General features: G+C 33.2%; 8 protein-coding genes across 16 annotated transcripts in view; 4 read left to right on the forward strand and 4 right to left on the reverse strand.

The window, feature by feature from the left end:
* LOC132717317 (guanylate-binding protein 2-like) overlaps positions 1 to 88 on the reverse strand; it is a 12,768-nt gene extending 12,680 nt beyond the window's left edge. Inside the window, exon 1 of the mRNA XM_060700752.1 lies at positions 1 to 88. This exon is cut by the window's left edge and continues 13 nt beyond it. The gene's annotated coding sequence lies outside the window, so the exon portion shown is untranslated.
* A 9,853-nt stretch (positions 89 to 9,941) lies between these two features.
* LOC132717318 (heat shock 70 kDa protein 12B-like) lies at positions 9,942 to 69,832 on the reverse strand. Of its 4 annotated transcripts, none has more exons than XM_060700755.1 (6): positions 69,712 to 69,831; positions 19,405 to 19,548; positions 16,820 to 17,038; positions 15,891 to 16,142; positions 13,277 to 13,427; positions 9,942 to 12,953 (listed from the first exon to the last, which is right to left on the reverse strand). In XM_060700755.1, the coding sequence occupies exons 1-6, from the start codon at positions 69,718 to 69,720 to the stop codon at positions 11,857 to 11,859; spliced, it is 1,872 nt and encodes a 623-aa protein (XP_060556738.1). In that variant the 5' UTR covers positions 69,721 to 69,831; the 3' UTR covers positions 9,942 to 11,856. The 4 variants fall into 4 exon arrangements, with proteins under 4 accessions (XP_060556738.1, XP_060556737.1, XP_060556736.1 ...); XM_060700754.1 differs by lacking the exon at positions 69,712 to 69,831 and adding an exon at positions 20,237 to 20,348; XM_060700753.1 differs by lacking the exons at positions 9,942 to 12,953; positions 13,277 to 13,427; positions 15,891 to 16,142; positions 16,820 to 17,038; positions 19,405 to 19,548 and adding exons at positions 52,654 to 55,385; positions 55,699 to 55,849; positions 60,683 to 60,934; positions 61,650 to 61,868; positions 65,531 to 65,674 and having other exon boundaries at positions 69,712 to 69,832.
* Positions 69,833 to 74,796: 4,964 nt separating this feature from the next.
* On the reverse strand, positions 74,797 to 80,860 carry LOC132717319 (uncharacterized). 2 transcript variants are annotated; one of them, XM_060700757.1, is made up of 4 exons: positions 80,707 to 80,860; positions 76,432 to 76,537; positions 75,430 to 75,630; positions 74,797 to 74,924 (listed from the first exon to the last, which is right to left on the reverse strand). In XM_060700757.1, the coding sequence occupies exons 1-4, from the start codon at positions 80,741 to 80,743 to the stop codon at positions 74,858 to 74,860; spliced, it is 411 nt and encodes a 136-aa protein (XP_060556740.1). In that variant the 5' UTR covers positions 80,744 to 80,860; the 3' UTR covers positions 74,797 to 74,857. The 2 variants fall into 2 exon arrangements, with proteins under 2 accessions (XP_060556740.1, XP_060556741.1); XM_060700758.1 differs by lacking the exon at positions 76,432 to 76,537 and adding an exon at positions 78,669 to 78,771.
* Positions 80,861 to 83,787: 2,927 nt separating this feature from the next.
* On the forward strand, positions 83,788 to 90,939 carry LOC132717316 (four-domain proteases inhibitor-like). 2 transcript variants are annotated; one of them, XM_060700750.1, is made up of 4 exons: positions 83,788 to 83,945; positions 85,366 to 85,489; positions 90,004 to 90,195; positions 90,824 to 90,939. In XM_060700750.1, the coding sequence occupies exons 1-4, from the start codon at positions 83,885 to 83,887 to the stop codon at positions 90,900 to 90,902; spliced, it is 456 nt and encodes a 151-aa protein (XP_060556733.1). In that variant the 5' UTR covers positions 83,788 to 83,884; the 3' UTR covers positions 90,903 to 90,939. The 2 variants fall into 2 exon arrangements, with proteins under 2 accessions (XP_060556733.1, XP_060556734.1); XM_060700751.1 differs by having other exon boundaries at positions 83,793 to 83,945; positions 85,369 to 85,489.
* Positions 90,940 to 94,737: 3,798 nt separating this feature from the next.
* LOC132717321 (uncharacterized) lies at positions 94,738 to 104,600 on the forward strand. 2 transcript variants are annotated; one of them, XM_060700759.1, is made up of 6 exons: positions 94,738 to 94,908; positions 96,840 to 96,926; positions 98,932 to 99,065; positions 100,845 to 100,874; positions 101,624 to 101,704; positions 102,025 to 104,600. In XM_060700759.1, exons 2-6 carry the CDS (start codon positions 96,859 to 96,861, stop codon positions 102,189 to 102,191), a joined length of 480 nt encoding a protein of 159 aa, XP_060556742.1. In that variant the 5' UTR covers positions 94,738 to 94,908; positions 96,840 to 96,858; the 3' UTR covers positions 102,192 to 104,600. The 2 variants fall into 2 exon arrangements, with proteins under 2 accessions (XP_060556742.1, XP_060556743.1); XM_060700760.1 differs by lacking the exon at positions 94,738 to 94,908 and adding an exon at positions 95,093 to 95,235.
* A 1,306-nt stretch (positions 104,601 to 105,906) lies between these two features.
* Positions 105,907 to 115,229, forward strand: LOC132717322 (uncharacterized). 3 transcript variants are annotated; one of them, XM_060700763.1, is made up of 7 exons: positions 105,907 to 105,965; positions 108,660 to 108,746; positions 109,334 to 109,470; positions 110,313 to 110,333; positions 111,352 to 111,381; positions 112,102 to 112,182; positions 113,122 to 115,229. In XM_060700763.1, exons 2-7 carry the CDS (start codon positions 108,679 to 108,681, stop codon positions 113,286 to 113,288), a joined length of 504 nt encoding a protein of 167 aa, XP_060556746.1. In that variant the 5' UTR covers positions 105,907 to 105,965; positions 108,660 to 108,678; the 3' UTR covers positions 113,289 to 115,229. The 3 variants fall into 3 exon arrangements, with proteins under 3 accessions (XP_060556746.1, XP_060556745.1, XP_060556747.1); XM_060700762.1 differs by lacking the exon at positions 105,907 to 105,965 and adding an exon at positions 106,147 to 106,310; XM_060700764.1 differs by lacking the exons at positions 105,907 to 105,965; positions 111,352 to 111,381 and adding an exon at positions 106,148 to 106,310.
* Positions 115,230 to 119,626: 4,397 nt separating this feature from the next.
* Positions 119,627 to 139,167, forward strand: LOC132717323 (uncharacterized). The gene is made up of 6 exons (XM_060700765.1): positions 119,627 to 119,775; positions 129,659 to 129,759; positions 131,436 to 131,578; positions 137,246 to 137,275; positions 137,806 to 137,883; positions 138,509 to 139,167. Exons 2-6 carry the CDS (start codon positions 129,671 to 129,673, stop codon positions 138,682 to 138,684), a joined length of 516 nt encoding a protein of 171 aa, XP_060556748.1. The 5' UTR covers positions 119,627 to 119,775; positions 129,659 to 129,670; the 3' UTR covers positions 138,685 to 139,167.
* Positions 139,168 to 139,977: 810 nt separating this feature from the next.
* Positions 139,978 to 143,248, reverse strand: LOC132717324 (macrophage migration inhibitory factor-like; the record flags this gene model as incomplete). The annotated part of the gene is given in 3 exon segments (XM_060700766.1): positions 139,978 to 140,193; positions 141,544 to 141,716; positions 143,130 to 143,248. Coding segments are annotated over 3 exon segments (345 nt in total). The 3' UTR covers positions 139,978 to 140,129.
* Positions 143,249 to 144,179: the final 931 nt, after the last annotated feature.

Raw genomic sequence — 144,179 nt, forward strand, 5'->3', positions numbered from 1 at the left:
CGTATTATTTTTATTCATCTAACACGCTTATACTTGTACAACTAATAGCCAATAATATAGCGTATAAAAATGCACTACTGGTAACAAAAGCGGTTAAATCATTTATGTGGATCACAGATAATAAGGGCACGCGACGCAATTTTATGTTAAAAATAACTTTTTGTCAAGGACAGGGACACTTTTATCACGTAAGTGAGATAATGTTTTTTACTATTTTTTCTTTAAGTTTTCTTTTGAATAATTATATTTTGAATGTAAGAGAATATTTTGGTCGAGTAAATATTGGTATAGGTTCCACGTTAAAATGGTTAATTTCGTACAGTAAAACATAAATACATTAAGAATATCTATTATTTCCTTATACACAGCCCCTTATTGAATGAACCTCGCCTACGAGGGATATGGTCAACCTGTCAAAGTACAAATGTTACAATATATGTAAAACTTAATTTATTCTATGTACTGATTAAGAAAATAAATAACCCCGTTACATAAAAAAAACAAGTTTCTTCAATTACAGAAATTTTATTCTATAACATTACATTATGACCCGCACACAATAAAGTACTAGTATTAAAAAAACCATCCATTGTACTTTCCTCATGTTGATCTATCCATCTTTGAAGTTTCAAGTTGTCATATCAGATGCTTTCTGAGTTACGCCTTTCTGAAATCAAATTATGAACAAGACAACAAAAAACAAAACAAAGGCAAACAATTTCAAAATTATAAAAACCGAAACGGGCACTGCATTGATCCATATGTGATGTATCCAATTCATAAAGTTAAAAGTTTATGTTTTGTATTTGTTTGCCAAAGCAAGAAATTAGAATGAAAACTGGTTCTATTTGTAATAGCATTAAAGTTAAGTTATACAAAAATGATAGATGATACTGGCACAATAAGAATAACAACAAATTGGCATTGACGCGACATTAAACAACAGAAGACCCACGCTACTTATTTTTGTGAAACTGTTTGACAAGATTATTAAATTGGAAAAAGGTGATCTACACCTAGGAGGTCTTCAAAATACTTGTTCCTGACACTGTTGGTTCGAATATCAACAGGTACTTTAGGTTGTGTCATTGGAAGAAGCTGTCAAAATAGCTTGCGAAAGGTCAATGATTCTACCCAAGGTGCCTGCTTGTAAATAACAAATATAGAAAACTTGTCATATGACATACTGGGTATATAATGTTAATGCGACTTTTAGCTTAAGAAAAACAAAACATAAAGGACCCATCAGAAAGATAGTTTAGATACTAGTTTTTAGACTGAAAGGTAATGACTAATGTAGTTTTTTTGTAAATTAACTTTCATAAATTGCGTTTTCAATTACAGTAGAAGGCTTTGTTTCTACAATAATTAGTATATGCTCCACGGATAAGGTTCTTATGATAACTTGTTTGGAGTTCTTATGATAACTGTCACGGAGTTCCTGGAAAATGTTACGGATTTCTGTGGAAAACTTTTCTATATACTTGAAGAACTCATGTGAAAAATGGTCATTTTTACCTCTAAATGGGGAGTTTGAGGTGCTAAATTAAACTTTGATAATTAAGCTTGCCCTACATATTGTATTATGTTTCAGATGAACCTTTAAGTCCATTTTTCATCGCCTGTTTTTTAAAAATCTGGTAGTTTTGAGTAAAATTTCCAAATTACTTGCTCATTCGTACATATTGGCCTTTTTATTTGTGATCTTCTTCGTTGCTATACTTAATTACCTAATTATAGTGGAGAGTTCCAAACATAAAGCCCAGGCTAATAAATTTATAACCGATTTTCCAGATGTCACGGAGTTCTTGTGATAACTCATAATATGTCCTGGAGTTCTTATGATAACTTTTGTTACTGACAGTGTGTTTCTTGCGCTTAATTACGGCACGTTTAAGCGCATTTTATTATCTGATAAGTGTTTAAATCAACATGAAACGTAATACGTTCAGCCTTAACACAAAAATTGGTTATATAATGTTGGTTTTGAGCGTGTTTTAGTTCAAAAGATATTTTTCTAATCAAATTTGTGCGAATTCATATTGACATTATAAAACCGAACGAATGCACTAAATGTTTCTGTGTATACTGTTCATCAACTATAGTTTTATGTCATAAGAAATGTTAACTCTGAATTTACAGCAACTACAGAGAAATATATAAGTCGCATAATAGACATGCATATCGTTATTATGATGACAACGTTAAGTTAATATGCGGTATATAGCTTGGTGTGTAAATAATTGTGTCACGTAAATTTTTTGGTAATTGTCATTTTTTTCAGGATTCGGCTGTCAGAAAACCCCAAATCTTTTAAGAATAGATTGAACATGACACTGCTTTGGTGTACAGTCTACAAAGGATAAACAGGTGATAAGCTATCTTCAGGAAAATATGAATCAGCAGTCACCTGTATTCAGCAGTAACATGGCGTAAACCGCCAAGAAAAAATTGTTAAAAACACACATTTTTCTCAGTCACATGTTTTAAGCAACCGCCTTTCTTAAGCAAACAATATATAGTTGGGCTGCCCTCAAGAAGCGGCTAAGTAATTTGTATCATTTTAAACCACCAATAACAAGTATCTAACCGGGATACACTTCACGCCCATGCACGTGAAATGTATGACCTTTTTATACATAAAAAATCAACCGATCACTACCGATTTCTTCAACAGATTTGCACGTGCCCTACGGGTTCGAGCGAAAGAAGTTCGACAATATATTTCTGTAATCAATAACAGTAAGTAAAAGTTGTTGCAGAACTTCCACAACTAGGACTATACTGGGGGGGGGGGGGTGCCCGAAGGACTCCAACTTTGATAAGAAAAATGTATGCAATAATAAGATTTCTGTACGTAACGTGATGCTACATTGAATTTAATAGAGAAAGGAACAAGGTCGATAAACGAACGGCAAGAAGTTTGTGGTGACTCACATATATTATTAAAGACTTACTTTCCATTGTCATATCGTTGTCACAGAACCTTAACGTTTCTATGACAAAAAATGATACCTTTTAGAGACTAGAATATCCGTTGAATACCTAAAGATGATACCCACCTCATTAGATTTAGATAAAATAGTGCATACTTCTTCTTATTTTGCTACAAACTATTTACTGTAATTTGTTTCGGCAGACCGATAGCATAATTTCTAAATGCTCTCTAAAACTGCCAGGAATAATGAATACATGAAAAAAAATCATGCTTGAGTATTAAATTCAACGCGTATTTTTATCCTGCTCTACATCAAGTATGTTTTCATTCATCCAAGAAAATGAAAAATAAAACAACAACGAACAAACAAACACAAAATACAAACAAACACAAAAATACAAGAAACGGAGGTAAGATATATTTAACTGAAATACACTCTAAACAAACGTTATATAACAAATGTTTTGTGAAAATGATAAGCGTAGTATGCTTCGTAATGATTTACACACTTATTGGCTGAAACGTGCCGTAATAAAGCACAAGAAACACACTGTCAGTAACAAAAGTTATCATAAGAACTCCAGGACATATAATGAGTTATCACAAGAACTCCGTGACATTTGAAAAATCTGCTATACATTTATTAGCCTGGGTTTTATGTTTGCAACTTTTCACTATAATTAGGTAATTAAGTATAGCAACGAAGAAGATCACACATGTGAAGGTCAATATGTACGAATGAGCAAGTAATTTGGAAATTTTACTCAAAACTACCAGATTTTAAAAATAACAGGCGATGAAAAATGAACTAAAAGGTTTTTCTGAAACAAAATACAATATGTAAGGCAAGCTTAATTATCGAAGTTTAATTTAGCACCTCAAACTCCCCATTTAGAGGTAAAAATAACCATTTTTCACATGAGTTCTTTAAGTATATAGAAAAGTTTTAAATAGAAATCCGTAACATTTTCCAGGAACTCCGTGACAGTTATCATAAGAAATATAAAAAAGTTATCATAAGAACTCCATCCTTCGTGTAACACTTCCTCCCCCGTGTGCTCTGCGCTTTATAAAAGATAGGAAAGAAAAAAGGTAATTAATTTAAAACTAAGTAAATATATCACTTTTATAGAAACGATGAGATAACATTACAGAATACATGTTCGTTGTTCAAACTTGTATGTAATAACCAATTGCATAGTTTATGCCTTGGTTAAACTGAAAATAAAGAAAGTCAAGAACGGTAATATCTTAAGGGTACAAACTCGTTTAGATTAAGTTTTAAAAAAGAATACTTGCAAAATGCTTGTACAAAATGAAAATGGCAATAAATTGCCTTAAAGCATGCACAAAATAGATAAATACAGAATCCCTAAAGAAAGCCCAACACGGCAAAATTGAAAATGTTGCAGGCTCGGTTTGATTGAGCCTGTTCATGGACGGTACTGGAAAGTGCAAGTTACCGTCCACACCCCCTAGCACCGGCTTAAGCAGAATCCAACATTTAAACATGAAATGGTAAAATCTTGAATTTAGAAACATCCGAAGATGTGTTCATACGGCGGTTATCATGGAACCTTCAATGTGACACTTCCGTGCCATTCCATGAAAAGCGGCGTATGGGCCCCAAGTAATAAAAAGCGTGTGCCCTAAACGAGAAAACAATGGGCGGAACTAAATAAAATAGAATTTTGAAAGGGGATCAGAGGTTATGAAGCCTGCGTATCACAGATAAGACGTCAAAAGACAAATTTAAAAAGCAGGCAACATATCCTAAGGGTGATTCAACATTATTCAAGTTGGAATATTGGAACCACCCAACTAGAAAATGCCGAAAAGTTGAAACTAAAAATACCACAAGCACAACAATAATGTCGTGCTGAACGATCTTCAAGGATCGAAAATATAACATCATTAAATTAAATGTACGGGGAGACTTTTTACAGCCGCCACACGGCACAAATAACACGGATGTGATCATAAAATAGATGAATACAGAATCCCTACAGAAAGCCAAAGTCAATATCCAGAGTACGTCAAAACTGGAGATATTTACCAGTCTCATGCTCCATTCTTTCTTTAGGTATTAACAATCCATGACGTGACGTTACACGCTGACTTGCATATCAGACAGGATTATCTGCCATTCACACCGGTGCTAGAAAAACCTGCCAAACACCCCAATGTAAGATAAGTCGTGTGTTTTGAATGACGTCATTCCCATGCGCCTTTTATGAAGGAATTGCGTTCTTAGGATGACGTCAATGTGCCGTCCGTTATGAATCAAGTTGTAAATTCGTACACTACTATGAGAAAAAAGTGCTGCACAGAAACAAAAGTTTTGGTCATTTATTACCGAAATATGATTTCTATTCAATATGCAAGAAAAAGACTCAAACACCGTCTGCCGTAACAGACCTAAATATCTATCTCTCGTGTAGCTATTAAGCGGAAACACGACAAAGTCTCGTTACCGCTGAAAACAGTTACCCTCGAGCTAGAGGGTACTGTACTGGCATCCGATGTAAGATCCTTAAAATATTGTTATGAATTGAATGTTATCTTTTTAAAATAAAATAGTGAGGAGAGCTATTGACAATAAATCATGGGAGAAAACTCGCCAAAAAGAACGACGTCAGACGTTTGGATGGAGCAGCGTGTACTAGTAAAATTCTGCATGGAGCTTGGGAAAACGCCTGGACAGACGATTGAATTTATTATCTCAAACAGTAAAAGGCCAAGTGTTTCTCGCGCTCATGTATACAAATGGTACAAGCGATTTCATGATGGTAGAGTTGAAACAACAGACTATTTGCATTCAGCAAGACTAAATTTTATTAATAACAAATGATGACTGGCGCCTAACGTTAAGAGCTATTTCTGAGCAATGTGATATTTGAAAGACAAATGTGCATACAATGCTCACTGAAAACTTTGGGATTCAGCGTGTTTGTCCATATTGGGTCCCCAGGTTACTTTCCAGTAATGATAAAGAGGCGCGTGTTAGAGCAGCAAAATAATTTCTTCGCCCATGGAAAAGAGGCGGTGATGCATTTTTGACAGAATTATTACAACTCATGAAACATGGTTTCATACGGCTGCAACTGCTCCGCTGGAAAGTCAGTTACTGGGGTTTACGACTCATGGTTGCATAGAGGGCTGCATAGAGTCTGGACTTAGCAACAATGTATTTCGCCGTGTTCCCATTGATAAAGTCGCAACTCAGATGTTTAAAGTTCAGGAATTTCACTGAACTAAGAAAAGCAACACTACGCATTATTGCTGGAATTGAGAGTGACTGGTATTCAAAGGTGTATGAAAAATCGGTTAATAGACTGAGGAAATGTGTGTGATGCAACGGTGAATATGTTTTGAGAAAGAATAAATGCGCTTCAACCTTGACGTCACATTTTAGTAAGTACATTCACGAGTAACGTCATGGCGTGCTCCGTACACCTGTACATCCCTTTACATAAAACCGTGCCGTTTCATTTTTTTTAATAACATAAAGTTTTAAAATTGTGTAGCATTGATCACGGAACATTGGTGAGTAATTTGAAAAAAGTTTTATTTAATTCTGATGCGAAATACTCGTTTTAAAACAGGTGTCTACGGACTTTCCGGACGACACTCGTAGATTAATACCCTTTAATAAAAGGTGGCATTAAATGAACGCATCTAATAAACAATTAAAAGAAAATGAAAGAAAGAAAAAAAACTTTCTGGAAAAAAACTATGATCACTCGGAAGCATTAATCATAACCAGCCATCATCACAGGACCACCGCCAAAGAGCAGCTGAGGATGTATTTATACCATGATGTTTGTCAATGGTAGGTTACTACGTCATCACGCACCTGCTGAATGCTCCCACTCGTACCATTTTGCACAGAAAATCCGTCGACTCGAAGGTAAAATACAACTTTATTATATGAAAACGTAAGAGTATCAAGAAATCATGTTGCTCACCAAAGAATGGCTAAAGTACTTGAGATAATTGTAAAAAAGTTTATAGCCTGGTTTAGGTCTGAAAACGGGATAAGTATTTTTCTCTGTGATTTTCAAAAATGTTAAATGTACCAATGATATATATTACATAGAGTTGTATGTCCCTCTAAAGAACATAGCAAAACGTATACATGTCTTTGGGCACTAACTTTCTATTTTTATACCTTCTTCGACTGGTAGTCATTGCAGCTGACAACAAGGTCATAACCAATGGACAACAAGACCAAAAAAGTGATTTATTGTCGGTGAATTGCTACAATAAGTATGTTGTGATAAGTGAATGTATTTTTCTTCAAATTGGCAAAAAAATACGAGGGTTGTCCAAATATTCTTTGACAATATTGTTTAAAAGCTATATAAAATAGGAATGAATTTGATATGTGATAAACACATTTTTTACAAATTTACGTAGAAAAATATCAAAAACAACAAAAATATGCCGTTAATAACTTTGCAACTATTTGAATCGCGGCGCACGTCAAACTTCAAAGATTGATTTAAGTCTGTATTAAGCGCCTTTCTAAACAGTGCACTTTTACCCAGAAATCGACAATTACAGACATTAACATTCTTCGAACGTCGCCATTTTAACTTTCCTTTTTTTCTATGAGATATTTTCAATTTTTTTTGGTGTCTTTTTCGTTTCTTAAGTTATGTTATTAAAATTTTCTACGATGATGTCAACATAACAGCAAGTCAGTGCGGTATTGTGCTGACACATCATCAGAAATGTGAAATATATGTATCCTATTTAAACCTATTCATAACAAATGCAAATTATTTGACGTACTCCGGGAACTCAAACCAATGTCATTAATTTTGAAAAAAATAAGTAACTAAAGTATATATTTTGTAAACAATTTGTTGTAATGTCAAATAATAAACTTATAGGTTATATGTGTGAATTATTATCTATTGTCGCTTAAAATGAACCGTCTATAAGATTAGTCTCTGACTTTTGGGACAACCCTCGTATTTTACCACAAAACGTCTTAACCGTCGAAGCTTTATGTCTTTTTAATTTCATATCATGTTCACTTATTAGTTTATTTGTATCTATATCCTTTTTCCTTTCACGCGTTTATCTTTTCTTCGAAGAAAACTCTCGAATACATTTCCACCTTACTATCTTTTATTTCTTTTGCAAGCTGATGATTTTTACTTTGCCTGTTTTAAGTCTTAAAAATAACAAAAATTATTACGAACAATATACCATAAAGACAGAAAAAAACGAGTTATGCTTGCTTTCCATGATCACTGTGCAATCTTTGACCGATTAAACTGTCCTCTTAATGTTGGGATGTCAAATCATTGTCCGGTGTAATGTATTTTGCTATGCAGAATATGTAATATTTATACACGTGTGGTTCTTAGAAAATGTTCAGTCTATCAATTTAAGTTTCGTGCTTCAGGAACGTTATAAATGTGTTACACGTCAATAAAATCTGTCATCATATGTATCAACTTTTACAGATTCAACAGGAAATAGATGTCAGCTAGCTTAACACTGGATTAGTAATGCACGAAATTGTCCGATCATCAGGCGAGGCGAAATTTCCTTGCTTATTCAGATTCATACAGGATATAGGTGTCAAATAGCTCAAAATCTCTATATATTGAGTATAATGGTGATATTTCTCGAACAGCTGATTCAGAAGGCATGCTGAAGCTGGGGAAAAATGGTAATTTCTGGGTTTTTTTTTCAGAAAGAGTTTACGGTTGATTGCCCGACACGGTGTTAAAATCGTCGTTAAACAAGCAAGAAATAAATAAGTCTATACATGTTAAAATGTAGCAATTAAATATAACTCAATATCTAAGATGATCAATAGGAGAATGTTTTTACAATGTTATTGTAAAAAGATTATCAATATGAAGATAAACAAGGCAAACTGCACTGCAAAGATATACAGTGAACCAGGCCCAACTTCTAAGCTGCTGAAAAAAAATGGGCATAAGCTGAGAAAACTCAAAGTTCAGTAGTAAATATAAAGTTTTATTTACTGATTAAAACATACTTTATTGCTCTTTTCGTACACATTTATAACAGTATACAGTAAAAACTCAGAAAACCGGACCATCTGAAAACCGGAATCTTATGAAAACCGGACGATTTTAAAAGTCTCGTATTTTCTCTTTATAAGTTCATTGAAAAAAGTCCTCTGAATACCGGAACCTCTGAATTCCGAAAACCGGACGATTTTCTATGGCTACTAATAGGAAACATGCATAATCAATCCTCAAAACCGTACAGCAATTTCAAGTGTCATTTTTCTGTGTATTATAATGTAGCTCAACAGGTCACATGTTCAATTACCAGTTAATGATCACCTCCTTTTTGTATTTTCTGATCGCAGATCAGATAATACATAGCTAACATCCACGGTCTAACACAAAATTTCCTAACAGTCCTAACAACGCAAATTAGTTCTCACTCAAAACTGCTTAAAAACCAGCAATTTAAAAGAAAGAACAATTTTTTATTACAAGTGTCAAACCAATTACTACACCTTCAAACTTTTAAAGTAGCGTTGGCTTATAGAGTTGTCAATAAATGCACACTCACAAATTACGCGGATGAATATGATTTTAATCAATGAAAATGCTATTTTAGCGATGTCGATATCCGAATACTACACAAATAAATCTGACTGCCAAGTAGTTGAATATATAGTTCCTACATGTTGGACTGTTTGGGCGAGAAGATTTTTGCTAAATTATTTTCTTCAATTTTAAACAACAGGTTTACCCTGAACAAAATACCTCGAAATTACCCTAACCCGAAATGCAATGGAAATTCTAAATTTAGAATGACTTGATTTTATTCAGCTGTTGATTATAAAACTTCTCCGTGGTGCAGGGGTAACGCGCTCGTTTGGTCTGAGAGGTCCGGAGTTCGAATCCCAGTCGAGTCAACATTTTTTTAATTCTTTTTTTTAGTGTCTTTTTTAAGGAAATAGCCACGATATGCAAGGATAAAGTGTGGCTACCATAAAAAATGAACATAAATTATTTTTTGATGCAACTCTAGTTATGCAAAATTCCGTATGTATCAAACTCTGGTGCCCTGCAAGATGACTTATAGTACATAAAAATAAACTTATACAGGAAAACACATACAGATATACAGTACGATTTAGATTCCAGGGATCAGAAAATACCACAGAGCTTGCAGCCCTTTGATTTTGTATGCAGGTGTTAAAACAATTCTCAGTATGTGTTTATTTTCTATATTGGCAATTAGATTAAAGCTATTTCATCATAACTGTCTTTCCCTGTATAGGTAGGATTTTGCAAAATGTTTATAATTTGTTGTTTTTTTGTTGTTTTTTATATAAAATGGCTTAAAGAATTATGAGACTATTGTTAAATGATTCCTGTTTTGCTTAAAATTTTGATCTTGAAGTTATCTTTGCTTGGACATTTATTTAATGCAAAAATAGTACTGTAATACTAAATTCCATAAAAATTACATATTTCAAAGCCATATTAGGATATATTTCAGACAATGTTTTGTTTAAAATAACTGATTTTCTGAATTATATTCATGGATTTGCATAATAAAAATACTTTTTTATTGCAAAAAGAAATAAAAAGCTTTGAAAAGTAAATACAAAATGATTTAACAAAGTCATTGTTCAAATACATCATAATTATCAATAAATGTATAAAACCTCTGAAAACCGGAATCCTCTGAAAACAGGACTTTTTGTAAAGTATGGATAGGGTCCGGTTTTCAGAGTTCTTACTGTATTATCATAATATTTACACAAAAGTAGCACAAGGGTTGAACCAATAGTTCTTTCATCAGCAATCGGTTCTTCCATGAGTTAATGTTTAATGAATACGATACTTGATTTGATATTGTCATATTTATTGAAAATTTCATCAAGATTCTCGGCACTTTGATAATAATTCGCTTTTTGTAATATTCACATACCAACATTAATAAATAATTGTCAACACTAGAGTACATGGCCTGGGATTCAGACGTTGATAATTTTGCTTATTCATAACATACCCGTACGTGTTGTTGATAATACCAAAGTCGATTTGCAGAACAAAAGTGCCGAGTAAAGTTAGATAAAAAATACATAAACAAAATATTGCAAATTTGTTGGGTAATAATGTTATAAATATATCTCATTGATGTATAAATTCATTTTAAAAGAGGCAAAAATATCAATAATTTCAATCAATGAATAATTTCATATATGAACAAAATAATACATGTATTCTCTTTTCACAAATATAGTGTACGAATACTAAGCCATATGATTGACAAAATATCAAATTTATCAAACTTACTCAAATCACGTTAAAATGAAGTTTTTAAAGTCCCAGCATGTTGAATTCTGTTTAAGCCGGTGCTAGGGGTCGTGGACGGTAACTTGCACTTTCCAGTACCGTCCATGAACAGGCTCAATCAAACCGAGCCTGCAACATTTTACAATTTTGCCGTCTTGGGCTTTCTTTAGGGATTCTTTTTTTCACTATTTTGTTAGGAGGCTTACCTTCCAAACTTATTTTGTTTTTAAGAGTAAAAAACTTTGTATCTGGTTAAACAATAATTGATTGAATTTTTATAAAAAATACTTCTGAGTGTCTGTATAAAATGAAATATGTTAGTGTTTTTCCTTAAGAACAGAAAGTGCATACACAAATTCATTGCTGGAGGGATAAAACCCCTCTTAAATAGCAGCATGATATTTTGTTCAGTATCATTTTATTCTATTTATGTACCATATTCAAATGTTTAAAATAGCTGAGACATATTACAACCCTTTCGGGAATCGATTACAACAATTGAAAACAATATTTGCTGTCAATTTCTTTTTTTACAAGAATTAAACATTTGCTTTGATATTCAATCAAACTTTACTCTTTCACAAATCATGTGTTTGCATCTGTTTAGATCAGTTTTATGCTCAATGGGAAATCTTTGCCGCTTGTTTCATCTATCACGATAACCGATAATTCTGTCCCACCATACACCATTCTGACAAGAAGATTTCTTTCCGTTCCAAGTAAAGTATCGGGTATCTCAACATCTATTTCACCGATTTTCTCACATCCTTCATCTGTAATATAAATGACATCTTTAGGTTCACCATCCACTGTACTATTCATTGGGGCTCTATCTGAAGCATAAATGGAAATATTCACACTTTTCTGATTCTTATACGTTGGACGGTATCTATGTTCCTCAAGCTGCTCTTTTAGTATCACAGACTGACCTTTTGCCACATGAACAGCTAGCACATCCTTGCAATAATATTTATTATCTTCAGTGTTAAGCCACTTTTTCTCTTTATCGTGCCTTTTCTCGTCGAAGACATGGTTTATCCCAACACCGTAAGTATACCTTGCAATTCGGCTTCTAAATATCATCGGATCATGACCATATAGAACGGCCCCTTTTAGAACAGCTTGGAAAGGGGAGGTTGGCACAACAACTTTCATATTTGGAAAGTTTTTCTTAATCGCTTCGCGTATATGTTGTACTACAATTGGTGATTCAGCAAATCCACCAACAAGTACAACTGTTCTGCAATCTTTTAATTTTTTCGATTCCAAGTCCTCTTTCATTACATCGTACATTTTGGCGCAAGTTTCTTTGAAAAGTTTGTTTCGGACAAGTTCTGACGTGAACTTCATTTCGTTTTCCTCTAGGTAAAAATCGTTTGTCTCCTTTAATGTTATATTGTTCTTGTCTATTTCTTTCATGATCGTGTAAGGAACTTTAAGAACGATTTTTTCAAGCCTTTGGTCCTCTTTCCCTATTGTAACCTTCTTTTGTTCAAAGTCATCTTCCATTTCTAAACACTCTGTTGGCGTCGATTTACCAAATGTTTTGTTCCACGAATCCCCATCGAAATTGTTATGGCAAGCTTGAAAGAATGCGTCATTCACATTTTGACCACCAGTCAGCTGTCCTGTAGATAAACAAACCTCCTCAAGCAAACCTTCGTCTAATACTTTCACTGCGGAAAGGTCAGCAGTCAGTCCTTAGAATAAATGGATAAATAAGTTAATATATAAAAAATTTATTATGATTTTTTTTTCAGTTTTATGTCTTTGATATGCAACAATTATCGCCGAAAGCTAATACATTTGTATATTGCTTACTGTTAAATTATAAGAATACGAGCTTTATAAAGTAGAATTTGTTAGAAACTGCATAGCTTACGTTCTATACAGTGAAAGAAATAAATAGGAAAAATGGTCGACGATGAAAAAGAAGATGACACATAATAGTAATAAGGCTAAACAAAAAATGCTATAACTTTGACTGACAAGTGTATTTCGCTAATACATAAATGAAACCCACCTCCAAGATCTGCTGTAAGGAAGACTTGTCCCGGTGCTCCAAAGTCATTCATATTGGCTCTTTGCTCACAGGGAAGGTGGATGCAATATATAGCTGCTGCTTCTGGCTCAAGAGCAAGAAGTAAATTTTTCCTCTTCTTTTTAGTTAAGCTCTGAAATTTGAATTTAATAATTTTCTTTGCACCTTAAATATATGTTTCCTGCTTTTTTAAACTTGTCTTTTGACGTCTTGTCTGTTATATTAAGGCTTAATAACCTCTGATCCCTTTTCAAAATTCCATACAATTGTTTAATCCTTAGGGCGCACGCATTTCTTTATCTAGGGGCAATACGCCGATTTTCATTGAATGGCACGAACATGTCGCATTGAAGGTCCGTGACGTTTGTCGTATGAACACATCTGTGGATGTTTTCAAATTCAAATTTTCACCATTTTTGTTTTAAATGATGAATTCTACTTCAGTTTGTGCTAGGGAGCGAGGACGGTACTTTGAACTTTCCAGTACCGTCCATGAACAGGCTTTATCAAACAGAGCCTGTAAAATATATATTCTTGTCGTTTTTGGGCGTTCTTTAGGGATTCTGTTTTTATCTTTTTTAAGAAACATTTAACATTTATCACAACAAACTTTGTTTTGTTGCTGATATGTTAGACAAAATAAATAAAACACATAGATTGTGTAAATATTAAGACAAAGGTACTGCCTAATGACCATTACCAAAGTACTCGATGCCTTAAAGGAAGGCAGAACAACAAGAAAATTACCTACAATGGCCCGTCAAAGCAAGACAGAAGACATACAAAAATGTACTTTAAGACAATTCAGTCCCATAGGGAATTTAGAACTGGCCATCATAGAGTCTCCCACTTAGTCCGTCAGATGTAATTAAAAGAGGAAAGCGTAGCGTCCAACTGTAAAAGGGTTAAACGCTTGGGTGTATGCCTTAAAATAATTTGATCATAACCTCTTTTAAAAGACCGTTTGATAATTTTAGTGAAGACGGCAGAAAAATTAATATGACCCATGATTCTACGAAGTTTGTAAACCACATATCCATAGAAATCAGGTTTGCTAATTGCAATTAAATTTTAAAACTAAATCTGAATTACGATTGTACAACTTTGTTTTACTTTGTTTCCAGATTTTTAGTAAAATATTTACGCAATTTATGATAGCGATAGCCATGTTTAAGAAGCTTGTTAGTAATAAATTAATTAAATATATTAAATCTTACATTGAGTGTATGGCGTAACTTTTTATGACCTCCACACGGTTTAACCAACACTGGTGTGACAATGATATAAAGAAAACAAATAAACCATAATTTTAGAACGCCAACACGGCAAATATTTCGGTTATATTGAGCCTGTCCGTGGATGGTAGTGGTAATTGAAACCTAGCGTCCAAACCTTCTATACATCAGAAGTTAAGAAAATTAAGTCACTACCGCAAATGCACTTAATCAAAAAAGGTAAATGATACCTTTATATCGCTCATCTTACTAAAAAAGCTCTTAATTGCATAAATCAAAACGTTGCTAACTATTAATAAAAAGCTGATATTAAAGCGGATTCAAGGTCAACTGATAATAAATTTCATATCTGCACCTGAAAGATTGTACATGTAAAAAGTCACTTGTTGCTATGGAAAATAATTTTATATCGTGAAAGTCACTAGTTGTTAAGTACAAAAGTTACTTTGGAAATCACATATTGCTCACAAAAGTCGCTGTTTGCTTTGGAAGTTGATGGCTTCTATATAAATCACTTATTTTAAATGAGAGTCATTTCTTGCTATGGAATAGAAGGAAATGTAATTCCTTACAGAATACCAAAACCGGAAAATTGAAGAAAAAAAACAAGCTTTGCAATCTACCGTCAACGCCTTCAATCACCGGTCTTGGCTAAATTCAACATTAAACATGCAAATGAAGATTTCTTTTTGAATTTTGAAACATACGCAGGTGTTTTTATATGGCGGAGTCAATTGTGACCCAAAGGCTATACGACAAAGCTTGGCTGATATAAAGATCAATAAAGTATTATTGCCAAATATCTAAGATCTAATCTTAACAATACCACACAATAACACTAAAAAGTGAATGCTGCATGTTAAATATCTTAGCTTTATTCATTGTAGATTCACAAAATAAGACTGAAATGTGTTTTCTCATATATTAACTAATTGAACCCAGGGACGGGCAAATATTGACCAAAAGAGCATGACTAATACCAGTTTTTTGTACAGATCAACAAGGCAATGCTACTGTCAAAGTTCCAAACTATAGGCATGGTCGTTCCCCCAAACTAAGACTTTAATGTGTTCTCCTTTTAAGCACAATATTAACTATGATGAAGGTCAAACCTGCGTTCTGCACATTGTCTCCCGATTAACATTTCTGATGAGTTTCAATTTCTTTCAATCGGTTCAAAAGATACTCTTATTGATGAAAAACATTTTGGGGGTCACTATCCCTATTTACAATATCTGCTCTTTAGATAGATATATATTTTTTTCCTTTCATTTATTGAATTTTTATGCGCTCGTATATGTTTTGTCATACACAGTAGTTTCACAGCCCTTCAACTTAGGTGACAGCTTAAAGATAAATACCTTTTCTATTCCCTCTGTTTCTTCCATTAATGCCTTTTCCATCGCTTTTCTCATAAACGCCTTTGCCTTCTCTGACCAAATCGCGGGAACAGTAACTACCCAAAGTGTTTTGTCTAAGTTGACTCTTTGTCCTTTTTCTTTTAGATTGTTTATGAAGTGGTCCTTCAACGCTTTAAGGAATTTTGACAAAACGTGAAATAGTGGGAAATGTCTATCAAGTTGATCCTCTACTTTCATTTTGTCATCAATTTCCTTGAAAATACGATTTTATTTTATTTTTAGAAAAGTCACTCATATTTATTACATACTTTGTTCAGATTAGTTTAGAATTTAAATGTTATTAGAATTTTAATTTTATCATGTTACTTTTAGAGAGAGAAAAGTTCATTATAAAAAACCAACAACTTTTTTCCGTACATGCAGTCTCTACTTTAAAATTGCCTTTTGTAATAGAAAGCCATCGACTTGGGGGAATACAGCGAAATAACCTCCCTGTATGTATAATGTACACTCATATTAATTCCAGGAAGTGTTTGAAAGATTTAAACTTATTATATGCAGACACCAAATAAATCAAGCTTGATTTTTGATTATAAAAATGTCCATATTTGGTGTTATTGTATTTAATATATAATAATCTGTATACTACAATTGTTATCATAATGGTAACATACATGTTTCTGTACTTAACATGAATTACCAAATGGTCATTTTTTCACACAACGATGTCAAATTTCTTGACGCTGTTAAATTTGTTAAATACTGAGATACATAAGAATTGTTTTTCTAATAATTAATATCATTTCATTTTTTATAAGTTTAAAAGTCTCTCTATCGCAAAATGAGGACATCGGTTAAGAACTTAAGTTAATTTAAACAGCTTAAAAAAATTGATAGATAAAATTTTACTTTCAATTGTTCATACTTACCTTTGTATACAAAAGATGTTTGAATCTTTTAAACAGATAAAAATTTTCAAGTGAATTGTCTTCATCGCCTCTGTCTAAGTTTTTCTTTTTCTCTTTTTCGTGCTCTTTGGACATGTTTATATATATTCTTTCAGCCTTATATCCAAAAGAATCAATTTCGTATTCACTTTCATCATCTCCATTTGCTTTAAGAAGTAAACAGGTTGTAGTTTTATGAAGCTAAAATTGGAAAAAGAATTGAAAAAGTACTTGCAACGTAAATAATTAATTGTCAAACTGGAACATGCAGACGATTTAAGCATGCAACAAAGGATTATTTAACAATTTTAATCAGTGAAACGCTACAGAGATGGTTGACAGACATAGGATATCATCGTTATTTTGTCAAAAACCATGCTAAGAATATTCTGAAAACAGAAGGATCAAATTTCACAGATCATAACCGTGTAAAAGGGTGAGTGTTTTGTTTTCTAAACAAAACCTAGCTTATTGTATGTTTATGATTTGTAGATATCATCACTCGCATAAAGAATCAAAAGAAAAAGAAAACTTCTCAAGTAGGCCTAAAGTACACTTAAAACGCCTCGGGTAACAGTATTTTCCTCAGGATGATATTTTTACTGTTACCCACAAGCCCATGTGTTATTTATATAATACTTGTTGATATGTTCATCCTCGTTAAACTGAGGCTTAACAACATAATATGTTTGAATATAAGCATCAATTTTGTCTATTATATTATTACATTGATTGCTCGCACTGAAATGTATTTGTTACACTGAAATTATATGATGTATATGATAATGTACTATGTACAAATCAAAGAAATAAAAGTTCTGTTCTGTTCTGTGATTTGTTTAACGACCCAAAAACTTACATCACAATCGGTAATTTAGGCCTGTCTAACGACTTTTAAAAATAGGAGATCGCCTTGTAAATTGTTCATTGTACAATGTGTATAGGCTGTAAACTGAAACATGCCTTTAGCCACAGGCAACATGTGCGCTTAGTAGCTACTTATACTGCAGTTAAGCATTGGCAGACAATAGTTAGGTTTTGCCTTAATATTTGTAAAATGTACGAATATTTTCTCTTTAAAATCCCTTTAAAAATTTATGGTATGAAAACGGGATATTTAGTTAACAACTTTAATTATTGATTACATTAGATTTTAATTATTTTATCATGAAACTTATACAATCATGGCTCACAAACGTCTTTATGACTTATGTTAATGAGAGTAAATTATATAAAAAGTCCAAAACTACTTTAATCATTATTCTATTTCATATTTTGCTTGATACGATTAAAAAGCATGGGTATTTAATTTAGTCACTTTAAATTTGAAAAGTACCACGTAACATAACATTTTCACATTAATTGTTTTAGTTTAATTTGGATTTTGTTAAGTCAAATACAGTTTTGTTTATGTACAAGTAGTAATGAAGTTCTAATCTATAGTACAATCATACTAATCAAATGAAAGGAAAAAGATACAGCTAACTATCTATAAGTGTGCAAACTTGCTTATGTATTATATGCAATGGATGCTACGAACTTGTAAATTAGGTTTTTTTATGTTAGTTCAGATGATTAGATCTATATGTAAACCGAGAACCTTCAATATTAAGATTGGATTAAGAGACATTTGCAGTGCACAGATACAGTCAAAACTGTCAGGTATACATGCCCGCATTTTTAAAGGTATCAGACTAGAATATTGGCAACGAACGCCACCATAACACTAGTGATCTATCCAGAGGGGAATGTCTTACGTTACAAATGTATACGAGTGAAAAATGGAAATTATTATGATTATTAACTTGTACATTTTTTTCTGACGGAGTTTCTTTTATTGTTTGATGTTTGACAGTTTCGATATATTTTTGATTTACAATATTTTTGTTAAAGTATCTACTTGTATCTGTACGTAAATTCTAAAACATTAATATAAAAGACGAGGTATTTGTACATTATCACAAAATATGTTTTTGAATAAAATATATTTTTAGTATTTCCAACAAATCAATGTGAATTATTACAATTTGAAACAACTTGAAGATTTCTTGTGATTTCTGCATTTCAATTATGTTTTTTATATAGCTCTTAGTATATTTCAATCTTAAGTTAAAATCAATATACCTGTCAAAAACAACTTAACGTTTTATTGCCTTTATTACGACAAATATCAACACAACTATAGTTTATATCTAATACGATCCCGGATGTCGGGCGTCCCAGATCCCAGGATCCCCCGACCGTATTTGTAACACAAACGAGTGTATTAGGAATTCGTACACATTTTTCACACATGAGATGAATTTGTATATGTGAAATTTGTGGTTCAACAACTACTTTACTAACTTTCACTACACGATAGAAAATGGACATTATGTCACTGTAATACAAATATTTTACAGTATGATACTCTGTCTATAGAGGACAAAACGATTTATACACCGGATTTGAAAATAACCTGAATATTTGAAATAAAATGTACTTTAGTAAATCACTGAGTTAATTGACATTTGGAGACAAGTTGTAATATACTAGTGACATTAAGCTATAAGAAAAAAGAAAAATACCTGTAATGCCCCGCTTCCCCAGTTAGTATTGAACTCGATGTTTCCTTTATTCCTTAGAAAATCTGTCCTCCATTGCCAAGCATATCCGCTATATGTACTGCCAAAATCTATGGCAACAACCAGATCCGGTTTTTGAATAATACTCTGACAATATAAGAAATGTGTGTATACTTGAGAAATTGAAGCAGGCAGGACTTCATAAGCAATTAAGAATATTTGTGGATCGGATGATTGAAGTCACTTTTAATTATTTTCCACGGGCGGAGTATTTTCTAAATGAAGAATGTATATTTTCTTAATTCTCTGTACAAAAGACAATCAAAATACAAGTACACAGGATTGCATATATACAAGCGGCAGGACATGAAGTGGTTACACACTTGGTTCAAGCGGTAGAAATGGTTGCAAACTGAAAATTGCGACCGAGTCATGAAAGTCTATAACGCCCAGGTAAGTGTCCTGCCCATTAAAATAAAGTAATATTGCCCAGTATAAGATTTATGTGACTTTCCCATGACCTTCCTATCAATTTTATCACAAGTAAACTGACAAATCAAATGTACATGGACATAGACACAATTTAGAAAATTGCATAATATTTGAGCTTTAAATATATTTAATTCATTTGCTGAATCACGTATAATTGTAGGAATAACAGCATTTTTGTATTATTAAATTTGAAAAATAACGCCTATTAAATTGTTTATAAATCTCACACTACTGCTTAATATCGCCATAAAATAGTACAAAAGAATTAAACTTCCAAATAGGCTTCTTGCAATTTTTATACATGAGAATATCATCCAACACGAGAAAAGAAATTTATACTTACGACTTCCATTCATAAAGTTTCTTAAAGCCGTGTATGAATCTAAAAAAGAAAGTTGAGACTTGTTGTTTATCAAAGTTTCTGTCGTCAATTAAGAGCACAAAATTGAATCTTTATCTAACTAGACAATTTGAAAGATAAACCTATAATATTATCATATTGATGTCCAGATTACGATATAACTAGGCAAATAAGTTTTTTTATACACCACCTGTTTCTTGTCCTATGTGAAATTTTTATATCTTTTAATATTGAAGATTTCATAGATCTCCAATCAATGCTAAAGTATTAAAAGAAAAGGAAAAAAAATAAACAAAAAGGGGTAAAGAGATATAATAGTGTTTTACAAAATCAGAAAAGTTAAACACCACACATAGAAATACATTTTGAGATGTAGTACGATGACTTACCAATAAGCAATACCTTAAAATGATAAGGAACTAAACAACAACGGGTTTTCTAGCGTTTTGCGCACTCCATGGTTTAAAATCGTTACTTTAACTTGGATTCACTGACTGATGTCCCATTGTTTTGGCATATAGCTTAAATACAAAAAGGAACAAAGGAAAATACTTGTTTTTTTATTTTTTAAAAAAGGAAAAGGATCCCTATAAAATGGCAAAATTTAAAATTGTGCAGGTTCGGTTGAAATTAGCTTTTTCATGAGCATTTGTCGTTTAGTGGTGAGTTTGCGTCACAGATCACAGACCCTAGGATCTACAAAAGCAGAAAATGTAAATGGCCAAATAAGGTATAATTTTTCAAGCTTGATGCAGCACTTATTTCATTAGTTCAGGGTTTTTTTTTAATGACAACCAATATTACAATTGCATAAAGTATATGGCGCGTGTCATTTCAGATACAGAATGTGCGCTTTGAATATTAATATCTAAATGGTAAATTGTTTAGTTTATGTCGTAAGATGTATAGAAACGATCCATGTGTTTTGCATTTTTTGATGTAGAACACTTTTCTTTTACCATCTATACATTTTCAACTTTTTCTTTAAATTCTATTGTAAGCTTTATAGGCAAAATTAAAGTATCATGCACTAGACTAAACAGGTTTAAAACATCAGTAATGTTTCCTTATCCAATATACATACCCAATATACATTATTCTCTTTTTTTCTTTTAAGAGACTTCAAAGCTTGCTTTATAATGATTTTGTGTGTTAATTTCATTTCTGTTTCGTCAAACATTTGAAAAATTCAGTTAATTATTTATATACTTTGTTGATTCCGTCGGTCAGTCAGTCATTAGGGTAGTAAGTCAGTCAGTCAGTCAGTCACTATTTTAAGGCACTACATACTATAAAATATTAACAAACGGAAGATAAGTTCTCATTCACGTGTCGTATAGTAAAAGAAAAGGCACAACTGATTTTTACATTTTATTATTACATAAGTGTACAACGTCTTTGGTTAAATCCAAACTGGGTTTTCAGACCAGTATATATAATGACAAGTATCCACATAAAAATGTCAACATCATAAATATACATTTTCATCATAATTGATATATATGCACGCACTTGGAGTTATATATAAAACTGTAATTAATTATTTTTAACATATTTTAACCTCCCAATGCATTTTGAATCTATATTGCTAAATTATGTCATGTTTAATGTTCTTATTATAAAGTAAATACATGTATATGCTCAAAACTGTGTTGTCATTCATTTAAATTATATAAAATATGTATAACTTATTAATCTTAAAGTGCACAATACAACACAGGTTCGAAGAAACAAGGGGCCAAATCGTGTACATAGAGATTGATTGTTTTACAATATAATTCCATTAAAATACGGGTAATAAAAATAGCTATATTTCTTTTCTAAAATCCCGCATTTGTTGACTACATCATTTTATCTTTTGTTTTTATTGACTACATCATTTCATCCCGTTTTCAATACCTTATCATTTTAACCACATTTTCTTTCTTTGAGAAAACCAGTTAAAGGTTTTGAAAAATTAAAAACAGCTGACGAAGCCCATGCAATTTGCAATTCACAAACAAATGTTGCTCAAGATAATAAAGACAATGTGAAGTTCACAGAATGCATCTATGACATTATTAAGCAGCGCAGAACCAATGGCAAAACACGAAGGTGTATCTTTCCTCCCACTGGATCTTCCTTTCCCTCAAATCTAAAAAAATATATTATAGCCAATTTCTAGGGGCAACATTAATTTTAACGGATTTAATTATAAATGATGTTTGTTTTATAGCTCAAATCTGAAACCCATGCAGTTATATAACGTAAAGCTTTTACTTATGATCACCAAATCACAGATGCACTTAAATTATTAATATAATGACTATAAACAGGAAATACGCCGTTCGCAAAATGCAATCCAAATATAGTTGAATTAGGAATGCAAAAAATATGGTATCGTGGATTAAAAAGTTAAGTCCCCTTTATTAACCTTCTTTTTTATCTTTTGACTTGATAGAAGGAATTCAGATAAAATAGATAATAGAAAATGATATGAAGAAATCTCCCATAAATATGTCATGTTTACAAAATTTAATGTTATCTAATGATACATGTACCGTATTGTGTAAGGACGCCTATTAGATTGTTTAATGTTTAAGGCACATTGTCACCCAAAAGTGTATAAATTTTATTTCTTAAAAGTTTTTTTTTTCATTTCGGTGTCCCTGTTATAAACTTCAAAAGGTTAGTTACAACCAAGATATATATATATATATATTACCTTTTTATCATTAGAGTGTATTTTTTTGTCAGAAGTTCACATTTGACAAGGAGAACATCATTGATACAGTCAGTTAAGTGCATACCAATGTGTGAAGGTGTAAAGGTCACACAAAATGTAACATACTATGCAGCAGACACTATGTAATCGAGACCCTGAAAATTGCAGGGGGAAATAGTGGAATACTGTGGTCCATTATATGAAAGAAAGTTACCTCCCTTATCGACACCTCACGGATGTACATGAAATGCAGGAATATGGCACTAGGAATTGGGCAAAAAAGAACACATTGTTGAAGAAATCAAAACAAGAACTGAAGTTTTTGCACCCAAAAATGAGACAAAATGTTCATCACTATCAGTTGAAAATATCTTAAAATTTATACCTATGGCAAACATTGATATGGTCGAACTTACGCAACATTGAGTTCTTAAATCATTAAAAAAACTATGCGATAGAAGGTTGTCACAAGAAGTGGTTAATGTGTGTTTGAGGTGATATTACAGGAAGCCGCAATTATATCAAGAATTCAGACAACCAAGAAATATTATATTACCCTCTAAGACAATTCTCCTTCAATACAAAAAAGTGAAACAAAATTCAGGCTTTGGCTAAGTTTTCTTTCAACGGACGTCAGAAGAGGCAGGCGAAAATGCTACAACTAGATGCATAAACTGACGGGAAAATGTTGGATGAACTGGCCATACAAAGTGACACAGATATGTAAGGATGGTGGATTGAGTTTGCGGGGCTCAATAATGTAGGCCTGAAGGGCTATGTCTGCCACGTGTTGCGAAATGCAACAAAAGAACAATAACTAGAAAGTCAAGTATTACAATTTGTGTTGTTTGAAGTGACAGGGTTTCGCTCCCACTTTGCCGTATCTGTGTATGATGGTGATCAAGACCTTCAACTTTATTCAATAATTTGGGAAGCTGTAGACAGATTAAGAGTGTTTGTCTTTAATGTAACATAGATGGTGCACAAATCAATAACATCAAAAACAATATTAATCACTCCTGCGCTAGTAAATTTAGACATAGTATAAATACCTTAAACCAACAAACCGTGGAGCAAATGCCAATCCAAATGCACTGCAGTATAATACAGCGTTAAACAGCATGATCATAGGCCATAAAACAGAGTCAATCAAAGTCAACGCAGGTGTCATCAGAAATAGTCAGTGCTAAAACATATGAATGTAAATATAATTTGAACAATACAAACATAAAAGGAAATCCAATGACAGAGACAGAAATAAAGTCGTAAGGTTAAAATGGAGAAGGTTACTTTTCATTAAGTGTTTACATTACCCAACAGTGAACAATATAAGGTTACAACTAATGTTTCTTATATTCAGTTAAAAAAATTACACCAAGACTTTATACATGTTTTCCTGAAAAGTGACCATGGATGGATAATTGAAGGCTTCAATATTACAGACAAGAAAAAATCCTGCCACTTGTAAGCTTCTCCTAATGTTGTGTTTATTTATGTAAAATAATTATAAGTTTAAATGGAAATATCTCTTGAAATATTCATGCTAAAGATATGAACTTTGTCACACATGATGTGGGTGATAATAAGTTACAAATATCTGAAGTTTGAAGTAGAAAACTTTAAGAAATGAAAATGTTTAAGTAAAAAATACCATTTTTAACATAAATTTTAAGTTCAAAGGCCATAATTCTGAATGAAATGTGTGCTAGAGTTATGAATCTTGTCACACATCATTTGGGTAATGATAATGAACATATATTTAAAGTTTGAAGTTGATACCTTAATAAACAAAGAAGGCCAAGTAAAAATAACATTTATTCAGAAAAAGAGTTCATTGGGAGATAAGTTTTAAAATATTTGAGCAAGAGTTAAGAACCTTATCACATAAGATGTGGTTGATGATAAGAAACATATATTGAAGTTGATCCTCCAAGAAACTAAGAAATAAAATTAAAGAATAATATTTTTTAAAGAAAGTTTAAGGGGAGATACATTTGTAATTCTGAAAATATTGCTTCTAGTGTTATGAGCCTTTTCACAGAAGATGTGGTTGATAATAATGAACATACGTATATTGGAAGTTTGAAGTTGATACCTTTAGAAATGAAAAAGTTATAATACAAACTATTTTTCTGCACCAAAACTTTAATCTAAAATCTGGACGCGAACACTGGCGTGAGTAGGATGGCTCTATATATAGTATACTTTGTATAGTCGAGCTAAAAACCATAGCATGTTATGGTGTGGGATTTGATATGAGACCGAAATTTCATGTTTTAGGTAAATCCTTAAGGCACGTTATTTCTCAAAAAGCCACTTTATTTAATTCTTTAGAAATATCAGATATAAGTTAAATTATGTTTTAAGATTGGATTAAGAACATGTTAGATGTTAAACAACTTAAGAAAACAGCGCGAAATGTGCAGTTACAAGTCGTTTATGTAGCAAAATATAAACAAACTATTATTTTTACTTTCATACAAAAAACGAATTTACTATATTTACACCAATTGTCAACAGTGCAAAAGAAGCAAATAGCAGTTAATGTAAATGGAAAAAAGTGTTTTTAGAAAGTGTTACAAGATTACAAAAATAAGGAGTTTTTGGGAAATAAACATGTTTCTTTAAGAGTTTTTGACTTTGACACATGTTATATGAGTCAAAATATATATTTGAAGTTAACTTGATTAGCCGTGTCAATGCTTTATCCCGTTTCTGGCGAGTGTCATACACTAAAATAGAAAGTACTTTAATTGCTTTATATGATATAATATATAAATATGCATGTACTGATTATAAACAAAAACATGAAACAAAGTTTTTTATAAAAACAATGTTTCAACCTTTAATGGACATTCTTCTAGTTGAAAAATATGTTATGAAAAATGGATATGTTCAAACAAGTTTCATTTAATATATTAGTTTGAGAAATTGCTTGATAAAATTGTCTTTTGAAAAAAGGAATTTAAACAATTAATGGTATATGAATAAAGTATGTGTGTACTTGTTAAACATCTTCAGACTTGTTTTGAAAGCCCATTATGCCTCTTCAATGCTATAAATTTTATTTCTCAAAAACGTTGTTTTTTTTCGTATCTTGTTTTTAAAGAAATACACATTTGCAATACACATGAACTATTTTTGTAACTAAAGCTCTGCCAGTAATCCGTATAATTACAGTGAATTACTTTTTCAGTTCTAAATATATTGATTTCTTAGGCATAATATGCCTCAAAGCATTAAGTTAGTGGAATTCTTTTCTGTATGGTTAGAAAGGTTACAACTGGCGTTTAAATAATTATACTAGATACTCAGTTACTTCTCCTCTAAGTCCACTTACAATTGTGTCATACAAATTCTTTAAAAGAATCACAGGTACACCAATTTTGAGAAATAATATGAGTGGTGCCAATATGCTGCTGAAATGTTTTCCCTCACCTTCACCTTCAGCAGTACACTCAGTTTGACACTATGAGACGTGTACCTTACTACATCCTTCAACGTGATTTTGTGAGAGAAAAGGGGTAGTAAATATTTTAAATGTACTTTCAAATCAAAACAATCCAATATAATTGGATAGGGGGCAGCTAAAACATTTTCCGTTTGCACAACTTAAATTCTTCCAAAAAGTTTTTCACTTCTTTTTATCTTTAAACATTCCAGAAAATGAGCACTCAGCATTGGGCACTCGTCAATGAAATTGACATCTTGGCACATGATTCTATCTTAAACATCCTGAAACTGTATATTATGTTCTACAACACTGTATCCAATTCGGAACGACCGTCTCCTATACCTGACCATTTGTGGATTGTCATGGCATTTTGATACATGCAACCATCAATGTACTTAAGATGATATGTTCCTTTGTTTAAATATATCAGCGCAATGATTGATAACATGCGACTTTCCAATGCCTGCTGCGCCCTGAACAACCACTTAATGCCCCTGCAAAATCCGATTCACGGCGGTTTGTTAAGTTTTACGTTGCAGTTTTCGTCTGTCATGTTTACTTTTTTAATTGATTGAAACCGGGCTTATTTAGTTAATATTAAGCTGGGAACCAGAGGAATTGCCCGTTCCTTATTATAGAAACTGTGTCGTCGACAAATCATCAATCATCATCAATTTTTAAATATAGTTCTGTTAATTTGCTCTAATTTTGTTACATTTTTAACATGATATATAATGACATCGAATTCTTTCCTAAAGAGGCAAACTTAACATATGACGGCATTTATTTTTGCCTGTTATTCCATTAAGTAATGATATTCTTTTCATCCGCATTCAGATTTAGTCCGGCTACAGTAAAAAATACATTTTATAAATTTCACTAGTGGTTTATCGGAAAATAATCAACTGATACATTACAGTAAAACACTGGAAAAACATGAAAATAATCCGTGTCACAATCTATTTACATGACGGACAATTTTCGAAGTTAGTGCCAAAATACTGAATGTGCCTTGCTATCGAAGTTTTGGTTAAATTAGGCCGGTAATGAATAATTGATTTTTGCCTTTCTTGTTACATTTTTTTGCATGCGCTAACAATTGTTTATCATAAGGTAATAGATCAATTAATGTTCAAAATTGGTCGTCGTACGGCACTGTCAAGCGATGTCCGACCTAGACAAAAAGTGAATTTTCGCTTAAAAATTCTTATTTCGTATAAACTGGTCTAAAATCCTATTTTGTTTGAAACAAAAATCATTTTTTCGAAGATTTCACTTTATTTTGTGAAAATTGGTTGAAAATAAACAAAAATATGTGACGTAAAATAAGGTTTGCTGATAGTTCCGCTGGTGAACCTTTCTATCTTTTCTACATTTATAGTATATAAGGATAGAAAAGAAAACAACTTTCTTTTTTTTTTTATTTTATTGAAAATTAGATGTTTTAAAAACATTTGCTTGAACAAAAATTGCATTATTTCTAGACAAGACATAGTTTTATGACAAACTTTGGCCAACAAGTGAGGGGCCTCTGTGATCGAGTATTTAAGTTTCTGACTTCAAAACATTTGTCTCAACACTGTTGGTTCGAATGTCATCTGGCACTTTAGATTGTGTCATGGGAATAGCTAGGAAATGTCGATGATTCAATTCAGGTGCCTGCTGGTGCATAACAAAGCTAGAAAATTATCGGTTACATGTACAATGAGTGAATTTAAACCAAAGAAAACATTAGATAAGAGAACCAATAAACTTAATTTCTTCCCGAATATTTTAATAGATATGGACATTGTTTTGTACACAACTATTTATTTATACTACTTTTTTGATGATGTGAATAGTAGGATAATAAATTCATGTGAACTATTATTTATGATTTACATGTTAAAGGTGACTTATATTTCCATTGGGCTGTGTGTTATATTAAATTATTTATTTGTAAATTGTCATACACATGTCACTTTTATAAAATATTTACTTACTTATAACAATCATATTTGATGAAATTTAGGAGGGAAAAACTACTGTTACAGTACTTATTTGTTTGGCCTGATAAAAATACCTTTGTGGCTTTACTCCCCGATAGCTTCGTCGGCTAGCGTGTTTAGTTAGTTTAAACATTTTTATTTCTCAAATATATACATATACTTATATACATATACAGTACAAATCAATCATTTCATTTTCAGGAAAAGGATGAGCACGAAAGACTCAGTCTTATATGAATATTCTCCATTTTAGTGTGTTCCTATAATGTTTCGAGTTTCATACTATAAAGTTTGATAACTGGAGGATATTAATATTTTGGAAAAACTAAAGATGCAAAAATGTATATCAAGTAAGAAACTATATAGCAATCAAAAATGACTGGAAAGTACTGATTTAATCAAATGTGATGTTGTAAATAACAAAACCTTAAATAGCAAAATAGTCCAATTAAAAGAAGGGGAGAAAGAGTGTCTCACAATTACATCAGAGAAATCGTTTTGTTTCCGATATATACACAAGAACATACTTGAAAATAGTGGTATTATCTGTATCAGATATATCTGGGTTGACAAGGAGAAGACTATTTCGTGTAATGTTGAAATTGATAAGACTTTGAAATAGCTTTTGTCTGTGTGTGTGTGTTGAAATTTGGGCATTCAAAGAAATAGTGGAAATAAGTTTTCATTTTTCCGCACTCGCATAACGGTGTAGGACAAATGTGATTGTTAAAGGAGCTGCATTTTGTGCGTTATCTTGCATATAATATTTGAAGTTTCCACTCACCATAATAAAAGTATTTTGGAGTACATATCTTGTAACATTGTAGATAACGTTTGTGTTGGCAAATTGCGTATGTTTAGGGATAGATTGTTCCACTCACGTATGGCAGTTTGGAAAAAGAATTAAAATACAATGTAGTTTTTGCTAATTTGTGTAGTCATTTGTGTAGATAAGGTTAAATTAAGCCAAATTATCTTTTTAGAATGTTTACGGTAATAATTTCCCTTAAATACCAAACCAAATCTTTAGTGGTGTTATGTGTTCATGTTTGTGTTTGTTCCTTTTGTTATGGGTGATTGAACTGGTTTTGCAAGTTGAGCGATGGATGAATGATTTTGTATGAAAGTTATTTTTAGTTGATTTGGTTCTGGAATGTAATATTTTCTGGGTAACTGACCACTCCTTGTCTCGCTTTCGAAGTGAAAAGATCTAAAATATAGTTTACTTTCAGTAATTTCTTTATAGAAATAACTTGCTTCTTATTTATATTATAACATTAGATTTCTTCTTACAAAGCCTGGTATGTATAAATGTATTTATTTGTGAAATTGTTTTTATTGTAATTTGAATTGTTGTATTATATTGTGTATTGTGTATTTTGTGAAATGTATTTGTCTTGTAAAATATTTGTTTGTAATGTGATGTCTCATACTTATTTTATTTGTTACAGGTTTTATTCTTTATAGAATAAATCTATAAACCTCATTGAGTGTTGACTTAACATAAACCCCACCACTACAAATTGGCTCCCCGACAAAAGACAGGAAGAAGACCAGGCGAGCTCTTTCTAGCAGAGAGGGAGAGCAGAGCTTTGCGGCAAAGCAGACCAGGCCAAGCAGCTGGGTCCTTCCCTATCTGCGGCTGTCAGACCAGCAGTAGAAGAGATCATTATATTTCATCTCATGGGTATACCTCCCACACCCATCCCCATCCCATCCATTTTTGCGACGGACGCGCCCTCAGGTGCGTTCAGAGCTAAGTCATCTACACATGGGATTTCGTCTGCTACAATCGAGCAGTGTCCTCAACCGATTAACAGCCCACGAAATAGTACATGAATTTTATCCTTTAAAACTCACATACTTTGTCGGGATATCTTAAAATATTCCATATTTAGCCTTTTCAATTTCAAATTAAGTTATCCAAGTTAAAATATGAAAGTAAATGATTGATAAAAACGTTGTAGTCCCGTAGTATTATTGCGCAATATGCAAATTACTGCCGAAACGATTTACCGCTGTCAAAAAAGTAGGACAGCAAATTATACTATAATAAAGGTGTAAGCTCTGAGTTCCAAGAAATTATAAGTAGGAAATAAATATTTCTACATATACAAAACATTATTATTAACAAATCAAAAGTTTTTCGTGACTCTAGAATAACTCGCGCATTAATAAAAGAAGAACTATTTTCGTGACTCATACCGCGGGTTTAGCTGAATATTCAGCAGTTGTATATAAATTAGATACAGTACAATGGTTTGTATAAATATCTTTTTTTGAAAATGCATGTAACAAGAGGGTTTTTCAACACTTTACCACCATGTAGTCTATGGTACTCTTTATTGAAGGAAGTTATAATATCAGTTCTACTTCCGATTCTTGTGGTTTGTTTACATATTTTTCTAGGTCACGATATGAGTTAACCTTCGCTATTCTAAAAATAGATTCTGCTGCACCTGTGCTGATTTTCGGACAGGCAATTATTGCTTGTAATAAACCAGCGGATACTTACTTTGTTTACATGCAATACTTTTAGAAATTCTATACAATTGTAAGAAGCAAACAAGTTGAAAAAGGAATTTAGTGTGAAAATGAAAAGACAACTAAACACCGTAGTGCTTAGGTGACATTTAAATTAAAATAAAAACGATGTGCTCTAGATGGCCCTTGTAAATAAAAAAAATCTTAAAAAATACACTATTAATTGCTGATGATTTTAACCAAAAATATTTTTAATGAGACATATCCAAAAGAAATGAAAATACAAATGACTTATGTTTTACTGTCTATATGCCCACTATGTTATAACACGAAACAATTCTAAATAACATTCTCACATGTATAATATATTATGCTTGAAGTTAATTTTTAGAAATATTTCGTTGACAGTTTTTTTTCTATTTACATATCATTTCTTGGAATAAATCGATAAGGACACTGATTTACAAGTTTTTAGGCATAAATTTCATTATGTATTTAAATGCTTGAAAGTAGAAAGCCTGAATTATATCAGATTGGGACACAAAAAATATTGCTAAAAATATCGAACTTGTATGGAACAAATTTTCTCTGTTATATATTTTGTGTTTTATTTTTGTTTGTTTTTTTCTAAAAAAAAGCCTAAATGTCTCTCCGGTTGCATATCCGTCGCATTCAGTGCTGTGCACTTTGATTTTATCAGGGCTCTTTCGCGCCACACAATAAGACAGAGATACATGTACAAAAAACTTTTATTTGTTAATAGCTGGAAGTGCAATAACTGTGATATTTGTGTATTTTAATTGTGAATATTTACGGATTTTTATAATTATGTAAGTAGACATTTTATTCTTGTGTATTTTTATTGGTTTGGGCGGTATTTTTCATTTCTTTTTTTTTGTAAGAACTATTTATTTTTTTAATTTCGGTACTATTTTCGGCCAATATTCCAAATTTTGTGTGACTTGCTTTTTGGAAAATTTAATAACAAGGTAAATTTCTTTATATTTATACATATATTAATAAGTAAATTTTTGGTTCAATTCAGTTTCTTTTAAGGTAAATTTTTGATTCTTACATTAAATAGTACATGTCATTTGATTTATTTTAAGTAAACATCGATAATGTAAATCTGTCACACAATTTCGCGATCTTTCAAATTTCTTAAAGTAATTTCGGATAAACCATAAATTTCGGATAGTTAATACTATATTCAAGAAACTTAATTCCATTGAGTTTATATTTTGATTAATCTTCTTGAAAATACTGTTACTGTTTATTTGTTATGTGTTTTTGAATATCTTTGTGTATATTTTATTTTTGTGTATGTAAATACATGTAAATACTATTTGTCTTATTGATATACATTGATTTATTTTTAGTAATCTGGGTCAATTCAATAAAATTGATATAGTATAGATACACTTGTATAGATATTTTAGAAAACTTTAGGGTCTTTAAGTTATTTGTTTACTTTGAAAAAGATATTTAGAAAAATTTAAGGTCTTGAATTACTTGCCGTTGTTTAAACTTTTGTATTGAATTATTTTATGCTCTATTTTCTAACTTTTCTTTTGTCTTTTCTCTTAACTAAAAAAATTACAACTACCCCAGAAACTAATTTCCGCGAGAAAAATATTTTTATTGAAAATAAGTGCGTACTGTCGTGTGAGTTGTCCGTTTGTTTTGTTTTTGGCGTTTGTTTGGTTGATAAGTTATTTCGATTGGACGGCATAGCAGTGTCAAGTCATCTGGTAATTGGTAATTTATTGAGGGTAATAATTTTTTTTTTTTTTTTTGATCAATAAAATTCCTTAGATTGTTTTCCCCAGACATTTTAATTTGAACTGCCCTTCTTTTAAGTCATCTAAGTACTGGTTATATCCAGAAATAATTATTCTACTTTTTTGTGAATTGGTAAGTACTGGTTACAACCAGGAAATATTTAATAAATAACTACTGGTATTTACCAGGAATTGTTTAAGAGATATCTGCCCAAGTATAACTTGTGTATTATATATGTGTGATTATTGTCCTGTTTGAATATTAAAATGTTTTAGTACTGGTTAACCCCAGGAACTTGAAACGGACTGATAACACTTCGGTTGTACTGACAAGTCACAACTTAGTACTGAACCGAATTCTTTGGTATCATTTTTCGTTGAACAATTCATAATTGCTTTTCATATTTTGTTTGTGAATACATCAATAAATTTGATTATTGAGTGTCATTTAAAATAAACTTATTGGTTTTTCACCATAAGTTAGGCGTATTTCCCTGGTCTATTTTACCCAAGATTTCCGCTTCAGTGTCTTATTTTTTGTACTCTTATTTCATTTTGTTTTCTGTTTATTTTATTTATTGACTTTATTTTCATCTGTCCGCTCAATCCCAGGGTCTATTCTTTTCCCCTCTCTTTTTTGCATCTTTTAATGATGAAAGATTCAGAAGGTGAGAAGAAATATTATTTATCTGAGGAAAAGATGATTAATTTTTTGTCATCAAAGTACCATATCTCTGTTAAGGATGGAATACCAGCTAAGACATCCTCGCATGGTTATGGCAGAGGTATAAAGCCAACTTCTTTCAGTTTTTCTCCTTCTGCTCCCCCATCTTCACCTTCCCTAATTTTAACACGTACTCCTAATATTCCACCTTTTTCTGGAGATGACCCTACCACCAAAGGTGAAATTTCTTATTATAAGTGGCAACATGAAGTACAGTGTCTTAAGAAAGATACAAGCTGTGAGATCTTCTTTAAGGGGCACAGCTAGACGTTTGGTAGTTTCGTTAGGTGAATTTGTGTTCATAGATGATATTTTACATAAGTTGTCTGTGAATTATGCTGAACCTTCAAGGCAAGGTGTAACTATGAAGGAATTCTTCAATGCATCTCAGGGCGTTGATGAATCGGTAGCAGATTTTGGGTGTCGTTTAGAGTGCACTTTGCAGAAAGCTTTTGAGGGTGGCTCTGTACCGAAGTCTGCTAGGAATGAATTATTATGTGAAAAGTTATGATCAGGTTTAAGGTCAGATTCTTTAAGGGCAAGCAGTAGACATAAGCTTGACAAATGATTTATCATTTAATTATTTACCTGTCCGTGCCCTGTCCTGTTTTTGTTTGGGGTCCGCCTGGGCTCCTTGCCATTGGTTCTTGTTGCGTGGTCATTTCCTTGTTAATCTTGTTGATCATAATTATTTTCTGCTTCTGACTATAATGAATTTTTAATGGAAATCCGTATGATTGAGAAGAATACTATTCCGTCTGTCCAGCCCAAGTCTAAAATTTCTGTAAATTCGCAGGTATCTGGTGAAATGGCTTTCCCAATAATTTTCCAGAAATATTTCTCCAATTAAAATTGGGCTTTCTTTAGGGATTCTGTAGTTTATCTATTTTATGATCACATCCATGGTTATTTGTGCCGTGTGGCGGCTGTAAAAGTCTCTCCCTTACATTTAATCAATGATGTTATATTTTCGATCCTGAAGATCGTTCAGCACGACATTATTTGTTGTGGCTTGTTTGGGTAATTTTAGGTTTCAACTTTTCGGCATTTCTAGTTGGGTGGTTCCCCAATATTCCTACTTGAATAATGTTGAATCACTCTTAGGATATGTGTTGCGTGCTTTAAATTGTCTTTTGACGTCTTATCTGTGATACGCAGGCTTCATAACCTCTGATCCCCTTTCAAAATTCCATTTTATTTAGTTCCACCCATTGTTTTCTCGTTTAGGGCACACGCTTTTTATTACTTGGGGACCATACGCCGCTTTCCATAGAATGGCACTTCTGTGTCACATTGAAGGTTCCATGATAACCGCCGTATGAACACAACCGCCGTATGAACACATCTGCGGATTTCTAGATTCAGAATTTTACTATTTTATGTTCAAATGTTAAATTCTGCTAAAGCCCGTGCTAGGGGGCGTGGACGGTAACTTGCACTTTCCAGTACCGTCCATGAACAGGCTCAATCAAACCGAGCCTGCAACATTTTCAATTTTGCCGTGTTGGGCTTTCTTAAGGGAGTCTGTATTTATCTATTCTATTTCCTATGTAGAAAAATCTATGAAGGACATGGAGCACCGTTTCACTGAACAAATGCAAGGTTAACACAGATCGTTCAGCACGACATAATTGTTGTGCTTGTGGTATTTTATAGTTTTAACTTTTCGGTATTTTCTAGTTGGGTGGTACTTAAATAATGTTGAATCACCCTTAGGATATGTTGCCTGCTTTTTAAAATTGTCTTTTAACGTCTTATCTGTGATACGCAGGCTTCATAACCTCTGATCCCCTTTCAAAATTCCATTTTATTTAGTTCCGACCATTGTTTTCTCGTTTAAGGCACACGCTTTTTATTACTTGGGGACCATACGCCGCTTTTCATGGAATAGCACGGAAGTGTCACATTGAAGGTTCCATGATAACCGCCGTATGAACACATCTGCGGATGTTTCTAAATTCAAAATTTTACTATTTCACGTTTAAATGTTGAATTCTGCTTAAGCCGGTGCTAGGGGATGTGGACGATAGCTTGCACTTTCCAGTACCGTCCATGAACAGGCTCAATCAAACCGAGCCTGCAACATTTTCATTTTGCCGTGTTGGGCTTTCTTTAGGGATTCTTTATTGATCTATTTTATGATTACATCCGTGTAATTTGTGCCGTGTGGCGGCTGTAAAAAGTCTCCCCGTGCATTTAATCAATGATGTTATATTTTCGATCTTTGAAAATCGTTCAGCACGACATAATTGTTGTGCTTCTGGTATTTTAAGTTTTAACTTTTCGGCATTTTCTAGTTTGGTGGTTCCAATATTCCTACTTGAATAATGTTTAATCACCCTTAGGATATGTTGCGTGCTTTTTAAATTTGTCTTTTGACGTCTTATCTGCGATACGCAGGCTTCATAACCTCTGATCCCCTTTCAAAATTCCATTTTATTTAGTTCCGCCCATTGTTTTCTCATTTAGGGCACACGCTTTTTATTACTTGGCGACCATGCGCCGCTTTTCATGGAATGGCACGGAAGTGTCACATTGAAGGTTCCATGATAACTGCCGTATGAACACATCTGCGGATGTTTCTAAATTCAAAATTTTACTATTTGACGTTTAAAAATTGAATTCGGCTTAAGCCGGTGCTAAGGGGCGTGGACGTAGCTTGCACTTTCTAGTACCGTCCATGAACAGGCTCAATCAAACCGAGTCTGTAACATTTTCAATTTTGCCGTGTTGGGCTTTCTTTAGGGATTCTGTATTTATCTATTTTACAGTCTGGTGTTGATGGAGATTTAATGCCATTTTACAGAAACTTGATAATCTCTCATTACCTACACAACTTACTCCTTTGCCTCAATGGAACACACCACCACCTCCAGTACAGACATACAGATATCAGACACCACCTCAAACAGCACCTAATAACACACTATTCAGTAACACATCTTACAATACCAATCGCAGTTGCGTGGCTGTAGTAAGGGTATAAATCAGCAGGGCCATGTGTGCTGGGCAACAGGGATCTTCTGCGGTTTACCCAAACTAGGGTCCTCTGTTGTTGGCCAATCAGAGGCGGTTATTTAGAAGCAATCACTTGCTAATAGAATTATTGGATATTCCAATAAGTCCAATATTTTATTTAATGGTATTTCAGCCATAGCTCTAGTTGATACTGGCTCAATGGTTTCAACAGTATCAAACTCATTTTATTTGTCATTGTCAAATAGAACGCCACTGTGGAATTTGACAGATTTCAATATCAATTTAGACATTTCAGTTTCAAATAGGCAATCTTTAGATATTTTAGGGTACATTGAAGTTCCGACTGCTGTACCGGAATTAAACTTTCAGTTGCCTGTGCCTGTATTAGTTGTCCCTGATACACATAACAACATATCTTGTCCTGTTATATTGGGTACCAATGTTATCAGGCTCTGTAAACTTTCATCTACTCAAAATGTGATAAACAAGATCAACAAGGAAAGGCGGCGTTCAATGAACGCAACCCCCATATGACCCAGCAACAAAAACCAATGGCAAGGAGCCCAGGCGGACCCCAAACAAAAACAGGACAGTGCAAAGACAGAGCACAGCACGGACAGGTTAATCATTAAATGATAAATAATTTTTAACTGATTAGGAATTCAAAGAAAATAATAATAGGCCCACAAAGGGGAAGGGGACAGGAGACCGGGGGAAAGGGGGTGTAATCAAAGAAATAAAAACTAGAGGCAATGGGGAAGATACTTACCGTAGACGAGAAAACAACAAGGGACACAAGCAAAGTGTCACCAAAACAGTACGAAACAACATAGACATACATATGAGGAACACAGTGGGCGCGCCTTTGAACGGTCAGCAGCATAATAATGACTGCTGGGGAGTTTAAACCGGTTAATGGTGCACCAAACCTCGCTCTTAGCCCCACCATGTTCCTATAAAGGAGACAGTGTAAATAAAATGAATCCCCGCCAAGTGAAATTCTAATAGTTGTCATGGTTACAAAAGGTTAAATAAGTAAAACACTAAAATGATCATGTATAAACATATAAAAGTAAACCCAATGACAATAACAAAAGTACTCAATGTCCTAAAGGAAGACAGAGCAACAAGAAAATCACCTACAAGGGCCCGACGAAGCAAGGCCGAAGACGAACATTAAGACAATTCAGTCCCAAAGGGCTTTACGAACTATCCATCATAGAGTCTTCCACTTGGTCCGTCAGATGCAATCAAAAGAGGAAAGCGTAGTGTCCAACTATAAAAGGGTTGTACTGCTATGAAAGAGACTTTATGTTGAGTCTCTCTGAAGATAAACAACAAGATGTTATAGTCGCACTTAAAAATACTTCCAGATACCTTGATGATATTTTTAATTTAGATAATCCTTATTTTGATCAAATGGTGTCTGACATTTATCCACATGAACTACAACTTAATAAAACAAACTCTTGAAATTTTAGTACATCATTTTTGGATCTGCATATTACTATCAACAACAATTCTATTCACACGAAAATCTATGATAAAAGAGATGACTTTGACTTTTGTATAGTTAATTATCCACATTTAGATGGAGACGTACCCCATGCAACATCTTACGGGGTTTATGTTTCTCAGTTAATTAGATTCGCTAGAGCTTGTAGCAACGTAAAGGATTTCAACGAGCGGATCATTTTTATTACCAGCAAGCTTCTGAAACAGGGCTACCGCTATCATAAATTACGGAAATATTTTACTAAATTTTACAATCGTAACTTTGATTTAATTTCTATATTCAATAGTGATTTAAAAACTCTTCTGCGACAAGGGATTAGTCAGCCTGGTTTTTTATGGCGATGTGATTTACAAACTTCGTAAGATTTTGGGTCATGGTATTTTTTCTGCTGTTTTAACTAAAAATCATTAAAAACGTTTTATTAAAAGAGGTTATACCCTACTATTTTAAGACATACTGCCATGTTTAGTGTTCAAACGCCCATTTACAGTTGGACACTACGCTTTTCCTCTTTGATTGCATCTGACGGAACCAAGTGGGAGACTCTATGATGGGATAGTTCGTACCCTTTGGGACTGAATTGTCTTAATGTTCGTCTTTCTGCCTTGCTTCGCCGGCCCTTGTAGTGATTTTCTTGTTGCTCTGTCTTCCTTTAGGACATTGAGTTACTTTTGTTATGGTCATTGGGTTTACTTTTATATGTTTCTACATGATCATTTTAGTGTTTTACTTATTTAACCTTTTGTAACAGATGACAACTGTTAGAATTTCACATAGCAGGGGATTCATTTTATTTATCATCTGTCTCGTTTATAGGAACACTGGTGGGGCTAAGAGCGAGGTTTGGTGCACCAAATTACCGGTTTTTAAACTCCCCAGCAGTCATTTTTATGCTGCTGAGCGTTCCAAGGTGGCGCCCCACTGTGTTCCTCAGATGTATGTCTATGTTGTTTCATACTGTTTTGGTGACACTTTTGCTTGTGTCCCTTGTTGTTTTCTCGTCTACGGTAAGTGTCTTCTCCATTGCCTCTAGTTTTTGTTTTTTTAAATTATCCCCCCCTTCCCCCGGTCTCCTGTCCCCTTCCCCTTTGTGGGCCTATTATTATTTTCTTTGGGTTCCTAATCGGTTCCGGGTTGTTTGTCGTTTGATGATTAACCTGTCCGTGCTCTGTCTTTGCCCTGTCCTGTTTTTGTTCGGGTTCCGCCTGGGCTCCTTGCCGTTGGTTCTTGTTGCTGGGCCATGTGGGGGCTGCGTTCATTGAACGCCGCCTTTCCTTGTTGATCTTGTTTATCATATTTTGAACACTAAACATGCATTATGTCTTAAAATAAAACGTTTAATGATTTTAGTAAAAACAGCAGAAAAATTACCATGACCCAAAATCTTATGAAGTTTGTAGATCACATCGCCATAAAAACCAGGCTGGCTAATCCCTTGTCGCAGAAGAGTTTTGAAATTACTATTGAATTTAGAAATTAAATCAAAGTTTGGCAGTTAGCATTTGACAGTTTAGTTTGTAAGCATCACGCAGTCAAATCTACCAATGACCATCCTATCACAGTTGCACCGTATGAGTTTATATCTGTTAATTGTCTTGTTAGAGGTGTTTCTAGTGATACTAAACATTTGACGTCTTATCTGTGATATGCGGGCTTCATAACCTCAGATCCCCTTTCAAAATTCTATTTTATTTAGTTCCGCCCATTGTTTTCTCGTTTAAGGCACACGCTTTTTATTACTTGGGGACCATACGCCGCTTTTCATGGAATGGCACGGAAGTGTCACATTGAAGGTTCCATGATAACCGCCGTATGAACACATCTGCGGATGTTTCTAAATTCAAAATTTTACTATTTCATGTTTAAATGTTGAATTCTGCTTAAGCCGTTGCTAGGGGGAGTGGTCGGTAACTTGCACTTCTCAATACCGTCCATGAACAGGCTCAATCAAACCGAGCCTGCAACATTTTCAATTTTGCCGTGTTGGGCTTTTTTTAGGGATTCTGTAGTTATCTATATTATGATCACATCCGTGTTATTTGTGCCGTGTGGCGGCTGTAAAAAGTCTCCCCGTACATTTAATCAATGATGTTATATTTTCGATCCTTGGTTTAAACAATATATATTTCTTCATCATTATTTACAGACAATATTACAATATATAAATTTCATTCAGGATTGAGTAGAAAGCTTGGAGCTTATATGAAACTCTCTCCTTGAAGATCGTTCACCACGATATTATTGTTGTGCTTGTGGTATTTTTAGTTTCAATTTTTCGGCCTTTTCTAGTTGGGTGGTTCCAATATTCCTACTTGAGTAATGTTGAATCACCCTTAGGAAATGTTGCCTGCTTTTTCAATTTGTCATTTGACGTCTTATCTGTGATACGCGGGGCTGCGTTCATTGAATGCCGCCTTTCCTTGTCGATCTTGTTTATTATATTTCATAACCTCAGATCCCCTTTCAAAATTCTATTTTATTTAGTTCCGCCCATTGTTTTTTTGTTTAGGGCACACGCTTTTTATACGCCCGTTTGAAAAACGGGACGTATTATGGGAACGCCCCATTATGGGAACGCCCCTGGCGGGCGGGCTGGCGGGCGGCGTCCAATTTTTGTCCGGAGCATGTCTCCTACATGTATGAAGGGATTTTAATGAAACTTCATAGAAATGTTCACCACTATGAGGAGCAGTGTCGCGCACATGAACCAGGTCAAAGGTCAAGGTCACACATAGAGCTCACTGAAAAATGCTTGTCCGGAGCAAAACTTCCACATGTATAGAGGGATTTCAATATTACTTGACACAAATGTTCACCATTGTGAGGCGGAGTGTCGCGCGAAAGATTCAGGTCCTTGCGGCCAAGGTCAAGGTCACACATAGAGGTCAAAGTTCAGATAAAAATATGAAGTTGTGTATATGGACTATTTAGTCATCATTTATTAAGGGATTGTAACACAAATGGTCATTATCAAGACTATGGCTGTGATACATATAATTTAGGTCAATCTATACAAGGTCAAGGTCACTAAAGATGATGAAATATCCAGATTTTGTCCGGAGCATATCTCCTACACGCATGGAGGGATTTTAATGAAATGTCATAGAAATGCTCACCATTATGAGAAGCCATGTCACGCACATGAACTAGGCCTCTAGGTCAAAGGTCAAGGTCACACTTAGAGCTCATTGAAAAATGCTTGTCCGGAGCAAAACTTCCACATGTATAGAGGGATTTCAATATTACTTGACACAAATGTTCAACATTGTGAGGCGGAGTGTCGCGCGTAAGATTCAGGTCCTTGCGGCCAAGGTCAAAATCACACATAGAGGTCAAGGTTCAGATAAAAATATGAAGATGTGTATATGGACCATTTAGTCATCATTTATTGAGGGATTTTAACACAAATGGTCATTATCAAGACTATGGCTGTGATTCATATAATTTAGGTCAATATATCACACATAGAGGTCAATGTTTAGATAAAAATATGAAGATGTGTATAGGGACGATTTAATCATCATTTATTGAGGGATTGTAGCACAAATGGTAACTATCATGACTACAGGTCAAGGGGCAGGACGTGAAGTGGTTGCACACTTGGTTCAAGCGAGCGAATTGGTTGCAAACTTGACAAAATGGCGAAAACGGCGTGATTTTTTGAAACGGGTGAACGAATTTTTGCCAGGCAAGTGAGTTTCTTTGTTATTTTGAAGTTCATTAGTATGTCTATTCCATTATGCAATATATATGCCACACTCGGTTAAAGGTTTCAGCATCCTAGATTCTGTTTTGACGAAGTTATTGAAGATTTAAACTGATCATGTTGATATTTTGAAATTTGACATATGACTGATCTGGCCGGTTTTTCTCCTAATTTATTCAAATTTGGAAGTTTTGAACTGCATTCAACAATAACAAAATATGTTTCTGTCAATGCTGTATAAACGGTTTAGTTCACAAGTCCGAAGATATCGTTCAATACACAAAAATATCTTGTTCAAGCACATTTTGGTTGCAGACTTATACTTCAAGCATTTTGGGTTGCAAACTTATTCTTATTCTATTGAAATCCATAGTAAAACTTTGCAAAAGGAGTGTAGAAGGTTATATCTATTAACCTATTTTCAATGGCAATTGTTGACATTTATGTTCTGTTACTTCTTTTTGTTATAAATGTTATTTATACTTTCTTCAACAATTATGCACTTTATGTTTCAAATTACATGGTTCTCAGTTCAATACTATAATCATCAGTAAAAGCCTGCAAACAAAAATAATAGGCATATAGAAAAATATTTATTGATACTTCAATTCTAAAAATATGTCATCATATGTAAAATGCAAAATGAAAACTACATACAAAACCAACGTATACATGTAGTACTGTTGTATTTAAGTGAATTATTTTCATCATAAACATAAGGACATGTGCACACATACGATGTTATTCGGCAAAATTTCCAAAGTTTATCAAAACCACAAGAAATTTTAATTTGTTTGTTTCGTATGTAAAGATCAGCAGTTGCTTTAGACATGTACTTAAAATGTTTTTACAAACCAAAAGTTAAAATGACGTACATGCTTGTTTACAATATTTCGGATTTGATGTACATCATATGTCCATTGATTGGTATTCTAAAGATGTTTTGATTATTAGATCATAATATAAATGATATACGATTGGTTATTTACATTAACTGTTATGTGACAAAACTACTTAAAGTCATTGTTCGAGTAAGGGAATTTAGAAAATATCGATTGGTCAATAATAAGGAACAATTTAAAGAAACATGTGAATAATGCCCTTGTGTCAATGTTAATATAGTTTTTATCTACTATATAATCAAATTTATTTCAAATCTCAAAAAAGAACTATAATGAAAGCTGTTTGTTGCTATTTTTTCTTCTTTTCCTTTAAAGTTTGTGTTTGTTTGTTTTCGGTTTAACGTCACATCGACACAGTATAGGTCATATCGCGACGTTCCAGCTTTAATGGTGGAGGAAGACCTCAGGTTCCCTTCCGTGCATTATTTCAGGCACGAGCGGGCACCTGAGTAGAACCACCGACGTTCCGTAAGCTAGCTGGATAGCTCCCTCACATGAAAGAATCCAAAGTCCCTGTCGGGATTCGAACCCACAGCGGTGAGGGGCAAGTGGTTTGAAGTCAACGACCTTAACCACTCGGCCACGGACGCCCCTCCTTTAAAGTAGGTCATGCCAAGATACAAAAAAGTCCAAAGACTTTGTAAAAAGAAAAGAAGTATATCGAGGAGAAAAATGATGAAGATAAATACAACTGAACTTCAATAAAGCATATTGTGTTATATATCTATTTGAAAGACCCTGTGTTAGGATTTATCTGCACGCATGCACAATTTGTATATATATTTCTTATTAGATGAACCGGTATAATTGCCATAATATTGCTAATTATTTTAAAAAAAAGATAAGTTATTCCTCGCTAAAAATATGCATGCCACATTATTGACACAAAAGTTTGCAACCCAAAATGCTTGAAGTATAAGTCTGGAACCAAAATGTGCTTGAACAAGATATTTTTATGTATTGAACGTTATCTTCGGACTTGCGAACTAAACCGTTTGTACAACATTGACAGACACATATTTTGTTATTGTTAAATGCAGTTCAAAACTTCCAAATTTGAATAAATTAGGAGAAAAACCGGCCAGAACAGTCATATGTCAAGTTTCAAAATATCTACATGATCAGTTTATATCTTCAATAAATTCGTCAAAACAGAATCTAGGATGCTGAAACCTTTAACCGAGTGTGGCATATATATTGCTTTATGGAATAGACATACTAATGAACTTCAAAATAACAAAGAAACCCACTTGCCTGGCAAAAATTCGTTCACCCGTTTCAAAAATTCACGCCGTTTTCGCCATTTTGTCAAGTTTGCAACCAATTCGCTCGCTTGAACCAAGTGTGCAACCACTTCACGTCCTGCCCCTTGCAGGTGTGACACATTTAATTTAGGTTAATATTTGCAAGGTCAAGTCACTGGAGATGATTAAATATCCAGATATTGTCCGGAGCATATTTTCTACATGCATTTTCTACCGACCCAGTAACAAGCGTCAGTTGCAAGGAGCCCAGGAGGACCCAAAAGAAAAATAGGACAGGGCATAAGGCAGAGAACGGGCAGGCAAACCACTACATAAGAATAAATAATTAGTAACTGATAAGGAACTAATAGAAAACAAATAAATGATTGAATATTAAGCCCATAAAGTCAAAAGGCACAGGGGAAGGAGCCATGAGGCACGGGGGGGGGGGAAAATAAAAACAAATTGAGCCGAAATCTAACATTTGTGTGGTTAATAAAGTCACAGTGCTAGACAACCTTGCTTCTTCTCATTCCGTTTCTAATGGTGTGAGCTATCCCTCTTCACAGGCAGATTTTTCTTCTCTTGGTTTGAATATTGATACTGAGAATCAGTCCCCTCAACAACTTCTGCGTGTTCGCCAAGTTTTAGGCAATTGGAATAATGTATTTTCCAAGGGATCAACTGATATTGGTCGTACTGATCTGACTCGCCAAAAAATTGTTTTAAATGATGACACCCCTTTCAAGCAGCCTTACAGGAAAATTCCCCCCTGGAATGTATGAAGAGGTGAGGCAGCACCTTAAGGACCGGCATAAGCACTGGCTTCAGCAGAATTCAACATTTAAACATGCAATAGTAAAATTTTGAATTTAGAAACATCCGCAGATGTGTTGATACGGCGGTTATCATGGAACCTTCAATGTGACGCAGAAGTGCCATTCCATGAAATTCTGGAAACAAAGTGATCCTTCGGAAGCATTTATCACAACAAAATAACAGAAGAATTGCAGACTCGGTTTGATTGAGTCTGTACATGAGCGATAATGAATAAGTGCAACATCCCTCACGCTCCCTAGCACCGAAAAGCGGCGTATGGTCCCCAAGTAATAACAAGAGCACCGCTAGGCGGAGCATTATATGACCGAAAGTGTTTTTTGTTATATTAAAAATGAAGCATTTGTAAGACATTACATAAATTAAATAAAGTATTTATTAATTAGGACGGTAACTGATTATTTATTATTAGGACGGTAACTTGCACTTTTCAGTACCGTCCATGAACAGGCTCAATCAAACCGAGCCTGCAACTTTTTCAATTTTGCCGTGTTGGGCCTTCTTTAGGGATTCTGTATTTTTCTATTACCTCCTTCCAATAGCAATCCTCCTATAAAGTTTGATTATTGTGGGCCAAATAGAAATCAAGTTATGCTCCGGAAACTGTTTTCAGTTTTAAATTAATAGTGACCTTGACCTTTAACCTTGTGACCCCAAAATCAATAGGGGTATTCTACCCAATATGGACAATCATCCTATGAAGTTTGAATATTGTGGGCCAAATAGACCTTAAGTTATGCTCCGAAAACTGTTCTCAGTTCTAAAATAATAGTGACCTTGACCTTTGACTGTGTGACCACAAAATCAATAGGGGTCTCCTTCCCAATATGGACAATCATCCTATGAAATTTGAATATTGTGGGCCAAATGGAACTTGAGTTATGCTCCGGAAACTGTTTTCAGTTTTAAGGTAATAGTGACTTTGACCTTGTGACCCCAAAATCAATAGGGGTCTCCTACCCAATATGGACATTCAGCCTATGACGTTTGAACACTGTGGGCCACATGGAACTTAAGTTATGCTTTGGAAATTGTTTTCAGTTTTAAGGTAATTGTGACCTTGACCTTTCACCTTTTGACCCAAAAATCAATATGTGTCTTCTACCCAATATGGACAATCATCTTATGAAGTTTGAACACTGTGGGCTAAATGGAACTTAAGTTATGCTCCGGAAACTGTTTTCAGTTATAAGATAATAGTGACCTTGACTTTTGACCTTGTGATCCCAAAATCAATAGGAGTCTTCAACTCAATATGGACAATCATCTTATGAAGTTTGAACACTGTGGGCCAAATGGAACTTAAGTTATGCTCCGGAAACTGTTTTCAGTTATAAGGTGATAGTGACCTTTGACGTTGTGACCCCAAAATCAATAGGGGTCTTCTACCCAATATGGACAATCATCCTATGAAGTTTGAATGTTGTGGGCCACATGAAACTTAAGTTATGCTCCGGAAACTGTTTTCACTTAAAAGGTGATAGTGACCTTTGACCTTGTGATCCCAAATCAATAGGGGTGTTCTACCCAATATGGGCAATCATCCTATGAAGTTTGAATTTTATGGGCCAAATGGAACTTTGTTATGCTCCGGAAACCAAATTGCTAACAGACGGACAGACAGACGGACGGACGCCAGGGGGTATAACATAATATGCCCGAAATTCTTTCGGGCATATAAAAAGCGTGTGCCCTAAACGAGAAAACAATGGGCAGAACTAAATAAAATGTAATTTTGAAAGGGGATCAGGGATCAAAGTCCTACACTGCTTTTTCTGATGGTAATCTTGGATTTTACGAATTGGATTGGTTAATTCAGGTGCAACTTTTTCAAAGAGTTACGGAACTTGCCATGGGTGACCTTCTTTTACATGAATGTCTTGTTTTTGATGATGACATTTTGGTCTTTTCTGAAACTTTTGAGGAGCATATTGTTAGGTTTAACCTGTCCGTGCTCTGTGTTTGCCCTGTCCTGTTTATGTTTGGGGTCCGCCTGGGCTCCTTGCCATTGGTTCTTGTTGCTGGGTCATATGGGGGTTGCGTTCATTGAACGCCGCCTTTCCTTGTTGATCTTGTTTATCATATTTTAAGAATGTTTTTCAACGTTTATCTTCTCATGGTCTTAAACTTAAAGGCTCTAAGTGTGAATTTTTCAAAACGTCCGTTTCTTATCTAGGGCATGTTATCTCTGAGAATTGTATTTCTACTGATCCTGAGAAAACTTCTGCTATTTCTTCTTGGCCAGTGCCTAAGAACGTTGCTGAATTAAGGACATTTCTTGGAACAGCATGTTGTTACAGGAGATTTATCAAGGATTATTCCAAGTTGGCCAAAAACCCCTTAATGACTAGGGGGCGTGGACGGTAATTTGCACTTTCCCGTACCGTCCATGAACAGGCTCAATCAATATATGATCAACAAGGAAAGGCGGCGTTTCATGAACAGGCTCAATCAAACCGAGCCTGCAACATTTTCAATTTTGCCGTGTTGGGCTTTCTTTAGGGATTCTTTAGTTATCTATTCAATGAACGCAACCCCCATATGACCCAGCAACAAGAACCCAATGGTAAGGAGCCCTGGCGGACCCCAAACAAAAACAGGACAGGGCAAAGTAATAAAGGTGAAAGAACGACGGATGGTGTTCATCTAGGTGTACTGTGATTTCGAGCCTGCAACATTTTCAATTTTGCCGTGTTGGGCTTTCTTTAGGGATTTTGTATTAATCTATTTTATGATTACATCCGTGTTATTTGTGCCGTGTGGCGGCTGTAAAAAGTCTCCCCGTACATTTTATCAATGATGTTATATTTTCGATCCTTGAAGATCGTTCAGCTCGACATTATTGTTGTGCTTGTGGTATTTTTATTTTCATTTTTTCGGCATTTTCTATATGGGTGGTTCCAATATTCCTACTTGAATAATGTTGAATCACCCTTTAGATATGTTGCCTGCTTTTTAAATTTGTCTTTTGACGTCTTATCTGTGATACGCAGGCTTCATAACCTCTGATCCCCTTTCAAAATTCCATTTTATTTAGTTCCGCCAATTGTTTTCTAGTTTAGGGCACACGCTTTTTATTGCTTGGGGACCATACGCCGCTTTTAATGAAACTTGAACTTTCCAGTACCGTCCATGAACAGGCTCAATCAAACCGAGTCTGCAACATTTTCAAATTTACAGTGTTGGGCTTTCTTTAGGGATTCTGTATTTATCTATTTCATGGAATGGCACGGAAGTATCACATTGAAGGTTCCATGATAACCACCGTATGAACACATCTGCGGATGTTTCTTAATTCAAAATTTTATTATTTCACGTTTAAATGTTGAATTCTGCTTACGCCAGTGCTAGGGGGCGTGGACGGTAATTTGCACTTTCCAGTACCGTCCATGAACAGGCTCAATCAAACCGAGCCTGCAACATTTTCAATTTTGCCGTGTTGGGCTTTCTTTGGGGATTTTTGAGAAGGTTAAATACTCTAGCAAGACTATTTCCAGAATTATGTTTCCTTGAACTTAGATTTTTACGCCCCCAATTCGAAGAAGAGGGGGTATATTGCTTTACACTTGTCGGTCCGTCCCGTCCGTCGGTCCGTAGACCAAATGGTTTCTGAGTGATAACTAAAGAACCCTAAGGCCTAGGAACTTAAAACTTGGTATGGTGATTTGTCATGACCAGTAGATGACCCCTATTGATTTTGGGGTCAAGGGGTCAAAGGTCAAGGTCATATTGACCTTGTAAGCAAAAACGGTTTCCGATCAATAACTAAAGAACCTTAAGGCCTAGGAACTTCAAACTTGGTATGGTGATTGGTCATGATCAGAATATGACCCCTATTGATTTTTGGGTCAAGGGGTCAAAGGTCAAGGTCACTTTGACTTCTTGGGTAAAAACGGTTTCCGATCAATAACTAAAGAACCCTTAGGCCTAAGAACTTCAAACTTGGTATGGTGATTGGTCATGATCAGTAGATGACCCTATTGATTTTGGGGTAAAGGGGTCAAGGTCACATTGATCTTTTAGGTAAAAACGGTTTCCAATCAATAACTACAGAACCCTTAGGCATAGGAACTTGAAACTTGGTGTAGTGATTGGTCATGATCAGTAGATGACCCCTATTGATTTTGGGGTCAAAGGTCAAGGTCACCTTGACCTCTTGGGTAAAAACGGTTTCCGATCAATAACTAAAGAACGCTTAGGCTTAGGAACTTCAAACTTTGTATGATGATTGGTCGTGACCAGCAGATGACCCCTATTGAATTTTTGGTCAAGGTGCCGAAGGTCAAGGTCACATTGACCTTGTAAGTAAAAACTGTTTCTGATCATTAACTGAAGAACGCTTAGGCCTAGGAACTTCAAACTTGGTATGGTGATTGGTCATGACCAGCAGATGACCCCTATTGATTTTGGGATCAAAGGTCAAGGTCACATTGACCTTGTAAGTAAAAACGGTTTCTGATCAATAACTAAAGAACGCTTAGGCCTAGAAACTTCAAACTTTGTATGATGATTGGTCATTGCCAGCAGATAACCCTTACTTATTTTTTGGTGTCAAGGGGTCCAAGGTCAAGGTCACATTGACCTTGTAGGTAAAAAGGTTTCCGATCAATAAGTAAAGAATGCTTAGGCCTAGGAACTTCAAACTTTGTATGATGATTGGTCATGACCAGGAGATGACCCCTATTGATTTTGGGGTCAAGGGGTCAATGTCATATTGACCTTGTACTTAATGACGGTTTCTGACCAATAACTCAACAACTCAAGTTGCCTTGGTTGATATTTTTATATTAAACTAAAAATGCTTTTGGTATTCACATTTGAAGGTCTTATGTAATATAACAACTTGGCTGTCATTAATGAGGCCTACATGATTCATAAAATTTATGCATATATTATTTGGTAAGATTTGTAATAACTTAAATTGCTGCAGACAACCTATGGGGTCACAATAATTAACACCTTGTGACTATTCATGACCAGTAGATACTAGATAACCCTTATTAATTGTTTGTTCACTGGGTCAGAAGTCATGCATAATAACCTGATCACATGACTAATTGGCTGCCGATAGGGGCATACATGTTTTACAAACATATCTTGTTTTCGAGAAATTGGTATTTTTCACTCCAACTTCTTCATTCCTTATAGGATTTACTTTAAAATCCCACATCGTAATAATATGACAAGGTTGTATAAACATAATTTCCTTACTAGGCATGGAAACTTAACACATTACTGAGATATAGACAAACTTAGAACTCAAGAGATTTAAGTTCATTCATGTCATTCATCATTGGTAAAATTGAATGGCCAAAGGCCCATCAGAATGTTGCTGGGGTTCTAACCGGTAGGGGACTTATGGATTGCTTGCAATACTATGATAATTGCTTGTTTTTTATATTTCACTGTTTAACTATTGCAAAATAGTTATAGGAGGGCAGTATATCTTAAATAATATGATATTTTTATGTCGTCATGAATATACAGTGAATTGCATTTTTGTTTTTCGAATTGAACATAATGTTATTTTTTTTTATAAATCCAGGTTTCAATAATAATTGTTAAAGAAAATGCCTGTGTCATTTTTGACTAGAGGGGAGTGTGTAGATAAGGTTAAATTAAGCCAAGTTATCTTTTTAGAATGTTTACGGTAATAACTTCCCTTAAAGGCCAAACCAAATCTTTAGTGGTGTTATGTGTGTTCCTTTTGTTATGGGTGGTTGAACTGGTTTTGCAAGTTAAGTGATGGATGGTTGATTTTGTATGAAAGTTATTTTTAGTTGATTTGGTTCTGGAATGTCATATTTTCTGGGTAACTGACCACTCCTTGTCTCGCTTTCGAAATGAAAAGATCTAAAATATAGTTTACTTTCAGTTATTTCTTTATAGAAATAACTTGCTTCTTATTTATATTATAACATTAGATTTCTTCTTACAAAGCCTGGTATGTATATATGTATTTATTTATTTGTGAAATTGTTTTTATTGTAATTTGAATTGTTGTATTATATTGTGTATTATGTATTTTGTGAAATGTATTTGTCTTAAAAAATATTTGTTTGTAATGTGATGTCTCATACTTACTTTATTTGTTACAGGTTTTATTCTTTATAGAATAAATCTATAAACCTCATTGAGTGTTGATTTAACATAAACCCCACCACTACATTTGAGTGCCTTTAGTTGTAGCGTTTGTTTGTTGGATCTTGTATAGGCAAAGCCAGGTATTCAGCTGTAATCCCGTATTTAATTTTGTAAAATAAAATAAGTCGGTGAATATGACGTCTTTGCTCTAATGTTTCCCAACTGATTTCATTTTTAAAATTTTCTATAGAAACAAGGCTTGTTGCACCCTATACTTTTCTAGCACATTCGTATTGTATTTCATCTAAAAGATCAAGTTCATATTGAAATGCATTTTCCCATAGGACGTCAGCATATTCGAGAATCGGTCTAATAAGCGGCGTATAAATTATTTCTAAAGATAAACAATCTAATACACATTTTAATTTTCTCATTAGGTTTACCCGTTTCCATGCTTTATCATTAATATATTCAATATGTAAGTGCCATTGGCAGTTGTTAGATAAGATAAAACCCAAGTTTTTATGGTCAATTTCTTCTGGTAAGCATTTGGAATGGTTGGTGATCATAACTGTTTCTTTTTCTGGAGATAATAAGTGATTCTAACCTAGATGGATTAAAGGTAACAAGCCATTTGTCTGCCAACTCAGTTATGTTTTTAATATATAATTGTAATTGTTGAGGTGCAATCTGTGTGTTTTCAATGGCATGATAGAGACTTGTATCATCAGCGAAAAGGTTAACATTAGATTGAAGATCTTGAACAATGTCAGTTATATAAATTAGAAAAAGCAAAGAACCAAGGATTGAGTCTTGAGGGACACCTGCCTCAAGAACACCCCAATACGATATTGCGTCTGTTATGACAACCCGCTGACGTCAACATTTTAAATAGTCTCGAAACCAATCCAACAAATTGCCAGATATACCATAATATTTTAGTTTATAAATGACACCTTTATATCAGACATTATCAAATGTCTTGCTTATGTCCAGAAAATATAACTCTAGCTTCAATGCCATTATCAAGTGCTTTTACAAAAGTGTGTCATAGATATATACAAGTTTATATACAGTTGAATCGTCAGGGATAAAGCCTGACTGCACGGGGGTAAAAATTCTATTTGAGTTTAAGTGATAGAAAAGGTGCTTAAAAATAACTGACGCAAAAACTTTTTCTATAGAGTTTAACTATGAAAAATGTTTATAATATTTTGCAAGAGATACATCCATCACCTTTTTTTTTTTTAAACTGTAACATGGACATCCTTCCAAGAAGATAGTACAGTACTATGAAATAGGATAAAGATGCGTTAGAAAGAGAAGTTAAAGGAATACAAAGTTCTCGTGAAGATTCACGCTAAGTTGTTTGCTAGTTTTATTGTTTTATATGTTCTTAATCAATCTTCAATATAGTAATAATTGCCATGTACAAATCACCAAAAAGATAGAAAACGAGGTATGCGTGCTTTCCATAGCCTCTGTACAATCCTTAAGCGATAAAACTGCTCCTGTAAGTGCTCGGTTATCCACAAACACTGTTGTGATGTTTCACATGCTGTGCGGAACATTTAAAGAAATATCCTTATAGATGTTTAAAACAAGTTTAGTATATCAATTTCAGTTTCGTATTCAGGGAACGTGTTGCATAATGTCAATGAAGTCTTTTATCTTTTAACTAATATATCAACTTATGAAACGTTTACAGGAAACTGGTGCAAATTAAGTTCAATAGGGGGCGCACTGGTCGCATGGTTCGGTCCCAGGGCAAGGCGTTATTTCAAACAAATGATGTCGGACATAGAGTCGATTGGTAATTTGTTTCTAACTGCTGATTCAGAAGCAATGTAGATTTAGTAGTTGGTCATTTACGGATAATTACTGATGAGTTATTATCAAGAAAAGCAGGTTAGGTTTATGACCACGAGATATGACCAACAATGTGTTGAATCCTGTGGAAAAAAACAGAAAACACAGATAAACAAACAAATAATAGGTAAACTCTGTATTTCAGTTATTTTAGATAATTTATTTACTATCTAAATGTTCTTAAGATTATATTAAACATGAATGCAAAGAACAACAAAGGAGAGAAAAGTTTACGGGAAGGGCTCAAAGTGCAGAGAATTGAAAAGCAATTAAACATATTATAATTTCCATTTCTAATATAAACAATGCTTGTAAATGTACAAAAATGTATCATGTATTAACAAAAATAAAGAATCTATGTGTTGTCAGAAATAAATGTTAATTTATTTCTGCACAATTAATGCGGAATGCAGCATTGAATTTGTTATATCAATTAAAAGTCTAATCAAAATTCTCAGCACCTTGATCATTATTTGGTGTGCTAATGTTTGGTATAGTTTTTTGTAATATTCTCATAATTGTATTTTAAAACTATACTTCATTTCTTAAGCAAGTTTAATCACCATAATTGTTTAACAGATTAGTTAAGTTAGGTTTAACATTTATGTAATGGTATGTAAATTTTTTGTTTATACAAATTTATTTTAGTTCGATTGTGTTGGAAGCTATATGCTTATTAAAACACTTTCCAATCCGTTCCTTGAACCAACCAGTACTGAGCAATGAATGTAAAGTTTCTTGCTGAAGGAAACAACGGCTTGCCCCTGACAGGGTTTGAACCAACGCGGTCAGCAATCCTTAGATTACAAGTCCGACACGTTAACCACTCGGACACGCCGCCACATAATGTTTGGGCAATAATGTATTAAAACTATTTATAAATGTCTGAATAAAGCTTGCAAAAGAAAACGAAATTCAGTGCATGCTGTAAAAAATGAATGGTTTCATATGTAAACTAAATGTACTGTTTTTCGTGACAAATGTTTAAGCTTCAAAACAAAATCCACAGCCTCGACAATATATTCTACAAGTAAAAAATCTCGAATTCAGCAAAGTCAAATATTATTGTATTCACAAATCTTTCATAATTTTTGTCGATAATAAAATTTTATTAAGATTTGTTATACGATAAATGTTGCTAAATTTGTATTATCAATACAAATTTAAAACTTTAGAAAAATTTTCAATTATAACTATAAAACAAACACGGATTTAGAAAAGTGTAAAGATAAATGGTTATTTTGTAAATATACATACTGTAAGTGCTGCTTAAAGGACACAATAGCAAAACAGGATCTATTTTCAGCTTATATTGTTTTTAAAGTGTACAAGGCTACATATCTGATTAAAAAAAATATTGTTTGAATTTTGATAAAAAATACTTCTGGGGAGTCTGTATACAAATATATTAGTATATTTCCTTATGAACGAAAAGTGCATGCACACATTCATTGCTGAGAGAAACATAAATATTTTGTTCTTGAACATTTTATTCTATTAACGTACTATATTCATATCTTTCAAATAACAGAGACATACAATGGTACAACTCTTTCGGCAATCGAACGGAAAAAAATGGAAACCGTATAACTAAACTTTCATGAAAAATACTTGATTAAAGAATAGTTTAATAGCCAAAAACAATTGAAATCAAACTTTTTTGTCAATTTCTTACTCCCAGAATTGAACGTTTACTTTCAAACAAACTTTACTATTTCACAAGTCATGCATTTGTATCTAGTTAGAGTCAATCAGTTTACAAGTTCCCGAATTTTATGCTCAATGGGAAATCTTTGCCGCTTGTTTCATCTGTCACGATAACCGATAATTCTGTTCCACCATACACCATTCTGACAAGAAGATTTCTTTCCGTTCCAAGTGTAGTATCGGACGTCTCAAAAACTGCTTCGCCGATTTTTTTACATCCTTCATCTGTAGTATACATGACATATTTAGGTTCTCCTCCCACTGTACTATTCATCGGGGCTCTGTCTGAAGCATAAATGGAAAGTTTCACACTTTCCTGATTCTTATACATTGGCTTGTATCTATGTTCCTCAAGTTGCTCTTTCAGTATCACGGACTGACCTTTTCCCACATGAACATCTAACACATCCTTGCAATAATATTTATTATCTTCAGTGTTAAGCCACTTTTTCTCTTTATCATGCATTTTCTCATTGAAGACACAGTTTATCTTCACCCCAAAAGTACACCTTGCAATACGGCTTCTAAATATCATCGGGTCATGTCCATATAGAACGGCCCCTTTTAGAACAGCTTGAAAAGGGGAGGTTGGCACAACAACTTTCACATCTGGAAAGTTTTCAACAATCGCTTGTCTTATATGTTGTACTACAATTGGTGATTCAGCAAATCCACCAACAAGTACAACTGTTCTGCAGTCTTTCAGACCATCCGATCCCAAGACAATTTTCATAACATCGAACATTTTGATGCAAGTTTCTTTAAAAAGTTTGTTTCGAACAAATTCTGACCTGAACTTCATCTCGTTTTCCTCTAGGATAAAATCATGTGTCTCCTTTAATGTTATATTGTTCTGGTCTATTTCTTTAATAACAGTGTAAGGAACTTTAAGAACGATTTTTTCAAGCCTTGGATCTTTTTTTCCTATTGTAACTTTTTTTTGTTCAAAATCATCTTCCATTTCTAGACACTCTGTCGGCGTCGATTTACCAAATGTTTTTCTCCACGAATTCCCATCAAAACTATCATGGCAAGCTTGAAAGAATGCGTCATTCACATTTTGACCACCAGCTAGCTCTCCTTGAGATAAGCAAATCTCCTTAAGAAAACCATCGTCTAATACTTTTACTGCGGAAAGGTCAGCAGTCAGTCCTTAAAATAAATAAGTTAATAAAAAATTTTATTATGATTTTTTTTTTAATTTTATGTCATAGATATGTAAAAATATCGCATAAAGCTAACTTATTTGTATATTTCTTATTGTAAAATTATAAGAATAAGAGCTTTACAAAGTAGAATTTTTAGAAATTGCATAGATTGCATTCTAAAAAGTGGAAAAAAATAATTGTAAAAATGGTCGACGACGGAAAAAAAGATGACAAATAATAGTAATAAAATTAAACAAAAATGTTATCACTTTGACAGACAAACAAGTTTTTTTGACTAATACATAAATGAAACTCACCTCCAAGATCTGCTGTAAGAAAGACTTGCCCTGGTGCTCCAAGGTCATTCATATTGGCTCTTTGCTCACCTGGAAGGTGGATGCAATATATAGCTGCTGCTTCTGGCTCAAGAGCAAGAAGTAAATTTGTCCTCTTCTTTTTAGTTAAGCTCTGAAATTTAAATTTATAACTTTTCTTTGCACCTTAAACATATGTTGCCTGCTTTTTTAAACTTGTCTTTTGACGTCTTGTCTGTTATATGAAGGCTTCGTAACATCTGATTCCTTTTCAAATTCCATTTTATTTTAGTTCCGCCTATTGCTTTCTCCTAAGGGCACATGCATGTCTTTACCTAGGGCCAATACGCCGCTTTTCAGTGAATGGCACGAACGTGTCACATTGAAGGTTCCATGACGACTGCCTTATGAACACTTTTGGATTTATAAATATCCGCAGACAAGACATTAAAAGACAATTGAAAAAGCAGGCAACATATCCCCGGGTTGATTTAACAGTATTCAAATTTAAATACTGGAATCACCTTAATAGGAATTATCAAAACGAATGGACTCAAAAAAAGACACAACAACAAAGTCGTGCCGGACAATCTACAAGGATCAGACGTATTAAAAAACAAGAATAACGATCAACAAAGCAAAGGCAACGTCCACAGAATGCACCAAACAAAAACCTGGTGTGGACATAAGTGCAGCGAAAGGAGAGGGACATGTAATGTGTGATAAAATATAAACTTAAATTGGCCCATATGGGAATTAAAGGGATAAGGAAGGTAAGGGTGAAAAAGGGGAGAGGGTAAAATGGGAGGTTGTGAGAAAATACCTACCGTAAACGACAATCAAACAAGGCAGACATGTTAACATTCAAACCAAGTAACAATACAGACATTAAAAACATGTGAAGGAACACAGAGGGGTACCGCGCGTTGGAACCGTCAGTGGTAGTTATAGCTGTTTACTCTAACATGTCGAAGTTAGTCCACACTTAATAAATAATAGGAAGAGTGATATTAGCTATCCAAAATGTTTCTTGTTTCGCCCCAGTCTACATTTAGAGTTGGACATTGCTGCATTGATTCAAATTAATTAATTAATTAATTAATTGATTAATTAAAAAAGGAAAGCGTAGCGTTCAACTGTAGAAGAAGAGTTAAACACCAAGCATGTGTATGCCTTAAAATAATTGGATCAAAACCTCTTTTAATAAACCGTTTGATAATTTTAGTAAAGGCGGCAGAAAAATTTAAATTTTAACCAATTTTTCATAGAAATTAAGTTTGCTAATTACAATTAAATTTTAAAACTAAAACTGAAATACGATGGTACAACTTTGTTTCACTTTGTTTCCAGATTTTTAGTAAAATATTTACGCAATTAATGATAGCGATAACCTTGTTTAAGAAGATTGTTAGCAATAACTTAATAAATTAAATATATTAAATCTTACATTGAGTGTATGGGGTAACTTTTTATGAATTCCACACGGTATAACCAACAGTGATGTGACAATGATACAGATAAAACAAAGAAACCTTAATTTTAGATCGCCAACACGGCAAATTGAAAATGTTAATCTTTCGGTTTCATTGAGCCTGTTCATGGATGGTAGTGGTAACTGAAACCTAGCGTCCAAACTTTCTATACATCAAAAGTTAAACAAATAAAGTCATTACCGCAAATGCGCTTAATCAACAAAAGGTACATGAGGCCCTTACATCGCTCATCTTACTAAAAAATGCTCTTGATTGCATAAATCAGAATGTTGCTTACTATTAATAAAAAGCTGATATAAGAGCGAAATCAAGGTCAACAGATATTAGATTTCAAATCTGCACCTAAAAGGTTGAACTTGTAAAAAGTCACTTGTTGTTATAGAAAATAATTTAAAAGCATGAAAGAAACTAGTTGTTAAGTACAAAAGCTACTTTGAAAATCATGTATTGCTTACAAATGTCGCTGTTTGCTTTGAAAGTTGATAGCTACTATAGAAATAACTTATTTTAAATGAGAGTCATTTGTTGCTATGGAATAGAAGGAAACTTAATTCCTTACAGAAAAAAAATAATGTTTCAATCTTGGTTTGATTAACCTTGTTCATGGAAGGTATTGGTAATTGCAAGCTACCGTCAACGCCTACAATCACCGGTTTTGGCTAAATTCAACATTTAACATGCAATTGAAGAATTTTCGAATTTAGAAAAATACGCAGGTGTATTTATATTGCGGAATCAATCTTGCCTCAAAGTCTAAACGAAAAAGCTTGGTTGACATAAAGATCAATTAAGTATTATTGCCAAATATCTAAGATCTAATCTTTACAGTACCACACAATAAAACTGAAAAGTGAAATATATTAGCTTTATGCATTGTATATTCACAAAATAAGACTGAAATGTGTTTTATCATATATTAACTAATTGACCCCAGGGGCGGGCAAAAATTGATCAAAAGGTTCATGATTAATACCAGTTTTTTTGTACAGATCAACAAGGCAATGCTACGTGTCCAATTTTCAGTCTATAGGCATGGTCGTTTCCACAAACTAACACTTAAAAATGTGTTTTCCTATTCAGCACATTATTAACTATGATAAAGGTCAAACCTGCGTTCTGCACATTGTCTTCTGATTAACATTTCTGTTGAGTTTCAATTTCTTTCAATCGGTTCAAAAAGTACTCTTATTGATGAAAAACATTTTTTTTGAGGGGGGGGGGTCACTATCCGTACTTGCATTATCTACTCTTTAAAGTGGCACAAAACACAAAAGAGTAAAAATCTTACTTTCAGGTGAAGAAAAAAGATGGTTGTACAAAAAACGTAGTTCAGTTGTCATTTATATATATATATATATATATTTACGGTACGCTCACTGCGGGTTTTGCTTTTTCCGCGATACCACCGCGGACGATTTTTTTTTACCGCGGACAAACGCGGGGGTTCGTCCGCGATGAAAGCATAATTTCCCCCGCGATCCCCGGTGTTCAGTTATTTCCACCGTGGACAAAATTCTGACGACCGTTCTTCATTCGTCGATAAAATCAGTCACCCGTTTCCCGCGGGGGAACGCCAAGGTCAGTTGGTCAGTTTATATTAACCTCCAAAAATAATAGACGTTTTATTATTTCTTAACACAATGACTTGAAAATTGACCACAATCGTCTCCTTAAATGTTATTATACGTTAAATTTTGAACGGAATTTGAAATAAAAATAATTACAGCAGTACCTGTTTTTGTTGTTGTTTTTAATATTTTTGTTATAAACGTCCACAAAACTATTCGTCCACAAACCAATATTTTTACAACTGAAATCGTCCTTTATCATTGTCATCTTTACTTTTTTTATTCCTTGTGGTTCTATAAGTATTATTGCTGTTAAACTATATGGGAGCCATAAATATGATACTTAGTATAAAAAAGGACATTTGTGCTGATTTCTCAATGATGACTGACGCTACAGTACATGTCCTGTAAGAGGTCGATGAGTGTGATACAAGACAAGACATAAATAAAATACATGTACATATCTTAGAAATAAAAGAAAAAGATATTTAAACCATCTATAAGAATTTGTATGCAATAATATTCTTTAAAAACGGGTAGACTTGTTTGTTTGTGTTTATTTACTGTAAAAACCCCGTCGAAAATGGACATGAGAAATATGCATGACACTTGCCAAAAAGTTTTTGTACACTGTACATACCGTATATTTGTTTGACACAAATTCACCCATTAAAAAAATAATAATTAGGCTGCCTTTTACAAATTATAAAAGTACATTATTATCCTCGGAATTAATTTCAATGAAAACTTAATATAATAAATACAAGAAAGCAAAGACAATTACGTTCAATTGTATGTACTTAAAACTACATGTTGTCTACAAATACTATTATTCCCATGAACAATAATATCTTAAGATAAAAATGAAATGAAATATTTTTAACTTGAAAATCGGTCGATGGAAGTTATTAGAAAATAACTGCCATGTGCTTGTTTGCCTTATATACATGTATGTACATGCTAACAAAAAGTATAACGTCAAGTTTAACAAAATTCTGCAAAAAACAATCTATAAAAAAAATAAAAAAGAACTAACAAACAAACTTCTAAAACAAAAATGAAAATAAACTTCAACAGTTGATACAAACTTCAAAACATATACATAACGCTCACACCTGTAATTAGATAAATCAAGAATATCATTAAATGTATATTTTGGTGAAATAAACGCTTTCTTTTAATGTTCCAAATAAAATATAAGACTTTATGATCAACATGCAAATAAACAGAAACAGTAAAACGCATCTGACAATTGAAAGAGACGTCCTGGAATATTGCCTGAATAAATTGTTGAGGGTTACGTTTTCAAAGTTTTTAAATAAGAAACATGAGCTGGCATATAAATTGTTGTAGTATCTTTTTCATAAATGTCATATGCCGAATTTTTCATTATTTGACTTCAAGTTTCTCACTACCATAAAGTTGCGACGACAATGATTTATCTTGATGTCGAATACATATTATACATTACCCAACACAATAATAAGAAGAAGAACAAGAAATACACTGCATTTGTACATGTACTTTTATTACAACAAAAAAAGAAAACAAACAAACAAATTTTACATATAGTTATATGTACAGTACATGTTACAGTACGTACGTATACTGATGTTTAAATACAGTAATTAATTTTTAAAATTTAAGGTTTCCACCGCGTTGACCGGTGTTTGACCGCCGCGTTCCTCCGCAATTTACCGCTGCGTTCCGCGGGGGAAACGGTTTCAGCTGCCGATTTATGTCCGCGGTGGTGAAAATTTTCTGACAATATCTGAGCAAATTTTCGTCCGCGGTAAACTTCATCCGCGGGGTTTTGAAAAAGTCGCGCTGAGCGTACTGTATTCATTTATTTATTTTTTCAAGCGCTCGTATACGTTTTTGTCACACACATCCCCTCAACTAAGGTGACAGCTTAAAGATATATACCTTTTCTATTTCCTCTGTTTCTTCCATTAATGCCTTTTCCATCGCTTTTCTCATAAACGCCTTTGCCTCCTCTGACCAAATCGCGGGAACAGTAACTACCCAAAGTGTTTTGTCTAAGTTAACTCTTTGTCCCTTTTCTTTTAGATCGTTTATGAAGTGGTCCTTCAACGCTTTAAGAAGTTTTGACAAAACGTGAAATAGTGGGAAATGTCTATTAAGTTGATCCTCTACTATCATTTTGTCATCAATTTTCTTAAAAATACGATTTTAGGTTTTTTAAAAAGTCAATCATATTTAAAATAATTCAACCAATATAAATTTAATTTAGGCAAATTTTAAAGTAAACTTTGTTCAGATTAGATAAGAATTTAAATGCTCTAAGAATTCTAATTTTATCATGTAACTTTTAGAGAGGAAAAAATCATAAAAAGCGACACTTTTTATCCGTACATGCAGTCTCTACTTTAAAATTGCCATTTGTGAAAGAAAGCCATCGACTTGGGGGACGACAGCAAAGTAATGATCACTCATATTGATTCCATAAACTGTTTGAAATATTTAAACTTATTATATGCAAACACAAAATACATAAGGCTTGATTTTTTGATTATACAAATGTCCATACTTTGTGTTATTGGATTTGATTGATTTGATAGTTTAAGCATGTTCTGAATACTACAATTGTAATCATTATGGTAACATACATGTTTCTGTACTTTACATGAATATGAATTACCAAATGGTTATTTTATCGCACAACGATGTCAAATTTCTTGACGCTGCTAAATTGGTTAAATACTGAGAAACATAAGAAGTGTCTTTTGTCTAATAATTAATATCATTTCATTATTTTTAAGTTCAATAAAAGTCTTACTATCGCCAAATGACGACATCAGCAAAGAACTCAGATTAATATACAGTTTAAAAAATGATAGATAAAATATTACTTTCAATTGTTCATATGTACCTCTGTATACAAAAGATGTTTGAATCTTTTAAACAGGTACAATTTTTCAAGTGAATTGTCTTCATCGCCTCTGCCTAAGTTTTTCTTTTTCTCTTTTTCGTGCTCTTTGGACATATTTATATATATTCTTTCAGCTTCATATCCAAAAGAATCAATTTCGTATTTACTTTCATCATCTCCATTTGCTTTGAGAAGCAAACAGGTATTAGTTTTATGAAGCTGAAATTGAAAATATAACAGTGTTTAATATGCCTGTCCACTGCACTGCAACAAAATACAACCAGGTAGATGTTGAAAATCGGACAGTAATTTTCAGAAACGGTTATATTTATCTCGAACCTAGAATTAATCTAGGAAATCATCCAAAAGCATACTCGAACATGTACATTTTTTAAGTCAGGTCATTCAAAAATTCTATTGTGTAACTAACCGCTGTGCTTGAAATGATAGAAATATTTTTGCATCATCATTAATCTTCAATATTTTGAACTGATGCAAGTCTTAAAAAATCCAGATAAAATGATAATTAATATGCCTATCATGAATTAATTGCATATATATATATATGTATATATATATATATATTTCGGTACTGGGATCCTACATGTTTACCGGACAATCAGTTTTCCGGGCAAAATCTATTCCTGTCAAATAAGGTTTTATTTTTTGCTTCGATTCAAAAATCATCCGGTCTGAATCGTGCACACACTTTCTATTTCAAAGTAAATAACAACAAAACCACTCTCAGGCAAATATTGTTGATTCAGTTCTTTATTTACTAACATGCCCTTATGTTGACTAGTTATTCCATGACCTGGTCATGCGGGGGAATAATGTGTTCTTCGCAGGCCCGAATATGGAGGCCCTTAATGGGTTATTTTAGATAGATTTTACTTTTAATTCTTCTCAAAGTTACTTAAGGGTACACTCGTAACTTATTTTAATGATAAAAAGTAATTTTAAATTTCGTTCAAACAATATCTCGTTGTTGTCTTTTACAAAGAAATGCAAATTAAAAAACATATAAAGAAATGGGTGTCGCCCATGGAAGGAAACTCTACATGAAATGTACAAAAAATAGACTTTATGGACTTATAGACTTCATCATGTAGGAACATGCTACATGATGACCAAAAGGAAACTGTATAAGAAAGAACAGAATATTTGAATATCAAAATGTGTCATACGTTTAAGGATCATGAAGAATCAATACGATAATTGAGTTTATACTGTAAATTTCAATTACACTATATTGGCCTCTTCGTAACAAGCATGGCTACTGTGTCAATTTTAGTGACTTACTGGGTTGTTCAAGTATCTTAACGCTTAATTTCAATTTAAGACTTTAAAAATATTTGAAACACAATGTCCGGTAAATTGAGTTGTCTACGCGATTTTTTTCCTCTTTTAATGCCCTATTTAAAGACATATTTCAACGGTCAAATGTTTAATTTTATGTTTGATAACGAAATGTTTACGTATATTAAGAACCCACAAATATTTGGGTAAAATTTCATTCTTTTTTATTATTTTAAATAAAAGTTACAGTGAAAAAACATTTTGTCCGGTAATATGTAGGATCCCAGTTGTGTTTGACTGATGAAATATGGAAACGTTTTATATTTTCAATTTTACTCTATTAATTACCATGACAAACTATAGGTTAGTCACAATAAAAATGGACGATATTGAAAACGTGTGACAAATTTATTACACAAACATGTGTATATCAGAAAGTTGTTTCTGTTCAGGTAGTAGGTTATCAAAGTATGTAAATTTCAGTCTTGTTTAAGAAGAGATTTCTCAATTGATACATGTCTTGTTCCTTTGTCTCTAATGAATTGGTATGATCCTGTAACATATTAACAAGTCCATTTCAATACTGTTTAACATAGTATACTTAAAATTAAAATGGGAGATTTTGGTCCTGGTAACGATGTCTTGTAATGATTCAAGTTTTCTTTATGGGTCGATTGCAAATAGATGATGTTGAAGGTTTTCTCCAATATTTCTTGTGGTGTTCCTCAAACATTGATCTTAGTACTTCTATTGTGTTTAATCTATGTAATGATATGTCAGATGTTGTTAAAAATAAACTTTTACTTTATGCAGGTGACTCTGGTATCATGGTTGCTGTTACAATAAATCTACGGTTAAAATTACCTTCAGTGTGGAAATGAAGACAAGCAAATGATAAGCACATAGCTTGTTGCGTTACATTTAGGTAAAACTGCTTTTCTGTTTAAAGCTCAAAGTAAGGTTAAATCCAAACTTAAATGTATCTTGTAACTGCCAGGTCATTCAGCCAACCTCAGTAATTTGTTGTCTTGGTGTCAAACTGGATAAAAGTTAACCTTGTGATCGGTTATTAAAAAGATCAATACAAGATTAACATATTGCAAAAATTGTAAAAAGGTGTGCCGTTTATTTAGTGACATTTTGGGAATGCCTGTTTCTTTTGGTATTATAGTCGAGATAAGATTTGGATGGATAATTGGTTTAACAACTTTTACTATTGATTACATTAGATTTTTAATTATTTTATAATGAAACTTATACAACCATGGCTCCGAACATCTTCATGACTATTGTGTATGAGAGGAAATTATATAAATTTAAAGATGTTTTAGTCCCAAACTACTTTAATCATTATTCTGTTTGATACTTTGCGTATGATAAAAATCATGGCTATTTCATATTTGAAAAGTACAACGTAACTTAACATTTTCATATACATTGTTTTAGTTTATTTTGATTTTGTTAAGTCAAATACAGTTCTGTTTGTTTATGTCCAAGTGGTAATGAAATTATATTCTTATAATACAATGATATTGACAACATGAAAGAAAACAGATACACGTTAATATCTAGTGTGCAAACTTGCTTATGTATTATATGCAATTGAAGATACGAACTTGCTAATTAGGTTTTTTATGTAAGGTCCGTTGTTTAGATCTACATGTAAACTTGTAAATTAAAAGTGGGAACCTTCAATTAAAAGATTGGATCAAAAAACATAATTTTGCAGTGCACGGATACAGTCAAAACTGCCAGGAATGCATGGTCGCATTTTCAAAACGAACACTTTACGTCTTAGCCTAGAATTTGGGCAACGAACGCCCGCAATGCCATAGGTGTAAATGATTAGATCTAGGCAGAGAATGTGTTATGTTATAAATGTATCCGAGTGAAAAACTACTTATACCTGTTCTAAAATTCTAGAAAATTAACATAAAGGACGCGATATTTTACAATTACCTTATCACAAAAAAATAATCTGAATAAAATCTATTTTTAGTATTTCAATCAAATCTATATAAAATATTACAATTTGAAGCACCTTGATGGGTATTTTGATTTCTGCATTTCAAGTTTGTTTATATATAGCTCTTAATATATTTCAATTTTAAATTAAAATCAATAGACCGGTCAAATACAACTCAATGTTTTATTTGCCGTTATTACGACAAATATCAGCACAATTAAAGTGTTCAATATATATCTAAAACGATCCCGAATTCCGGCATCCCCGATCCCGGGACAGCCCCCACCGTATTTTTAACACATACGAGTGTATTAGGAATTCGTACACATTTTTTACACATTAGAGGAATTCGTATATGTGAAATGAGTGCTTCAACAAATACTTTATCTAAATTTCATGACAGAAAATGGACATAATTTTACTAAAATATTAATACAAATAATTAACATTATGATACTCTGTCTATGCAGGTCAATACGATTTATATACCGGATTTGGAAACCAACCTGGATATTTGACATAAAATGTGCTTTAAAATGTCACTGAGTGAATTGACATTTTTGGACAAGTTATAATATACTTGTGACATATTAAGCTACAACAAAAACGAAAATACCTGTAATGCCCCACTTCCCCAGTTAGTATTGAACTGGATGTTTCCTCTATCCCTTACAAAATCCGTCCTCCATTGCCAAGCATATCCGCTATATGTACTTCCAAAATCTATGGCAACAACCAGCTCCGGGTTTTGAATAATACTCTGACAATATAAGAAATATGTATTTCAGAATGTTGAAGCAGGCAGGACTAGATAAACAATTTAGAATATTTTAAGATCGGATGATCGAAGTCACTTTTAATTATGGTAAATGAAGAGCGTATATTTCTCGTTCTATATAGTAGACAAACTAAGTCAGTGGCGTACCTACCGATACGCCAATGCGCACGGGCGTATAATTAGTTCTACAGATATGCTTAGGATGTTACATTATTCGAATATGCGTTACCTTTTTATGCACAATCAAAACTTCAATTATGATATAAACAATTTCTTTGGACTTTTCTCTTTTTTCAGCTTGAGTTAAGCGTTATAATGCTAATTAACCTCGTCAAAATCTAAATAAGGATAAGAAATTGTCCAATATATTACAATTATTTTTTCAGAAGAATCAAATCTGTGAAAAGTAAACATTTATTTTAATTTTTACATGTAGATCTATATGCAAAATAAAGATCTTCTTTGCAACTTTGCGTTTGCAGCACAATGGAAGGGAGTCAGTTAGCTGTATGGAATTTTTATATTTTACAATGTGACTATAAATCAGTATATTATTTTTAAGTTAGTAATATTCATTCAACTTATATTCATTTCAAATTATGTAGAATGGTTTTAACACTGTAAATCAGAGCTTTGCAGTGAACTGATTGCCAACATCAATATAATTTTATATATTGATACTGGCAATAGTTCACTGCAAAGATCTGATTAACAGTGTCAAAATTATATAAAATAATAATGTTAAAGAAATAAACAAACTCTATGTATATTCGGTAATGAAGTATAAATAACTATATTGTGTTTGCCGGGAAATACGTTATCATTTAACGTTCCCTCTTTTTTCATGACGTTACGTCTATTTGTTTATATGTTTATTGTTTATAAAAGTTTCGGCTGAAGATATGCGAAGAAAATATTGAAAGCGCTACTGAATATATGTAGAGTTTGTTATTTCTTACATATACATATTTAAACATAGACAAATATACAACGAGAACAATGAATAACCTTATAAGACACATCACGTCTAAATTCTTTTATTTTCGCCGACTTTAAATAACAAATTGGCGAGACTGTTTATACCAACATACTTTATGTGCGTGAGGCATTTAACTTCGTAATGAAATAACTTAAATATTTTGAATGGAAATTGAAAGACTAGAGTTGAGAACAAAAATGTTAAAGACAATATTTATTGTCTACAACATTGACATAATACGCATTAAAAATATTTTAAGGAAGCTAAATGATCGTGCTATACTACATTTTAGTTGTAAATACGATAACTTCGTGACACTAGAATTTAAGCTGTTGGGTTTGTATTAAAGTCCTACAGATCATTTTAAAGCATAATTTCCTTGATAATATCTCACTTTAAGTTATGGTGGAACAAAATAGAAATAACAAAGGAAAAACTAAACTTGTTACAAAAGTAAATAAAAACCATCTTTTTTACAAGAGAGATACCTGGCTTTGTTTTGTTTTTCTAAAAGCAAATAACTTTTTAACTATTTAAAACAGTGTTAGACTACGTGCTATTTCTCTTACAGTCAATATATGTACTTGATGTTATTTTCATAACTATAGAAAAAGACAATAGTAGTACAATGAGCTTAAATATCCCTTAAATCCTTAGTTATAGCTATTTTTGATATATAAGTCTCTGGCGATCCTTCGGCCAAAAAACCAGCACTCGGCGTACACTTGCCATGTGCTCTGTCCCTTTTTTGCCAGTGGTCCTGTGTTGTTGGGTAGTGTTGGGGTTGCGTTCATTGAACGCCGCTCTTCCTTGTTGATCTTGTTTTTCATACTGTACGTATGTTCTTTTGAATGTACATTTTAAAGGCAATACTTATATGTTTCAGCTTCCTAGCTTCTAATTTGGTGTAGTTGTTGAAGATATAAACTCGACATGTAAATGATATAAAATTTACTATTCTGGTCATTTTTTTCTACTCATTTCACCAAAAAAGACAAAATAAAGTTATGTCAATACTATAAAAATGTATTCATTTGCATGTTAAGCAAATAAAGTTTTAATTCCTAAAATGAAAAATATCTTTTTCAATCGCACTTTGGTTGTGCTTCAATCATTTTTGTTGCAAATATATTTTGCTTCAATAGTATTTTCATTTTACGTGACAGAACTATCTTATCCATAAAATTTAGTTGTTTTAGATGATTCCCATTCTGATTGGAATTAAAAATCAATTCCATAAAAAGTAAGAAATGTACATTTTTGCAACACTAAATTTCATTTGACTTCTTGGAAAGTAAAAAAGAGGTTTAATAAGATCAGTGCAGTTGAATTTTCAATATGCGTCATATGCTAAGAACAATGGATCTGCAATTTTCGTCCGTTGTTAACTTGTCAATATTCCCTTTGCCACACTATTCTAAAAACAGGCTAGAATAGTAACAAGGACAAACTTTATATAAGTGATACTAGTATTTGTTTGTATCAGTGCAAGATTAATTGGTAAATATCGAGTGAATATCAGACGCACTATTTTCAAGTGTAGCGTAGCCAAAAATAGAAAAAAGACAATGCTGACATATGAAACAAACAATATTATACATATATTTCTTGTCACAATTCATACTCTACAATGTCCATTGGTTGTACAATTTTATTGTTAAAACTAATCGCTTCCTTTCCTTGCATTTTCACAAGAGGTGTGAAATATTTATGTCGTGTAACTATCATTTACATTTCCATTTATGATGACACCTTTTTTAACTGAAGAATACGTTCTTTTCTTTTTCTTTCTAATTTATGCTATTCTTTCTTATGTTGGTTCAGTTAAGTTTTTTCATAATTCACAGTAATTTTTCAAATATATTTTCCATTATTTTTTCATAAAAGAAATACACACGATCATTATGGTTGTGAAAATTACGGTTGTGAAAAAAAAAATTAAGAGCAGAGAAAGAAGTTTACAGAATCCAGCCTACTACAAAATTAAGCACTCAGCAGATCAAAATGTATAAGGGCACAAAGACGGGCCGTGGATTCGAGTTACCGATAAATGATAGCAATTTAAAATTCAATAAGGAAAGGAAAATACTAAAAATTAAAGTCACACACATGAAAATAACATTTAGATAACATAAGGATATATCAATGTTCATGCAAATATTTGCAGTTTTATATTTGACTCAAAAATATGAATAAGTTTGCAAATACTATATTTTAAAGTACAAGTTTGCAACCGAACAAGATATCTTTGTGTATTGCAACGTTATATAAGGCATGCACGTGAAAGGTGTTGTACATTATTAACCGAAACATATTTTGGCTTGTTTGAATCACTCTTGAATAAAAACAACTAAAATAGTCGCTTGTCAAATAGCAAAATATGTACATTAATATCATAAAAAAACTTCCTCAAATCAGAAGCTAGGCAGCTGAAATCTAAAACACATTGCTTTAATGAATGGGCTTACACACAAATTTCAAAATGACATACAACCCAATTACTCGGTTAAATTTTGGGAGGGCGCTTTAAATTCTCAGGTTTCGGTCGCCATTTTTGTAAATTTGCAACCATTTTGCTAGCTTAAACCAACCAAGTATGCAATCACTTAAATTCCAGCCAATTGATTTATTAATGTTATTGTAACGGTATAAGATTTATGTGACATTTGCATAGTTTTTCATAAACTTTTCTATCGGTTTTAAAACAGGTTTACTGATTATACTGATCATACATCAAATGTACCTGGGCGAAAAATGATAGCATAAACAAAAAGGAAGACAATGAGTGACAAAAATTTAAGCTTTAAATATATTTAATTCACTGAGTGAATCACATTTAAGTATAGCAATAACAAACTAATTAAATTTTAGATGTAAGACATACTGAATTATTTATGAATATCATACTACTACTTTATATAGCATATCATAGAACACTGACTTATTACACATTCGAACATATTCTTGGAACATTACCAATTGACTCCATGCAATTTTCTTATGCAAAAATATATTTCAACGCAAAAAAAGAAATACTTACGAGTTCCATTCTTACAGTATCTAAAAGCCTTGTATTAATCTATAACTGAAATTCAAAATTTATGCTTTATCAAAACTTCTGTCTTCAATTTCGAACACAAATCGGACTAGACGAACAAAAGATTAACGCGGAAGTTTTAAAATATTTATGCGCAGTTTACGATATAAATAGGCAAAGAAACTTTTCAAATACAACTTGTTTGAGTTACGCATGAACAAGTTGAAAATTGCAAATTTATGTCAAGGACAATAACACTTAAAAAACTGAAAACAACCACAATAAAATATCCAGGTGCACAGCGTCACATATTGAACAAGATTCCGATAAAGTTTGTTGTCTCTAGCTCATAACACTTTAAGAGGGGCGTATGGCAAAACGTTCTGGAGCTGATTTTACTAAGTCAATGACAATTACTCAACAAACTCTGATTAAATATACAAACAAACCCCTAACTTACATTTCTTTACGGATTTATGACTCTGGGTCATATACTTTTTTGAGGTACGCACGACACTAATTGAACATTGCGAACTTAAATAAGTCAAGGGCAGTTACTCTACAAATACAAAAAAAAAATGCACAAGCAAAACCCCAGATGCACCACTTCACATGCTAATCAATATTTCTGAAGAGTTTCATGACTCCATGTCAAATACTTCTTAAGCTACGCGCGGCACAAGTTCAAAATTGCTTACTTAGTCAAGAAAAATTACTCTAAAATGCTGAATTATTCCACAAGCAAACCCCATGAGGCACAACTTCACATGCTGATCAACATTCCTATACATTTTGTTGACTCTAGCCCAAGCACTTTTAAGCTTTATGTGACACAACAAGAGAATGCACTTACGGACGGACGGAAGGAAGGACAAGGGCAAATCTAAATCCCACACCGAAAAAGAGGGCATAGAAATTAGAAGGAAGATTGCATTTGTTTCACCGCATTATACAACAATAAAATAGCAGAAACAGAAATACATGAAGTTCATTATTCTTGTTTCCTTACAATGAACCTTGCCGATATTAATGCAGAAGTGTAGAATTTGAGGATCAATGTCATATTTCTGCATGTTCTTACTATATTCATATAAGGATCACCCTTGCCCCCACCGGGTGAAATCATTTTTTCCCCAAGTGCCATATTTTTAACACTTTTGGTACAAGTCTAACTGATATTGTTTCATGCCCAATATCTTAACTCTAGCCCATGTAGTTTTGGAAGAGCAGTTTTTTTATAAATCTATAAAGGGGAAAATTCTTGATGTCCCGACGTGGGACAATTTTGACACAATGGCTTTAATTTGATGATTTTGGTAGAGGTCTACACTACACAATGTGTTATGCCAAATATCTAAGGTATAGCCTTTGTAATTATTTGTGCAGTTTCCTTTTTCCTCTAACTTAAAAAACGTATACAGGGAATATCTATCCCCCCTTGGCCATGTTTATTTTGACCTCAGTGCTGTAATTTGAACAATCTTAGTAGAGGTCTACTTGACAATGTTTCGTAAAAAATATCTGAGCTTTTACCCTTTCAGTTTTGGAAAGGTGGGGCCAATTTCAATTCTAATGGTTTAATTTGACAGTCTTAAAAGAGGTTTACAGAACAATGTTCTTGTTAAATGTCTAATCTTTTGTCTTGTAGTTTAAGACATTAAAACGTTTTAAATCTTTATAATATGTTGCTAGGGAAACAAGGATCCCCCAGGATTGGTAGAGGTCCTGCTAAATACTCGTATCTAAGATTTCTCCCTTGTAAGTTTGATTTAAATGTTACTATATACATATCAGGAGAACATATGACCTACGGACAAGGCTACTTGTTACCCCAGGGCTGAAATTTAACAATCTTTGTATGGTTCAACGAAACAATGCCTTGTGCAAAATACCTGTGCTCTAAGCCTCTTGGTTATAGTGAAAAAAAATTAAAGTTCTTCCCATAATTACTTTTGGTTGCCATGGCAACCAGATTTTTGCATTAAATTATTTTGAACACCTGCAGGCCCTTCATTCAAGGAAGAACCCTTGCAAGGGACTTGTTGTTTTTAAGACGATTTATTCACTATATAGTCTACACAAAAGACGCATATACACACACACACACACACGCAACGCACACACAACATGTTCTCGTGCACTATAAAAACTAACATTTCAAAACAAATTTAGTGGCAGTCACTGAAAGTGTCTAATTATGAGCTCTATAGCACACATTTTCTATGACTTTTTATCCTATATCATTTTCATTCAGAAAACCAATCAATGATTGAAAATATGAAAACAGCTAACGAAAATCCCACAATTTGCCATTCTCAAAATCAAAGACGTATGCGCCTGAAGATCAATACGGATATGCGAGATTCACATCATGAAGCTTGGACATCACCTAGCAGTACAGAACCTACAGTAAAACATTAACAACTTCCTTCAATTTGTAATTATTTTCAATTTCAGTCTTAACAGTTCTTCCTTTTCTCTCAGGAATTTGAGTACTTAAATTAAGTAACAATCAAATTATTTCTAAGACAAAGTAATGTTATCGAATCCATTATCATTTATAGCTGACAGTTTTTCAATTTCTTATCATCATGCAGTAATATAACGTATTTACTTCTGATAACGAAAATACACACGCGGTTCAATAATGGGTATAACCATCAAGGGGCAGGACGTGAAGTGGTTGCACACTTGGTTCAAGCGAGCTAATTAGTTGCAAACTTGACAAAATGGCGAACACGGCGTGATTTTTTGAAACGGGTAAACGAATTTTTGCCAGGCAAGTGGGTTTCTTTGTTATTTTGAAGTTCTTTAGTATGTCTATTTCATAATGCAATATATATGCCACACTCGGTTAAAGGTTTCAGTATCCTAGATTCTGTTTTGACGAAGTTATTGAAGATATAAACAAATCATGTAGATATTTTGAAATTTGACATGTGACTGTTCTGGTCGGTTTTTCTCATAATTTGTTCGAATTTGTAAGTTTTGAACTGCATTTAACAATAACAAAATATGTTTCTGTCAATGATGTACAAACGGTTTAGTTCGCAAGTCCGAATATAACGTTCAATATACAAAAATATCTTGTTCAAGCACATTTTGGTTGCAGACTTCGAATAAATTAGGAGAAAAACCGATCGAATACATGAAATACAACCCCAATAAACTCGAATGAGTTGTGGATGAGTTAAATTCCTCTGATCTATTTTTATTACTTTGTGACTTTGATAGAAGTTATAGATAAAATAGATAACAAAAATGATATGAAATAGTATCCTATAAATATGTTACTTGTACCCAATTTATCTACTTTTACATGTTTTATATGTGTAAAGACGCTATATGATAGTTGCAAGGATATACTATAGCAACCACATGAAATATCAACAACCACGTGTAATTAAATATTTGGTAGTGTGGTAGTTCTTTATAAAATTCTTAACTGGAACATAATGTTTGCATTAGATTGAAATTGAAATTAGTTCTAATTAAGCTTCCCCTTGAAAAGCTGAGCTTAATTTTTCTTTTCATTATAACTTTTATTACCCGCTAATCCTTTTTGTCCCACATTTAGTGCTCTCTAAGCCGCCTATACTGTTTATTTTAAAAGAATACCGATAAAAGTACTCATTAACCTTTAAAATTTTGACTAGACATTTTTTTTTGGACCATTGCTCTCAGGCACTACTGTTTTTTTTCCCTTAGACATTTTTGTGGACTGCTTACCCTCTTTTTTTTAACATTAACTTCATAGTTTGTGATTATTAAATTTAACGTATTAATTTGAAGATGGTTATTGAAAAGTTATTAAAATGCTACTTTTAAAAAAACAATCAGTTGCATGCAGGAGAAAAAAATATACAGAAAAACGGATTCATACCGTTGCTATGCATTTTTCCGCAGTTATCTTGAATATTTAATTTAATACACGGAAGACTATGTTAAGCATCGTTTCATTTGATGGTGATAAAACGGTGCTCGTTGAAACGCCTATCAGTCATTTTACGAGGTGTCGAGTTTTTTCAAGCTCACAAAAGTGTTGAATGCTCAAAATGCGCACCTTAGCAAGGTGATAGATTTCGTATCTTTAGTTGATATAAATTTTTCAAAATTTGATGTCTAGATTCAAATTTTGCCCAAACTTCATTATTTCGAAATTTAAATTTTCCATTTTTTGAAAAAAACAGCAGCTTTCAAAATAAGCCAAAATATTTCAAGGAAATAAATCTTTTTAAAGATTTTTTTAAAATGTTAAAAAATTTTACAAATATAAAAAATAACTCATTACTGACTGATTTTGCAATTTTTATTACCATATTTCAACACCGTTACAAACGTACTGAGGGCTATGTTTGCATATTATGGCCTTTTTTGGTCATTGTCGTAGATTTGTCGTAGTGCCGCTTGAAATGTGTAAATTACTAGTACTTTCTTTGTTCAATTTAGAATATTATACTTTTGAATATATTTTTTAATTTCTCATGAAAATTGAATCAGGTATCATTCTGCTTTAATAATCCACATACCAAATGTTTTAAATATTTTACAGTGCATATACTTTTTAGTTAAATGAATGCAATAAGAGCTCAATAATTCGAACTCCTTTCATTGCTTCTTTAGAAAAAAAGTCAGTTTACGCCGTTCGTTTTCAGACAATTCACAGGGCTTATATACACATATGTTGCTTTCTTGACATTCTGGAAAAGCAGTACTACATGAGCCGCGTCACGACAAAACCAACATAGTGCGTTTGCGACCAGCATGAATCCAGACCAGCCTGCGCATCCGCGCAGTCTGTTTAGGATCCATAATGTTCGCTATCAGTTTCCCTACTTGTAATAGGGTTTGTAAGCGAACAGCATGGATCCTGATCAGACTGCGCGGATGCGCCGGCTGGTCTGGATCCATGCTGGTCGCAAACGCATTGCGTTGATTTTGTCGTGACGTGGCTCACATAATGATATTTAAAGAACATGTGAGCTACAATAAATTGAAGCTACAATGAATGGAAACTACAACAAATGGGAACTATAAATCAAGAAAGTAATTCTTGTAGCAGTTCAAATATTGAAATAATAACTAAAGCATGTGTAATAAATTTAATTATTTCTGTTAACAGCCAATATCTTAAAGATTCTTAAATCATTTAAGAGCAGTTGATACCGTTGTCTTGGAGAGTTCTGTGGAAACAACGAGCTTTGTCAAATTCACATCTGAAAAAACAACAACAACAAAAACAATATATAGATACTAAACCAATTGAAGGTCAGAAGGCTACACCATGTTGTTATTTTTGCATCACAACCCAATATTTTGTATAAGATAAATAACTACACTGGTACTAGATATTGGCATATGAAGACTTAAATACATGATTATGTATTATCGTTTGATCGTGTTATAAGAACACTTCAATGGAGAATTAGAAACAGCAAAATAAGATTTTAAAACAGCACTGGATTCATTATTGATCAAGTATGAAAAAGTATGTTTCATCTTTTCTGAAGACTAAACAGTATAAGATGATACTACCAAAGCCTTCAGATAAAGACATCTAGATTTCGATATTACCGAATAATAGACATTTGTTTGAATGTCAAGATGTTACTATAGATCTATTTTAATGCAAACATAAGAACTTAGATTTATTTAAAGGGAAAAGCTGCTCAATTTGAAATCTGAATTATTTCAAATTTCTAAAAATTAAAATAGGCGTACATATTTTCGTAGAATGTCCCATCGCTTCCACAGATTTTACTTCCACCAGAAGGACATGTAATATAAATCAAGTCCAAGCAGAAAATATCAAGGGCAATCTGACTTCCATGTACCGGTGAGGGTGTGGTTGATGTTGCGCATGCGCCGTCGTGTGCTTTATGAATTGTATTGTCAGCACAATAAGCCTTGGCCAAGAAACAGCTTGAATAGAAAAAAAACGTTGATGTAACACAAATTTTCTTTTTCATAAATTGATCTTGCGACGACAGTGGTATACTAATTTACATGACTTTTTTTATCTGTGAAAGTGCCCTTTTTAACAAATTCTACAAGTACAAAATAAAATAATAGTAATGCAGTTCAATGTTTGTGAATACAAAATTGTACAATGATTGAATCAAACAAATACATGATGTTTCCGCACTACACTACACATAATTTTTTTAAACAATTAAATTCATGTAAAAGGTATTTTTTAATAAATATGCTAAATTTGAAATACGTTTTGTTCAGATTTTACTCTGATCGTATAGCGTTCCTATAATTAGAATATTAGTTCAAAATTCATGTTAAAGACCTAAAGGAAAGTTAATAGGACTCACTTAATTGCAACGTGATTAAGATCGCTTACTTTAGCGCCATGACATTTCACGGCTAACATAAACGATGTTTTACTTTGTATTATTCATTCATAAAGTTTACAGAGCGGAGCTTTATGTCTTCTTCAATCACGAACTTTGGCAGCCTTATCTTACATTCGATAACAGTCATTAGTGTGTCATTCAAGTAAAGTAATGATCCCCATAGCCTATATATGAAATTGGGCAAGTATTAGAAGGGTACTTCATTTTAAAAACTCAAATAAAAAAGCGTCAAAACGTTTCTGAATTTTCGTCCTATGTTGCGCAACTACTTAACAAACTATAAGAAGTTTATAACAAATACGAGAAGAAACTTGCAATGACAGAAATTATTGTATACGAATATTAAAACGAGACTAACGTGTTCCTGTATGACTCTCCATTCGTTCCACAAACATGTACCGTGTCAAACAAGAACGCACAGTCCTTATCAAAGACAAAGTCGCATAAATCTCCTTGTGCGATGCCTGGAAATGATTATTTTGCCGGCAATTAACGGTGTTACCTTGTATCATTGTTTCCTTCTTGACCTCGAAACAAAAGCACAGCGGCAACAAACAGGAAAGCAATTTGGAAATTAACTTACCTTTTACCTGTGGAAAATGTGTTTGTTATATTGAAAGAAACTAACTTTTTTGTATTTATGTGAACATCCGAATGACATTATCAGGAATTTAAATCCATATAGGAATGTTAAATTAGAATGAAGCTAAATACTATGCTTTCGGCTTTAAATTCCGATGCTAAAGATAGTGTGTTTGGACAAAAAAGCTGCGAAGCATTGCAATAGCAAATCGTACTAGCAAATCACCCTTTAGGTTACCTTTGTTGGTGTAATTATATGGCTCAGTGCATTTTCATTAAATGAGCCGCACCATGACAAAACCAACATAATGCGTTTGCGACCAGCATGGATCCAGACCAGCCTGTGCATCCGCGCAGTCTGATCAGGATCCATGTTGTTCGCTATTAGTTTCTCTACTTGTTACAGGGTTTGGAAGCGAACAGCATGGATCCTGATGGTCTGAATCCATGCTGGTCTCAAACCCATTATGTTGGTTTTGTCGTGACGCGGCTCAAACAGTGTCCAACAATTCGCTTTTAGGCTAATCTAAAGCTATTCTAGTATTGACAGATTTTACCTTTTGTAAAAGCCGCTTAGTGTGTGCTTAAAGTATTTTTCTGAGAAGTACAAAGGTGGTTCTTTTTGTATCAAGTTTAACAAAACTCTTCCATTTAAGAAATAAGCCAAATCCAGAGTAAAATATTACAAGGTCTGTCACAAGGACCGATTATCTTTCAGTGGTAATTAAGTCTTACCTTTCTGTATGAAAACGACGAATTTTGTAAGGCTTCGTGAACTTGATAAATATCAGACAGCAAGTCTCAATTAAAAAAGATAAGATGAAAAATAGACCCTTTTTAACCTTGGAATATTTAATGAACATTGTAATATCACTTTTCACTTATAATAGTATTTGTTTTTCATTGCAAACAAGTGTGTCATTTTCACAAGAAAACGAGTGCATCATTTCTTTTGATAAATGGTACCATTAAATAGCGATATGGTAACTGCATAGGTAGCCAATGTATATAAAAGAAGAAAATTTGTCATAAAAATTAAGGGTCAACGGGATGACAGTACCTAAAAACATTACAAAAGTTTTGACTTACGGCAGGTAAAGACTAACTTTGCACTGTTGACGTGTGGTTAAATTGCATATTTCGGTATATAGATGCACGTAGTTACGTCCATTATATTGAAAGATATATACGACAGAAAATGTTCTATCACAATTTTGGTCTTTCATAGTGAATAGGTAAAAGCAAAATCCCTAAGTCAAACGCCTTTCCGGTTCATAAATTAATACTTACGAAAAACATTAAAAACCTATACGAATTAAACAGAAATATTTAAGACATTTGTTATGTTGGTAAAAAAAACCTGAATATTCAATATTAGCATAAAAAAGGACAAAATGTTTATGATGACACAAACATTATTCTACTGTGATATGAAACAATTCCAGATCTGATCAATTTTTCTTTAATATTGCAAAATTTAATATATGCTGCCGATGTAATACTTAATACGCATAATCCTTAATGTTTCGTATATTTTCTATACGATTTATATCTATCTATAAAAGTACTACCCTTGAACGCTATGGATGCCAGGAGAATACTTTGTTATACAAGCAAAATAATACTAGAACAAGTGTTGAATATTGATATTTTGAAAGCTTGAGAACTAAACATAGACAAACTTGACGTCTTGTCTGTGATATTCAGGCTTCATAACCTCAGATCCCCTTTCAAAATTCCATTTCATTTAGTTCCGCCCATTGTTTTCTCGTTTTGGGCACACAATTTCTTTTTACTTGGGGCCTACGCGGCTTTAAATGGAATGACACTTATGTGTCATATTGAAGGTTCCATGATAACCGCATACGTATGAACATATCTGTGGATGTTTCTAAATTCAAAGTTTCGCCATTTTTGTATTTAAATGTTGAATTCTGCTTAAGCTAGGGTGCTGTTTTTCTCTGACAGGAACATGGAAAGGAGAAAGAAAATATAAAGCAATTTAATACAAACTTGTTGTCATATGATACTCCATTAGTTCCGCATAGAATCTCTGCCGGCACTGTCTTGCAGTCTCGTGTGTTCACGTACGAACAAACATCGCCATGAACGAGACCTGGAAGTAAAATAGCTTTCGAAAGAGAATTTCAAACTACAAACCAGTGTTCACTTGTTACACCATAGCCGCACATTTAAAACTTGTGCCGTCGATGTAACTGCTAACAAAAATTAAAATGAGGTCATCAAGGGAGACTACTCTACCTGTTTCTGTACGTCTTTCCGTCGGTTCCGCAAACAACGGTAAGGTCAGCAACAAAAGCACAATCTTTTGAAAAGATATGAGCACAATAATCTGCAGAAACAAGACTGGGAAACGGCAAAGCTGTAAGAAAGGATAAGCTTGAAGCAAGGGATGAAGCTATTACATGATGTATTGACGTCATTGCCTTAAATAAGCAAAAGCATAAAAACGCATTGATAAGTACTAATTGGAAATTTACATACATGGTTGCAGCTATTTGTTCGAGTATCACTGTAAATGTGATATCTGTATTAACGCAATTTTGTGGTATCTACATGGTCATCATTTTTCATTTTTGTCCCTTTTATGCAGAAGAAACAGTATATTAACGTAAAGATTAGTATTAATGAACCGTATAAAAATGCATAGCAACTAGCTAAAAAGAGCTTTGAATACATTGTTGAAAGAAATTTTATGTTTTGTCAATACATATATTGAGTAAGTAAGTATCAGCAAATTATTTCATCAGCGATGTTTGCTTGATCCGCAATGTGAAAATGTATCACAGCAACATCACTGTCGTGACAATAAGCATTTTTTGGTTGAAAACGTACAAATTTAAGCGACTGCTATTGGAAAGCAAGCACAAAGCTGTAAACTTGAACATAATCATGACAATTGCAGAAATGTACAATAAAAGGTTATTTTCATAAACAAATCGATTTCTCTGATTGTTAGATGGATCAATATAGTTTACATAAGTTTCATTATTCAAGCTATTTTCATAGAATTATATAAAGCTAAAGTAGTTCTCTCAATTTATAAATCCAATGTGTGATGATATATCATGATTCATTTATATAGTAAATATAACCGACATAGGCTGATAATTATTGAGCACAATAAAAGGTCACTACATTTGTATTTCTGTTTTATATAAGTCAATAAGCACCATTATAATCATGAACCACAATAATTGTGTCAGTTTGACTCTTTGAAATGGAAAGTTATTTAATCATGGAGTACTTAGATAATGATGTATTATCTTTTTTTCATTATGAAAAAAAAAAACATATCAACATACCAACATATATTTAAAATGCATTCATCAAGATCAACCTTTTTTTAGGCAATTCAATAATTTGATTTGTACATATCTACAAAAAATACATTTTCAAATAAAGCTATGTACACTTTTAGATGATTTCCTTGTATAAACATTCTTCATGGTTAAAGGTTTCACAGGAAACAAAAAGCATTGATCATGAAACAATTTATGACGTATGTAATAACAAAATAATTTAAAGCTTTATTTGTCATGGGTTAAATATAAATGCAGACATCACTAGATTATCATTGTAAATATTTCAAAACGTTTCTTTTTGTCCGAGACATGACTCATTTTTTAAATTTAAAGTCGCTAAAACCAAAGAATCTCTTGGCTTTGACACCATTATAGAGTCAGGCCAGCCCGCAAGAATACGTGTCTCTCATTCTTTGATTTTTGGTGTCAAAATGAGCCACGTCACGACAAAACCAACACAATGGGTTTGCGACCAGCATGAATCCAGACCATCCTGCGCACCCTGCGCAGTCTGATCAGGATCCATGCTGTTCGCTTCCAAACCCTATAGAGAAACTGATAGCGAACAGCATTGATCCTGATCAGACTGCGCGGATGCTGGTCGCAAACCAATTATGTTGGTTTTGTCGTGACGCGGCTCATTTATGTTACATATTTAAACAATTTAAAAGATGCTTTGTAAACCAAGAATCATCATATTAAAAGAACTCTAGAATTAAACTTACCGATTGCCAAAACAAATAGAAAACCAACACAAAACATTTTTGTAGTATAAAACCAAGATGTAATAACGTTGAAAATATTGTCAAAACTGAGTTCACATCCACTGTTCCCAAGAGATAAGAGACATGTTGAAAGTCACGACTAGCTCTTTAAATGGCACAATCTTAAAATTTATCAGCACATTTAGGTAACATTTGGTTTGTTGACATTTAAATATTTTATTGATAATATGATCTTACATACTGAAATTGATTTTGAAAAGAGTTGTCTTCTCTACCTTCTTTATATATTAGTGAAGCTTAGTTTCTTTTTAACATTGGAAACAAAGTAAAAATAAGCTCATGAATAAAAGGCAACCGTTAAATAACCCTATATATCATTTTGATACATAAGCTGAAACACTCATTCTCCAACTTTTAAAATCATGCCGTATACATTATATAATTTATCATTGAAGATGGAACAATTGGTTAAAAGATTCCGGTTCAAACAACATAGTTTCCATTTTTCAATTTAGTTGTGTAAAGAACCAAGGGTATCAACTTGGTAATTTGTTTAATAAATCGGATTTCATTTTTAGCATTAACGAGTATTCAATATAAGCCAGCGATGTTTTAAGTTAAACATCTTAACAAAATGGTACTAGGGATAATCACGTTATCATCACTTGCAACATCATCAATGTTTTGATATATTGTCTGGAAGGGATAAATTATATAATGTACATAACAAATCTGATACTGCATATGAGAATTTCTGGGAATGATACAATGATAATATTCAATCACAGGAGACCAATATATGGTTCACCAAAATGTGTATAATCATTTCGATGAACTATATGAAATTGGTTTCTTCTAAGAACGATGTACACTGCCGAAATATTGGCACTTTTATTAATTTTTCCTTTTACTTTTTGTTCTGTTTAATCTTTTTTTCAAAGATTTTGAACGTAGCTGTATCAAGGAACATACTTAAAATGAGAATCGTTTTTAATTGTTTTAAAATGCTCGCTTTTTATAGATTTTAATTTATTGGAACAATCATATGCAGGTTTAATTATCATATGACAAGTCAGAACGTCGATGTGCATATTAATACATAAAATGCCAACGGGCTATTTATGATTTTATTGAAAATAAAGTAGAAGATACGGTATGTGTCAGGCGATCATATTCCTTTGAATGGTTGTTGTGTGTGATAGCCTCATTAGCCTGGATCATCTGATGTCGGGTTTGGCCTGGTCTTCAGGCGCGCCTCTCTCTCGGCACTTCTGGTGGGGTAAGGGCTGGCATGGCTCTGGTATGGGGTGGTTCTTGTGTGGCACTTGATATGGGCATTTTTGGCGGATGTTTACTTTATACATATCCATGATGGATTTTTCTATGTAAGATATACAAAAAACAACAATATGAGCGGATGTTTTACACATTTTCATTAGTAACAAAGATGAAACTGTAATAAAAAAATTGTTGAGTTGGTCATTCTTAATCGGTATGAAGAAACATGTTGTGAAAGCTAAAGTGAAACACCTGGTAAGGTGGTAACTGTAATTACATCATTGTCAAAACCTACAATCGGTTGATAGTTCTATTATGACAATTAAATACCCGCATTTATAGCAATGGTCCTCAGAGAATCTGATTTAGTACTGAGTACATGCAACATTTAAAGGAACTCTACTGGATCTTTAGACACGGCAGCACTTGAAAAAGTGTTTTAGATTGAAAAATAAATCTGTTGTAGGTCAATACCAATAGCTTGTGTGCAAAATCTCAAATCATTTGTTCACTTTGTTTGTCCAGAATAATCATTTTTGTAGCGCGTTTAAAGGCAACGTTCACAGGTTACGCAGTCCCCGACACACCCCGGCCACAACAACAGCAGGGTATCAAGAAGGCACCAAACCAGAATTGGGAGAGGACAGGTCTTTTAATTGTGTGTTTCTAAGATTTCTGGCATAGGGGGATGGAATAAGAGATTTAAACCCATGGTACGAGTACATAAAATATGATAAACAAGATCAACGAGGAAAGGCGGCGTTCAATGAACGCAACCCCTTCCCGACCCAGCAACAAGAGCCAGTGGCAAGGAGCCTAGGAGGACCCCAAAACAAAAACAGGCACAAGGGCATGGGCAGGCTAACCACTAAAATCATTAGTTATTGATAAGGAAATTAAAGAAAACAAATAAATGATTGAAAAATAAGAGCCCATAAAGTCAAAGGTAACGCCTTGTACGATACGAGTTTATAAAACCGTGGTATTATAAATTCATGTTATATAATGCCGTGCTATTTCAGGATAATTGTTGTCAATAAAACCACAAAAGGTTTCTCATCAACACCACAAACTTAACTCATATTTCCTATATTATATTATCCACATCTTACTCAGATTCTATAATAATACACCGTATATAGTCGATCATAATAAAAAAGGTTAACATTCTTAAAAGGGATATTCAGGCAGATTAATGACAAAAATATTGAAATGACACAAATCAAGCTAAAATGACATGTTTGTAAAGTCCCAGCTTGAATTTTTGTATAAATTCTATATATTTTGGGTTTGTTTTAAAGTGTAAATATATCTATATATGTTGAACGAAATGTTGACACTGACTGAATCACCGAGTAGTTTTAAAACAAGTCATGTGACTTGAACAAACCCTGGAAGTTACAATAGTAGATATTGTGGATATTGTATAATTGAAACAAGTCTGTGGCTTTTACTTGACATCTTCTTTAACATTGCCAGAGTTCACTTTGACAACTATTGTGAAATCTTAACGCTCTAACCTGACCCACGTGGGTCAAGTTAGGAAACCAACAATTTCTTCTTTATAAGGAGAAAGTTTTGTGACTGCCCAGTGTATTTGTTTTGAGGCCATTTGCAGCATAATGAATGAAAAATACAAAAACAAAGAAGTGAAAATTTTGCATGTATCTCCTTTTAATGTAAATAACGTTGAATTATTATACTTTAAAAAAAGGTTGATCATCACATAGTTTTAAAAGTTTTGGATTGTTTTTAATAGTATTTCATCTGATATGAGGCCAGTCTAGTTTTCGATTATTTAGAGCAATGAAATCTTTCATAACTTCAAACCGGTTTCTTATCAGTTTATGATTCTATATATAATATTAGATGAATTTGAAATGATATTTCACGACACAAAATGTCATATTTACACGAAAGTGGAAAGTTTATGCAACTGCTTACGTTTTTGATAACGATCTGTGAGTACATATATGTCATTATCTAATGAGATACGTTCATTAAATTCAAAGTTATTTAAAAGTATAAGACGTTGTTAATAATTTGATTAAATGTCGACTTGTTAATTATAAAAAAGTATACATAACACTCATTTCTGATCAATTATGTTGTATAGCATGTACATTTTAAATTATTATATTACATTATACATACCCTCCATTATAGTATTTGAGGATTTCGTATTCAGATTTTTCTTATCTATTTGAAACGTATAATTTGGAAGATTTATCTTATTCATTAGGAAGCGTGATGAAGAGCACTTTCTATCCTTTATCATGTTCATACACCATTTGGTTCATATTACCTGCATGTAGTTAGTTTCTTTTGACAGACATTTGGTATTTTTATATGACACTACAGAAAGACCAGGCCGGTTACCCACGATATATATTCCGTACATACTACATTATCTAGAAAATGCAGTAAGTAAGGGTATTTTGATAAAGGGGACAGGGAACCTCAAACTGAGCAATTTTTTAGTGTAACTTAACAGGCAGATAACCAGTTGTACAGCATTATTCAAGAATATATGACATAAATTGAATAAAATAATTATAGTTTGCATGCATTGCTCCTGACAGCAGTTCATATTTACCCCCACCCAACAAAAATCACACCTGAAATATACTAATATGGATCATTTTGATGACGTTGCAGGATATTCCAGAATTCGTCTGATTTCTTTAATAAGAAATATCACTACTTATATTAAGACACTGTGCAATCAATGGCTTTTTCAAAAATGTCAAATAAACTGCCTGTCATACCTTAAGATTTTTCACAAAATTTATCCAAAGTTTCGCCAACTGTCAATGCTTGATTTTTAACTGTTTCGCCTCCATAAGGAGAGTCAGTTTCGGGTAAAAACCCAAACATACTGCTCAATTCCTACACTTAAACAAGAACAAATTACAATGACAGAAAATATCGGAAGTTTTCAGTGACTTCAAAACACCATGTCTGTGTTATTAATAAATTTGACCGGGGCCATCATTCGAATATGTACGGAATATATACCGTGATTAACCGATGATGAAAAATAGACCTGCGTCTACAATGTGCCTTTTTCCGCATAGCTTTTACATCTGAGTTATCAAAGTTTTAAATTTTTACAAAAAAGTTACAATTTATCACGCCTAAGTTTGTTACATTTAGTGCATTAAACAAACATTAAACATGTGTATAAATAATAATAAACATTTAATAATGATAATAAAATAATGATAAAAAATCCATTAAGCAATGATCAATGTAAAGTTAAAATGGTTCACATTGATATTGTTTTGTTACTGTTTTCATTATTATTAGTATTATTGTTGTTGTTATTATTATTATTATTGTTGTTGTTGTTTTATTAACTGTTGTTTTCTACATCATCAGCAGTGTCATCCGGCTTTGTGCTGGTAAACAGCTCCGATCTTTGTGTTTATATGGTCAACCTAAACTGTACTCATCATGCAACTGGAACATTATGTGGCACAAATAAAGTAACTTACGCAAACCAGTAAGTATGTTATAAAATAACAACATTTTAACCTTGACAACATGGGTCGTCAGACCAAACAAATAATGGTAGCGAAATTTCAGACCCTGATTCTCTTATTTGCAAATACCGAAAGAAGTCCGAACTTCTCGAAGCGGTTACTTCCCTTTACATGTACACTATCGCCGAAAAATTAAGGTGAGATCAATGTGTAAAGATTGGCAAATGACAGGCGCATTAATTTTAAAACCTTCACGGGAAAGAAAAAATAGTTCCCGATTAGTCGAAGATTTCTAATATTGTGTAATTCTTTACAGATACATGCTTACATTAGGCTCCATGATTATTTACATCAGCGTAAACAACAGGTTTACCGTGAACAAAATATCTTTTTTTTTCTTTCTTTTTTTTAAAAAAAATTGTTTAAGTCAAATAAACATTGCAATTGGCCTTAAAGCCAATTTACTACAGTTACAACACTGGAAACAGCATTGGTGGCACTGTACAAACACAAATTGGTTTATAATCTCACAACCTTCACCTTTCTGACATTCTGAGATCCAAACAAATTCAGCGCCATCTGTGCTTTGATTATATGAATGCATTGTAACCTTGGGTTAACCTCTATTTTAGGTTGGTAGCGTAAATATATCTATATATGTTGAACGAAATTAAGACGCCATCAGAATCACCGAATATTTTTAGAACTAGTCAAGTGACTTGAACAAACCGTGAAAGTTACAATAACAGATGTTGTGGATATTGTATGATTGAAACAAACCTAAATCATTTGACATGTTCTTTAACGTTTCCAAAATTCACCGTGACAACTATTGTGGAATCTTAACGCTCTAACCTGACCCACCTGGGACAAATTAGGAAACACCGTTTCATTCTTTCTAAGGAGAAAAGTGTTGTTCCTTTGACTGCCTAGTGTATTTATTTCGAGGGCATTTACAGAATTAAGAATGAAAAAATCAAAACGAAGAAATGAAAATTTTGCCTTTTTCTCCCTTTAGGGCAACATGCTGTTTTATAAATATAGCATAACCTTGACAAGACCATAAATGGAAAGACCAAACACTTCACCTTTACCACAAATCCTAGAGATATGTTCCATCATATAAATTACTGATTTTGAAATACCGCCGCTTAAAAGACTTCTTTTAAAATCACACCTCCAGTCATCACTTGTCAACAAAACTTGTCGTCTACAACCATATCTCATCAATCAAGACGTCCAGTCAAAGTAGCTCAGGTCAACAAAAATGAACAATTCTTGTCACCAAAAGAATCTTTATAAACTACAATTTTTGTCCACAAGAACATCTTACTGACAAAGATTAAATTTTAACTAAAATGTCAATGGCCATCAACACTGACTTCTTGTCAACAAAAAAAAATCTTACAAACACGCACATTTAGTAAAACAAATTAAGTAAAATAACAGTTGTAAACAAAAACATCTTACTAACGAACACGTTGTGCTAAAATAAAAGTTATCAACAATGAAATCTTACTTACGAGTACATTTAGTCAAATGACATTTGTCAAAAAAAACATCTAACTAATGGAAGCATTTAGCCAAAATGACAGTTTGCCAACAAAGACATTATACAAATCAATATATTAATTTTAGTGTCATCAAAAAGTCTTACTAAGGAACACATTTAGCCATAATAAATGTTGCCGAGAAAGACATCTTGTCAACAATGCGTTAAGCCATAAAGGAATTTTGTAAAGAACATGAAGAATGACATCCAAATATATTTTGCCAAAATGACAGCTCGTTAAATAAAAACATCTAACTTATGAACATATTCAGTGAAAATGAAAGTTGTCAACAAAACCAACTTACAACCGAACACATTTAGTAAAGATAACAATGTTCAACAAAGATATTTTGCTATGGAACAAATTTAGCGATAATAAAAGTTGTAAACAAAAACATCTTCAAGCAAACGCACTAAGTAAAAATTAAAGTTCTCAACAAAAACGAATTACAGCAAATATAAAAGTTGTCAACTAATGAACACATTAAGCTAAAATAAAATTTGTCAACAAAGACATTTTACAAATGAACACATTAAGCTAAAATAAAAGTTGTTAACAAAGACATCCAACTTATGAACATATTAAACTAAAATAAAAGTTGTCAACAAAGATGTCCAACTTATGAATACATTAAGCTAAAATAAAAGTAGTCAACAAAGACATCTTACTAATGAACACATTCAGCAAAAATAAAAGTAGTCAACAAAGACATTTTACTAAGAAATACATTAAGCTAAGAAAGCTGCAACAAAGACATCTTAATAATGAACACATTCAGTTTAAACAAAAAGTAATCAACAAAAAAATCTTAGTTATGAACACAGTCGGCAAAAATAAAAGTTGATAACAAAGACATCTTACTAATGAACACATACAGCAAAGATAAAAGTTGTCAACAAATACATATTACCTATGAACACATTCAGCAAAAAAAGTAGTCAACAAAGACATCTTACCTATAAATACATTTAACTAAAAGAAAAGTTGTCAACAAAGACATCTTACTAATGAAAACATTCAGCTAAAATAAAAGTAGTCAACAAAGACATCTTACCTATAAAAACATTCAGATAAAAGAAAATTTGTCAACAAAGACATCTTACTAATGAACACATTCAGCTAAAATAAAAGTAGTCAACAAAGACATCTTACCTATAAATACATTCAGATAAAAGAAAATTTGTCAACAAAGACATCTTACTAATGAACACATTCAGCTAAAAAAATAACAAAGACATCTTAATAATGAAAACATTCAGCTAAAATAAAAGTGGTCAACAAAGACATCTTACTAATGAAGACATTCAGCAAAAATAAAAGTAGTCAACAAAGACATCTTACTTATAAATACATTAAGCTCAAAGAAAAGTTGTCAACAAAGACATCTCACTAATGAACATATTCAGCTAAAATAAAAGTAGTCAACAAAGACATCTTACTAATGAACACATTCAGCAAAAATAAAAGTAGTCAACAAAGACATCTTACCTATAAATACATTAAGCTCAAAGAAAAGTTGTCAACGAAGACATCTCACTAATGAACATGTTCAGCTAAAATAAAAGTAGTCAACAAAGACATCTTACTAATGAACATATTCAGCTGAAATAAAAGTAGTCACCAAAGACATCTAACTAATGAACACATTCAGCAAAAATCAAAGTTGTCAACAAAGACATCTTACTAATGAACACATTATGCTAAAACAAATGTCAATAAAGACATCTTAATCATAAACACATTCAATTAAAATAAAAAGTAGTCAACAAAGACATCTTACTAATGAACACATTCAGCAAAAATAAAAGTAGTCAACAAAGACATCTAACCTATAAATACATTAAGCTCAAAGAAAAGTTGTCAACAAAGACATCTCGCTAATGAACATATTCAGCTAAAATAAAAGTAGTCAACAAAGACATCTAACTAATGAACACATTCAGCAAAAATCAAAGTTGTCAACAAAGACATCTTACTAATGAACACATTATGCTAAAAAAAGTTGTCAATAAAGACATCTTAATCATAAACACATTCAGTTAAAATAAAAAGTAGTCAACAAAGACATCTTAGTAATGAACACATTAAGCTTAAATTAAAGTTGTCAACAAAAACATCTTACTTATGAACACATTCAGCAAATATAAACGTTGTCAACAAAGACATGGGGCGTCCGTGGCCGAGTGGTTAAGGTCGTTGACTTCAAACCACTTGCCACTCACCGCTGTAGGTTCGAATCCCGATAGGGACTTTGGATTCTTTCATGTGAGGAAGCTATCCAGCTAGCTTGCGGAACGTCGGTGGTTCTACTCAGGTGTCTGAAACAATGCACGGAAGGGCACCTGAGGTTTCCTCCACCAGTAAAAGCTGGAACGTCGCGATATGACCTATACTTTGTTGATGTGACGTAAAACCTAAAAACAAACACAAACAAATCAACAAAGAATCTTACTAAAGAACATATTCAGCAAAGATAAAAGTTGTCAACAAAGACATATTACTAATGAAAGCATTCAGCTGAAATAAAAGCAGTCAACAAAGACATCTTACTAATGAACACATTCAGCTAAAATAAAAAGTGTCAACAAAAAACATCTTACTTATTAATACATAGAAACGAAATGACAGTTGACAAACAAACAAACACGTTTAGCCAAAATGACTGCTTGTCGACAAAGACACCATACGAACGAACACATTTAGCAAACATTGATAGCTTTTCTAAGAAATGTTGTCAAAAAAAGAATGTTGTCTTCAAAGAATTTAGTTAAAAAGATATCGTGTTGACAACGACATTTTGTCAAATGACAACATTTCATTTAAAGAAAATGGTCGTCAACTGTATATTGAAATATTTCTTATATTTCATGATTATTCATAGAAACTGATATAGCATATTTGTTGTCACAATGTTAAATTATTACAATTGTAATTTGCAACCATTGTATAGTCTAATATTTATAGATATTTACTCTTTAAAGTTGCGAGTTTTCTAAGGACGTTTGCCTTCACCCGTCGTTGTCGATAGAGAAAGCGGGACCATGTGACCATGAGAAAGTCGAGCAAGAAATTGTTCTTGGTATAGCATGCGAATCTCTACTGCTAATGGATTGCTCAACCTTCAGAAGTAGCATAAAGTACTGCGGCACGAATGGCGTAACTTATACTAACGTGTAAGATGACTATATAGTAGTAAATTATAACAAACATTTTAAAATTCATTAAAATAAGAACGTTAAGATTTATTTTGAAAATAAATGCCGTATGATCAATATAAGTAATTTTGAAAAGGCCTCGATTCAGTCACGGTATTTACTTTTCTTCAAAAAAACCATTTGATATACTGCTAGGCTAACAAGCTGCTATGGTGCTTTTTATTTCCGTAGCATAGAGTTCAAAGTTCATTTCATATATAGCAAATAAGCTTGTGCTAAAAGAACAATTGTAATTTATTTGAACGTTTTCGTATTTATTTTTTTGATATCAGACACTTTACTTAAGGCTGCTAGTCTGTCAGACTCCTCATTTCACTGTACAGCAGTAAAGAATTTCATCATTTCTTAGCAAACAAATGTCCGTAGAAAATGATAAAATTTCGTTCTTGACCGATTCCGTATTTTGTTTATATCTGTCCCTAGGCTGCTTGCCTTCCAGGCAGCTATTCTAGACGGCTAACTTCACATTTCAGCAGCAGTCAAGAAGTAAAGGCTGATTTCATAGCAAAAAATGTAGGCCTTTTTTAATTTTCGATGTTATCAATGGTTACATGAGCACTTAATATCATGTTGATCTATATTTCAGATGCCACTTTGAGAAGGCAAGGTGCAGCAATCACAATTTATATCTGAATCACTTCGGAGAATGTACTCATAGTGGTTAACACCTGTTTTGAACTAAATTAAACTAATCAAAACTTACGATTGTTGTTGTCGTAGTTGTTGTTTTTGTTGTTATTATTTGTTACTTTAATGAATAACACGGAATAATTTTAAGATCCTCCTTATCATAATTTCTTTCACTAAGGCACAAATGATAATGTAGTATTATAAACTTTGATTAAATAAAGATGTTCGGTTGGATTATTTATATAGTATTTAGTAAATGAGAGGTGATGATCAAAACTGTTTGAGGTCTAGAAACTTATCTAAAACTCGCAAATATTTTACAAAAAAGAACCTAAATGTACTGTAAACTGGCACAATAAGAAAAGGCAGTAGCGCTGGAAAAGACTGTTGCTTGCCTTTCATACATGTTATCCATCTTCTTTAGAAATTAATAATTTGTTTTGTCATCCTTGGAATTGCCCAGTTTACAATTGTCTGTCTGATAACGTAGAACATGTTAAACCCTTCTGTCTTGAAGAATCTACACACAGCCTACAGTTACAATGCAAAAACTTCACAGATGCAATATATTTAAAGTATTTAAAGAATGAGAAAAGGATGAGAAACGAACAAATGGAAACGTTTGATAGAAAGTAGGAAAAAATGAATGCGATGTCCGAAGAGCGTGCGGCGCAGTGAACATTTATCCAGTTTTGTCCGGCCATTGGGATGACAAGTGATGTACCTGGTTGAAAATATCAGGTTCTGGTGATAAAAAAAGACTGTAAGTATATTGAGATTTATGAAAGTGTCGTGAGTAATTCTACTTTTGTGTCTTTATCGCTGATTTATATCTGCGTGGGAATAAATTCCGGGTTACTCTTCAAATACTAAACTGGGCTCAATCCCATAGCAATTAAACGAGCATCCTTTACTGTCTGTTCGGTCTCATTTGTAAATGTAATATTTCTTAAATAAAGATAAGATTACTATAAATATGCTTTTAAAATCGTTGTTATATAAAAATACATAAATTGCAACTATTTATAATGTACTTGATTCACTGTCGAATATTTATGGAGACTTAAGAATATATTTCTCTTCAATTTGGGAATTGTTTGGTCTCCATGTAGTGCGCTTATAATAAAACCTGACCACTATTACATATGCAATACACATGTGAACATTGTAATAATGGTCAAAAGAATGAAAATATCAACAGATATAATTTCAACTTAGATCGATGCACGTGTCCAGGTTAGTATTAATCATATGCATATCCTATTACTGTTAAAGAACCTGCGATTTCTGCCTCTTCAGTGTAACGAAATATTAAAAAATATTATAACATGTCGAACATTTTCAACTGAACCTTACGAGACTATATCTCTATGGTCGCTTCATTCTACTGACCAAGCCACCATTTTACTTAACCGATATCTCGACACACTATCAGGATGATTATTTCTTAACATTGGTAAGTGATGATGCTTGACTTTTGACGTGAACCGTTTACGGTCATTATACTGAAGTATGTTATATTAATGCATCGTTATAATACTTAGATTAAAGCTGCACGCCTCCAGATGAACAAAATTATTTCGATAAAAACAAACCTGGAAAATGTACTAAGATTTTAGGAAAGGTATAAAAATTCAAAATTCTAGTAAAAATTTACATGTTATGTGCGATTAATGACTAAATTTTCTAGTATGTATAACTATATTTCTACTGCGTTACTAAAGCAGCAATGGCTATTTTTGCATATTTTGACCTCTTTTTAGTAATTTACATAGGTTGTAAGTGCCATTGATAATGTGTATATTGCATTCTTTTTGTAATTTTACAATAATATACTGTTAAATACATTTTCATATTTTCAAGAAAATTAACATGAATCTGGAGGTGTGCTGCTTTAAGATTGTAATCACCTGTATAGAAGTAACAAAAAAAGTGTACGTTATAGTATTATCCCTTGTATCGTCACCTTAGTAATGCAGTAACTGATTAACTCCTTTTAAATCTGGAAGGACTTATTCCGTTACTGCACTAATGTCACGGTATGTACTCAAAACTGTGATGTAATAAATCGATTGCAATTTAACTTTGCGCTATTTAATTGGTGTATTGCGCGCAAGCTTGGAACCGTCTAAATCATAATTATTAGAATTTATATGTAATTAAATTTTTTGCGATATCTTCAAGGATTATTAATTTCTACATAAATTCCATGTTTAATTTATGAAAATATTTCCAACTTTAACACATGTATAGTCTGATTTTATTGACCTGTCAATTATGAATACATTATAGCACTCATTTAAATATTCGATCCCACTTCGGTTTTGTCCGTTTATTTTACGAGAGTTAATATGGATTATAACTAACGTTTGGAAAACTCCCACTAGCTTCATGTAAGTTCTAGTAACATCCGCAATAGCACAGCCGGTTAAGTGATTACCTAATGTATGAAAGGGCCAAGGTTCGAGCCCTTCTTTTGACATTCTTTTTATGCTTATACTGTCTTTGTCACATAAAATGTAATTGATGATAAGGAATAAGTATTTGAAGTTTGAAGTAGATACCTTTAAAACTAAAAAAGTTATAATAACATTTTTCTAGTAAAAAAATCTAAGTTTATGGGGAGATAATTCTTGCAATATTGGTGCTAGAGTTACGAACCTTGTCACATAAGATGGGGATGATGATAAGGTACATATATTTGAAGTATGAGGGTGATCCCTTAAGAAATAAAGAAGTAACAGTAAAAAATATTGTTTTTTAAGGAAAATTCTAAGTTCAAGGGGAGATAAATCTTAAAAATATTGGTGCTAGAGTTATGAACCTTGTCACATAAGATGGGGATGATGATAAGGTACATTTATTTGAAGTATGAGGGTGATCCCTTAAGAAATAAAGAAGTTACAGTAAAAATAGTATTTTTTAAGGAAAATTCTAAGTTCAAGGGGAGATAAATCTGAAAATATATTGGTGCTAGAGTTATGAACCTTGTCACATAAGATGTGGTTGATGATATATTTGAAGTTTGAAGTTGATACCTTAAGAAATGACAAAGTTATAGTGAAAAATATTTAACTGCACCAAAACTTTAATCTGAAATCTGGACGCGGACGCCGACGCCGACGCCGGGGCGAGTAGGACAGCTCTCCATATACTTCGTATAGTCGAGCTAAAAAATTGCAAAACATATATTAAAAACAGAAAGAACAACCATCAATTCAAAAATGTTGAAATGAATAAGAAAAACACTGGACATACGTTGTCTCGATCTTACAACACGTAAGGCATTTAGATATTATATAACCGTTCACCCTATTGCGCTATAACGGTCAGTGTAAACAAGAGTAATTTAACCACATCCGACTGCGTACATCTCACGGAATTTACCGAACATTTATCGAATATTGATTGACCGGAATTGACAGGTTAATAAATATCATACCGCTTATGTCACGTGACAAATACGATATACTAGCATATTTTGCCTGCTATTAAAATATCCATATTTTTATCATAATCGTGAAAAAATGTATTATTCTTATAGCGCCCATGTCCTGACTGTCATGTGCTTGACAGATGAACAAAATGCCTGTGTTTTTAATTTGGTTTAGTGTGATGTACCTTTCCAGAGTAGCTTATTCTAAATAATGATGACTGATTTTTTTAATAACTCTCTGACAGCAACGAATTAGTTGTACATCTGCTCCAATAAAATAGTTTTTTCACCCTTTTATAAGTACATTGTAATACTGTATACATTAATTAATGTCTTGAATATGATATAAAACCAAGAGCGACTCGTCAATTCTCAGTTACGCAGTACCACGTACATAACAGTGCAGTTATGAATTAGACCGAGCATTATCGACTTTAGCGTCCATGTTACATGACTGTAGCAGTATCAAACGCGTATTAATGTGTGTAGAGTATTTTTTCCTTATTTCGTGGTTCAAATAAAGGTTACGTTCAAATAAAGGTTACGCAGGCTCGGTGACCTAGTTTATAAGCTACCGGATATTATAAACTGGAATAGTTTAACAGGTAAACATTAAATAGTAACGTAACTTTACTAACAGTAATAAGTCATTAACTATTTTGTTTTGATATGTTGATGCGTATATACTGACTACACTGTGCGCCAGATCTTTATACCGAAACCATCATGAAAGACATGAAACTAATCAAGCACTAAGCGTAATTTACTGCAGACAATCTTTATTGGTTCACACAAAACATACCTTCCAGTATCATGTATGTGACTTTTAAGTTCGTTGGTGTTTTCTTATGTGGTGCTATATTTAGAAAAGTGATTATATAGCATGTGATTAAATCTGCCACCACTGATAACCAGTGATAAGAGCCATGCAGGTTAGCACATTTCTTTAATATTATACCAAGCATTCTATATCTGAACTCGGGTCATTATTTATGCATGGAATTATGTCATATTAGTCGTGTTCGTACATAATCGAATTATAACGGAAAAAGCCGAGCAGTCGTGATTGAATAGATTATATACATGTATATTTCAATTCTTTAGAAAAGGTCTTATTCATCATGTTTGATGGTTATATAATTTCCAGTTGAGTTGTTTGTGTAAAACGTAGCTGTGTATTTATTTCACGTCAACAATTGAGCCGCGTCACGACAAATCCAACATAGCTGCGACCAGCATGGATCCAGACCAGCCTGCGCATCCGCGCAGTCTGATTAGGATCCATTCTGTTCGCTATCAGTTTCTCTACTTGTAATAGAGTTGGTAAGCGAACAGCATGGATCCTGATCAGATTGCGCGGATGCGCAGGCTAGTCTGAATCCATGCTGGTCGCAAGCCCATTGTTGGTTTTGTCGTGACGCGGCTCAATTATAATTGTATGTCTCCTCTTATTTATGTTTTTATTGAACATTGTTATGACTTATGTTAATTTCTATATATTTATCTCGCTTATGTTACGCAACAACAGTTTGGAGTTGAATGTGATGGATTATATGGATTATAAAATGTAGATTTAATATGGCTCACTGACCATGTACATTTTCATTCAATGAGAAGGCCTAAATTTGAAAAAAGTCTCAAGAGTTCCTTCCCTTTACCTGTTTTAACAGTGAAATATTAATGTCGAGATATGTTGTTTTTTCTGCGTATGTGCGTGTGCGTGCTATTGTATGTACATGTATATTAGTTTCTAGATAAATAGGTATATATGTTAACCATATTTACACGCAGATAGGTGTGCAACAATTGCGAATCTCATTTCAGGGTAATAAATATATTATTATCCTCTGTAATTCCTTTTCTAAATTTAAATGGCTTTTTTATATAATGCTTCCCATTATTCCTGATTTTACATGATACAAATACGTTTAAAAGTGTGGCCATGATATTATACAATGTATTAAAAATTTCCTGAACCGCTAGTATGCAAAAAAAGTGTATTCCGTTTCTACACACTTGAACACACTTGAACACGCTTGACACAGTCAAACCAATACAATGTCCTGTTTCAATCAATGATGATTAATTATAATGTTGTCTGTTCAACGATCTGCCTATCTACTTGAAGGCAATATATCAGCTCAAAAAAATTATCACTCTATCAATATTCCCCAGGGGCTAGTAATTTATACAGACTTAAGAAAATTTATTGTTATAGTTCTCTCCCCTAGTCACTCTGTATATAATGTATGCAAATAAAATGTTGTTGTTGTATACGTAAATTTTTTATTAATATGGTTCGGTGTAATAAAATAATTACAAATGTTTCTCAGGGCAATAATGTATATAAGCAACCAGAGGACATTGATAAAACCCGTGACGAGAAAACGTTTGATAATTTTTTTTACTGTTTATTAATTTATTTTGTAAAATTATTTCGCAAGATGTAGTTTTATACCATTTCATTGATATATCAAGTCTAATTACGATTGTATATAGAAAATGGTACATGTTATATGTGTTGTTATATTTTCAGTATAACATTAAAACCAGATATGAAAGGAGCCGAAGCTGATGCGGAATATGATGCTCACACGGGAACTACATTCGTTGATTCTAAAGGGTATAACATCAGTTTATTAGTCGCCGGTAGAAACAGGCGACTATATTTGTAACAGTTTAATATAATACCTATGGTAGGAGAAGCCCTTAAAATCTGAAAATAAAAGCATATCAATTATTGAACAATTAAAGACCACAATTATTTTTCAGTAATCTCAAAAATTCAAACATATGATAACTTTGCTCAATGGAATGAAATATACACATATTAACATCTTAAAAATCAACGTAACAATTTTCATGAAATGAATCTATAATGTATCCCTAAGGATCAGTCATTGAATATTAGGGATACTTTTACTTTTTTCTATGTGTCAAGCGTTGCTATTTATGATATATAAATCATGAATGATATTTGAAATGACACTTTTAAATTATTTGGTTGTATATATTTTATGAGACCTATTATATTTTATTATTTTATCTAATTATAAACAAATTCTCCCTGTTCTATTGAAAGAATCACGTGACTACATGTTGTATGGTATCGTTATAAAATCTATTAATAGTAACAGATTGCTGATAAGTCATACAGGTAACTTGTTAATGGTTGGCAAAAGGCATGGCAGCTGATAAGATGCAAATCATTGTAATTTTGTAAAGATAATTACATAAGTTATTTTTCATTAATCAGTTTCATATTTAATCATTAGAAAAACCTGTATACTCATATTTTACACAATAAGAATAGATTTTCAAAACCTTTTCCTTTTTTCTTGGTAAAGGGTTAAACTTGTCACTTTCTGCAAGAAAGTTCAATAGTTTAGTTGAGGTTGAACATCACAAAATAATTTTATGCATAAGAGGCACATTATTGAAATTCGTTGATTTTGTTATATTCCGTCGGTTTCCATCGTGAAGGTTTCCAAAACGGTATGACGGTAGGGGTCCGGAATCGTATTAATCAGATACATAGAAAAAATAATAATCTATCTTTGTGTTGATAGTTTATCGCACTGAAAGGCAATTAAACGTTAATTATATCGTATGTAACGATGGGAATACATGTATTGATTTCAACTAAATTATATATTTTTTCGATAGCGCATAATAATGATGTACAACACTTTACTGTAGAATTGGATTGTTTCATGCAATAATTAAAGACATATATTTTCAAGGTCACTTTGCAAATATTCGATGATCGGTAATTATTTGTCGGTAATTATCGGAATCTGAAATAGGGATTTCAATGTATGGTACAACAGTATATGTATAAAGTACAATTACAAGAAGAATCACCAGCATATCACTTGCCTTGCAAGCCTCAGTGGCAAACATTACTTAACTGATTGTTCCTTGAACCATTAAACTTATATTAATGATAATACAATCATTTTTCTATCCGGCAACTTGATGCTTTAGCATCAAAATCTCTACTTGTTTTATAATTGTAATCAGTTATAATTATGAAACAAAGAAGAAACTGCTAACTTTATATACCCGCGTAAGCGTAATTAATCCAATCATTTTAATGCTGCATCTTACATCTGAAAACACATTTTGACTTGGAAATCAACATTTTTTTTTAAATTCTTCAGAAATACCAAGCGTGTGTTTGATACTTCCTAAATACAGTCTAACTTGCCAATGCGACTACGTGTATTAAGCGACTTTTGTCTCATGCATAAATTTGAAATTTATAATGAATTAAGACCATGTTAGATTTTGAATAACTAAAAAAACTATTGTTGAACATACAGTGATGTGTTGTAAAGTTAGTAAATTTGTAATAAAATTAGTATTTTGACTTCCATACAAAAGTAATTCACTAAATATGACATTTGTAAACAGAGCAAAATAAGCAAAAGATAGTTGGTGTTAATGGGCAATAAGTATTTTTTAATCTATGACAAGGTAACACAGATAAAAAGTTTTTTGAGACATAAAGTTTAATGCATTTCTAAGGCATGATGGGACTTTAAAACACTGTTCGCTGTTTGTTTGTTTGTTTGTTTGTTTGTTTGTTTGTTTGTTACAAATGCAAAATATTGTTGTTTTTTTAGGAGACCGGGATCATCACAAACGAGGACTCGAAAACGTGCAATTATTATTGGTGTGGTGGCTATTTTAATCGCTGTCATCGTTGTCGTCGTCGTTGTTGTTGTTGTTGTTACTCAAAAAAAAAAAGATGACGGTGGTAAGTGACTTTAACCTAATGGTGGAATCTTCGCAATGACCGTTAAAGAAAAACAATAGAAATTTATCAATTTCATATTCATATAAAAATGTTTTTGTTTGTTATGTCCCCGAAGGGGGCATATTATAATGGCACCGTCTATGCGTCCCCACTTAATTCGTGTCCGGACTGTAACTTTGTCATACATTGAGGGATTTTGAAATAACTTGGCACAAATGTCTACCACATCAAGACGATGTGTCGCGTCCAAGAACCACGTCCCTACCTCAAAGGTCAAGGTCACACTATCATTTTGAAGTTTCACATTATCGCAATTAGAGTAAATAGGTACACACATTAGTGTCCGGACTGTAACTTTGTCATGCATTGAATGATTTTAAAATAACTAGGCATAAATGTCGACCACATCAAGACGATGTGTCGCATCCAAGAACCACGTCCCTACCTCAAAGGTCAAGGTCACACTAACATTTTGAAGTTTCACATTATCACAATTATAATTAATCGTGTCCGGGCTGTAACTTTGTCATGCATGGAAGGATTTTAAAATAACTTAGCATAAATATCAACAATATCAAGACGATGTTTCGCGTCCAATAATCACTTCAAAATGGTAGTGTGACCTTAAACTTAAAGGCCACACTACCATTTTGAAGTTTCACTTTATCACAATTAGAGTTTATAGGCACACACATTCGTGTCCGGGCTGTCACTTTGTCATGCATCGAAGGATTTTAAAATAACTAGGCATAAATGTCTACCACATCAAGACGATGTGTCGCGACAAAGACCCATGTCCCTACCTTCAAGGTCAAGGTCGCATTTATAGTTTGAAGGTACTCATTCTCTCGAGAAGAGTTTGAAGATACACATTCATGTCCGGACTATAACTTTGTCATGTATGGAAGGATTTTAAAATATTTTGGCGCAAATGTCTACCCAGCCAAACAATATGTCGGGGCTAAGGCTCATGTCCGTCTGTCCGTGTTTCCCCACTTACACAACAATCATGTCCAGACTGTAACTTTGTCATGCATTGAGGGATTTTGAAATAATTTGGCACATATTTCTATCTCATAACAACATTTTGTCGCGTCCAGGAACCACGTCCCTTCTTCAAAGGTCAAGGTCACACTTATATTTTGAAGGTTCCTGCTTTCAAAATTAGAGATTACAGGTACAAAAATACAAAGAACAATATTCAGCAATTAGTTACTTTCATTCTCTTTTTCTTTTCATAATACCTGCATGCTTAAAACCCTTTTCGGGGAGCATTCGTCACTTTGGTGACAGCTCTTGTTTTAACAAAATGTTGATAGTGTCCTTAGTGACACTTAGTATGAACAGTTTATACGATGATTAATATTTTTTTTTTGTTCTTGAACAATTCATTATCGGCTTTATTTCACACTTCTAGTTTTTGACAACTCTTTGTTACTTCAATTACAATAAAGGATTGATATGAATTTTGGACTCCCTAAAAACGAAAACAAGATTACATTGGATGCGATAAAGATTCGATATGAACCGTTTGGACTCTGGAAATGAAAACGAAGCTATATGGTGTGTTCTGTGGATTTGATATGAACATTTTGGACTCTGGAAATGAAAAAAGAGGATAACTTGATAAAATCCAATGATGATTTTTATTGGAACATCAGTGATGCAAATGCAGATAGTGCATTGGTTATATTCTACGATGTGTGAAGTAATTAATACTATATATATATATTTACTCGGGGCTTAATATAAATATTCCTTGTTTTTTCTCTCTTTCAGACAATTCCAATCACAGCAAATACAGCAAAGGTAAGGCATTTTTTATTTGTTTTTCAACGGTTCTTTCCAGTTGCTATCCACTTTTTGAATTTTTGCAATCGGTGATTTTTGGCATTGAAATTTCGTAACTTTAACTATTGGTCACTCTTTAGCACGTGCTTAAAAAAGTCATTGAAATTGTATACTTTTAATTTCTGTCGCCAACGGAAAGCCAAATGGGCGACTCATTTCAAAAGACTTCAGGAATTTTATTTTTAGAAGATTACTTCAGATCTGTGGAAACAACTGTGTGTAAAGTATCACTACACTGGACCTTGTTTCTTATAGTCTAACCCAAGAGAGGTTGAAGCAATTTTCGCTGGAGTATCGTGAGGGGGGGTGACGGGAGGGTGAACTCGCGACCCCTGTAATTGAATTCAAACAGTGTGTTAACACTAAACCACTGTAACCCCTCTTACAAAATGTCCGAATTTTTATGTTCTACAAACACCCAACAGCAACAATATACATACAGTATATCAGTGTAATTCAGCGGCATTCACATTGATTTTAACTTACAAATAATATGTTATGTTGCGTTATAAGATAATACGGTAAATGTATATAGACGGTAACTGTGAGTAAACGTCTGGCACATGTGATGGATTTATTCTTACAATACTTTGTTTCAAGAGAGTTTTCCTCTGAAAGTGCATGACCTATCTTAAAGTGCAAGACCTAAATCTTTTTCATAATATTTGAATCATGACCGTTGAGTTAAACGATTTTCTTTTTTTCAGAATGCGGACCTTTCAAGTTGCCTGACAAGCTCAATTTTTCAGACTTATCTCCGACCATAATTTCTAACAGTTACACATGTCGTAAGTGTTAAAACAAAATTTAAATATGTTTACTAAAAGATATCGAGAAACTCTTAATGATATTTCTTCAAAACCATTATTTTTATATAGATTGATTGTAGGGGAAAATTTTGAGCAACCTTGTGGGTAACTACAATGTATGATGCCCAGAACTTTATCACTGTTTATTACTACTTTCCATATAATTTTGCCAAGCTGATATTTGCAATTATTTGTAAACAGTATTCTAGATATGCTTAAGTAACGCCGATTTGTATCATAGTTCTGTTGAAAATATGTCAGAGTTATTAAATCGTATACTTATATATTGTATATTTCAGCTTTGGGTGGTGACTGCTGGTCAGGAGAAAAGTGTTTTGAGTGTTTTAAACTTGATACATGGAAAGTGGGAAACATCAACTACATACCAGTGTGCTGTCCAGATTGTTTAGTTCGAGGATTGAGTGTTTCGAACAGCGGGTGTAATTGCAGGTACAATGGACGTTAAGGGAGACACAGGACGTTAAAAATGCAAATTTTCTTTAAAACAAGCATGTGTAAATCCAATTTGAAAACAAACAAAAAATGATAATGAAGATTCTACAAAGTACTTGAAGAAAATGGCTTGACAGTGTGTAATATTGATATCTAAATTTTGGTATCAATTCTAAGATAATGGATACATTCATTTTAAGGCACATTATGCCTCAGAAACATTTTTTTACTTCTTAAGAAAGGGCTAACATGAATTTTATAATGTTTTAATTTTGGTTTTAGAGAATGTTAGATGCTCTTTAACTCGAATAAGTAGTGATAAATATGAAATTTGTCATGAAAGAAGTAAAATGTAATCAAAGTTGTATTTTTACTTCCATACAAAATACTCAATCACTATAACTGTACATATTGCTAAAAGCAACATATGAAAAATATTGCAAGGTTATTGGCCAATGAGTAAGTTTTTTGATACTATAAAAGTACACCATTATAAAAATCTTTTGAAAAATAAAATTTAAAGCATTTCTGAGGCATTATGGGCTTTTAAGACTGTCTAGGAGCAGGCAATAATCGGTATTTGCTCAAGGGAGACGGACTTAGATTACTAGAAGTAAATCGCTTATACATCATTTATCAGCAGTTGAATTGTTTCATGTATTACATGTCGTAAAGTGCTCAATCATTTTGGCAGAATTTGAGGGTAAAGCAGGGTTTGCAGTTTGAACTTTTATTAACTAGATGTTGTTAATATAAATATCTCGTGTAATTAAGTATATAATGAGCGTACATGAAAGTATGTTGCCGTAATACATCGTGGTATTCAGAATGTTAAAGCTCCATGTAGCAATCAGTGTACGCAGCCGTTGCCGAGACTGACCTTGAATTACACAATTCGCGACTTTTTGGAATGGTCCATGGGGCTTAACATTCTTTCATGCGAAGAGGTTATCGAGCTAGCTTACGGAAGGACCATGCTTGTGTTCAAGTGTCCATGATGTACACGGCGTTCATGTATTCCTGAATCAGTACAATTATCAAGAACTTTGTAGTATCGTTTGATTTTAAACCGAATGAAATACAAACTGATAAAAATCCAATTTGACAAACAGTGCCTTTATATTTTCTTGCTTCTGTATTAAAAAGAGTTGCATTTCAATTGTAAAATGACATTGACCCTCAATGTGATCTTTACTTTCAATGTAATATAAAAAAAAATCACAAAAATATCACAAAACTGCATTTAATCAACAAATTTAAGCTGTTATTACTATAGTTTTAAGATGTTTTATGTCCTTTTTAATGATAAATTAATCTCTTTGTATTGTATAAAGTAGTTTATGTATCAATATATATTCTTTTAAGATGTTATGATTATAAACAAGTAATGGCTAAAATTATTTTTGTTATCTCCGGTTCATGTTTTATATTGTATTTGTTATATGTTTTTTAGATACTTTAAAACCGACCGTGAATATTATTTGCTTTTATTTATCATAGTGCTTGATTGTTAGAATATGCACGGGAGTGACATTCCAGTCACGCAACCCCGACAACATCCAGAAATAATCAGTCGTTCAAACTTGAATAATAGATAGATAGGAATGTGTCTCGGTATGTGGATTGATTGATTGATTGGTTCGTTGGTTGTTTGTTTGTTTGTTTCTTTGTTTGTTTGATTGATTAATTAATTAATTAATTGATTGTTTGATTTAATCCTTATCTATGCTCCCTTTCGCAGCTTACTGAATACACTTCAGTAAGAACGTGAGCGAAAGTGACACAATCGACCGATGCGCAGGCCTAGGAGAGTAACATCCACCTACTTGAATTGAAAGTGGTAAGAATGCCAGGCCCCCCTGACTGAACATCTTACAAGACTAAACTGTTGAAAAACCAGCTTCAAATTTTCATCTTAACAACCCCAAAATTGATAATGAACAATTCGAAAAATGGAAGCTGGGAAAGTTCATGTAACAAATTCAGGAGGTTAAGGCGACCTTCATTCACTTTTACGGTGGAAAGAACGTTAACTTTTTTACATACATTATTACATCATCTTGTAGATTTGAACTTATTTACCATGCCTTTTATTTTTTATCTTATACATTTAATTCCCTGTGTTATATGGGTGAAATTTTATACAGTGTATCTACCCGAGAAACTCGGGTGATTTAGATATCTTCCACCACAATTAATAGGAAGAAGCCGTATGGTTTTCACACTGTCAAAAATATTTTGTAAAATAAAACGTGACTAAATTATGCTTGATATCTATTTAAACTAATGTGTAATATTTATAACTTTCTATGTTTATAACTTCTGTACTAGATAAAGTTATTCTTTATTTTATATATTTTGCACTTTATTTGCATTTTATGTATGTATTTAAACCTGTATAAATAAATTGTTGTGTATCAAATCTGAGTGTTTCTTTTTTAGCTCACCAGAACCGAAGGTTCAGGGTGAACTATAAGTATCAAAGCGGGGTGCTCAGGCGTCCGTTCTCATGCGTCAACAATCGTCTTCTTCTCTGAAACTGCTGGGCAGATTTACTTCAAATTTGGTCTGTAGCATCCTTGTGACAGTCACAGTTGAATTTGCTCATGTCATTTCAACAGGCCCCTTTTAAGGGTCAACAGAGCTTACAAATAGAAAAACCTTTAAACATCTTTTACTACAGAACTAATTGATGGATGATCACATTGTCTGTAGCATCCTTTGGTAGTCTTTTATCAAGTTTGCTCATATTAATGTGATTGGCCCCTTTTAGGGGCCGCTAAAGCTAAAAATGGAAAAACATTTAAACATCTTTTACTACAGAACTAATTGATGGATGATCAACAAACTTTGTAGCATTCTTGGGTAGTCTTTTATCAAGTTTGTGCATTTTAATTCGATTGACCCCTTTTAGTGGCCGCTAAAGCTAAAAATAGAATACCTTTAAATGTCTATTTCTAGAGAACTAATCCATGGATGATCACCAAACTTTGTCTGTAGCATTCTTGGGTAGTTTTTTATCAAGTTTGTGCATATTAATTCGATTGGCCCCTTTTAGGGGCCGCTAAAGCTAAAAATAAAATACCTTTAAATGTCTTTTTCTAGAGAATACATTGATGGGTGATCACCAAACTTTGTCTGTAGCATTTTTGTGTAGTTTTTTTTTATCAAGTTTGCTCATATTAATTTGATTAGCCTCTTTTAGAGGCCGCTAAAGCTCAAAATAGAAATACCTTCAAACGTCTATTTCTACAGAACTAATTGATGGATGATCACCAAACTTTGTCTGTAGCATTCTTGGGTAGTCTTTTATCAAGTTTGCTCATATTAATTTGATTGGCCCCTTTTAGGGGCTGCTAAAGTTAAAAATAGAAAAACCTTTAAACATCTTCTATAGAACTAATAGATGGATGATCACCAAACTTTGCCTGTAGCATTCTTATGTACTCTTTTATCAAGTTTGGTCATATTAATTTGATTGGCCCCTTCAAGGGGCCACTAAAGCTAAAAATAGAAATACCTTTGAACATCATTTCCTACTGAAATAATTGATAGATGATTACCAAACTTCGTAGCATTCTTAGGTAGTCTTTTATCATCAAGTTTGCTCATATTAATTTGATAGGACCCAAGCTTTAATGACCCAGGTCATGGCATTTCTTCAATTTATTGTTTTAACATAATTTATGCTCAAATGTGATAAAAGAAAATATTGACAATTGATAATTTCCAACACTGAAAAGCAGTTATTAGCTACCGGATATTATAAACGGGAATAGTTCAACAGGTAAACATTAAATAGTTACGTGACAGTATAAGTCGTTTGATATGCAGATGTGTATCTTTTAAGCGTGTTGTATTGAAGTAGTTAAACTGATTTATTGAACAAACTACACTGCGCGTTTTTGTAGACCGAAACCAACATGAAAGACTGATATTAGAATACACGTAAAGCGTACTGTAGACAAATACATTGGCAATCTTTATTGGTTTACACAAAAATTTGTCTGTTAAGTTCGTTGGGTTTTTTCCTTATGTGGTGCTATAATTAGAAAAGTGATTAAAATACATGTGATTGAATCTGCCACCACTGATAACGACTGATAAGAACCACGCCTTGGAATAGATACAGGTAAGCATATTTCTTTAATATTAAACCACGTATATATTGAAAATTTGCACTGAACTCGGGTCATTTATTTGGTAATATAATTTCCAGTATAAACATTTTGCTGTCTGTCAGTGTAAAACGTAGCCGCTTTAATATATCTATTTCGCTGGTCGTAATGTTGATCACTTCGACGTCATCCGTCCATAAAAATGATCGTATATGGCATCATCATTGCATTGGTCATTTTCAACGTAATCCAGCTCACTTTCGTTTGCGCTATCATTGACGTCATTTTTTACGTGAACGTTATCAGTAACACTAGAATCATCACTTTCATTGACGTCATCTCCAGCGTCATTATCATAATGATTTTTACTATTGCCGCCATCTTGGTTGGCGTCATACTCATTTTCACTCTCTGTATTGACGCCATTCACGTTGGCGTCATCATCCCTATGATAATTAACAACAAAGTCCTCAGTGTCACTAATGACCTCGACGCCATCTGTATTGGCGTTTTTAACTCCATTCACGTCATTATTGTTTTTATCCATCTCAGACGTCTCACCACTAAAACTGATATCCGGTTCATCGTCAAAATCAAGGCTGTCATTTTGTGGCACCTCATCAGATGATAAATATATCACTATATTGAACGTTACTGTTCACAGGTGACTTGAGCACTTATGTGTTGAAATTATCAATCGTGTCCATGTAGGAGTTCACTTGTCCTCTCACTAAACAACACAAACTGCTTTGCTTCACCCAAAGAGAAATGGTGTACATTCATTAAGTGGTTTTTCAAATATCCCTTTCTCATGAACGTGCTTTGGCATCGGTTAATTCCACATGAGTAGCGTTGTATATTTGTATGTACCTCCGTGAAATGTCGTCTTAGGCATTTATACTGTTTGTAACTTCTAGAACACTGCGTGCAGTAATGCCTTCTGTCATAATTTTTGTAATTATTCATTTTTAGCTTTTAGAGTTCCAATGTTTAAACTTTTCAGATATTGTCACGTTGTATTATGTTTCACTTTAACTAGCACTTATATATACTAACTTGGGTTTACATGTACATTTAGTTCACAATTCCACGTGTATATGAAGTACATGTCAATAATCATAATTGAATGTCTCCTGTTATTTGTATGTTTGTAGATTCTTGTTAAAACATTGTTATGGACTTATATTAAACAATAAAATGCTTTTCTATATATTTATCTCGCTTATGTTACACAATTATATTTTGAAGTTGAATGTGATGGGTTATATGGATTATAAATATAGATGTAATATGGCTTACTCTGGCTTCAGTCTTGACCATGTATACATTTTCATTTAAATTAAAAAAAACTCCTGAGTTCCTTCCCTTTACCTGTTTAAACAGTGAAATTAAATGTCGAGATATGTTGTTTTTTTCTGCGTATGTGCGTGCGCATGCTAATGTATATACATGTATATTAGTTTCTAGATAAATTGGTATATATGTTAACTATATGTTACACTCAGATAGGTAAATTGTGCAACAAATGCGAATCTCATTTCAGGGTGATGAATATATTATTATCCTCTGTGATTCCTTTTCTAAATTTAAATGTTTTTATTATATAATGCTTCCTTTTTTCCCTGACTTTACATGATACAAAATTAATACGTTTAAAAGTGTGGCCATGATATTATACAATGTATTAAAAATTTCCTGAACCGCTAGTATGCAAAAAAAGTGTATTCCGTTTCTATACACTTGACACAATCAAACCAGTACAAAGTCCTATTTCAATCAATGATTGGCGTCCGCGCCGAAGCGCGGCGCCTTTTATGGAATGAAATCAGATTTTGTGAAAGGGTAACTGCAAAATCTTGGGCCTTTTTGTCAGGGATAATAGCCGATCATTCCGATTATTACAAAAAATGAGCGATATGTACAATAAATAACGAACTGGAGAATTTCGCATGCAAACATATTTTTAAATGTTTTTTTTGTGATTTATTATAATGCTGTCTGTACAATGACCTGCTTATCTGCTTGAAGGCAATATATCAGATAAAAAATTATCACTGTCAATATTTCCCAGGGGTTAGTAATCTGTATAGTCTTAAGAAAACTTATTGTTCTAGTTATCTCCCCAAGTCGATCTGTATACGTAATGTTTTTATTATGGTTCGGTGTAATTAAATAATAACACATGTTTCTCAGGGCAATAATGTATATAAGCAACCAGAGGACATTGATAAAACCCGTGACGAGAAACCTTTTGATAAGTTTCTATGTATTAATTTATTTTGTAAAACTATTTCTTAATATCAAGTCTATTTACGATTGTATATAGAAAATGGTATATGTTATCTGTGTTGTTATATTTTCAGCATAACATTATAACCAGATATGAAAGAACCCGAAGCTGATGCGGAATATGATGCTGACGCGGGAACTACATTCGTTGATTCTAAAGGGTATAAAACATCCTGTCTATATTTAATTCTTATATGATTTATTCGTTTTCAGTTTATTTAATAATTGTAATCAGTTATTATTATGAAACAACGAAGAGAGAACACTGCTAACTTTATATACCCGCATACGCGTAATTTATCCAATCATTTTTAATGTTGCTTCTTACATCTGAAAGACATTTTAATTATTATGCCTCGGAAATGCACACTTTTTTTAAATTCTTCAGAAATACCTAGCGTGTGTTTGATACTTCCTAAATAATGGATTAAAACCATGTTAGATTTTGAATAACTGAAAAACTATTGTTGAACATATGAACAGTGATGTGTTGTAAAGTTAGTAAATTTGTAATAAAAGTAGTATTTTGACTTCAATACAAAAGTAATTCACTAAATATGACATTTGTAAACAGAGCAAAATAAAATAGTATGTGTTTATGGCCAAGAAGTATTTTTAAACTATGACAAGGTAACAAAGATGGAAAGTTTTTTGAGTAATAAAGTTTAATGCATTTCTAAGACAAAATGGGGCATTAAAACTGTTTGTTTGTTTGTTTGTTACAAATGCAAAATATTTTTATTTTTAGGAGATCGGGATCATCACAAACGAGGACTCGAAAACGTGCACTTATTATTGGTGCGCTGGTAGCTATTTTAATCGCGGTCATCGTTGCCGTTGTTGTTGTTGTTGTTCTTGTTACTCAAAAGAAAAAAGATGACGGAGGTAAGTGACTTTAACCTAATGGTGGAATGTTCTCTCTTATGTGTATCTGTGTTTTAAAGAGAATCTGTCTTCAATGGGCACATTTATTACAATTGTTTCAAATTTTGATAAAGAAAAACAATAGAAATTTATTATTTTCATATTCATATAAAAACAATAGAAATTTATCATTATCATATTTATACAAAAGCAATAGAAATTTATTATTTTCATATTCATATAAAAACAATAGAAATTTATCATTATCATATTTATACAAAAGCAATAGAAATTTATCATTTTCATATTCATATAAAAGTGTTTTTTGTTTGTTTGTTGTTTTTTTAAAAATGTTGATGGTGTCCTTAGTGACACTTAGTATGAACACTTTATACCATGATTAATATGTTTTTGTTCTTGAATAATTCATTATCTGCTATACTTAGATTTGTAAATTGTAATATTGGATGTGTCTTACACCTATAAACGACATCCATATATTATTCCTTGTTAAGTAGTTACTTCAAGATAATAATGAATTGTTTAGTACAATACTGAATTTTATTGGACGAGTACATAGCTTTCAAAAACTGTATCAAAAACTCTTTGTCACTTCAATAACAATAAAGGATTGATATGAATTTTTGGACTCACAAAAAGCGAAAACGAGATTAGATGGGGTGCAATGAACCTGTTTGACGAGGATAACTTGTGAAAATCCCTACAATGATTTTTATTGGAACATCACGTGATGCAAATGCAGATACTGCAATTGTTTATATTCTACAAGGTGTGAAGTAAATACATGTTATACTATTTACTCGGGGCATAATATAAATATTTGTTGTTTTTCTCTTTTTCAGACAATTCCAATTACAGCAAAGGTAAAGCAATTTTTTATTTGTTTTTCAACAGTTTTTTCCAGTTGTTCTCCTTTTTTTAATTTTTGTTGCAATCGGTGAGGTTTTCTTTTTTGCATTCCGTAACTTCAACCATTGGTCACTCTATTATACGGGCTTAAAAGAAAAGTCATTGAAATTGTATACTTTTATTTACTGTCGCCAACGGAAAGCCAAATGGGCGACTCATTCAAAAGACTTAAGTAAATTCATTTTTAGAAGATTACTCCAGACCAGTGGAAACAACTGTATGTAAAGTATCACTACACTTGACATTGGTTCTTATAATCCAGCCCAAGAGAGGTTGAAGGCAATTTTCGCTTAAGTATCGTGAGGGGTGACGGGAGGGTGAACTCGCGACCCCTGTAACTGAATTCAAACAGTGTGTTATATCGGATCATATATCTTACACTTACCGACGACATCCATATGTTAGTCCTTGGTAAGTAGTTACTTCAAGATTATAATGCATTGTTGAGTACATTGTTGAGTACAATACTGAATTCTGTTGGACTAGTACATAGCTGTCAAAACTGTATTGGACTGTTTTCGCAAACAGAGTCTGATAAAGGTTGTGCAGGTGTGTTCGAGTCCTATAGAATCAGTATTGTTCTCAACCATGTTTTATTACGTCTTTATTTCACACTTCTAGTTTTTGACAACTCTTTGTTACTTCAATTACAATAAAGTATTGATATGAATTTTGGACTCCTTAAAAACGAAAACGAGATTACATGGGATGCGATATAGATTTGATATGAACCGTTTTGACTCTGGAAATGAAAACGATGCTATATTGGGTGTTCTGTAGATTTGATATGAACATTTTGGACTCTGGAAATGAAAAAGAGGATAACTTGATAAAATCCAATGATGATTTTTATTGGAACATCAGTGATGCAAATGCAGATAGTGCATTGGTTATATTCTACAAGGTGTGAAGTAATTAATACTATTTACTCGGGGCTTAATATAAATATTCCTTGTTTTTTCTCTCTTTCAGACAATTCCAATCACAGCAAATACAGCAAAGGTAAGGCATTTTTTATTTGTTTTTCAACGGTTCTTTCCAGTTGCTATCCACTTTTTGAATTTTTGCAATCGGTGATTTTTGGCATTGAAATTTCGTAACTTCAACTATTGGTCACTCTTTAGCACGTGCTTAAAAAAGTCATTGAAATTGTATACTTTTATTTTCTGTCGCCAACGGAAAGCCAAATGGGCGACTCATTTCAAAAGACTTCAGGAATTTTATTTTTAGAAGATTACTCCAGACCAGTGGAAACAACTGTGTGTAAAGTATCACTACACTGGACCTTGGTTCTTATAGTCCAACAAGCAATTTTCGCTGGAGTATCGTGGGGGGGGGGGGGGTGACGGGAGGGTGAACTCGCGACCCCTGTAACTGAATACAAACCACTGTAACCCCTCTTACAAATGTCCGAATTTTTATGTTTTACAAACACCCAACAGCAACAATATACATACAGTATATCAGTGTAATTCAGCAGCATTCACATTGATTTTAACTGACAAATAATATGTTATGTTGCGTTATTAGATAATACGGTAAATGTATATAGACGGTAACTGTGGGTAAACGTCTGGGACATGTGATGGACTTATTTCCAGCAATACTTTGTTGAAAGAGTTTTCCTCTAAAAGTGCATAACCTATCTTAAAGTAACGTTTCTACCTGTACAAGATACTTGAATCATGACCGTTGGGTAAAACTATTGTTTATCTTTTTCAGAATGCGGACCTTTCAAGTTGCCTGGCAAGATCAATTTTTCAGACTTAGCTCCGACCAGAACTAACAACAGTTTCACATGTCGTAAGTGTTAAAACAAAATTTGAATATGTTTGCAAAAACAATATCAAGAAACTCTTAATACAGTAAGCCTTCTTAATGTTATTTCTTCAAAACCATTATGGGTAACTATGATTAGTACTTTGCATATAATTTTGCCAAGCTGATATCTGCGATTATTTGTAAACAGTATTCTAGATATGCTAAAGTAACGCCGATTTGTATCATAGTTCTGTTGAAAATGTGTCAAAGATAAATCGTATACATATATCATGCACAATGCATTAACTCGAGTGCAGGTATTACATGTAGTTACCCGCACTCCAGAGCATACCCATTGTTTGGCGGATTTTTTTTCTGCGGTTTACTGTCTGTGACTGCAGAGAAAGGGATACCGAGAGAAATATCATATCCAGATGCTCGTTCATTGGTTACCGTTTTCTGGGATTTCATTATGTGTTAACAGGTTGTTTTGCCTATAATACAAAAGAGAAAGAACATCAAAACACACTGCAATCTGAATTACGTCCCCTGGTACAAATCCGATAGCCTCATGTTTGGATGCTCTTTCTATTACTTATTTGTATCAAAGTTTGGGAATAAATCGTATACATACATATACAGTGCGTTAACTGGAGTGCAGGTATCAGTTACCCACACTCCAAAGGATGCCCATAGATTGGCTCATTTTTGCTGGGGTTTACGTATTGTGACGGAAGAGAAAGGAAAAGCGACAAAAATATCATATTCAGATGCTCGTTCATTGGTTACTTTTACCTGGGGTTTCATGTTGTGAGAACAGGGAACGTGTTTTTATGTTTGACTATGATACAAAAGAGAAAGAACATCAAAACACTCGGCAATCTGATTAATACTAGGGGGGGGGGGGGGGCTACGCCCCCTGGTACAAATTTGATAGCCTCGTGTGTCGATGCTCTTTCTATTACATATTGTATATTTCAGCTTTTGGTGGTGACTGCTGGTCAGGAGAAAAGTGTATTGAGTGTTTTAAACTTGATAGCTGGAAAGTGGGACACATCAACAATATACCAGTGTGCTGTCCAGATTGTTTAGTTCGAGGAGTGAGTGTTTTGAACAACGAGTGTAATTGCATGTACAATGGACGTTAAAGGGAGAACGGGACGTTAAAACATGCAAATTTTCTTTAAAACAAGCATGTGTCAATCCAATTTGAAAACAAACAAAAAATGATAATGAAGATTCTACAAAGTACTTGAAGAAAATGGCTTGACAGTGTGTAATATTGATATCTAAATTTTGTTACCAATTCTAAGATAATGGATACATTCATTTAAAGGCACATTATGCCTCAGAAACATTTTTATGTGCCCCCACTTTAGTGGCGGGCATTTAGATTTACCCTTGTCCGTCCGTCCGTAACTCAAAAAGTATTTGACCTATAGTCATGAAACTTTACAGGAATGTTGATCAGCATGTGCAGTTGTGCACCTGGGTATTTTCGTGTGGATTTATTCAGTATTTTTAGAGTTATTGCCCATGATTATTAAAAATTTGCAATTTTCAACTTGTGTCGCATGTTACTCAAAAAGTATTTGACCTAGAGTCATGAAACTTTACAGGAATGTTGATCAGCATGTGATGTTGTGCACCTGTGTGTTTTCGTGTGTATTTTTTTTAGTATTTAAAGAGTTATTGCCCTTGACTTCGTAAAATTTTGCAATTTTCAACTTGTCTCGCATGTAACTCAAACATGATTTTGACCTAGAGTCATGAAACTTCTCAGAAATGTTGATCAGCATGTGTAGTTGTGCACCGGTGTATTTTCGTGTGGATTTTTTAGTATTTTTAGAGTCATTGCCCTTGACTTAGTAAAATTTTGCAATTTTCAACTTGTGTCGCATGTCACTCAAAAAGAATTTGACCTAGAGTCATGAAACTTCTCAGGAATGTTGATCAGTATGTGTTGTTGTGCACCTGGGTGTTTTCGTCTGGATTTATTTAGTATTTTTAGAGTTATTGCCCTTGGCTTAGTAAAATTTTGCAATTTTCAACTTGTGTGTATGTAACTCAAAACGGATTTGACTTAGAGTCATGAAACTTCTCAGGAATGTTGATCAGCATGTGTAGTTGTGCACCTGGGTATTCTCGTGTGGATTTATTTAGTATTTTTAGAGTTATTGCCCTTGACTTAGTAAAATTTTGCAATTTTCAACTTGTGTCGCATGTTACTCAAAAGGATTTGACAAAGAGTCATGAAACTTCTCAGGAATGTTGATCAGCATGTGCAGTTGTGGACCTGGGTATTTTTGTGTGGACTTATTTAGTATTTTTAGAGTTATTGCCCTTGACTTAGAATTTTTTTGCAATTTTCAACTTGTGTCGCATGTAACTCAAAAAGGATTTGATATAGAGTCATTAAACCTTACAGGAAGGTTGCTCAGCATATGTAGTTGTGCACCTGGGGTTTCGCTTGTGGATTTATCCAGTATTTGAAGAGTTATTTCCCTTTACTTAGTAAAAACCTTTTCATTATGTTGTTATTTGTTCCTTGAGTGCTTGAGTTAGAATCAACCAACTTTACAGGAATAATGATCAACATCACTAAATTACAGGATTAATGATTCACATCACTGTGAAGCTATGCACCTGGGACTTTGCATGTGGATTTTTTTTTTTCAGTTTTGTTAGAGTTATTGCCCTTTACTTACAGTAGTATAAATTTGCAATTTTCAACTTGTTCATGCATAGCTCAAAAAGTATTTCACTTGTAGGCTTGAAAGTTCACAAGAATGTTGGTCAGCATGTGTACTTATGCACCTTGGGGTTTGCTTGTGGATTTATTCATTATTTGTAAAGTTCTTGCTCTTTACTTAGTAAAAGATTTTTAGTTTTCAAAAAATATTTGAACTAGAGTCATAAGATTGACAGAACAGTGGCGTGGTAGGGGAACCCGTGTCCCATGGACACATTTCTAGTTTACTTCTTTAGAAAGGCCTTTACATGAATTTTATCTATGTTTGAATTTTGGTATTAAATAATGTTAGATGCTCTCTAACTGAAAGTAAGTAGTGTAGTGATAAATATGAAATTTGTCATGAAAGAAGTAAAATGTAAGCCAAGTAGTATTTTACTTCCATACAAAATACTCAATCACTATAACTGTACATATTGCTAAAAGCAACATATGAAAAATAGTGCAAGGTTATTGGCCAATGAGTAAGTTTTTGGATACTATAAAAATACACCATTATAAAAATCTTTTGAAAATAAAATTAGAAGCATTTCTGAGGCATAATGGACCTTTAAGACTCCTGTCTAGGAGCAGGCAAGAACCGGTATTTGCTCAAGGGAGACCGACTTAGATTACTAGAAGTAAATCGCTTATACATCATTTATCAGCAGTTGAATTGTTTCATGTATTACATGTCGTAAAGTGCTCAATCATTTTGGCAGAATTTGAGGGTTAAGCAAGGTTTGCAGTTTGAACTTTTATTAACTAGATGTTGTAAATATAAATATCTCGTGTAATTTAGTATATAATGAGCGTACGTAAAGGTTTGTTGCCGTAATTTACATCGTGGTATTCAGAATGTTAAAGCTCTATGTAGCAATCAGTGTACGCAGCCGTTGCCGAGTGGTGAATGTCGCTGACTGACCTTGAATAACACACTCCTCGACTTTTGGAATGGCCCATGAGACATATGAATAGGCTCTCTAACTAACTTACGATATGGAAGGACCATACTTGTGTTCATGTTTCCACTTATATCTGACATGATGCACACATGATGCGTTTATGATGTCTTCCTGTATCAATACATTTATCTAGAACTCATTATATGACCTTTGTAGTATCGTTTAACTTTAGACCGAATTAAATACAAGCGGATTAGAATCCAATCACCAACAGTGTCGCTTCTTTATTAAAAAATTACTGCATTTCAATGGTAAAAGACAATGTAATCTTTACTTTCAATGAACTTTGTTTAAATCAGGAAATATCACAAAACTACATTTTTATTAATTTAGGCTGTTTTACTATAGTTTTAAGATGTTTTATTTTCTTCTAAATGATAAATTTAATCTCTATGTATTGTATAAAGTAGTTTATGTATCAATATATGTTCTTTCAATATGTTATGATTATAAACAAGTAATGGCTAAAATTATTTTTGTTATCTCCGGTTCATGTTTTATATTGTATTTTGTTATATGTTTTTAGATAATTTAAAACCGACCGTGAATATTATTTGCTTTTATTTATCATAATGCTTGATTGTTAGAATATGCAAGGGATTGACATTCCAGTCACGCAACCCCGACAACATCCAGACATAATCAGTCGTTCAAACTTGAATAATAGATAGATAGGAATGTGCCTCGGTAGGTGGATTGATTGATTGATTGATTGATTGATTGATTAGTTGATTGCTTGCTTGATTCATTGGTTCGTTGGTTAGTTGTGTGTTTGATTGATTGATTGATTGATTGATTGGTTGATTGATTGATTGATTGAATGATTGAACCCTTATCTACGCTCCCCTCGCAGCTCACTGAATACATGTACACTTCAGTAAGAACGTGATCGACAGTGAAACAATCGACCGATGCGCCGGAGAGTAACCCTAACTTTGCTTGAATTGAAAGTGGTAAGAATGCCAGGCCCTCCTGACTGAACATCATACAAGACTCAACTGTTGAAAGTCCAAATTTCAAATTTTCATCTTAACATCCTCAAAATTGATAATGAACAATTCGAAAAATGGAAGCGGGGAAAGTTCATGTAACAAATTCAGGAGGTTAAACTTTAGCGTTAACATTTTTTACATACAATATAACATCATCTTGTATATTTAAACTTATTTACCATGCCTTTTTTATCTTAAACATTTATTTCCCTTTTTTATCTGGGTGAAATTCTATACATTACATTTAGTCCCGTGTGTCAAGAGGGTAATTTAGAGATCTTGCACTAAAGTTTGTAGGGAGAAGCCGTACTAGTATGGGTTTTACACTGTCTAAAGTTGTTTGTAAAATAAAACACGACTAAATTATGTTTGATATTTATGTGCTATAGATATAAGCAATGTTTCATGTTTATAACTTTCTATGTTTATAACTTTTTTTACCAGATTAAGTTTTTTTTCTTTTTATATCTTACGAATATTTCACTTTATTTGCGTTTTAAGTATGTATTTAAAACCTGTATAAATAAATTCTTGTGTATCAAACCTGGGTGTTTCTTTTTTTCTTTTTTTTTTGTGTTTTTTTTCTCTAGAATTAATTTGAATTACACGTTCACTTTGAACAGTTTCAACCAATACAAGTGTAGAACCATCTCATTTTGTAAAGTCCATACTGGACTGTCAAATTTCGTTTTGAAGCTCTGTAAACCGCACTTCGCTGTCAAACGCTTAAGTGCAGTAAACTTCACAGCACACATTGGGGTTAAACGACTTGTACCAATATGTGCATTTCTCTGAAGGTGTCAACTGAGTTCTGCTAAATTCGAGTGTTTTATTTTTTCGATCTGCAACCTTGAAATATTTAAAGTAGCATCCTTCATAGTAAAGTTGCCTGAGGGCTACAGCTTTAAATATAGCTTACGGTCCGTCTGTGGTTCTATTTAAGTTCCCACTCGTGACTGAATAATGTTCGGAATGCATCTGGGGCTCTTCCTTCACCATATGACTTCTACTGTGTTAGTGCAACTCAAAACCCAACCAGAAAAAAACACCGTAATATTCGAACCCAATGTTCCAAATTTCAAACAAGGCAAATCAATTTGGCAAGTTTAGCATGTTACGGGTAGATTGGTTCTTAAATTTCCAAGCGTTCTGTATATTGGATTAAAATCGTTACATCTTGGGACACTCCACATTTCTATGTTGCCGTGATAGATAACTAAGATTAGTGTTTGTTTACATTGCTAAAGGGACGCAGCTTTTGAACTGAAATCGAATAGATTAGTTGACCTTTTATCCACTGAGTGAAGTTTTAGTTTTACGATGAATTTAAATGAGGATTTTGAAATAGCGTGAATATTTTGTAAAATTGAGTAAAATTGGGAGGAATTGTTAGTGAGTTTATTTTCACTGCCGGACAAAATGAGGGGTTTTTATAATGGTTACTTTTGTAATAATAGACATTTTTCATTAATATTTTTCGTACATATTTTTAAGATTAAAACCACAGGTTTTTTTTTTACAATTTTTTTTAAAAAATTTATAATGTTTTAAGGCGACTTTTTTTAAACATGAGTTTCTACTAATTTTTTAACAGTCAAATTTTTGCCCTTTTGCAAAACCCTTCATTTGTCATAAAAATTTTTTTACTTGTTTAAGGGTTTTACACTATCCGCCCTTTTTTTTTCGGAAAACAAGGGGTTTAAACCCAAATTAAAATTGAACATTTATCACATATACCCTTTAATCAACCCCTGAATTTTTTGGTTTGTTTTGACCCATTAATACAAAAAAGTTTAAACATATTTCTCAAGTTTTACCCAAAACTTAAAATTTAAACAATATTAAACATTTCACATTGCAAAAGTAACAAAGATATGGTCTTTCAAATTATTCTTTATCTCCAAAACTGATTCTTCTAACTTATTCATAACATGAAACAATAATTTCATATCTCGTTTATTTCTTTCTTTCCTCTAGGTTTCTATATACAAATTTTCTGTTCAAGAAGGAAAGACTACTTTATCATATTTTGATCATTCTATATGTAATTCTTCTCCCTAACCATATTATATTCAAAGTTAAAACAATTAAGTTCCGGGAAAACAAATGTACGTGTATGCACTATTAGATAATTAAATGTAAGACAAACTCACGGCTCATTGCTTTAAAGGGTCATTATGCTTCAAAGTTGTTTTTTCTTTAGAAAGGTCAATCAAAGGTTAAATAAAAATAATAATGGTTTAGAGCATTTTACATGTAAAACATACCGTAATATGTCATAAAGGTAGCGAAAATGTAAAAAAGTGACTTTCATAAAAAATAATAAATAATTTTAGTTATGCCAATTACCAAAGAGCAAAAGAAGCCAAAGAAATTTCATCTATATTGCCAATGAGTATCACTTTTGCAAATTCAAAAAACCTAAGATTTTTAGAAATAAAAATGTTATCATTTCGGAGACACAAACTTTATGTGTTTTTGTGAATTCAGCTCGACTTATAAAGTCCATTTTTATTTGTATTCAATAGTTTTATCTTGCGCTCTCAAAGAATGACGTAGAGTATTCGCTGCAAAAGTAGGTCAGATTTTTATGTTTCAAAATGGGCCAACTTTTAATCGAATAAACAAATATTTATCTAAAACAACTATTTATTTACTGCTTGGAATTTAAGCAATTTCTTTAGGATTTTGAAATTCTAAGAGAGCTGTTTTTACCGTTGGCTAATTTTCACTGATTTTGAAATAACATCGATATTTCGTAATACGGCAATAATCTTATTCATTGAATCTTACATATAAAAACATGTAAATTTGTTTCGTAGATAGATCATTTAAAGTCAGTCAATATACAACTGTTCATTTCTGTTTGTAAGTTTTAACGCATTATTTATATACGGTTTGCCGTGTTGAGTTCATCGGCGAGTTTCTCAACATAATATTCTGTGTGGTATGTACATATATTTATATATTCTATATAGTATGTACCTTATTAAATAATCATTATTCACGGTATTGAGATACGCCTGATATGATATATGTACAAGTATCAGCAAAAAAAACCAAGATTTATATTTGACGTACATCTTGTTAAAAAAACACTGAACAGTTGCTTACAGAAGAAAATGTTTCCAAGCACAATAAGTCTAGTTTCTTAGTCTCGTCTATAATTTCTGAATCGGTAACTTTCTTAAACCTCTCCTCATGTTCTAACGTAAGACAGACCTACAATTGAATTCTACAGCGATAAAAATGCACACACCCAGTGTTACATTAATATAGAATGTATAGCGAGTAGTATGAATATACTATACTGATTATAATAAAAGAAAAACTCAATCAACATTTCAGCGGTTTCTGACACTTTTTGGCTTAATATAATTAAAAAATATTAGAAATATAATCGAATTTAAGTCTCAGATATGACCTTAATAAATAACTTGATAAAACCTTGTTTTCGAAATAAAGTTTTTTCTATAACAAATTTAAAGTTTTGAAAGTATGGGGGTTTTAAAAATACCCCTTGTGTTTGCAACATGAATTTTTTTTGGACTCTCTAAAACTGGAAATTTATATTTTGGGGACGTGGGGGCAAGCTTAAAAATGTAAAGGGTGATCAAATTTTAGAATAAAATTTTTTTTTCAACAATGTAGTTAAAATGTGTTTTTTATCCCTTTTTGACATAATTTTTTTTTAAATTTTGGATTTAAAAAAGGGAAAATCGAGAAGGTCCCGCAGATTTGGGGTATTTATCGTTTCGTGTAAGGGTTTTTTAAAAAACTTTTTCAGCTAAAATTAATTAGGGGGATTTTTAGGGCTAAAAAATTTTTATCAATTAAACCCCAATCTGTTTTTTAAAACTGGTAAAATTTTTTCCCGTTAAATATCGTAAATTAGCAGATTGTATTAAATTGAGATAAGATAATTAAAGACCACCCGCTCGCATAATATGAAATGATATTCAAAGGTCGGACAAACAATATGTAAAGCCGGTACGGATTCGGATTTATGCGCCGCAATATGCGGTCCTGTTCCAGAGTTCCTATAGGAGTAAAATAAGTATTTGACACTCTAAAAATGAAAACAAGGCTACACTGAGTACAATAGTGATTTGATATGGATTATTTTGGACACGGAAAATGAAAACGAGGCTACATGATGTACAAAAGTGATTTATGGATTTTTGGACGCGAATAATTTTGGAAAATCACATTGTGAAAACGATGGAAATATATTTAAGAAGAAAAATCAATATCAAAACTAAATTTTAAGCTATCATTAAACTTTATTTTTAATAAACTAAATTTTAAACTATCATTGAACATTATTTTTTAAAATCTGTTTGTTCAAAGTCTTTGCCCTTTTTTGTAAAAAAATGCTAAATTTTACATAGCCATTTCTATTATTAATTTTGGGAGCAATGCAATAAATTTGTAAAATACTGGGTTAAAAATATTTTTTTTAATATAAAGTATTTTTGAAAATTTTAACCATAAAACAATTAAAAAAAGACAAAATTTTTAAATTTATCTTCAAAGTCTCTTTAAAAATGGGAAATTTACCATGTTTTTTATTTTTTTTTATTTATTTCTGCATATTCCCGTTTTTTTAAATTTTTAAACTGTGTGCAGAAATTTTAATCCCAAATTAAGTTTCTTTTGATTAGGGCAATATAAACTAAATAATTTTCCGGTTTAAAAAAAATTTAAATTTTTAAAACAAAATTTTTTAATTTCCCAATTTTCAGAACTTTTTACTTTTAGATACATTCCACCTATTTTAAAATCAATTATCCCTTTGTTAAATATTTTGGGAATTTAAATTTTTTAAATACAAAATCGTGTTTGGGGTTTTTTCCCAAACAATTTAAAACCATTTTGTAAAAAAAAAGTTTTTAAAAATAGGCTTTTCCCAGGTTTTAGCTACCTTTTTCAATTTTTTGATAGCTGGTAAACTGAGCGTAAAAAAAAATTGGGCCCGTTGCAGAACTTTTAAAAAATTTTTTTAATAATTGCGTACATAACGGGATATTAACAAAAGGGTATCTTTTTTAACTCTCCTATAATAACAGTTTTTTTACTGCAATATAATTTTTACAAATTTTTTTAAAAGGGATTTTTCAAATTTTTTTTATTTTGTAAATTTCCCCTATTTTTGAGAAAAATTTTTAAATTTTTTTAGGGCCCAAAAAGAAAACAAATAGCTGACATAATAACTTTGGTTTAAAAACTATACTTTTTACAATTTAAAAGCAAAACATCGCCTTTAAAGCTTTACCTGCAATGTATTCCTGAATTAAAGTAAAATTTCCGGTGCAATTGAAAACTGTTCCTAGATAATTAAAATCATTCACTACTTCAATATCATTACCCATCATATGTCCAAACTCATTTCCTAATAAACTTCCTCTTTTCCTAAATACAACAATTTAAGTTTTATCTATATTTACTTCTAATCCCCAACTTTTACAATATTCATATAATTTATTTTAAATGGATTTGTTTAATTCTTGAGGCGATTTTTCCTAATATAACCATATCATCAGCAAATAATAGTAAAAGTAAGATAATTTCTTCTATATCAAGTCCAGAACTAATGTTATCCTGTAAAAATAATTCTAGGTCTTCTACGAACAGAGAAAAAAGTAGTGGCGACATTATCTCCCCTTGTCTTAAACCTACAGCATACTCAAAATAAGAGGAATAATCGTTACATGATCTAACACAGGATTTAACTTTTGTATACATGTCCCTTATTTTTCTCAATAATTTACCTTGTAATCCTAAGCTATACAATTTCAACATATTGGCAAAAATCGTGTTTGCGTCAAGTCCATTGTGGTGTAACCCCAAGACGAATGACAAGTGTATGGTGTACAGCTTAATGTTATAAAATTTGAACATAACTGCATAAAAGTAGGTATGTGAAGTTGGCTTGTACATTGTACATCGTAGTTCAGCTAGTAATTCGCCAATATTTGAATTACTAGCTAGTAGATCGATATTCAGCGTGTAGTTCGAAACAAACAAACTAACATACATAATATTTGAATTACTAGCTAGTAGATCGGTATTCAACGTTTAGTTCGGACCAAATACACCAGCATACACCAATATTTGAATTACTAGCTATTTAGTAGATCGGTATTCAGCGTGTAGTTCGGACCAGACACACTAACATACATAATATTTGAATTACTAGCTAGTAGATGGGTATTCAGCGTGTAGTTCGGTACAAACCCACTAGCATACACAATATTTGAATTACTGGCTTGAAAATCGGTATTCAGCGTGTAGTTCGGACCAGACACACTAACATACATAATATTTGAATTACTAGCTAGTAGATGGGTATTCAGCGTGTAGTTCGGAACAAACCCACTAGCTTACACAATATTTGAATTACTAGCTAGTAGATCAGTATTCAGCGTGTAGTTCGAAACAAACAAACTAACATACACACTATTTGAGTTACTAGATAGTAGATGGGTATTCAGCGTGTAGTTCGGAACAAACCCACTAGCATACACAATATTTGAATTACTAGCTAGTAGATCGGTATTCAGCGTGTAGTTCGGACCAGAGACACTAACATACATAATATTTGAATTATAAGCTAGTAGATGGGTATTCAGCGTGTAGTTCGGACCAAATACACCGTCATACACAATATTTGAATTACTAGCTAGTAGATGGGTATTCAGCGTGTAGTTCATACCAAATACACTGGCATACACAATATTTGAATTACTAGCTAGTAGATCGGTATTCAGCGTGTAGTTCGGACCAGACACACTAACATACATAATATTTGAATTACTAGCTAGTAGATGGGTATTCAGCGTGTAATTCGGACAAAATACACCATCATACACAATATTTGAATGACTAGCTAGTAGATCGGTATTTAGCGTGTAGTTCGGACCAGACACACTAACATACATAATATTTGAATTACTAGCTAGTAGATGGGTATTCAGCGTGTAATTCGAAACAAACAAACTAACATACATAATATTTGAATAACTAGCTTGTAGTTGGGTATTCAGCGTGTAGTTCGGCAAAAATACACCAGCATACACAATATTTGAATTACTAGCTGTATTCAGCGTGTAGTTCGGAACAAATACACCAGCATACACAATATTTGAATTACTAGCTAGTACATCGGTATTCTGCGTGTAGTTCGAAACAAACAAACTAACATACATAACATTTGAATTACTAGCTAGTATTTGGATATTCAGCGTGTAGTTCGGACCAAATGCACCAGCATACAAAATATTTGAATTACTAGCTAGTAGATCGGTATTCAGCGTGTAGTTCGGACAAGACACACTAACATACACACTATTTGAATTACTAGCTAGTAGATGGGTATTCAGCGTGTAGTTCGGACCAGACACACTAACATACACAATATTTGAATTACTAGCTAGTAGATGGGTATTCAGCGTGTAGTTCGGACCAGACACACTAACGTACACAATATTTGAATTACTAGCTAGTAGATGGGTATTCAGCGTGTAGTTCGAACCAGACACACTGACATACATAACATTTGAATTACTAGCTAGTATTTGGATATTCAGCGTGTAGTTCGGACCAAATGCACCAGCATACAAAATATTTGAATTACTAGCTAGTAGATGGGTATTCAGCGTGTAGTTCGGTACAAACCAACTAGCATACACAATATTTGAATTACTAGCTAGTAGATGGGTATTCAGCGTGTAGTTCGAAACAAACAAACTACCATACATATTATTTGAATTACTAGCTAGTAGTTGGGTATTCAGCGTGTAGTTCGAACCAAATACACCATCATACACAATATTTGAATTACTAGCCAGTAGATGGGTATTCAGCGTGTAGTTCGGACTAGACACACTTACATACATAATATTTGAATTACTAGCTAGTAGATCGGTATTCAGCGAGTAGTTCGGAACAAACCCACTAGCATACATAATATTTGAATTACTAGCTAGTAGATGGGAACTCAGCGTGTAGTTCAGACCAAATACACCGGCATACACAACATTTGAATTACTAGCTAGTAGATTGGTATTTAGCGTGTAGTTCAGACCAAATACACCATCAGACACAATATTTGAATTACTAGCTAGTAGATGGGTATTCAACGTGTAGTTCGAAACAAACAAACTAACATACATAATATTTGAATTACTAGCTAGTAGTTGGGTATTTAGCGTGTAGTTCATACCAAATACACCGGCATACACAATATTTGAATTACTAGCTAGTAGATCGGTATTCAGCGTGTAGTTCGGACCAGACACACTAACATACATAATATTTGAATTACTAGCTAGTAGATGGGTATTCAGCGTGTAGTTCGGTACAAACCAACTAGCATACACAATATTTGAATTACTAGCTAGTAGATCGGTATTCAGCGTGTAGTTCGAAACAAACAAACTAACATACACAATATTTGAATTACTAGCTAGTAGATCAGTATTCAGCGTGTAGTTCGGACTAGACACACTTACATACATAATATTTGAATTACTAGGTAGTAGATGGGTATTCAGCGTGTAGTTCGGAACAAACCCACTAGCATACATAATATTTGAATTACTAGCTAGTAGATGGGAACTCAGCGTGTAGTTCAGACCAAATACACCGGCATACACAATATTTGAATTACTAGCTAGTAGATCGGTATTTAGCGTGTAGTTCAGACCAAATACACCATCAGACACAATATTTGAATTACTAGCTTGTAGATGGGTATTCAACATGTAGTTCGAAACAAACAAACTAACATACATAATATTTGAATTACTAGCTAGTAGTTGGGTATTTAGCGTGTAGTTCATACCAAATACACCGGCATACACAATATTTGAATTACTAGCTAGTAGATCGGTATTCAGCGTGTAGTTCGGACCAGACACACTAACATACATAATATTTGAATTACTAGCTAGTAGATGGGTATTCAGCGTGTAGTTCGGAACAAACCTACTAGCATACACAATATTTGAATTACTAGCTAGTAGATGGGTATTCAGCGTGTAATTCGAAACAAACAAACTACCATACATATTATTTGAATTACTAGCTAGTAGTTGGGTATTCAGCGTGTAGTTCGAACCAAATACACCATCATACACAATATTTGAATTACTAGCCAGTAGATGGGTATTCAGCTTGTAGTTCATACCAAATACACTGGCATACACAATATTTGAATTACTAGCTAGTAGATCGGTATTCAGCGCGTAATTCGAAACAAACAAACTTGCATACATAATATTTGAATTACTAGCTAATAGTTGGGTATTCAGCGTGTAGTTCGGACCAAATACACCAGCATACACAATATTTGAATTACTAGCTAGTATTTGGATATTCAGCGTGTAGTTCGGACAAAATACACCGCCATACATAATATTTGATTTACTAGCTAGTAGATCGGTATTCAACGTGTAGTTCGGAACAAGCACACTTACATTCATAATATTTGAATTACTAGCTAGTACTTGGGTATTCAGCTTGTAGTTCGGAACAAATACGCCAGCATACATTATAATTATTTGAATTACTAGCTAGTTCGAATGTTCGAATGTTATTTAAGCCAAGACAACAGTTTTTATTTTCATATCATATTATTACTGAACATAACTTTACTCAAAATACTTATTTGAACATATTGACATGGCATGCAAGTGAACATAATCAAAAGCATATGCAGAAAAGTATATATATAAAAAAACGACTATTGAAAATAATACATATACATGTAAATAAGTAAATATAATTATGCGACTAGCTTCGTCTAACCTCAGTTAACGATAAAAGTCATAGCCATATCACACAAAATTTACTTTTATTACAAGCCATCTGAAAATTGAATGTTGTCAATTTGGGCCAATTATCATAGTATCTAGGAATATATTGAGTACGTTAATCTCTATATTAAGAACATATCAAAAAGTGATTATCAACCGCATTAATGTTACATTCCCTACAAATTGTGTCTTCTCGAACTATTGGAGATGTCATCAGACGACTACGCGGTATTGTGTTTAAATGCTGTTGGGAAATAGACTGGTTAGCTTTTTTAAGAACATGTAATAATCTTTTTTTCAGAGAAATATTTACAAACCAGTCTTACAATTATAGTTTACTGCACATGCGCCAAAATGTTCGCGATTATATTTGCAGACCGTCGGGACCCAGGATCCAGAACCTAAATTTCAAATTTAGTTTTGTTATGTTTTATAAGCGATGTAATGTTTTGAACTGCCCTAAGTGTTTCCGGGTTTTTGTGTTGCATAATTTCAAGCAATCTGGCAGTAGAGCGCATGACTTGGAAAAATAAGATTTTCTAAGCTAAAAGTGTTTTATTAAACGATTTTGCAAAAAAAAACCGCTTATGTATTTGGTCCGAACTACCAAAATTCAAATATTGTGTATGTTAGCTTGTTTGTTTCGAACTACACGCTGAATACCGATCTACTAGCTAGTAATTCAAATATTATGTATGTTAGTGTGTCTGGTCCGAACTACACGCTGAATACCGATCTACTAGCTAGTAATTCAAATATTGTGTATGCTGGTGTATTTGTTCCGAACTACACGCTGAATACCGATCTACTAGCTAGTAATTCAAATATTTTGTATGCTGGTGCATTTGTTCCGAACTACACGCTGAATACCCATCTACTAGCTAGTAATTCAAATATTGTGTATGTTAGTGTGTCTGGTCCGAACTACACGCTGAATACCCATCTACTAGCTAGTAATTCAAATATTGTGTATGTTAGTGTGTCTGGTCCGAACTACACGCTGAATACCCATCTACTAGCTAGTAATTCAAATATTGTGTATGTTAGTGTGTCTGGTCCGAACTACACGCTGAATACCCATCTACTAGCTAGTTATTCAAATATTGTGTATGTTAGTGTGTCTGGTCCGAACTACACGCTGAATACCCATCTACTAGCTAGTAATTCAAATATTGTGTATGTTAGTGTGTCTGGTCCGAACTACACGCTGAATACCGATCTACTAGCTAGTAATTCAAAAATTGTATATGCTGGTGTATTTGTTCCGAACTACACGCTGAATACCGATCTACTAGCTAATAATTCAAATATAAAATCATATTATGTATGTTAGTGTGTCTGGTCCGAACTACACGCTGAATACCCGTCTACTAGCTAGTTATTCAAATATTGTGTATGTTAGTGTGTCTTGTCCGAACTACACGCTGAATACCCATCTACTAGCTAGTAATTCAAATATTTTGTATGCTGGTGTATTTGGTCCGAACTACACGCTGAATACCCAACTACTAGCTAGTAATTCAAATATTATGTATCTTAGTTTGTTTGTTTCGAACTACACGCTGAATACCGATCTACTAGCTAGTAATTCAAATATTTGCGAATTACTAGCTGAACTACGATGTACAATGTACAAGCCAACTTCACATACTTATAAAATATACTCATTGCCACTTGTACTGAAAACCTGTTATGTTTGACAAGTTTGATGTTTACTTTCAATGTCTAAAATAGATGATAAAAATGATGATGATTTTGACGATGATAATGATGATGATAATACTGATTCTGTATGTATGTATGTATGTATGTATGGGTGCGTGCGTGCCTGCGTGCCTGCGTGCGTGTGTGTGGGGGTGTTCTAGGCTAAATGAGGGCCCACCCGCCCGTTTAAGCACAAAAAAGCAGCTATTAGCTTCGATGCCTTTAAATGTTTGAGTTTCTTGTCGCTGTTTAAATCAATTTTTGTCTGTGCTACTGAAAATTTATATCTGACTTTTATTTTTGAACGACACTTAATTTTGTGTCAGAGAAAAATTTGTAATTTGATAGTGTAAGTGAAACGATAATGTACGATCCTATTAAGATAGCTTACTAAACGTCACTCATTACATACTCAAATGCCCGTTTGTACCAGAAACAATTTTGCAAAGGGGGGCACCTGCGTGTTTTCTCCACCAGTAAAGCTGAAGAGTCGCAATAATAACCTACATGGTTTTTGTGCGACGTAAACCCCCATCCCACCCCAAAACAGAAAATCAAATCAAATGAAACATGCTTTTAAATTTATCATTTCTTACAGGATGGAAAGTCATTAACTGTATTTGATTTAAATACGTTATAGATAGCGTTAAAAACATTTATTTATGTGATTTAATTGTGCTCGTTATAGTATAAATATCACCGATGCGTTATGTTCGTCTTCATCCAATTCTTCAAAATATTGAAATTGAAACTGAAATGTCAAAGAAAATAATTGTATATAATATATTTCCGTTTTGTCTAGAAAATGTCCGCTTTGCTGGCGTTAATTTTTCAAGACATCAAAATTGCTACTTTGAATAGCTTTTATACATCTATTCTTCGTTATATAAACATGATAGGGTAGAGTGTTGAGAAAAATCAATAGACATTTTCCCCGTTAACTCTGTTGTCACAAAAAATGACCTTTTATGTTGGTTTTGTCGTGAACACTATGTTGGTTTTGTCGTGACACGGCTCAATTAAATTTTAGTCATACCCTGTGAATTGTGGGTAACTTCTGTAAATGTCTGGGAAAACCAACTTTCATTTTTGCATCGAAAGCTAATGTGAAAAATGCATTTTCTAGCGTAATTGTTGTTAAAGGGTTGGTTAATATGTAAGTTATTGTTATTTTAGTTATAATATTGTGATTTGTGTGGAAATTCTTTTACATTTTTTTTGGACACCAAATTACCTGTCAGACCTCAGTGGAGCTCCTTTAAAAAAAGTATTAAAGTCCTGATATTTCTCTTCATATTTACTTTGTAGGCGAGACAGATAATGGGCTCGAACCAAAAATCCCATGAAGATCGTGCCTATTCCATAGACCTACCAGACAATGACAATGGCGGCTTTAGAATGGAGCAAAGGTATCCGTTCATTTCATATTTACTTCGAGGTCAATGACTTTTAACTTTTAGAACAAAATATTTAAAAACGATTGTTCTCTGAATATTAAACAGAATGTAAGTTTATAAAAAAAGTCTATTTGAGCCGTGTCATGACAAAACCAACATAATGGCTTTGCGACCAGCATGGATCCAGACCAGCCTGCGAATCCGCGCAGTCTGATCAGGATCCATGCTGTTTGCTTACCAATCCTATTACAAGTAGAAAAACTGATAGCGAACAGCATGGAGATCGCAAACGCACTATGTTGGTTTTGTCGTGACACGGCTCATTTAATTTTAAAGCTGCACGCTTCCAGATGAAGAAATTCTATCTTTAGCATTATGCATTAAGGTCTTAATAAAAGGAAAAAGATTCAATATTTAATTAATTATTTACATTTTAAGTGCGATTAATGACTGATTTTGCAGTATCAATCACTGTAATTCTACTGCGTTAAGTGATAACGCAGTAAGAGGTATTTATTTATATTTTGACCTCTCTTTGGTACTTAACGTGGATTGTAAGTGCCGTTTGCAATGTTTAAATTACTTTCTGTGTTCATTTCACAATATTTTACTCTTAGATACATTTTCAAAATTTTCATGAAAATTAGCATAAATCTGGAGACATGCTGCTTTAATACCTAAGTTCAAATTGTGAAGGTGAATGCTTTTATGCATGTAATATTTTTCTACGTGAAGTTTTTTTTCACGTGTCTCATTGGTAAGAACGCACATGCTAGAATAATATTATTGTATTTTGTTCAAGTTATTAACACGATCATAATTATGTAAAAATAATGCAAGAAACCCATTCTGAGGCCTTTAACAGAACTCCACTGCGGTCCAAAATCCTAAAAACATGAAATTTGAAAATCTTAAGAATATCAAGTTCGGCACTTAAATGGAAAAGTCTGTAACTGATAACACATAAATACGCGCAGAATTAGATTGAAAATCGATTTTGTGTGATGCCTAGCTAAATTTTAGTGAAAAGCGTTGCAACGCTTATCCTTTTTTGGCTCATTTTGCGCAATGAAAATAAATGGGCCGTGTCACGACAAAACCAACATTATGGGTTTGCGACCAGCATGGATCAAGACCAGCCTGCGCATTCGCGCAGTCTGATCAGGATCCATGCTGTTCGCTATCAGTTTCTCTACTTGTAATAGGGTAGGTAAGCGAACAGCATGGATCCAGACCAGACTGCGCGGATGCGCAGGCTGGTCTGGATCCATGCTGGTCGCAAACCCATTATGTTGTTTTTGTCGTGACACGGCTCAAATATTCTGGAACAATCGGGTGAGGGAATGACCTGAAAATTTGCACACAAGTTATTGGTCCAGATCATAATCAATAAGTACACAAATCTCTGAAAAATATTTCAAGTTTCGTCATGTCAAATACCACAGTGGGGGTATTAATTAATGCTTGTAAACAATGCTAGAACCCCATTGGCTATTTTCAAAATTAATCATTCGGTATATCATAATATTGTTCCACATGATTAGTTTTTTATAAGTAACCTGGTACCAATTTTTATTTAAATGCTGGACGTAAATAGTGTGTCCTTGATTGGGTATTTTTAATTTGCGTTTTTGCGTTTCATAATTTACAATGATCACACGCTGATTGGCTTAATTATTTTGACATAGACGCAGCAGTCCACAATCGAGAAATAAACCACAGAGAAGCAACAGTAAAAGAATGTATATAATACTTGGTGTGGTCGTTGCTGTTTTAGTTATAGCTATTGTCGCTGTAGTTGTGCCATTTGTCGTCATTGACCATCAAAACGGTATGTGTTAATATATTATAATACTGCATGTTTGATACGTTGCTTTTTCGATATGTGAGAAGTTAGCAGTTAACAGTGAGCTAAGCAAAAAGGCATTACGATTTATATAGGGAAATCAATGATCTGCTGTTATGCTCAGCTGGGTAAGCAATTTAGCAGAGCATTCCAAAAAAAAAAGTGTAGAAATGCTTTGCTTGTATGCTCAGCTGGGTAAGCAATCTAGCAGGACATTACTAAATATAGTGTAAAAATGCTCTGCTGGTATGCTCAGCTGGCTAGGCAATCTAGCGGGGCGTTCCAAAATATAGCGTAAAAATGCTCTGCTGGTATGCTCAGCTGGCTAGGCAATCTAGCAGGGCATTACTAAATATAGTGTAAAAAATACTCTGCTGTTATACTCAGCTGGCTAAGCAATCTAGCGGGGCATTCCAAAATATAGTGTAAAATGCTCTGCTGTTATGCTAAGCTGGCTAAGCAATCTAGCGGGGCATTCCAAAATATAGTGTAAAAATGCTCTGCTGTTATGCTCAGCTGGCTAAGCAATCTAGTGGGGCATTCCAAAATATAGTGTAAAAATGCTCTGCTGTTATGCTGAGCTGGCTAAGCAATCTAGCCGGGCATTCCAAAATATAGTGTAAAAATGCTCTGCTGTTATGCTCAGCAGGCTAAGCAATCTATCGGGACATTCCAAAATATAGTGTAAAAATGCTTAGCTGTTATGCTCAGCTTGGTAAGCAATCTAGCGGGGCATTCCAAAATATAGTGTAAACATGATCTGCTGGTATGCTCAGCTGGCTAGGCAATCTAGCAGGGCATTCCTAAATATAGTGTAAAAATGCTTAGCTGTTATGCTCAGCTGGCTAAACAATCTAGCGGGACATTCCAAAATATAGTGTAAAAATGCCCTGCTGAATTGCTCAGCTGGCTAGGCAATCTAGAAGGGCATTCCTAAATATAGTGTTAAAAATGCTCAGCTGGCTAGGCAATCCAGCAGAGCATTCCTAAATATAGTGTAAAAATGTTCTGCTGGCAAGCTCAGCTGGCTAAGCAATCTAGCAGAGCGTTCCAAAATATAGTGCAAAAAATACTCTGCTGGTATGCTCAGCTAGCTAAGCATTCTAGCAGGTCATTCCTAAATATAGTGTTAAAAATGCTCAGCTGGCTAGGCAATCCAGCAACGCATTCTGAAAATTAGTGTAAAAATGTTCTGCCGGAATGCTGAGCTGTCTAGGCAAACTAGCAGGGCATTCTTAAATAAAGTATAAATTTCGTTGGTCTGCAACTGATTATTTGTCACTCGTAGACTTTCTGAAATATTTAGTGCCAATGCAGATAATGACATTTTGGCTTCTACGGGACCCTCAAGTGCCTATTTCTTTGGTCTCCGACTGATTCTGGGACGATCGCAGACTTTCAGGAATTTTTGGTGTTAATGCAGATAATGACATTTGTGAATTTTTAGGACCATCCAGAGTCCATTTCGTTGGTCTGTGAATGTTTCTGGAACACTCGCAGACTTTCAGAAATTTTCGGTGCCAATAGAGATAATGACATTTTTACTTTAAAAGGACCCTCCTGAGTCTATTTCGTTGGTCTGCGACTGATTCTGAGTCACTCGCAGACTTTCAGGAATTTTGGTGTCAATGCAGAAAATGATATTTCTGACTTATTGGGACCTTTCTGAATCCATTTTTTTGGTCTAGGACTGATTCTGAGGCACTCACAGACTTTCAGGAATTTTTGATGTCAAGGCAGATAATGACATTTTTTACTTCTAGGGACCATCCAGGATCCATTTTTTTGGTCTGCGATTTAATCTTGGACAGTCACAGACTTTCAGGAATTGTTGGTGCCAAAAGAGATAATTACAATTAATGACATTTTTGACCATCCAGAGTCTATTTCGTTGGTCTGCGACTGATTATTGGGCATTTGCAGACTTTCAGGAATTTTTGGTGCTAATGCAGATAATGACATTTTAGGGTAAAAATGCTCTGCTTATGACTAAGGGGGCCTTAAAAGTAAAAAAATAATGATCTGCAATGGCACTAAACATCCTGAAAGTCTGCGAGTCTCAAGGAATCAGTCGCAGACCCAAGAAATGTACTCTGGCGGTTCCCTAAAAGTCAGAAATGTCATTATCTCCATTGGCATCAAAATTCCTGAAAGTCTGCAAGTGTCCCAAAATCAGTCGCAGACCAGCGAAATGGAACTCTGTAATGATTGAAGTCAAAAATGTCATTATCTCCATTGGCACCAGAGATTCCTGAAAGTCTGCGAATGTCCCAGAATCAGTCGCAGACCATAAGAATGGACTCTGGCGGGTCCCTAGAAGTGAAAATTGACATTATCTCTATTGGCACCAAACTTTCCTGAAAGTCTGCGAGTGTCCAACAATACGCTGCAGGCCAATGAAATGGACTCTTAAAGGTCCCTAGAAGTCAAAAATATGATTATTTCCATGGGCACCAACCATTCCTGAAAGTCTGCGAGTGTTAAAGAATCAGTCGCAGACGACCAAAATGGACTCTTGAGGGTCCCTAGAAGTCTTAATTGTCAATATCAGCATTGGCACCAAAATTCCTGAAAGTCTGCGAGTGTCCTTCAAAAAGTCGCAGGACAATGAAATAGTCTCTTAAAGGTCCTTAGAAATCAAAAATATCATTATTTCTATTTGCACCGAAAATTCCTGAAAGTCTGCGAGTGCCTCAGATTGCCTAGAAGTCGAAAATGTCAATAAAACGTTGGCAACAATAAATCCTGGAACTCAGAATCAGTCTGCCAACTGAGCATTCTACCAGAGCATTTTTTAACTATATTTCGGAATGCCCTGCTAGATTGCCTAGCCAGCTTAGCATTCCACCAGAGCATTTTTACACCATATTTAGTAATGCCCTGCTAGATTGCCTAGCCAGCTGAGCATTCCACCAGAGCATTTTTTCACTATATTAATGAATGCTCTGCTATAGTGCCTAGCCAGCTGAGCATTCCAGCAGAGCATTTTTACACTATATCTAGTAATGCTCTGCTAGATTGCCTAGCCAGCTGAGCATTCCACCAGAGCATTTTTTTCACTATATTAAGGAATGCTCTGCTAAAGTGCCTAGCCAGCTGAGCATTCCTGCAGAGCATTTTAACACTTTATTTAGTAATGCCCTGCTAGATTGCCTAGCCAGCTAAGCATTCCAGCAGAGCACTTTTACACTATATTTCATAATGCTCTGCTAAATTGCCTAGCAGCTTAGCATTCCACCAGAGCATTTTTACACTATATTTAGATATGCCCTGCTAGATTGCCTAGCCAGTTTAGCATTCGAGCAGAGCATTTTTACACTATATTTAGTAATGCCCTGCTAGATGATTGCCCAGCCAGCTTAGCATTCCAGAAAAGCATTTGTTCACTACTATATTTAGTAATGCTCTGCTAGATTGCCTAGCCAGCTTAGCATTCCAGCAGAGCATTTTTACACTGTATTTAGTAATGTCCTGCTAGATTGCCTACCCAGCTTAGCATTCCAGCAGAGCATTTTTACACTATATTTAGTAATGCTCTGCTAGATTGCCTAGCCAGCTTAGCATTCCAGCAGAGCATTTTTTCACTATATTAAGGAATGCCCTGCTAAATTGCCTAGCCAGCTTAGCATTCCAGCAGAGCATTTTTACACGATATTAAGTAATGTCCTGCTAGATTGCCTAGCCAGCTTAGCATTCCAGCAGAGCACTTTTACACTATATTTCATAATGCTCTGCTAGATTGCCTAGCAGCTTAGCATTCCACCAGAGCATTTTTACACTATATTTAGAAATGCCCTGCTAGATTGCCTAGCCAGCTTAGCATTCAAGCAGAACATTTTCTCACTATATGTAGTAATGCCCTGCTAGATTGCCTAGCCAGCTTAGCTAGCCAGCTGAGCATTCCAGCAGAGCATTTTAACACTATATTTAGTAATGCACTGCTAGATTGCCTAGCCAGCTGAGCGTTCCAGTAGAGCATTTTTTCACTAAAGGTAGGAATGCTCTGCTAGATTGCCAAGACAGCTGAGTACTGCAGCAGAGCAGTTTTACACTATATTAAGGAATGCCCTGCTAGATGCCCAAAACAGCTGAGCATTACAGCAGATCATTACCTTCCCTATATAAATTGAAATGCCTTTTTGCTTAGCTCACTGTTCACTGCTAACTTCTCACATACGCTTTTTCGTTGGATAATAGTGGCGTTTAAATAGTTTATTATAATACTGCACGTTTGTAACGTCATTTTTCATTGGATAATCGTGACGTTTATATAGTTTTATATACACGGCTGCTGTAGTTTATAAAGAAATCTCGCTTTATTCCTCTAAAAATGATACTTGCTGTATTATAAATTCGTTATAAATATTTGTGAGAGGTTATATGGCCGTATATAAACGGTTGTTTGTAATATAACCCTCGCCTAGCGGCTCGGGTTATATTTACAAACAACCGTTTATAGAGGGCCATATAACCTGTCAAAAATCTTTATATCTAATAATATAAACGTCACGATTATCCAATGAAAAGCGACGTTACAAACGTGCAGTATTATAAAGTTTTATATACACGGCTGCTGTCGATTCATGAAGAAATCTTACTTTTTGCTCTAAAAATGATGCTTGCTGTATTATAAATTCGTTAACGGCCTAACGGCTCGGGTTATATTTACAAATAGCCGTTTATATAGGGCCATATAACATGTCAACGATCTTTATAACTAATAATATACACGGCTGCTGACACTTTATAAAGAAATCTTCTCTCTTTTCTCTAAATAAGGACGTTTGCTGTATTATAAATTCGTCATAAACATTCCTTACAGGTTATATGACCGTAAATAAACATTTGTATGCAATAAACTAGTAGCCCGAGCCACTATTTCCAAACAACAGCCATATAATCTGTAAAAAAATCTTTAAAAGAGAAGGGTGTGGGTCTAAATGAGTAGGGAATCTGAATAAAATTTCAGCATGCGCCTTGCATCTTATCGCTGTCGGATTTAAACCACGCCACTGTTGAATTTCTTAATCATAGGTAACAAAAGATCGGTGGTTCTACTCAATTTCCCAGAAACTATCCACTGAAGTGCTCCTAAGTTATTTTCGACCACTGGTAAGTCTGCTACAGAAACACAAACAGTTTTTAGGTTAAAGGCATGTCATATATAACTGTGTATTTTGTCTGGGCATTATCTCAAGGCAATATTGAATAACGACTCAATGCGAACTAGTCATAGGATTTACACTGCTCTATTTATCCTTAAAAATTCTGTGAAACCAATACAATTTAGCAGTCATTTATGCAAAAATGCTTGCTTATATTCCCGTAGCATAGGTTATAGCCATTATCAACTTTAGAGATAAAAGCAAATTATATTTTATCTTTACATAAAAATAAAACCAGCATCTACGCACTCTTCAGATTTAAATAGCGCCCCTTTAGAGATTTTCGACCATGCGACCACATATATGCATCGAGGACATGTTTTAAGGAAAGTGACTGTGCGACCACATACACGTATCACAGGATTCCCCTTCTTACGAGAAAGGGACCAAGAGTTGTCCGCCCTTTTATTTAAAGGCAGATTATCAACCACTTATTCTTGATATTTATATCACGCCTCTTAATCTTATTTTCTAACTTATTTTTCAGACTCATCATCATCTCATGAGAAGAAAGCTGGTAAGACATTATAATTTGAACTGTATTTCAATAGTTTGAGGAAAGTGTTTACTTCGAGAATGACAAACTTGCTACCATATTGCATGTAAGCCAATTTTGTGCTGCGACGGTAGTTAACAGTACAAAACTGCGCATTAAATTTATATTTTTAATTTCCGGTCTCCTGGTAAATGTGATTTAGACATTTTTTATGAAGTAACACGCTATTTTTCAAGTTTGTAACCATTTCGCTCGCTTGAACCAAGTGTTGAACCACTTCACGTCCTGCCTCTTGTTTATTTATGTCTTTGTTTACTACACCACACAAATCAAATTGATATCCATTTAAAACAGAATATGATCGGTTCATCAGATAAACGACTGTATGCATGAATCGGACACATGAAACTGGGGTTCCAATTCATACCAATCGCCAACGGATACCGAAGACGCAATCGGATACAACTAACAGGGAAATCAATCGTATAAACTTTACGCCAATCACATGAATAATTGTATTGTTCTCTTTTATGTACATTGTTTATTTTCAGTATGTGGACCATACAGCTATCCTGGTGTCAACATCTCAGCACTTACTCCACAAATTATAACATATAGAAAGACTTGTCGTAAGTTCTTGTATTAAATCATCAATCTTCTTGTATGCTTGTATGTACAACAATGTGGGGAGCTGATTGTCCCTGTTACTTTGAAGTAATTTTTCAATCTCTCGATGGCACCAGGCGTGATTGTAGATGTGTAGGTCATTGTCGAGTACAGTAACAAAAAATTAATGATGCAATCTGTTTGTATTTAGCAAAGTGTCTGTTTGTAACAATGTATAAGTTTAAATGACTGGTTACCAATTACCTACCAAGTGTTCTATAAATTTAGTAATGCCATGTGTAAGCTTAACCCTTTGCTTATTGTATTGATATTTTGGCTGAGGAAATAAAAAAGTAGATATTATAGAAAAAGCTTAATTATATCCATCTACCTCAGCCAATCAGTCAGTCAGTTAATTAATTTTAAATTTGCTGCCGCTGTGTATATAAATAAATTACAAGTCAAGAGAGAGCCTGAGGAAAACCAACGTTACAACGTTACTAACGATATAAGCAAACTATCTAATCAAAACCTATTAGATCTGTTTCGCGTTGTTTTGTTGTTGTTGTTGTTGTTGTTGTTGTTGTTTTGTTTTGTTTTTTGTTGTTTTTGTGTTTTTTTCTATAAATCTTATCTTGACATTTTTAGCTCTGAAAGGAGATTGCTGGACAGGGGAGCAATGCTACGAGTGTTTCAAACGTCCGGTATGGAAGGTTGGTAATATCAACAACATACCTGTCTGCTGCAAGAACTGTGAGGTGACCGGGCTTGGTATGTCAGGAACGGAGTGCAACTGTTTACATAACGGCTATAGCTATGGATAAATAAATTTTATACAAGAAGTTTATATCAGGATCGGAAACCAATTTGACAATAAAAATTATGAAAAGGTGTGCTTTCATACCAAGAAATTAGAGTAGAATATTAGATTGAAGCATTACTGAGAATATATGCGATACACTTTAATCAAATTGCCACCCTCTTCGTTTCTTCTTCATAAAGTAGGCTACACGGTTGTTGTTTATGTGATAAAGAACTTAGTTTTTCCAGAACGGCGCCCCACTGTGTACCTGTTTTGATTTTGTATTGTATGTGCTTACCAATCTTTGAACAAAGCTTTTACGGGGAAAAATATTGTAGTTATAGTGGATAATTACTTATTTATTTGGTGTATAATAAAATGTTTTTAATTTCATCATAGTCTCCCTCAAAGTTTAACACTCTGATGTATGTATTAACATATTAAATAGTGTATTTTGCTTTGTTGTATTTAGAAAATAACGAAAAATAAATTACAAGTTTGAAAATTGTTGTTACCCTATTAATAAGAGATAATCATAAAATTATAGGGAGACACATGCAAATTTTTCATTTCTTCGTTTTGAATTCTTCGTTAATTATTTTGTAAATGTCCTCAAAATGAATAAACTATGCAGTCAAAGGAACAAAATTTTCTCTTTATAAAGAATAAAATGGTAGTTTCCTAACTTTACCCACGTGGGTCAGTTTAGAAGAAAAAAAGAAAAATAAATAAGAAGTTTGAAAATTATTGTTACCCTATGTATAAAAAACATACACACATGCATATCTAATATATTTATGGACAGTGAAACTTTCTAAAAAAAAAGAAAGAGAAGTTGGTCTTTGTTGACAAGAGTCACTCGTCTCTTTTGAAGTATCTTTTGATTTGAAAAACTAAAACCGGACTCTTCAATAACATATTGCTTGGTATTAGTTATGCTTTACATAATTGTAAAATTTTCTTTGGTCTTTACATAATGACTGTTAAAAAGCTACGTGAATCTTACTAGGTGCAGGAATACGCCCTGTGTACCTCTTTCTCTGGTCATTGTTTCAGTCAAGATTCGAACCTTGAAAGCTCTATTATTCTCTCGTCGGTTAGCGTTTAAGAAAGGGGTCATAACTCATGATGCAGAATAAATACATGTATGTCTAGCTATGTAATAGTTATTAAAGGGAGCTAATCTTGAACACGGATTAATCCGATGTTAAGTTGTCCGGGACGAGAATAAGCAGCTTAAACATGAAATGTGATAAATTCTTGATTTTGTTTGACTCTTCAATAAGTAAAAAGAGTATAAAATAAAAAGAACATATTAGATTTCAACATTTTTATTATTATCATTATTCGCGATTATCCGCAGACAACATTTAAACGTAACAAAATGGAATAGAAAACCGAACCACAACTGTCTTTTTCATTGAATACAGCGACAACATTTCTTCTAAAGTTCATTTCCACATAGTGCTAAGAAAGGGCGGCGCCATTTAATGCCATGTGAGCAGGAAGGTCTGTTAATTCTATGGTGATGCTGAAAATAATTCCCAAAAATATATCAATTAAATATAAGAATGATGTGACTTATATCAATGTTATTTTCTTCTGGTCTATGCAACATGTTGAAAATAGTTACTAAAAAATTATTAATTATAAGGAATTCATTCTTAAAGCTCTATAATCTAATAATTAGTAGCATATAGAGGTAATCCGTTCCTATGGAATACATCTTGGTTGACTTAGTAAGCTTTCTTGCGGAGTTGAAGAGCCCGAGTAGTGAGTTTGTGACTGTTCGTCTACATTCGTACATTGTTGGTCACTTTCCATTTTGTGCTGCTCCATGTAAAATGTTTCTTATACATAGAAAGAGAAGTATTAATCATGCCCAATTATAACATAGTCAATTTCTTTAAGCTTAAGCTAAAGGGTAGAATCATCAAAATTTATGTTAAGCGCATCTGCTTTTATAGATTAATTTTCAGGGGCATTGGTCGCCAAAGCACCCACATGAGGACATAACGTTACACTGATGGGGTGTGTAGCCGTTATGAATTGACAAGATGTCTGTGGCGCTTGACCTTTGACCGACTGAAATCAAAAATCTATAGGGGTCATTTAACTATTCCGTTCTAACTAACCTTCGGACCGTTAGATTTAATAAATGTTAACTATGTACACAAAGAAAAAACACCTGACCCCCACCCCACACACACACACCCGTTTGGCCAAATTTGACCCAAGAACAATAATTAGATGTCAACTACACAATGTTTTATGCCAAATATCATAGCTTTTAGCCTTTGGGTTTACAGAGGGAACAAGATTTTTGAAAGTTTAAAGTTAATTACAAGTACATGACAATGTTGACCCCAGTGCCATAATTTGAACATTCCTGGTAAAAATCTATGTAATGATGTTTCTTGCCACACATCTGAGCACTAGCATTTGTGAAATTAGAAAATAAGATATTAAAGTATTTACTATACTTATACCGAAAAGGAATACCCATTACCCGCAGGGCAGGGCCTCGGTTGACCCAAGGGTCATTATGTCAACAACCTTGAAAAAGATACCGAATTTATTGAGCAAAATATTATTTTATTCAACGAGTTCAATAAATTCAGTAATGAACTTGCACGGATATAATATTCTATTTATCACATACCCAAAATAAAGACTGTAAATTAAAGTGCAAAAGAATCATTTGTCGCTGACGCGCCTTAACAGTTCAACGTTAAGATTTAGCGCGTCTTTACACTATGTATAACGCAAATGACGCCACGTCAAAATACGTATATGCAAGATACCATATTTGCGGAGTCGCAAAATCGGAACAGGTATGTGATAAAATTTAATGCTGTTACTATTTTACACGACAGCTTACCTGCTTGCTGGAAGTTTTGTTGCCGACGTCAATACGTCAAATAATTGCGGAAAATATCCTGGATTTCTTTTCTCGTCAAATACGGCTATAGAATGAATATTGCACACCATACCAAATTGTTTCTTCCCACCAAACCTCATGCGTATTCCGGTGTTCAGCATCACAGTAATCCGCTGTAAAAAACATTTTAAAATTTCATGCAATAATAGTGTAACTGCCAAGGTTTACCAATGGATGATTGTGAGCTCGAATCCCAGGAAGGAGATTACACAATAAACTCTGATTAACAGATTTAAAAGATAAATAACCATGAATTTAAGCTTATTTGTGTGCAGATAATAATTTCATTTATGATAGGAAACACGAAAATAACTGCACTATATTTAAAAAAGCATTTTGAAATTTCCCAGTAACTTGGAACTATGACTAACCAATTCTTTGGGAACGGCGGTAGAAGCGGGGAATTAAGGACCTGTCGGGTTAATGCGTTGGTTTTGTACTAATAGCAAAATGTCTGGAATATGTCAGGCAATGAGTGGGGGTTTAATCAGCTGTATCCGCAGGATATCAAGGGTTTGAAACTTTAAAAGTCAAATTCCTCGTTAATCCCTGGCTGTGAAGAAATCGAGGTTATAATTGACTTGAATGAAGACATTATTGTTGACAGGTTTGATAGCTTAACAGATATTTATTTGTACAAATATGAAACAATCTTACTGTAGTCGTGTATTAGCTCAATAGGTAAAACGCTGGACTATAAATCGGGTGACCCGGGTTCGATTTCCGGACGGTGCAGGTCACTTTCGTTGTGATTGAACATTAAATCCTTTCTACGGTCATTCGCACTTGGCTCTGGCATGTACAAAAGTTATCAGATCAGGCAACTAGTACTGGTAAACTGCTTGACAGCCTGCCCAGCAACAATACCCAGCTGGACTGTGCTCTGGTAAATTCAATATGGCTTACTGCCGTGATCCGGAGTTAAAAACTACAAACGCTACCGTCACAACATTTTATTATTTTTTTACAACCTTGTATAATTCAACAACATATTTTAAAGTGGCCTCAAGCCGATAAATGATCATTTTATTGAAGGATAGACAACATAATCAAGTATAAGTCAACCACCCCCGTTGATAGAATAACTTTCGTTTCTGAATGTTATGTCTGTTTTAAAGGGTATAAATCTATATCTTATGAAATATTTTTTTATAAAATTTACCAACAGTATAATTATATTGGTGCCATATCATATGGTTGATTCTCGAAAAAAGTTGTTACGTAGAATGTCTCTGTTATTTAACACACATGAATACTGTACGTATTAAACAGAATAAAATGATCCGGAACAAAATATTATTTTGCTATTTTAACAAGAGTTTTATCCGAATATCAATGACTTTGTTCATGCGCCACTCGCTTTAAATTAATTTAAGTGTTTAAGGCATTTTTTGCCATTTTTTATTTCATACAAGTATTTTATATATAGCTTCTATACACTTAAATCAGTTATTACACTTCAGTTCGCTTTTACTACACTAGATGTAATTATAATATATACTCACACATATATATCAAATACTCACCTCCTTTGGTTTATTCATTAATTTTGAGATACATTCCTCTAGATTTTCTTCCAAGTCTGGAGAAATTTCTGAGTCTTTAAGATTCGTGAATATATAACACAACGGCATTTTAGTTAAAAGTTAAGATATTTAATCTAGTTACTATATATAAAACTTATCTTGTCAACATTAATGTCCTTGATCTTGATCTTAGATTCTACACTAGCTTGAATATTATTCATGTAAATCTAAACATGCATAAGTTCACATATTAGTCTCCATTTTATGCTAACGTAACAGATAACAAGTTAAATGACCCTGTTACTGACGATCTATATTTAAACTTAACACAACAAAAACAACCAAGGTCACAAAATATCGATTGCACGCACTTGGTTGTCTCAATTAGATCGATTTGGAAAATGTGATAATATTGTAACGAAAGGATGAGTCGTATTGACTTATTCACGATCACAGGACTTTTGCATATTATAAAATCAACGCTGTTACAATCAGATATCTTATATGCATCTTACTCACTCTTTTTAGTACGTGTCAAAAATAAATAGATCTTAAGTTTTGTTAATGTGAATTGGTCTATAATGGAAGGTTTATAAATACGGTAAATAATTATGTTGATAGTATTTAGTATAAGATACAACAAACAACTAATAAATGACGGGGAAAACATGTAAAACAATGTTGATATAAAAGTTCTCAATATAAAACAAAATTGTATACAAAGCAAGCATACAATTATATAGAGAATACCATGCCAGTGTCTGATATTACAAAAAATATCAGCCAAGACCAAAAAAAGAAGAGCGAGGCTCTCCTTTATTGGACTGTTCCAAATTTAAATAATGGAAAATCCATTACACAAATTAAGCAAACTTGTATGCAATATTGCTTCAATAATCTGAACCCCTGTTGACCTTCAGTTAGATAAGGGCACTAAATAGGAAGAGCACAATTATGTTACTACTTTCAACAATTGACAAAATGGTTTTATTGTTCATTTCTCTGGCAATTTTGCATGTCCAAGGTATGTCCATTGTTTCACCCCTTTTA

The sequence above is a fragment of the Ruditapes philippinarum genome, unplaced genomic scaffold (genome assembly GCF_026571515.1).
Source record: "Ruditapes philippinarum isolate M1 unplaced genomic scaffold, ASM2657151v2 ctg4666_1_1_1_1, whole genome shotgun sequence".
In the NCBI taxonomy this organism is placed as follows: domain Eukaryota; kingdom Metazoa; phylum Mollusca; class Bivalvia; order Venerida; family Veneridae; genus Ruditapes; species Ruditapes philippinarum.

Bases quoted from the DNA above. Each gene is read 5' to 3' on its own strand.
- LOC132717322 (XM_060700763.1), top strand. From the start codon at position 108,679: ATGAAAGAACCCGAAGCTGATGCGGAATATGATGCTGACGCGGGAACT. The intron at 110,334-111,351 runs GTAAAGCAATTT...TCTCTCTTTCAG, and splicing joins CAATTCCAATTACAGCAAAG to ACAATTCCAATCACAGCAAA. The intron at 111,382-112,101 runs GTAAGGCATTTT...TATCTTTTTCAG, and splicing joins TCACAGCAAATACAGCAAAG to AATGCGGACCTTTCAAGTTG.
- LOC132717316 (XM_060700750.1), top strand. From the start codon at position 83,885: ATGTCATATTTACACGAAAGTGGAAAGTTTATGCAACTGCTTACGTTT. The intron at 83,946-85,365 runs GTGAGTACATAT...CTACATCATCAG, and splicing joins TACGTTTTTGATAACGATCT to CAGTGTCATCCGGCTTTGTG. The intron at 85,490-90,003 runs GTAAGTATGTTA...TACTCTTTAAAG, and splicing joins AAAGTAACTTACGCAAACCA to TTGCGAGTTTTCTAAGGACG.
- LOC132717323 (XM_060700765.1), top strand. From the start codon at position 129,671: ATGGGCTCGAACCAAAAATCCCATGAAGATCGTGCCTATTCCATAGAC. The intron at 131,579-137,245 runs GTATGTGTTAAT...CTTATTTTTCAG, and splicing joins CGTCATTGACCATCAAAACG to ACTCATCATCATCTCATGAG. The intron at 137,884-138,508 runs GTAAGTTCTTGT...TGACATTTTTAG, and splicing joins AACATATAGAAAGACTTGTC to CTCTGAAAGGAGATTGCTGG.
- LOC132717318 (XM_060700753.1), bottom strand. The intron at 61,869-65,530 runs GTATTTTCGTTT...TTTCAATTTCAG, and splicing joins GGGGAAGTGGGGCATTACAG to CTTCATAAAACTAATACCTG. The intron at 60,935-61,649 runs GTACATATGAAC...CGTATTTTTAAG, and splicing joins AACATCTTTTGTATACAGAG to AAAATTGATGACAAAATGAT.
- LOC132717319 (XM_060700757.1), bottom strand. From the start codon at position 80,743: ATGTTTTGTGTTGGTTTTCTATTTGTTTTGGCAATCG. The intron at 76,538-80,706 runs GTAAGTTTAATT...AATCATTTCCAG, and splicing joins TCTATTTGTTTTGGCAATCG to GCATCGCACAAGGAGATTTA. The intron at 74,925-75,429 runs GTACGCCTATTT...TTGTTTTTTCAG, and splicing joins GGGACATTCTACGAAAATAT to ATGTGAATTTGACAAAGCTC.
- LOC132717321 (XM_060700759.1), top strand. From the start codon at position 96,859: ATGAAAGGAGCCGAAGCTGATGCGGAATATGATGCTCACACGGGAACT. The intron at 96,927-98,931 runs GTATAACATCAG...TTGTTTTTTTAG, and splicing joins ACATTCGTTGATTCTAAAGG to GAGACCGGGATCATCACAAA. The intron at 101,705-102,024 runs GTAAGTGTTAAA...TGTATATTTCAG, and splicing joins TTCTAACAGTTACACATGTC to CTTTGGGTGGTGACTGCTGG.